Source organism: Polistes fuscatus, unplaced genomic scaffold (genome assembly GCF_010416935.1).
Source record: "Polistes fuscatus isolate 324 unplaced genomic scaffold, CU_Pfus_HIC Scaffold3, whole genome shotgun sequence".
Lineage (NCBI taxonomy): Eukaryota > Metazoa > Arthropoda > Insecta > Hymenoptera > Vespidae > Polistes > Polistes fuscatus.
In genome coordinates this window covers 14,620,549-14,740,249 of record NW_025113107.1, presented here as the reverse complement: position 1 = coordinate 14,740,249, position 119,701 = coordinate 14,620,549, and the positions used below count along the sequence as shown (strand labels likewise).

Below are 119,701 nucleotides of genomic sequence, written 5' to 3'. Positions count from 1 at the left end.
ACGAAGTTTAATTTTAAGGGTAGGTAAAAGTCAATGATTTTGAGTAGAAGAGACACAAGCACGTTGCAGCATATGGACTGGAAGGAAAACAACCAACAGTAGGAGGAAGAGGATTGTACGTGAGTATAAGCTCATCTGAAGTACTGTAATTGATTTATACCTTGATTACATTGTCCACAGTTGTGTTGTTGCAGTGAAATCTGTCTCTTCCACTCTGTTTCTCTCTCTCTCTCTCTCTCTTCCTTCGAGTATATTTCAGACATTTATCAGGATAACACCAAACGTTAACGATGACATTGAAAATATAATAGTAGTAAATGCAATCCGATTGATGCTTGCACATCTTCCCGTTATTCGATTGTCGATAAAATGTTATTTACTTTAAACGTTTCTACGTCTCGTTGCATCCGATATTTTTTCATAAAAATCTCTATATATGTGTATGTATATAATATATGTGTATATGTATATATGTGTATACACGTGTACACCAGCAATTCGATTTATCCGAATCCCCATCTCGATGACGTTTCAAAGTTCGTATCACTGTATATATATACATATACATACATATATGTATATGTACATATACAAGCTCGTGCAGAGAAAAGAAAGGTCGAAGAAAATTGGCCAACCCTTCGAGAGAGAAGAGTTCTATTTATCTCGCAAATTTGAGCGTGCGCCATCGCTTATATATTCTTCGAACGAGTGCTACCTTTAGGGTAGAACAAGTAGTAAATTTATTCCAAAGCTCCAAAACGCGTTCCTTTACTCGCATACGATAAAAAAGCTCTGAGGAATATGTGTACTTTTTTTCCTTCCCCTTTCTCTCTCTCTCTCTTTCTCTTCTTCTTCTTCTTCTTCTTCTTTCATCTTTTGTATAAATTTTACGAGAAAAAAGAAAAGAAACATGAAATCTGTAACATTTTACAAGCCATTTCCTAAAACTCAAATTTTCCCATTCCCTACCCTTCTTCGTCTTTATTTTTCTTCTTGTTTTTTGTTTTCCTTCCTTTTTCCTTGTTTCATCTTAAAAACGCGTAGGTATTTTCTGTTTTTTCTTCACGTTGAAAGTATTTTCAAAGTTAGAGTCCTGTCTCTTGCATGTATACGATAAGGATCGTTACTCGGTTGGTATTTGACGTTTTGACGTTTTGAGTTTATCGCAAAGAAGAGTAGAGCAATTTAATAGGAACAATTTGTGGTTCTAACCGTCGCTAATTAGATCAATATTTTATTAATCTTATTATGTTTTCTAATTAACTTCTCAACTCTAATATAAGAAAGAGAAAACTTTATCCATATAATAAATAATAAATTAGTACTGCAATAAAAATTTAAATATTTAATATAAATTTTATATATCAATTGATATTATATTAATAATAATCATTATATTAATTTATTATAATGATATTTAATATTTCAAAATTTTATATATATTTAATAAATTTGATATTGATTTTATTAATAAATCAAATCACTTTGTAAATAACAATCGAACAAATTTGGATTATCGTAAAATTAATTGAATAAAAAAAGAAAAAAAGAAAAGAATAACGTTTAAATGTAAAATGTTAAATTTGAAATGAAACGTGCTACGTGCTTTCACGTTTAATATTAATTATAAAATGGCGTTAACGTATTGAAAGAAAATACAAAAAAAGGGGACAAAATTGGATAGAGCTAATAATAAAGGGAAAGTAGTAGGAGTAGTTTGTCAGGGTTGGGTTAGGTTAGAGACACGACAACGTGTCATAAGATATAACACACATGACACGTGACGCTAGTCCTGCAAGGTATAAAGTAGCAATGTAGGCTAATGTGACGTCACGTATTCCCTTGTAAGGGATTTCTTCTGGCAAGGTTGTTAATTAGACAACTTCTAATACGCGTGGTGATTATCATTAAACTTTTCCTACCCCATTCAATGTAACTTCTCGAACGATGTAAAATGTAGAACCTTGTGAAGTATTTCAATCCTAGTAATATTCAATCCTAGGATTGATGTAAAAAAGTTTGACCTTAATATTTCTCAAATTAAATCTTTTAACATTGTCATTAATTCGAGACCCAAAGAGAGAATCTGATTGATCGAGAAAATGTGATAGATCATTTTATTAATATTATAGATAAATGTTTTATAAATCATTCGCAACTGAATATTAAAAACTGAAACTAGTTACATTCAAGAGTATCCGGTTCCCTATTTAATGTTAAATTTGTAGTACGGAAAAACTATAGAACTCTTGTTTAGTATATCAGTGATATAGATCTCGTCGTTAGTTGTACTTAGAATGTTTGAGGTGTGAAGTGACAAATGATCACTAAAGAGAACAGGGGCTAGCAAGAGGAATCGAATAGTATATGATGAACTACTCCACTTAATAGTAACAATGCATTATAGAGACCCTTAAAAGTAACATTTAATAAAAGTAACAGCAACCAAGTATACTAAGTTTTACTATTGCATGTTACCTTGTAACATTGACGATCCTCTCATACTGAAATATATTATTACTAGTTATTAGAATATTTATTCCAATTATTATCAATTTCTTTATAAGATGTATATTTGTTGTGTTAATAAATAGGGATATTATTAATCGACCATTGAAGATTAAATATTAATAATTATATATAATTAATTATAATTATTTTATATATATTATATAATTATTATTATATATTATATTAAATTTTAAATATAGTATATTTTATTGATATTTATTTATTAATAATATATTTATTTATTATATTTATAATATTTAAATTTAAATATAATATATATACATTGTATTAAAATAAATAAATAAAATAGGGAATAGAAAAGTGTGTTTGAATATTTTTGTTTCTATCTATCTATCATTCTATCTTTCTTACTTTTTCTCTCTATGTCTCTCTCTGGCTCTCTTTTTCTCTCTTTCCATCATTAGCTTCAATAGAAATCTCGTATCGCGCATGCGGCCGACCTCGATGGTGCTTTTCACCGCAGGAACTCTAACACGCGAAATTCGACGAAGAGACGAGGACGAACAGTCAGCGTCGAGCCGCGTTTCCGCTCCGCTTGCGCGTTCTTTCGCGAGAGGAGGACGAGATGAACGATAAAATCGTCGTCCTCTCATCTTCCAATACATTTTATAAATCGGAAAAATTAATCCTCCAATCGCGTATCGTATAGAATTAACGCTAGAAAAAAAAACAAACAAACAAACAAACAAAATAAATCGAAGACAAATTTTCTTTCGTATATAATAATATCGAAGAGTAATAAAATAAACACAAAAAGAAAATAATAATAATAATAAAAGATAAAAAAGGGATTCGTAAAGAGAGAATATTTTTTAAAAAATTCATTATTCGCGTAAAGATTCGTTTTTGAAAATCATTTACGCGTATTCTCATTCTATTACGGCAACCTCACCCCCCTCCACCTCCCCACTCCTCCCCCTCCCACCAGTTTAATATCGTTCAAACGTAAGCTGTGTAAAATCTTACGCGGGTGTTTTTTCTTTTTTATTTTTTTTTGTTGTTGTTTTTTTTTCTCCCCCGAAGCATGGCTATCATGCAATCCTGTTGTTGCTGGCAATCAGTTCGCAGAGGGAGTTACGCTTGTGCCATTTATACCGGAGTAAGTAACACCTCAGTCTACGATTGATTTCACCCATTTTCTAATGAAAGCCTAAAGGGGAAGTACGGCTAGTATTCGAATTTCTACTAGAAATTCGATTTTTTTTTTTACAATGTTTTTCTCTTATCATTTACGATAACAAACACATTTATCATTTATTAATTATCGAAAAATAATTCTATTGTTCCCTTTTTCTTCTTATCAAACATCTAATATTCGAACGTAAACTTACAAACGTTATCCTTTCATCTAAGAAATTGTTCAACTAACTTGACAGACACACACACAGACAGATGACAATTTCAGTTATTTCTTATTACTTGCAGCTTCGAACATTGAGCTATGTAAACGTCACATTTGTTCGATACGCGATAAATATCGAGAAACCCATCAATCTATCTTTTTCCTATAATATTTCATAGGATATATTTTTCTGATCGTAATTATTATATTTTATCGTTATTACTTTCCTCGTTATATTCCATATATATTCCGATGTAATCGATAGATGCGAATGTAACGACCAATGGGTCTCTGGTCTCGTTAAATGAACGAACTGTCGTTCGCTAATATTTCTGATCGTTTGAGACAATCTAGAAGTAGTCCATGTGCTTACAATGTGGTCCAACCTATACCCTGTTGCTGCTGGTCGATATTTGCGTCTAACTTTTATACAGATACACAAACATAGATATATCATAACCGTATAAAACTTGTATTATATTTTAATTAAGATCGAAAAGCTAATGGTACGACGAACTTAACACGAATTTTCACGATAATCCATTTAAACAACAACAACAAAGTATAATATTTATTTGGAAATATTTGATTCAACGTATGAAATTTAAAACCCCTTTTAGTTCTGAATTCGTAATAATCATCGATCAAAAATACCGTGTGCTTTTAACAAAATTGATTACTTACGTGAATACAAATAGAATTATATTTTTACGAAAAATTTATTGGTCGTTTTAATTTCAATTAAATGTAAACGCGCGATACGTTATTCGCATAATTGACGGGAGAATTCGTGGGGAAAAATTGAAAAATCAGAATATTATTCAAAAATCACGCGCGTAATAACAATTCGTTTAAGGCTGGGAAAAAATAATTAAAATTAAAAAAAAAAGAAAGAAAAAAGAAGATAAAGAAAAGAGAAGAAAAATTCTAAAAAAGAAATATTCTCGTTCATTTTTCTGATTTCTGATATTCAATTCGCGAGATACGATATCGAAAACAACAAAATATATTTCAAATGATATAAAGAAAAATGAACGCATATAACAAAATCATAGGATTCAACGCGTGATCATCCGGCGCATTCATCGACCCATGGGAAATTTCATAGCGGTTAACAAAGTATTATAGTTAATTTAATCGCGAAAATGTGATTCGTTCTTATCAATAACACGCGATGCATCATCCATCGAGATGATCAAATTTTCATTTAAATTTACAAATCTCATTTTTTTCAATTGTTTCAAACATCGTAAGAGCAAAAAATACTTGTCTTACGTTAATTAAAAATTTATTTATCTCCGGTTAAAAGTTTTTTTTTTATATGTTGAAAAACATGTCATTAAAATTAGTTTGAAATTAAAATACCTTTAATAAAGGTATCTTCATAGAATTATTTTCTTCATTTCAATATTTTGATGCTCACCGATCGTTGAGAAAAAACTTTCCGTTAATAATTACAAATGGAAAACTCTAAGAAAATATTTAATTTAAAACTTGTTTTATTTTTGCAAATGTTCTAATTTAACAAATTTTACTTTTACTACTGTTACTAATTAGAAATTTTCTTCGAATTTATTTCTCTCTCTCTCTCTCTCTCTCTTTCTGGTGGATTTAACGGAGAAACTTTTTTCTCCTACGTAAAAATGAATCTAACAGTTTGCAACACAAGGCATAGAAAATTTCTTATTTGCCCATTCATTATTCTGTTTACGAGTTCATACCTACTGCGAAATTATTCTACATAAAATTATTGATTTCGAAAAATATAATATAAAACATGTGTGAGAGACCGAAGAAAAAATATTTCTATTATTTAAATCAACTTTTTAAATGATTGTCATTCGATTAGGAAACATTTAAGGGTGTTACGTTCATTAAATAATTTTCAATTAATTCAATAAACAATAGAAAACGGACAGAAAAACTGTTACATTTTTTTTTTTACACTATGCAGATAAATTTTAAAAATAAAATCAAATATTTTGTTATTTTATATGAATTTCCAATTAAAAAAGAGAAATCATGAATAATTAACAAAGGTATTTAATTGAGATTCACACCCAGAACACATTTTTTTATAAATATTCCTACACCTACTAAATATAGACGAATAATTATTTATTATAAAAAAAAAAGGAAAAAAATCCAATAGTAGAACAAGATGATAATAGGATGGTAAATGCGTTTGTTACCAATTTAAATGCAAACAACGAAATTGCATTCGATAGAAACGCGAGAATAAGAGACTACGATTCCCAATAGTCCAGTGCAATTGATAGAAGCAATATATTCTGATTATCGATCGTAGTAAGAGGCTTGTATCGAGTTTCTTTTCAAATCCTTTCCTATTTAGTCAATTGGTATATATATATATATATATATAAATTCAGTTCGTACACTAAAATTCGTCGTGAGTTTTACTAATGTCAAATAAAATTAAATCTGATAATAATAGACACGTGTGTTGTGGGGGCGGGGGGCGGGTGGGTTGACCAAATTTTTAGCCTTAAACGTAGAACCAATTTCTTTGGTTTTTTTTTTCAACAAATTTTGTTAAATATTATATTATATTAAATATTATATTATGTTATATTAATTATATATGTTATTATATATTATGTTATAAATTATTATGTTATAATTAATATTATATTATATTAATTATTATATTATGTTAAATATTATATGCTTTTGTGTGTATGTGTGTGTGTGTGTTTACGATTAAAAATTAAAGAAAAATTTCGAAGAATAATTTTTTAATATTTTTCGTATAAAATATATAATTATTCACGCGAATTTTCTGAATAATAATCCATTAAATGAATATATATATACTAAAATAGTGAATTTATGAATTTTTATGACAAAAAATTGTATAGAAAATATAATATATAAATGAAATATAAAATCAGGTCAACCGTGATGGCTTTTCCTTCCAACGTTTATATCCTTATAATGTAATACAAGCTTAACACGGAAGAAAAATATATACAATACCATACCACACCATACCACACCATACCGTACGATACCATACCAATACAAACCACATATACACACTGAGACATTTGGCAGTGCAGTTTAACAGCCGTCGTAAAGCCAGCAAAAGCATTAACTATTCTCGTAAAGTTTTCTTTTTTCTTCTTTTTTTCTTCTTTTCCACGAGAATGTATCGAAAGAGCAAACGAAAAGGATGAACGCGTAACTTCCCGTTTGAATATCTATCTTTACGATCGGCGTATATCAAAATAGAGGGGAGGGGGAAGAAAAAAAGAGGAAAAAAAAAACAAAATAGACGAAAAATAGAAAGAAGCCAAAAAAAGAGAGAAAAGTAGATGACTATCGTTGTACATACGTATGTATGTGTGCATAGGCCAATCCGGTAATAAAAAATAAAGGAACGGAACCAAAAATAGTCGAACGGTAAACCGAAAATCGATAGAGCACGAGATCGGAAAGAAAAAATGGTTATTTTTTTATGAATTGTTAAAGAACCGTATATATGAATTCTGTAACGTTGATTTCTATAACCGAAAACCTTGGCAGTTTTTTTTTTCTTTTTCGATAATAAAAATTAAAAATTAAAAAGAAAGACCAAATTTTCGAATTTACCTGTTCTAATACTTTAATCTATCAAACCAACGAACGAACACGCAGGGAAATTATTTTACGTTATTGAGGTAAATACATCAAAGATACTAGACTCTCACAGGCTTATAACAATATTGCTACTCTATCTCTCTCTCTCTCTCTCTTTCTTTTGAATATACACACACACACACGCACAAAACGTTCGATGTTAAATCAAATTAATTTGTTGAAATTGACATTGCGGTAATTTCTATCAACGATCACTTGAACGTTTCTGATTATTATTGTTACGATCTAATTTATTATAAAAAAAAAAAACATATTTTCAATTATTCGATGTTATTATACGTGCGTATAATTATGAAAGTGGTCTAAGTCATATATTTCTTGTTTCGAGATATTTAAAGGATTATATATTTGATCATTCAATGAATTCTATATAATATTGAAATAACAAATACTATCTAACGGTTCATTGTTGATAATATCGTGAAAATTATATTGAATTAATTTAGTTGAAATTAATGTGGCGTGAAATAATTAATAAAATTATTTTATATTTTAATTTTGACTTAGACCACTTTCATAATTATGAGCACATATATATACATATGTATGTGGATTAGAAGTTGGGAAAGTTCTTGACGATTTTTATAAATTATATTTAAGAAAATATGAAAGACTCGGCACGAAATTTAACTGCAACGCTTTTTGACGAACCTGAATATTATAATATATAAATATATAATATATAAATATAATAATATATAAATATATATAAATATATAAATAAATATATAAATATATATATAATAATATTTATTTCTCCAAATGAATATTAATTTAATCCTATTCTTAGTAATACAATTAATTACTATTAAAATCATGTTACAGATTTATTTTGCTTTATTAGCCATAATAACTGGCACGATATTGCAAGCAGAGAGCGAATATTTATCTGGAAATCGATCGTTACCAGAGTCCTCGAGTATCTTAGAACTCGGTACAATATCACCTGGTAAGTGATCACGTACACTTGTTAACAAATACAAAATAAAAAAACAAACAAATTAATATATCAAGGATGAACAATTAATATAGAATTTGTATTATTTCAGCAACATTACGTTTCAACATAACATTGTTGATATGTTCGTGTTCCGGTATAATTTGTAGTATTCTTCTCGTCTATGGTTTATTAAAGGTAAGATTATAATTTTTATTTGATTATTATATCTAATCTAATAATAACAACAATTTTCTCTGATATATTATTTCTCTTGAATAATTCATATACCTGTGTATATTTTTCTTATACGTTAAAGATAGAACAAGAAAAAAAGAAAAATAACAATAAAAGAAAGAACGAATTCGTTGTGGGATATAAAAGAGAAATAATTTTTATTCATAAAAAAAAAAAGGAAAAGATAAAAACAATAACAAAAAGAAAAATACGATAGCAAAAATATAATACGAGCGAATGAAAAGGCAATGAATAAAATATAAAATTGTCGGGCGCGCTCGCTTTTATAATATTTTTCTTTTGATCTCATTTTTCTTTTTTTTTTTTTTTTTATTCCCCCGGGGTCATCCCGAAGGGGAAAAAAATTGTATTATATTTGAAAAATTTTTAAATACGCGCGATTAAAATAATACGTTTCTCTATACGAGTGTGTAGAATAAAATTGTTCATTCCAAAAGTTAACGAGAATAACAAAATATAATATAATATAAAAATAAAACAAATAAAAAAGAAAAAAGAAAAAATACGCAGGAGAAGGTTTATCTTCGACGTCGTTCATGTTTCCAAACGACGCGTACGTTCTCTTATCGTTCTCACGTTATTTGCCTCACCGGCTACTATTTTCACGAGATATAAATTTTCCACTTTCACACCGTTAATAAACAACCTTACGTTCCTACCTTTCCTTGGTATAGAAAAGCCAACAGTCCAAGTTGCATCGCGAAATATGTGTACCTTTCTAAAACAACCCCTCTTCTTCTTCTTCTTCTGCTTCATCTTCTACTTCACTCTCTTCCTTTTATATTTTGCTTATTTTATATAAAATAAGTAAGATTATCTAAATGAGAAAAAGATTAATTTCTACGGTGAAACACACCCTTCCTTCTTCCTTCTTCTTCTTTTTCTTTGATTTTCTCCACGGTCTCGCACGCTCATCGTTTCTTCCTACAAAGAAAATCTTTTGAGGAAGTATAAAACGAGCTAAAGAGAGAAGGGTAACAATCCTCCCCCCCACCCCCACCCCCATCCATTATAATCAATATTTTATGAGTTTCCTTTCTCGCAAAGTTATTATGTTTTCTTTTTCTTTCCTTTTCTTTCTTCCACCCTTTTGTTTTTCATTGTTTAATTTTATTCTCTTCTTTTTCTTTCACTTTTCATGCATCTCTCTCTCTCTCTCTCTCTCACACACACAGACACACTCTTTTTCTCGTTGTAATTTGAAAAGAAAAATAATATGGCAAATTATTTTCCTTTCTTTTTTTATTTTCTCTCTCTCTCTCTCTCTCTCTCTCTCTCTTTTTACTTTCCTCTTATATAAATTGATATGAAATTTTAATGAAAAAGAAAAAATATAATGATAATTGATTGAATTGAGAATTTTTATCGTTTAATTTAAGTTAATTTATTTAATTCCTTTTAGTTCTCTCGTATACATCGAAACGGTTAGTTTCTAAAAGGTTAGTTAATTAAACTTCTGTACGGAATAATTATGAAACCCGAGGTAGAAAGGAAGGTAGGTAGGTAGGAAAGTCTTCGAGGTTACAATTTTGTTTTAGCGTGTACTTTTAAATTATACAACAAACGACCCATTTGAGATTTTCGTGCATTAATACGCCCCGTTTGCGAAAACATGTTTACAACGATCTTACTTCTTTTCTATTATCGAATTACTATCTTTTTCTTTGTTTTCTTACTTTATAAAAATCGTTCGGAAACGTGTAGGATTCAATTTGGAAAAAAAAATGTAACTCGATGAAAAGTGTCAAACTTTTGTTATTGTTTCGTCCCAACTGAAAGCAATTTAATGTTACAAATTTGATGCTTGCGTAGAACTTGCCAACTACTTATCCTAATCTCGCTTAGATCTATAGCTCGTGCTATTAATAATCAATCCGTCCGAAATTAGGGCTAAGTACTTCGGTGTACTGCTGTCGGTGCTCTTTGCACAACAACTTTAAAGTCTTATCGTTAGAGAATAGTTGAGAGAAACACAAAGAAGATCAATTCGAAGGAAGTCCAATTATTTATCTGTACAAAAATTATTTGGACAAATTAATCTGTTGAAAAATTTGGCACGCGTAATTTTGAATTAAATCAATCAATTGGATTAATTCAATCAAACGAAATCGAATCTCTGTGTAATGTAAAATATCGCGATTAATATTTAATATTGAATTGTAATGTTTCATTCTCAATTAAATTAAATTAATATTAATAATAAATTTCGTAAGAGAAATGTTTCGATAACATATTTTTGATTATATCAATTAACCCGATTAATAAAATTTAATTAAAAGGAAGTCGAATTATTTATACGTGTATACAAAATACGATATAATTAATATTTTATTTTGTATATTCATTGAATATACTTTTTTGAGATAGAAAAAATTTTCGAGCGCTTATCAAAAAAAAAATGTAAGCTTTGAAAAAGAGATCAAAAGTATATAAGTACTTCCCCAAAGAGAGAGAGAGAGAGAGAAATATATTATAACGTTCGTAAAATATTTTTCTCTTCCTCTTTGAAAAAAAAGTAATCGCTTATAAAAAAAAAAAAGAAAAAAAAAAATGAGAAAAAACCTTGAATTCTGGATCGTATAATTTAATCTTATGAAAAAACATGATAAGTTCTTGTCGGTGATCATAAAGAAATTGGCCTCGGTTTGTTTTAAATACTTTTTCAAGTAACCAAGAAGACAGGTAAGTGAGAAATTAAAATGGATGAGGAGGGGACTTTATTCGAGTAGCGAGAGAATATTTCAAACTTAATAAGTCATAAAGTTGTTCGTCTTGTCGTCTTGTCGAATTTCAAATGAATGAATTTTCCTCTTTATATGTTTATTTGTTTGTTCCTTTCTTACTTTCTTTCTTTCATTCATTTAGTTTTATTCTTTTTTATTTATTTTTTTCAGGACAAGCGAATATTCCTCTTACCATGGATCGTTAACATGATCTCTTGCAGTACGATTGACATTTCACACGTATTGTATCTAATCTTCATAACGGTGAGTATTATTATTATATCAATTAAAATATACCACCTATATTGATTACATTAACTATATATAATATAAATTATAATAGATAATAATTAATCTTTTGAACTCGATTAATTTCCAATATTGTTCCTTTTTCCCTTTTAATTACTTTTTAAATCGATTTATAATTAAATTATATATATATTTACTATTATTATTACAATTTTATAATTTATATTCAACAATTCTTTAAAACAGTAATAAAATTTTAATGATAAATAAAACAAATGCTACAACAACGATTGATTTACCTTTGTCACTTTTAGTGTGACAAACTAAAAATACTAAAAATAAATTCAAAAGGTTAATATATTTTATAAATTATATATTATATATTTATTTAAATAATATTCCAACCACCCCAATTTATTAATTGTCACATTTTAATAAACATTTACTACACGTTAAATGTGACAACTAATTTCTAATAGAGAAAATATAATTATAATATATATTATATAACGTAATAATAGTAATAATAATATTAATAAAATGTCGACACAAAATCGTTTGATAATATTACCCCCACAAGACTTTATATTTGTATTTTTTTTCAATATATGGACTTAGAATTTTCTACACGAACGAATTACAATAAAAATCCGACTTATTCTTAAATCCCGATGATAATAATAAAGGAAAAAGAACAAAATTGATCTGGGTCAATCGTATGAACGAAAAAGGGTATTCAATTTCGAAATTACATTTTCCTTCGACCTTTTACACGTAAAAACCAATAAGAAAAAATAAAACGGGATCATAATGACTTCTCATCAGATCGGTCAACTTTTTTACACGACCACCCTCCTCCCTCTCTCTCTCTCTCTCTCTCTCTCTCTCTTGCTTTTATTTTCTTTCTATTTGTATTTACTTTTCCCGAGAAAAAACCATACATATACGACGTATATATACTAACGTGTTGTAAAAATGTGTTTTCCTCATGAACTTAACATTGCCTTAGGAAAGAACAAATTGAAATTATTTGACTGTTGCGTTATTAGTTTTTCGTTCTTTCGTGCTTACATACCAAAGAGAGAAAGAGAGAGAGAAAATAATAGAAGGAAGTAATATACGAGTATTAAATAATATAAAATTTAAAAGTAATCATACAAAATGTGATATAATAAAATCAAATCAAATAAAAACATTCCAATATAAAATATATATATAAATGATAAAATAATGATAAAAATATTTGATCGATCGATTTTATGATATTTTATGATATTTTTTGACATTTTTATTTTGTTTTTTATTTTTTTTTTATATAATCTACCCCCATAAAGTTGTCCGTTAATGGTTCGTAACGTGACATATTATACGAGTAAAAAAACGATCCACATTGGCTGAATTTCTATAAAGAAATACGATCGTAAATAATCGATTAACGATCGTGATATTTATATACTTTAATAATTTATAATAAAATATATCGTTGATACGTAATATAAACAATGTTTTGTATTTTTTTTTCTTTTTTTTTCTTTTTCTCTTTCATTCCGACGAATGAATCATTTTTCGTTCAAATAAAAATTCATAAAAATTCACACAATTTGCAATAGCGTAGAATTTCTATGCGAAATTATTGAAAACTAATCTATCTTGTGATCCTATCAAACGATCTAAAGTTATTGGGTATATTATATTGTTTGTGTGCTTTTTTTTTTCTTTTTTTCTCTTTTTTCTCTTTTTTTGTTTCTTTTTGCTTTCCTTTGTATCGCTTTATTTTACGTTCATTTCACATCGTGTATCGGCCCCTCAATACCTTCAATACATTCTCGCAAACAACCTTCTCTAACCCGAATCGTATTTGTTAACGTGCAAGAGAAACCGTATCCAATTTCCTATACAATCGATAGAATAATAAAGACGTTAAAGACAAATAACAAAAAATCAACGCAATTTATATTTATATATATCTGTATATATATAGTTATATGTTTTATATAAATTCATACAATCCCAAGGATTTAAAAAAATAAAAAATAGAGAGAGAGATAGAGTGAAAGAAAGAAAAAAAAATAAATAAATAAAATGTTGTACAGGATGCAAAAGCTTTTCCTCTCTTTTATGTTTCCTTTTGTTCTGTCATCCCTTGTTTTTTATTTTCCCTTCCTTTTTTCTTTTAGGGGATATTTTATTTCTCACATTTTCGTCAATAAAAAAAGCAACACGATTGAACGCAAATTCAAACCTTTTCATCGTTGATCTACGTCATCTTTTCTGTTGCAGCCAAACTTTAACCCAATAATGGCGATGCTATACACGCTGAACTTTTTCCTCCTCTGTTTAAACGTGAGTATTTTTATATCGTATTTTATCATTGATACACTCACGCTCAAACACATACATGCTTACATACATTTATATGTAAAACGTATTTTAAATTTACGTTGATTAATTTCTGATTAATAATTCCAACGAAATAAAATGAAAAATTGAATAGAATGGAAAAAGAACAGAAAAAGAACAAAATTTAGGTCATTGGAATTTTTTCACGCGTTTACATATGTGTGCGTGTGTGTGTGTATTTATATTATAAATGTAATATTATATTATATTATATTATATATTATTAATTATTATATTAATTATTAAATTATAATTAATTATTATTATTAATTATTAAAAAAGTTAATTATGTATATAGGTGTACTCTCTTCTATGTGTTATCTCACAATATCAAGAATATTTGGCCGATCGTGGTACGGCAGCGGATGACAACAACTACAGGGTCAGTATTCTGAAAGTCTCACGAAGGAAAGGGCAACGTGATAAGGGAGGAAAAGTTAAGTGTACAAATATTCATTTTTCTTCAGCATTCGAATTCACTTCTCGTTCGAATTATCTTCGAAAATTCACTTTTATTCCATTACGTATTCTTAACTTTTCAATTGTTTACGATTTCTTCGTTATAGAAATATAAACTAATTTTATATAAAAACGGATGAAATTTAAATCTCAATACTCTTAAACTACTTGCCCTCTCGTGAAAATTCCATAATTAATTTTGCAATTAATTATTTCTTGAAAAAACTATCTGGATTTGCTAGAAATTAATTCGATATTATAAACAAATATTATAATTAAATTAATAACAAAAAATCACCGCGATAATTGATAAGTGTAAATTGAAATGAATATTTAAATAAAATAACATTTCTAATTATGAGATCGTATGATAAAATTTTTGTTACAATATACTTACGTATGAAACCTAATTTCTTTCATGAATTAATTGAATTATAAACGTTTAACGATAACATAATAATATAATATAAAAAGATAAAAGGAATATGTGTGTGATAATAATCGAAATGTTAGTTTATTGTTCTTCGAATGATACTAAAATCGATAATGAAAATATCTGTGTATATTCAACGTTGTTTTTCCTATCTCAACTTTGTCACTTTATTAATACGAAGAAGTCGTAAACTACTACGTTTAGGAGAGGGAAGTAAAATCGATTGATTATATTATTCTAGTGTTTCCGGCTCATATGACAATGCGACGCGACACGGTTTCACGTGATTTATATTACTTACCAAAATATTCTCTTCTATCCGGCAAACGTTCTCTTTTATATATCACAGAAAGTAGGAGCCAATACCAGCTCGAGAATATAATGAGATCTTTGATATTGATCGTTTTTGCCTCTTTCATCTCGATTTATCACTTCGCTAAATCCTATCAACCGGTCTATATTAATCCTTAATTATTATATATTACTCCTAATAATATTATTTATTTTTGCATTTCATTCTCTAAAGAAATAAAGAAGAAGAGAGAAGAAGAAAACCTTTCTTTTCTCATTTATCATCAATTTTGACGTATTATTTATTTCGATGAAAACAATTAATTCATTTTCTCGTCTCTCGTTTTTTCCTTTTTTTATTTTTTTTTCTCTTTCTTCGTTCGCATTTATAAGTCGAATTTAATGAAATTCTTTTTACGTAGTAACGAAATTAAATAGAAGAATTTTATTATTTCGATTAATCAAGTAAATTCGAACAAATTTTATTCTCCTTAAATAGATCGATGATATAATAAATCATTTATTTATATATAAATATATATTTCTTTTTTTAAATATTAAATCGATGAAATAAAATTAACGGAGAATATCATTTCGGTTGTATAAAAATATTATTAAATTTCTATCGTAATGGGAATACGATATAAATCATCAACAGTGTAAATTAGAGAGAAAATATTTGTAGAAAAGAAAAAAAAAAAAGGAAAAATAGTCACGGTAAGTTGAAAATTCATCTCTGAACGGAGTTAAAACCAACGCGATTATAATTTCGGTTGACTCCTCTATGTATCTTATATATGTAAAAGAAAAATATACGTATATAAGTACGACATATCTCTGAATTTCGCTTACCCTCTTGTCGTCACACCCCTAAGGGAATAGAAATACGATGCATCAGCTCCTTTCGCTTGACTTTGCTCTTGGAATACCGATGTTCTCTTCCTATATGTATACCAGTCGAGATATAAAACCTATACACCTTGTTACACTTTCAAAACGAACGACCTATCCTTCCTAAACGATTTTCAAAAACTTCTACATTCGAAAGTTAACATTCGAAATTTATATCTTTTCTCGAAGAAAAATTACTCAGAAGTACGACTACAATGCGTCGTACGCGTTTCTCTCTCATTAAATTTTTATTTGCATCATTTAAACAAAAATCTAAATCTTATATTATCATTTTTAATATATAAGAAATGATTTATATTATTTTTTAAACGATTTTCACAAACTTCTATATGAGATTTAATTTTAATTTGAAATTAATTATACGTAACGTGTTAAATAGAAATATTCCATACGCGTGTCATTCAATTTATTTGCATAATTTTAAACAACTTTTAATCTCATTATGATTTTTAAACGATTTCCAAACTGTTTTAATTCGAAATTAATTATACGAGAAATATCAATAAAAATATTACACATCTCTGTGTGTGAAATTTATTTGGATAATTTAAATTGTTACGAATTTGTTACGAAAAATTGACAAAATTTCTTTCAATCAAATTTTAATCGGATAATTATTATTAAAAAATAATTCACGAACTCGTATCATCATTATAACAAATTCATTAATTCCATAATAAATTCGATACAAAAAAAAATCCAAAAAAATAAATAATATTAATTCACGTATAATTAATTACCGAAACATATAATAATTAATCGAAGTTTATTTGATTGCAATTAAATGTCATTCGAAAGTATATCCAACAAGCAAGCAGTATTATACCCAAAGGAAACAGTATATCATTGATTAGGCATACCAGGATAATCAAAGAGAAGGTTCGAGCTTTGAATAGTTTGAAGTGTACTGATTGTATACCAAACAAGGTTTGGAGTAAATCGATGGGAATCACATGGTAATATATATATATGCATCTATTCCTCTGAAACTCAATGTAGGAGACGATAATTACGAAATTCAAATAGATCTCTCTGATGTAAGAGAGGAAGTTATAGTATATTATAATTACTATCCTTCCTGCGTAAATCTGTACAAGTGTTTATACATATACAGAACAATCCTCTTCAAAGTAATACAAATATAATAGATCAATAAATTATATCCATTATTATTATTATTATTATTATAACATTAAGATCTCTATTACCACACAAACGCAGTATACAATTAATTAATTGATTAAAGTACTTTTTTTTGTCTGTTTCTTTTAATGTTATATCAGAAATGAAGAAAAATATTCGAACACAATGTCTTCTGGACATGGTTTAAAACAGTCATTATGCGACATCCTTTGAAGGTTCCAGTTGTGAGATACACAGTACAACCAACGACAACTGCAACATCCTGTTTGAGCTCACGAAAAGGAACGACCAATAACGAGACGAAAACGACACCAACCCCAACCCAAAGTCCAACTACATCACGGTATCTTTCGTTTCCTATAAAGAGTCCTACGGTAGGACGAGCACATAAAAAGCACGTTCAATTTCCGGACACCCCAACATCAACGTCTAGCTCAACGCCAACGGCAATACCGATGTCTATGGAAAAATCAGGTGAGTGCATTTTCTTCTATCCTTTGATCAATTTACAACTAGTAAACACCAACTGACTGTATAAAGGGTCTAACTGTATAAAAATATCTGGACGTGATTCATACTCGATAAATAATATTATTGTTATTATCATATAAATGATGTCATCACTTGAATAAAACTTCTTTGATCGATAATTAATCCTTTCTTTCGAATACAAATCATTTGCCCGGCAGCATTACACATCAATCATAGATACACTTTGCTATGAATACAATTACAAAATTAACAGAAATACCGATAGACAATTTCTGTTAACTTTTCTCTAATTTTAATTACATCATATTTTTTTTTTATAAATATAATATTACAATCAATCGTTGATTAAGATATGCAGTTGTGATAACTATTACTCTGACAGATACTAATTAATATCAGGATTAAGAAATAAATACTATCTGAAAATATTGTTCAATTGTTTAACCCTTACACGATATTAGGGATACGCCATGAACAAAAAAATATATATACAAACATCGTTCGAAAATTCTATATAAATATTATTTATTAATAATGATAAATGTTTTAATGATCGATTAAAACGAAACGAGACTTTTTCACCTCTCTCTCTCTCTCTCTCGGAAACGTTTGATTCAACATACTACTCACTCGGAAATGAAATTAACAAAGCAATATTACTTAATATCAATGATCAATCAATTTCAGAGAATAAATTCTATATAATAAATGATTAAATATTAAATATATTCCAATCAATAAAATTATCAATTTACAAAGTTGTACACGAGTATATATATTTTCTATTCCGTTCAATCGCTAAATAAATCCAATAACATTTGGATGTTTGATCATTTAAAGATGTGTGCTAGTTACTTAAAGATCAAAGGAAAGAGAGAGAAAGAGAGAATTTCGTTGAATTTCAAACGAGATTGGTAGGAAAATTGATTTATTTGTAGTAACGTGTTATATTTTAATAAATTCCCTCTATTTTCAGAAATTCCTCTGACGAACTCCAACGCAAAGTAAACTCCGCCGGATGTTGTAGGAGTTTATCACTCGAAACATACATTAATAATTAATCATAGATCAATTATTTCTAAGCATAGTGCTGTTAGTTTGACTATATCGTCGCGTAAAAAAAAAACAAAAGAAAAAAAAGAGAGATTTTTGTTTCTCTATTCGTGGTCTGTCGCGATCGATCGTATTTTCTTGAAACAATGGTTTCTGAAGGAGAAGTCATGGTGAGTTGGAGAAAAAGGGTTGTAAGAACACTTCGTTAAAAAAAAAAAAAAAGATTATCATCATCATCTCGCGAAAATCGTTAAATAATTAATATTACTAATAATAATAATAATAATAATAATAAGTAAGTTAAAATAAGAAGTTAAAATGATAGACTTGCAATTGAGCGACGGTACCTGTTCTTTGTATTTGTAAATATATTTTTTAGAGATATCCAAAGAAATATGTGACATTTTTTCAATAAATCATCGTTTATTGTATTTGGAAATTAAATCTTTTCCTACCCGGAAATTTAATCTTTTCCTATGCGAGAGAGCGAGAGAGAGAGAGAGATAGAAAATAAATCAATTAAATGTACACACGTGTAATACATTTGATATTAAATTGAGATATATCGTTCTTTATCAACAAGTCAAATCTTCAGATTCATTTTATTTTTGTTCGTTCCTATTCAGAAAATTGAATCATCGATAATTTATTTACTTGCCATCCAGTGTCAGCTGTTAATAATCCGATGTCAAAATGTTTAACAAAACTTGTATAATATATACAATTTTCCAAGAGTTTCATTTTTTAAGGATTACTGAAATACGAAAAACAGTAGATATATATGTATATTAATTTTGACAGTATAAATTTATCACAGATATTATAATGTGATCTAATCGTTTTTCTTTTTTGTTTGTTTGTTATATTAATGTCAGATTATTAATTAAAATTAAGACTATATATATATATATATATGTTTATATACACACACAATACATTTAAATTAATTTTTATTTTAACATGCACTATTTACACGATTATAATGTCATTTCATATCATTTCATTTAATGTTATTTCATTCGAAAAAAGAACAAAGACATGCATAATATAATTCTATAATAACTTTCACTCAAGAAAGAATATATATATATATATATATATATGTTTGTGTATATATATTCGTTAATGATTACGATCTTACATGATATCTATCTCAAAAAAAAGAAAAATATATATATATATAAATAAATTAATAAATAATATAATGTATGTGTGTGTGTGTTCTATTCAGTGTTATTGGTTTACAATATTAATATCCATATCCCTACATGAACATAATTTAATGGTTATAAAGTAAATAATTTCCTTAACAGATGAAGAGATTTTATTTTTACAAGATGTTAAATACGATTTGTTTTTCATTAATATATATATACATATATATATGTATATATATATACGACAATGGTAGATGTATGATATTCGTTCAGATACTGTTCGTTTTTTATACTAACTGAAATACTGATTTTGGCATACATACATATAAACACAGCCGATGAAAACGTATCATTTATAAATATCATACATAGTAGTTTTTAATTGTTTACATGTGAATAAAGCGTATTTTGTTATTAAATTATGAATTACTTTGTTTGTTAACCACTTATATATGCGCGCGCGAGTGTTATTAATAAGTGTTATTAATAATATTAATGCTATTTCACATATGAATTTTTTTCTTACGATTATTCTCTATATAAGAATTTTATTTGTATTTCATTTATTTCTTTTTATTTTGTTTCGTTTTGTTTCAAAGTTTGACGTATTTTATTTAAAAGACACACAAAAGGTGCTTTCGATAACAATTAATTTTCATTAGTTCAAATGGATTCATATTATTTTATCTTTCAACTATTCGAAAAGTATCTTATTTTTCAACAATAACAATGTTAAATTGATCGATGTTTAATGAACAAGAGCAGAAGGAACAGCTCGTGGAACATTATTACACATACCTTACACCGGATTTATGATTACACTTAAAAGTTTATGTACATAATCTATTATTTAGTATATCTTTGCGATTAAGAGGAAAAAAGAAAAGTAATAGAAATATAGTCGACGATTAAAGTTTTCTTAAGAAATATATAGAAATTGAAAATTTGTTCTGTGGTTATGATTTCTCCGTAATTATAATTCAATAAATATATTTAAATACTTATGGTTTGTTTATGCAAATGGTAGTACTGAATACGTTACAACTTTCGATATAATCATAAATATGATATACGAATGAATCCGAATAATGAATATTAATTCATTATTAATTTATTAATGCTAAAATGAAATTTTAATCTATATCTCACAACTAAAACAGAAATTATTTAACAAAGACGTGAATTCGTTTGTATATTAACTGGACCACGACAATTACTAAACGGTGGATTCTCGTCATCAGAATTATCACTTCGGCGAAATAACGTAACTGGATATCGACTGTATTGCGATTGTTCAGGTTGATGTCTTAATTCTTCTATGTATGCAATTCTATCCTTAGCAACTAGTTCTTGTATATGTTTACTTAATGTAGATAATTCGATCTTATCATCATAAATTCCATCGGATGATCCTAACTTCTCATAGAAGAGTATGTAAGGCGTATCTGGTGCTTTCAAATTCTTTAAATCTTCTAGAGAGGTGCGAGAAACATAACTGTCGTTGAATTTGTACCAATTCTGTTTAGAATCACAAGCATACGTGAAGTAATGTCCATAATCCATATTGTGACCGGAGTGTACAACAACGGCATAAAGTTGATAAGTTTCAGTTATCGAATTTGGTTGAGTTGATACCGGCAATTGTATAATGTCATTGTATAAAACTTTATGTCGTAATTTAGTTTTTAATCTACTTTCAAAATCGTAATGAAAATGTTTCAACGTTAAAATTAAATGTGCCGGTGCTTGTAAAATCTTAATTATTCTTTCCGCATCGCATAATATCATACACTTGTCGCATCTATATTTATTATCACCAGTTAATTTCTCTGGTGCAAGATAATAATCTATGAGATATTGAACGGATACGGCTTCTTGATTTTCATTTAATTCTTCTGGGAAGCACAATTGAAGATCACGAAATTTATCTATGTTGTGTGAACCAGTATTGCATCGCGCGCACTTATAGGTAATTTTTGATTCTCCACCTAACACTCTATGTACGAGAGATGTTGGGATAGTTATTTCTTCTCCACCAACAGATTGTATTCCACTGTCTGTTGAATCAGAATGATAATCAGAGAGATTTTGTGTCTGTGATAGCTCATCACCTGGTCAATGAAAAAATAACGTTTTTTTATTAGAAAGACGAAATATTACAAGATAACAAACTTTGAAATAAAAATAAAATAATCTTTACAAATTGTTTAACAATATAAGGTGAAAAATTACCTTGCGTAAAATCAGCTAACGATTGAGTTTTTCTTTGTAAATTTGTATTCCCTGTTAAATTTTCTTCTGTAGTCCAACGCTTAATGACTCCTGCTTCTTCTATTGGCAAATTATCACTGTCTTGTATATCGATTTTACATTGATAGCTAATTAAATCATTTGTAGCACATCGCTCTTGTTCGTGCAACATATCTAACAAGTGACTGTTTGGAGAGAGAAAAAGAATCTATTAGTAAACATCAAAAACAATTATTATTTTACATAAACATTGTTTCTAGTATTACAAGCATAACGTAGTTGGAAGAATATCATAAGTATATACGAACCAGAGAAATTCTGAGCTATCCTGTTGTTGACCGGGTAAAAAAGAAGCAGGTCGACAAGCATTCAAAATTTCATTTGGTGATAAAGAAATTCTATTGGAGTACAATAAAAGAGCAAATAAATCTTGAAGTTTCTTCAATATAACTTGTTCGCCATTATCATTAAAAGGTTTATAGTTTAATACTTCGTAACAAAATTCTCTTGTCATAAATAAAGCTTGTAATACACTGTTCATGTAGCATGTATTTCCAAGATTAGAAATACCCACTTTCCCGTATATAGATTTGGGTGATTCTAAAAAGGAATCTAAATCTTTTTCATTAGTCCAAGTGGGCCCAATAATTATTTCCTTGCCAACATTGTTTTGAGGCCTTACTGGCAAACTGATTTGCGAAGATATATAATCTTTAGAATGAGTAAATCTTGTCATAAGTGCGCTCTTAATATCGGTCATATCATGTATACATTCTCTACTAGATTTAGAATTGTCCTTATCTAATTGAGATGATATCTTATCCATGATATTAATAATAATATTTAATAAATGTAGGGAGCCTTGTCTTTTTAAAATAGGAAATATAATATCTGAAGCATTGTGACGAAGTTCTGGTTCTAACGACACTGAAAATATTAATTTCAACATTGTTTCTGTAACTTCTATAAGTATCGCATCCTTTTTCTTTCTTTCTAAACCAAATATAAATTCCATTATCCAACGACCAAGGCTATTTCCTTTCCAATTTGGAAGCCAAGTACATAAGACCCTTAAAGCCTCAATTAATTCATCTTCACATTGGGATTCCAAAAGTATCCAATCAACTGCTTCTTCGGAAGGTTCCATCAATTTTAGTACGGATGCTAACGCAAGAGCTGGTTCCTGCATTCTATTTTTATCTGATATAATTTTGTATAATGTTTTCAAGCATACAGAAGCAAGTACTTGTTTATTAGAACATATCTCACACAACAATGTCTGAATCTTGATAGCATTTTCATTAAACTCATCATTTTTTAATGGTTGATAAGGCGGAGAGAGATTGGCCAAACTTATCACTATTGCTTTTCCAAGTTCTACGTAATTATTGGACTTACAAAATAAAATATTGTAATCTTTCAATTGCTCAAGAATCTTCTTCAAATCGTTCATATCGTTAATGTGTGTAGTTGTCAAGAACATCGTTAAATCACTAACAAACGTACTAACATCCGAATTAATCGTTATTACGTTTTTACAATACCAAGAAATAATACCAGGTATTTGGTTAACATTTGTGATAAATAAATCCCTTAATATAGGCCTCAAAATATCAATATAATTATTAGCTTGATCGTATACCTGATTACCTTCGAACTTCTTTAATTTGGCCCATCCCTCAGCAATCTCTGATTGTTTTCCTGTTACTATTAAAGTCAAGCTATGTTCTATATCACGTTTTATTTGTCCCGTACCCATTGTTATTAATTAGGCGCACTGACAAATTGCACTTATAACTTTCTCTTTCTTTATATATTTTTACTTAAATGAACTTATAACTATTTTTAACCTCAATTGACAATGACTTTCACGAAAATCAAAATGATTTCATGGTCACATGAAACAGCTGGTCAAACAGCCAACACGAACAGATTGGCACAATGGTATTCACCGCTTTAGGCCCATAACACAACTTTCTAAGATCCATAGAAAGATCAAAATATTCACGATAATAGGTTCCAATTACGAACGAATCATTGAATATAGCTACTAACTGACCAATGAAATCGTATGATATAACTTTATGTTTAAAGCGACATCTTCTGGATTGGTCGATGTATTTTCGACATTTCTCGAAATATAATTTTAAATAAATCAATTGATATTACTAACATATTTTTTTATTAACTATGCGTATTTTAATTGTTCTTATTATTGTTTCCTTTTCTTTTTTTTTCTGTTACCACAAAAATTTATCTGATGTGAAGCAATTTAAAATTCTCTAGTATCGATAGGTAAATTATGGCGCGAAATATGAAAAAGAAACTGAAATCCACTTGCTTCGGTAGTCACATGATTTAATATCACTTAAATATGTATAAACTACGTCTAAAATTAACAGGTAACATATGTTGTTTCTTACTATAATTAGAAAAATATTTTAATGGAAATATAATTTATATTTAATAGATATATAAAGATTTATGTAATATGATATAAATAACAAGATTTTAATGGTCAATTATAAAATACATGATATTATCATATTTTACCCGTTAAAATTTGGTGTTATGATCATTCCTTGACTTCGCATTATATTAAAATTTGTAAATTGTAAAATTGTTTAACATTCTAATGATTAAAATTTTGCTTATATATATAGCAACTCTATAAAAGTGATTTTACAATTATTTTACTAATTCAAACAATTTTTATAACAAAGCTAAAAAAAATTGTTATAGGCAAGACACGTCGTTGATTATTTCAGCCATCATATTTCTATCTTGTAGCGCTGCACCGATTTCTTCTTGATCCCATTGTAAACTTAATTTTGATAAACGAGCCTCCTTTTTCTTGATTATTCTTAAAATTCCTCTGGTTTCTATCAACGTACATAGGCATACAAATTCCGAAATATCAATAGCATGAATATTTCTTTTTTTGCAAACTTTTTTATAAACCTCGTGCAACTAAAACATATGTAAAATCAATAAATTATTATAATCTAATATATAATTTTTAAATATATTAATATTGCAAAATACTAACCTTTTTAATGGTAACATCTTTAATTTTTCCCTTATTTAAAATCAGTATGAAAGAACATAATAATAATTTTTGTTGTAAGGGAAGCGTACTTTCTTCTTTATCAATGTTTTGTGTACCACCGTAAACACCATTTAGTACTGTCATTACATCTTTTAGATCAACAGACTTTTCGCTCAAAGGTTGATCTTTTCTTGGACTAGTCGTACTATTCACAGGTTGTAAAATTTGTGCTGTCTGATGCGATTCAGCAAGCTCAATAACTCTTCTACTAATATCCAATGCTCTTCTAATATCACCTGAAATGGCAGCAACTTTTCCAGCTAACAATTGTAATGCTGGTCCAATTAATATATCAGGAACATTTGCTTCTTGAAGTCTGGTAGATAAAATATTAGATATTTGTTGCTTCGTATATGGAGGAAAATTTAGCAGCTGTGGCTTTAACTCGCATTTCGTTTGTAAACGTGGTAAAATTCTATCGGTTAAATCCAAAGCATTAGCAATACCGATTAATAGAAGTTTTGTATTACGTTTTGATGGCCATTCAAAAATGGAATACAAAACAGATTGATTTCTGCTTTCTAATTGATCTATTTCATCAAGAATTAATAGTAGCATCTTGTGATTAGATATCAAATATTTCTCTATTATTGCTTTACTCATCTTACTAGATTTTGGTACAGTTAAACCTAACTCTTGTATAATCTTTGAATAAATAGTAGCAGCTGATTTCATCGTAGTGCAATTAACATAAACAACTTGAAATTTTGATTTAAATTCTGATTGTTGTATTATTTTAGAAAGACATGCTGTTTTTCCGGTACCTGGAGGTCCAGAAACATAAAGAGATGCAGAAGATTCATTCTTCAAATGTTTACTAATGAATTCTTGTAATTTTGCTAATTCTGTCTCTCTTCCAGGCAAATTATCCGAAACAGAACTGTGCAAGGCTTTACGTGCATTACGATATTTATCTAAGCCAAGTAATTTCTTCGGACTTAATTTCTCCTTCTTTTCATCCAACGACAAATCAAGTTTATCTAAGAGAGTTGATGGAGTCAAAGGAACTTCCACAGATTTTTCCAATTTTCTTTGCTTCGGTGGTGAAGAACTATTATCGTCTATAAAGATAATGAACACATATATAAAACTCTGAATAATAAAATAATTCTTAAACACTAAAAATATTAATAAATGTACATACCTTCAGAATCATCAGATTTTCTTACACGTCTTGGAGTTGTAACATCGTTACTTATATTCTCTTTGGAATTTACTTTATTTATTTTAACATTTTCTGAATCAGAATCAGATTCGGATTCGCTGCTACTTAAAGTTACAATCTTTTTAACCTTTGGTATATATTGTGTAGGAATACTTCTCAAAGTCGCATTAGTGAAATCTTCTTTAATTTCACTTTCTTTGCTACCGTAAAAAGTACTTTTCTTCCTTATTGGAAAAAGTATGTTCGTCTGTTTACTCATTTTCAATAAGTCAACAATTTTTCTTTAATTTCTTAAAATCACGTAAAAAAAAAAATAATGACGAAAACAATATGTAAAAGTAGTAATTATAATAAAATATTCAAAATAATCAACGAATATAATATTTTCACGTCTATATTTAAAGGATGGTCGTCTATAAAATTTTCACTAGTTCAACCTCAAACGAAACAAACGACTACCTTCAAACCTTAAAGTTTTCATTAAAATGGAATTTTAGAAGCAATAGATAGTATATATAATGAAGATTTCCAAATTAAACAACAATATCTGTGACCCTCGCTCTATGACTCAGAATAAACTGGATACTAATCGACTAAATACACTAACGTTATGAGCAACAAGTAATCTTGCTATTAGCTTTCGCGGGAAAGTCTTTTAAACGCGGGAAAACGTGTGCAAGTGAAATAGGAACGAACCGGAACATGGAACAACGAAAATGATTCAATACAAATATTAACAAACATTTCTATGCATATTTATATAAAAATGTTTATCATTTTTTTCATTTCAGATTATAAAGTAATATTTATTAACATTTTTAATTGTTAATCAATATCAATAACAAAGTCCTTAATCAAGCCCTCTATAGGAATAATAATCAAACTACAATGGAAGATTTCCGGTATATAAAGCTAAGCATTTCTCTTGTCCATATTGATTTCGGAACTTGATGTGGAAGGTTGAACAGAAATCCACGACAATCGAGAATTAGAGAATTTCGTTAATTTTTTTAATTTAAGAGCATGAGAGCAAAGGTAAGCATTTAATTTCTAATATTATTATTTAATGTATAAGAATAAGAAATAAGTTATTAAAAATATATTACAAAATCAGCGTAATCAGCGATTCGGTAGTGTTACCTTCAGCCATGTGTAACGTTTAATTTACGAAGTTATTTACTCGTTTTATTAAATGAGTGGATTCTATTGTAATTTAATTTACAAGTTTTGTTACATTATAAAAATGTTTTTTTTATTTTTATATATTACATATAAAGATGTCTTAATGATAAAAAAAATGTTAATGGAGAATAGGTTATGTGAGTAATGTATATTTTGTTTTCAGTGGCGTAAGAAGCGTATGCGTAGGCTAAAGCGCAAAAGGAGGAAGATGCGTGCGAGGTCCAAGTAAACTGTTCTTTTTAATCTCTGTAAGTATTTTTATGCCTAATTAATATTTTCTTTGATAGCATAGTTTTATATATATTTAATCTTTAACGTGTATGTACATCAATGTATAGCAATTGATAATAATCTAAATTTAAAGCTCGTTAATTCATAATCTACATAAAGAGTTAAATGCAAATTAAAATAAATTTCTTGCAATATGTATAACAGAACTTGTTTCCTTTGTTACAGCTGTAGGAACGACATAGTATCACACTGAGATGTCATGGTTTCTAGTTAAATTTACCAGAAGTCTTACATGCTCTACTACTGTGTAGCAATCATTCCATCAATGTACCGTTCATACAGAGAGATAATTTTATAAGTCTTTATTTTATTCATCTTAAATAAAATGGAACCTCGATATATACAAATTTATATTTTCTATCATTATTTCCCAATCCTACTTTATATACAATTATTAATTTAAATTGATTTCGAGTAGCACTGATTTAAATACAAATAATATGATCTCTATTTTATTATAATTTGAATGTGTAATTGAAGTTAAATATATTTTGTTATTAAAATTGAGTTAACTTAAAATAAATTGTTCGTAATACTCATTACCGCCATCTGAGATATTTCGTAGAGATATTCGTCAGAAACATCTTGACCTGCTTGGAACAATGTTTTGAGGTTAGGAAATTAAATGAAGAAATCATGAGCAATAATATATTATCCAATTTGTTACGTGCAAGAAAAATATACAAAACATTTATTTCTCACAACAATAGATCTATTACTTATTCTTTATTAAAACAAACAAGATGTTATTCAGATAGTTCAAATACATTGTCTAAGGAAGAACCTGTGAATGAGAATGAAAATAATCTTGTAGAAAATATTAGCTCGAAATATAAATTATTTCAGGACAAAGATTCTAAAGTTATTTTGGATGTAGATGAAGAACGAGAAAGAATACTTTTAGATGAATTGCATGTAAAGGAGGAATATCATGATCCTTACGAAGGATTGAATTTAACACGTAAGTCAATATTTTTTTTTGTATAGAAATAGTAAATGTAAATAAAAACATTAATCTATGTAACCTGATAAAAGTAAAATATTTGTTAAAATTTAATTAATATTATAAAACATATTAGGTGGTATAAGCGGAGTCTATGAAATAGAAGACCTTATAGCTGTTCTTCAAAAAGATAATGCAAGAAATATCTTTGTTGCATCTGTACCAAAAGACTATAACTATGTAGATTACTTCGTAGTAGTAACAGGTAAATCTCAAAAGCATATGACTGCTTTAGCCGAATATGTACGTAAAATATTTAAACTAAAAATGCATAAGACCGATATCATCCCAAAAATTGAAGGAGCAAATTCAGCAGACTGGATAGCTTTGGATTTAGGTAGATATTAATTAAAATAATCTAAATAATTAATTAACTTTCTAATTTTGTACCGTAAACACAAAGGATGTTTATTTCTAGGAAACATTGCCTTACACATATTCTCATCTAAGGCTAGAGAACGATTCGATTTAGAACTATTATGGTCTGTTGGTTCGCAGTATGATGAATTAACAAATAGACCTCAACACGTGAACATTATGGATCAATATAACTCCTTCCTAAATTTACTTCAACCAGAAAATCCAGAAAACTCAGAAATTTCCAACAATCCATAAAAATATATACATCTTCATATAGAATTTATTGAAAAGTTAGAAAGTCAAACTGTATGCGTAACTTACATTAACACTGAAATAAATTCTATGAATTACAACAAATTAATATTATTATTAATATTATCATAATTATTGTAAGTAAGATATCTATCAACATCATCAATTTGAGATTATTAATAGCTAAGATTTGGGAAGAATATGAGATTTTCTTTACGAATAGTTAAATATACTCCTAACAAAGAAAATAAAAAGAAAATTATTTTGTACATTTTACTATGACCCTATTGCCTTTGTATCTCTCTCTTCCTTTCATCTATTATAATTTCTCATTTCTTTTAAATTTATTTTTACCAATTAAATCTGCGCGTGCGCATATCAATACACACACACACACAACATATATATATATATATACATATTTGTCTTACTTATCCTTCCATTTTTATTTCTCTCTTATCACCCCTCTCTAGTTTTTGGTCTATCAACACATATACTTCTCTTTCTCCCTCTTACAATGAAACTATTAAAAGCAATTCGTTGTCATAGCAACGCCGATATCTAAGAATCCTTTATCATTAGTCGATGGAATCGACCTTTATTGAGCTATCTGTTCAGTTTAATGTGTGATGACTAATCAAACACATTACATGTCGAAACCATGTATTTTTAAGCACTTTACCAATTAAATATACATATACATATATATGCATATATACATATATATATATATATAGGTTGTGTGTGTCAAAGCTTTTTACATTCTGCATTACGATCGGCATCATTTTTTATTTCACTCTTATATGTGTATATATTAATGAGACGTTACGTTAGAAAATATCAGACTATTTTGAGATTTACAAAAAAACTATATTTTTATCGTACGGTTTAATATTCGTTAAGTTTTGTATACCTTTGTGAAAACAGCTGAGCCAACAATAATTCTTGTTTAACCAAAGTCAACTTATATACACGATTTCACCTTAGCTTCATTTTGTTTAAATGATTGTACCAATAAGTGAGATAATTCATCGATAACGAGAGATCGTTTTATTTGTTGTCTTGTAACCAAGGAAAGCTAACATTCCTAGGATTTACTAGGTAAATCATTTATAGATCACTTCTTTCAATTTTATTCAACGATTTTTTCTTTTTCTTTTATTAATTGCACGAACAATTCATATTACTTTTTTGTTCTTTTGTATGTATATTTCTGTTCTTTGTTATTATGAATCATTTCTTTTTTTTTTAGAAATTTAATTTAAACAATCATAAGATTTTGTTTTGTAAATGTTTAATACATTGTTTGAGGAAAAATTTTCTTTTATTTTTGTATTTATGTACACATAGGATACGTTGCATGCGATATGATTATCGCGGGAAAAATATTTGAATTTTGTGTCAAACTTTATTATCTCTGTATTTAATATTTATTATTGTACGATTAGATTTAAAGTATTTGTAATTGTTGTTCCTAATTGTTCTTTTTGAAATTTGAGATAATATTGACAGTTTATTGTTGATATCTAAAAAATATATATACAAACATAAATCTTAGATTTTTAATTCTTAGGGTTAGGATTTCCAGATAATTAAATATCCATACTTGCAATTAATGTATTATTTTTGTTTTGTTTTGTATTAAATTACTTTTTACCAACATGAATTTTCTTTTTTTTCAGATACTTTATGTCATACAAAAATTTGGTATGTGAGTGAAAGAATAAATAAAAACATATGGGAATGAGTGAGAGTAATAATAATAAAAATAATAAAAATGTCAAAGTCAGTATCAGTTTGTCAAAGAAAGTCATCTAGATGTTTAAAAATACCATTAAAATCAACGGAACAAATTTATTTGGTTTTCTTGATACCGACGCTGGTGAATTGTATTGTTTATATCATTCACTTCTCTGCTGATCTAGTCGTCGCTGCGCAACATTTTAGAGAGCACAATCCAGTATGGGGATCTTGTACGCTTTCTCTCATGTACGCTCCTGCTATAGTATATTTTATACTAACTATTTCGAGACCAGATTGGTGGATGACCGACAATGATAAATTAACAAAAGGAATTTTAATTTGGTTATTTGTTCAAATATGTCAGCTCATTGGATTTCCATTCTTTGCGCTTTACAGGTACTGTTAATTCAATTTTTAATAAATTATTAGAGAAATGTTTACAATTATTTAATTATTAATAATTTGTTTTACATAGATATGCTGGACTTATTGTCATGGCTGTGGATGCTATCATCTTGACAGGAGAAAAAAGATCTAAAACGTTAAACATTTCCACTGCACCTGCAGCCATCGAGTTATATTTCTTTTTACAAGCCTGGTTTCAAGCTGCACCACAAGCTATATTTCAGACTCATTTACTTTTCCGAGAATATACAGTTCAGCGTAGTTTTCAATCGAGTATGACAATTATCTTATTTTTTAATAGTTTATACTTAAATAACAAACAATATTGTATACATTTTATTTCTTTTTACAGTTTCCATACATGTATTGTGTATTCTTATGTCTGTCGTGATACTCGCAATTGAGACAACTTCTTTTCAAAGATTTGAAAGTCAACGGGTCAACGGCAGAAAGCTTCCATGGGCAATGTGGTTAAAAAAATATTGTATCAAGGTAATTTTTAATTAATTATTATAAATAAACATATTTTCGAGAGATTAATTATTTATCTCACAATTTTATTATATATAGGAACTTCAATATCTTGAAGAAAAAACACCATTACAATTATCTAACGTAACAGAGGATAATAACACGGCTGCTATTAATTTTAAGGAAGAATCAAATCAACCAGATGAAAATGTAAACAAATCTACAGAACAAAAAGCAGAAACGGAAGCAGAAGAAGAAGCAGCAGCAGTTACTTTAGATCGACAGGTATCTGTAACTCCACCACTACCACCGAAAAATGCTCATGTGACACCACCTCCTACACCTTTGAGAGGAATTACCACAGTTGTACCATTACCTATACCGGATGTACCAGCACCTCCTCGTCCAGATTCAATTGTAAAAACTTCGGAGAATCAGGATGTAGAAAATTCAAAGTCAATTTCTATTATTGAACCAAATCAGAAGTTAACAAATAGTAATCAAAGTTTAAAAGTTCCTAAAAGGAAACATTCTTCCAAAGGATTAGACGAAGACGACCCAGTTGGAAAATTCCTTTCATTTCTTTGGTGGTTCTTTTTCATCTTAGCACGGATTCTTACCATAAGCATATTTTATGAGTTTTATCCATATTATTTATTAGGTACGCTTAGTATCCATTACATTATTATGTTGGTATACCTTTTTTATTATGCATCGTATTACGATGTAATTACATTTTTTATTAATCTCTGGCTCGGTTTAGTTTATATCATCTGTATGATAGAATACAAGATTAAATTTAAATATGCTGACAAATGGTTATTGCCGTATTATATTTTCATTATTATTCAAAATACTGTATTTACATTAACATGGTATTTTAATGCTGAATTCAACGGATTTTGGTATAATTATGCAGTATGTACAATTTTCATCAGTATGGCACTTTGTATTTCGTCAACTATAGTCTATCATGTTCTATTTAAACCAAAGAAACGAAGAATATACAGTAGTTGACAATCAATAAAAAAAGGATTATACAAGCTAATAGTTTTGGTAAAGAAAAACTATATACTAAATAAACATTAAAGTTCTTATGCTTATGAATATTGCAACGGAGCCATTGTGAAGAGATCTCACAATCTGTATGACTGAATGAAAAAATATTTCTTTAAATCCTAAATCGTAGCTAATATAAAGATATAGATCATAATTGATAATAATGACTGTTCTACAATTATAATTATTAGAAAAGCATTTTAGGGGCATAAGATAGAATAGTTTAAACGAATATAATAATTACGTGTATGTGTAGTATATTGTTAATGTATTTGTTGTTAATTATTATTATTATTATTATTTACAATTAATTATAGTCATTTGATATATAGTATATAATATTTATAGAAAAATGATTTCTCTAGAAAAAGACTTATAAATAGTTACTATAACTGGCAGCAAATTTTTTTTCTTTTTTCAAAATAAGCGTACGATATATGATAATATTTACAATGTATTATGTACATTGACAGCTACGAACATATTTATACTTCTTTTGTATAATTATTATAAATTCTACAGTTTTCAATGTATATTTTGGTGCTTTAAAAGTTAATTGATATTTAGACATAAAAACTTTTAAAGCTCCTCTTGTTCGAATTTATTAAAAATATATTCTTTTGATATTTATTAAAGCATATCTATAATTCAGTTCATTTATAGAAAATATATATATTATAAAATAATTCTTTTATACGTGTATGTTAGAATCTCTGTGAAGATTACCAAGTTGTGCTTCAAACAAAATATCACTTAATAACTTCTCCGCTATTATTCTTTGGTCTATACGCATATTTCTAAGTTTAGCCGCTACATTCCGACCAATTGCGTCAAATTCATCTTCCATAACGATAGAATTGTTGTGTGGTATTTTTAAAAAATCATTAGATTCAGGTTCTTCCGATTTTCTTCTTCTAATAACTGGATTTTGATCCGTCCATTCTGCTGATTGTTCATACAATTCTTCGCTACCGGGTTGACACTCTTCCTAAAAGTAAATAAATATTTGGAATGTCAGTAACGTGTATTAACTTTCCTTAATGCTACAAATTTTAATGACAAATTGCTAAACATAGTAAAATGAATTTACTGGTTTATAGTATTTTCTGTATCTTCTTTTTGTTTTTATGATTTCTGCATATTTATCAGAAGATAAATCAATATATACCATTGCAGGTTTCCTTTGGTTAGATTTACATTTGATTTTTTCTATCATGAGTGGATGGAGTCTCTGAAAAGAAGAAAAAAAAAAGAAACAAATAATTTATAAAGTTGTATTAGATTATAAATATATGTATAGTATATTAACACATTATCGCTTACTTTTATATGACTTAAAAAGTTCCCCGTAGACTTTAAATTTCCATTAAGCAATTTGTGACATTGCAAACATCTAACTGTAACATTAGTGTCTTCTACTCTAATTACTGTAAAGAATTCACCGTCTAGAATTGCAGGTAAGCGTACTGGAGTAAGTGTCATATTTTGATGAATATTTGATTGTATTTGCGTGATTTGAGTTTGATCCTGTTGCAGTTGTTGTTGTTGTTGTTGTTGCTGTTGTTGTTGTTGTTGTTGCTGCTGCTGCTGTTGTTGTTGTTGTTGATGTTGATGCAATGTTGATGATTCATGATTATCTTGATTTTTTACTTGTACTGTTTGCATAGGAGTTTGTGCAGCAACCGATTGATTTATTTCTTGCTGATTTGTAGCTTCGATCATACACGTATCAAAAGTTTCTATTTTATTGACATATTTTTGAGGTGGAAAATTTTCCATGGCTTTTTTATTTTTATATTTACTTTGTTGTTATTGTTGTTGTTTGCAATAATTATATTTGTCAATAATATAAAAGAAATAATAATAATTTCTTTAGTTAATTCACTGTAAATATATATATGTATGATAAATATACGTTAAAATTATTTTTAAAAAGTAATATTTAAACATTTTGTTAACATATATGTGTTTATTATATATAGATATATATAATTACTTACTGATAGAGATAACACACCAACTAGTACTATTTATCTTGATTTCTTATTGAATTTTAAATAAGTTATTAGATAAGAACGACGTACAAGAAAGATCTCAAGTAAGATAATAGATAAGAACTGTACGATATAGCATATATAACTATGAAAAACTGAACTATATACCAACTTTACAGATCTAAACTCTAACTTTATTCGCAAATCACTTTTATATCAATTATATAATTACTAAATTTTATATTATTTTGTATATCCTTAGAATTAATTATTATAATAAAAAAGGGCAATTTTGGGGAAAATTTATAAGCGGATGAATATACAAAATTAAAATAAGTGAAAAATAAATATGTAATTTTTAATTCAATTTAGAATTAGAAATAATTATTTTACTATTTAACAAATAGATTTATACTAAATTTTTAACTATAAAAAATAATATTATAGTTAGTTTAGTAATAATCCAGTTAAAGTTCAAATATGGCGCTGCTAGTCTCTAGTCTTGAAAAAATCAACTCGGACGAATACTACATTTTGTGTATACATAGGAAAAATAGTTGTACATCTAGATAGTATGATGTATACTTGTGCAGATGTCTAAATTCGGCTTAGAGCTGGTTGAAGTATGATTAATTGTTAAAAAAATATTCTATTAATATTTCACAGAATTAAATAATAAAAATTAGAATACAGGTTATCTCGTGTTCGTAATAAAATATTGTTCATTGTTCCAAAGGGTTAAGTAGTTTTGTTTATTCTCGAAATTTCATGAAAGAAACATTTTACTGAATGTGTGAAAAAAGATATTTTCAAATTAATTTTATTGTAAGTTTATGTACCCATAACAACCATCTTCAGTAAGATAATATAATCATTTTATTTAACTGAAATAATGGCAACATCTTTGTCAGGTAAGATAATATTTTCATTCTTATTAATGATTATAAACACATATAATTTACAAAATATTTTTAAATATATTTTTGATGATTTCATTATTTTTAATATTTTCTAGCATATTGGGTAAAGTTTTTCAAAGGTGCTGGCTTTCCACAAGATGTTGCGACCAAACATGCAGTTGTATTTTCTAACAATCGTATTAAACCAGATATGTTGCCAGACTTAGATAAGCCTAGTCTTAAAGAAATGGGCATAACTTTAATGGGAGATATGATTGCTATTTTAAGATATGCAAAAAAAGTAGTGGAAGAAACGACGTGTGAAAAATTTCTCGTCGACACAGAAAATCCAGATACTCCAGCCAAACTTGTTAATAAACCGATAATTAAAAAAGCAGTGACAAAAGTAACCGCTAAATCTCCTGTAGTAACTAAAACGAAACCTTCTACGGTTACTATTCCAAAAATAGTTAAAAACACATCTACTGTAGTTCCGAAGATAACAACTATTAAGAAATCAAGCGTTGTATTACCAGAAAGTAAAAAAACTACAAATTCATTGAAAAGGACGTTGGAAACCAAGGAAGGATTTAATGAAAGTTATAGCGATGATTGGTCAATTATTGCTAAGAAAAAACCAAAGCCACAAACTAACAATGACGAGGATAATGATAAAGTAGGATATACGGTGATTATACCAAAAATGGCAGCTTTGAGAAATTTGCCTGCTAAAAAAGTAGTTGAACAAAAGCGGACGGTATTTGATAGATTAGGAGATAGTTCAGTAACTAGTACAACCAATTTACCTGAGACTTCTCCTACATTTAATGTTACTGGACTGGGTAAAAATACATATAAGAGAACAATAAGCGTTTTCAATCGTCTTGGTGATAAAGATGCTAATAAAAGTGATACGCCGCAATTAGGAATATTAAAGAATGGTACTACCAAGACGACTTCGCAGGGTATTCTAAAAAATAGTAGTTCAAATTTAAGAATATCTAGTGTAGCTAAGAAGAAGATTCTTGCTGCGGGTACGATGCATGCCGATCATGAAGTTAATAATAAAACTGCTTCGAATAGCGTCAAGCGGTTAGTGCGTACAACTAAAAAAATTACTTTCAATGAAAATGGATCGAATTTAAACAAAACAAGAAATTTCGAAGTTACATCTGGCAAATTAGGTATGAATTATTATCTTCAAATTGAATTATATATCAATCATATATAATTTATTATTCATTTCATTTTAATTTTGTGTACTTTATTTACAGCTTCTGAACGACTTGCTATAATACCAGCAAAAGCACGATTAGGTGTGCTTAAATCGAGTAGCCCGAAACAAGTTACTTTCAATAGGGTCGCAACTGTTACGCACGTTAAAAAACCAGATGTTTTTAGTCGTCTTGGCATTTAAAGAAAAATTCAAACACATTATTGAGACATTATTTCCAATTACATATTCTTTGTACAAAGTAATATTATTTTTTCTCCTGTAAAGAGTACACTGTAAACATATATGTTTTAATATAAAAGAAAATCTATCAAACTTCTCAAATAGATTAGGTAATATTCTTCGCAATTTTACACACAAAAAATTAGCTTTTTTAATATAAAATGCTGTAAAATTATTACTTTAGATCATACAAAGAAACAAAAAATTTAACTAAATTAAAAATTATATTATCCAAAAGAATTAGTTCAAAAGTATATTTATTTATTTTTTCTATAATATGCAGGGTGTCCATCCATAGATGTCCAAGCAAATATTTTGCAACTGATCGAAATCCCAAGAAAATTTAATAGGAGAAATTTGCACAACTCTGAGTCAGCTACCAAATATACGTAAACTATTCATCTTTTCTTTCATATGTTCATAGTATTATAGGGATCATTTTTAATCAAAATCATACTCGGTAAAATATTGTTTCTCTATATGATACCCTGAATATTTTTGTGCTTTTTTTTTTGTTTTACGAACTAAGCAATCTCTAAAAGTCTTAAATATTTTAATAATATAAGACTTTCACTCGTTGTGATATTATTAATTGTATTAATTTTTGTGATATAATCTTAGCTTTCTTCAAAATTGATTTTATGATTTAATGTGTTAAACGCCAAGTCTGTTTTATTTAGGTTTCGGTTCAGACCACAATAATCCAGTGAAATATACAAAAATATAAACGACTGGTGATGGACACAGCTTGAATGGAAAATCTTAGGCTGGTCAGTAGGGACTAGTATGGCATTTAACATGTTAACAAAATTAGATTTGCATTATATTATTAACGAATTAAAATAAATATAATTCTAATATATTTTGCTCCTCTAATATATAGATAAGTTTGCTTTCATTATTAATAGAATATAAATTTTATGCAATTATATGAAATATTATATTTGTTTTTAAAATAACTCTTCTGATATGTATTTGTATTATATCATACTAAAATGATAAAAGTTGTACGTGGACATAAATCATATATTATGTTGATCTTGTAATACATTTATATAATATTATGATACGATCATGTAAATATTTCACTCCCTACAACTACAGATTTTAGGAAATATCTTCTGAAAAAATAGTGCACGTTATTAAATCCTATATGAAATATTTTGTTGAAGATTCAAATATTGTTAAAGGATATGTAATTGGAATTTAAAGTATTCTTTGACGGAAACAAATATTGCAATTGCCAAAACCTATTAAATAGAAAGAAATTATAGAAAATTTGACTGTTCTAGTCCAGGATCTTTATTTTTTGACAAAAACTTCAAATTTGTAGTTTTTATATTTTGATATCAAATTTTATAAAAATAACAGAATAATTTCTTAAAGTTTGAAAGTTACTTTACAATGTATAAATTATTTAATTTATGACGATCGTGGGTCCATGATTAATGAAAATCTATAATAACTGCAATTACTTAATAATAATAAGTAATATTTGTTAAAAATCAATTTATATTATACAAAAATAATAACTATAAAGAAAACATAAAAGCTTCAATAAAACAAAAATAAATTTTATAATTAAGTCTTTCACATCATTTTAGCTGATGAAATTTGAATATTTATACAAATATTTTTTGTTTGATTTCGCTTTTTATGATTTCAATTAATCTAAATTTCGTATAATTATACAAATTTACAAGATTGAGACATTTAAGAAAAATACTATCTTATTATTAATTCTAAATAATTTTGTAAATACTTTTCATTGTGTATGAATACTTAAAAGCATAATAACAAACTATGATTAATGCAATTTATAAGATAATCAAATATTACAAAAGTCACCTCTCGCGGAGTGGCCGAGTACTTACGAGCGCCATTTTTGAAAATCCAATTAAAGTACAGAACGTCATTATTATATTAAACATTTTATTAATTCACCTATCTAATATTTTTCGATAAAACGATATCAATTAAATTATTTTTGTATTTATTATTTATAACGTGACATACTTATTCTCTAAATTTGTACGTAAAATAAACAAAAAAGTTAGAATAATGTGTTTCAAATTCAAGGAGCAATAATAAAAAAAGTAAACTAATAAATCAATCGTATATAAGTGAAAACTTTAAACGTATTTAAAAAATGTAGAAATATTATACATTAATGTAAACGAAAAGAAATTTTTATTTGAATATTTCAAGATGAAAAGTTTCTTATCTAGAATCGTTATGATTCGTGACAAAGTGTCGTGAGGACGCGCGGGGATGGAGTTATCTTGGATGATCGAGAAATTAAACGAGTATTATTGTAATATTTTTGTTACATACGAGTGAATGTGATTAAACGTTTCCAGTCTGTTTTTAAATTAAATATTATTGCAGTCATTGAACTTGTCAATTCGCAGTTTGTGTGGAAAAAGAGAGCTGAAATTAGTTTCAGTCAATGAGCGTACGTAAGTACTTAAAATGGTTACATATACACACGCACATGTGTATACATATCATAAATAATACATTCATACATATTTACATTTTGCATATGGAGTGATACGATTGATAAACATAAGCTTGTAAATATCATTTTAGATTGATATAATCAAATCTGACATTATTTCAAAATAAATATTTTCGAAGCAATAATGTTTATTTTATAAAACAATAAGAAATAAATTCAATCGATCGCGTCATCGTATAATTCGATATATGCTATTTTAAATTAACAAGTTTCTTTAATTTCCTTTTTAAATTTCACAACGTAATATTATTATCAAACTTTCCTATACAACCTATACTAAGAGAATTATCTTACATGTCATATTATCTGACAAATTCTCAAGATAACTATTACTTACTACCGGCGAATATATTTCTAACCTATTATTACCATACTCCTATAGAATTATCTAGAATAGCACGTAATCTAGAAAGTAGGAATACGTTTCTATTTTGTATCGTTAGATTACTTTTACACTCCATATAATTCTACGAAATTGAAAGTAAATTAAATTCTAAAGAAAAATTTGCATTTTGAAATAACGTTAAAGTTAATAAACAAATAGATAAATTAAACAAATAATTAATTTTACAAGAGACACATATTCGTAACGTATCAAGATAAAGAAAAGATTTATTTTTCGCTAGTAGAAAAGAGAAACGGAAAAAGTTTCGATTAATTAATTCGATTTGTTTTTAATGTGTATATTCCTATCTCACTATGCTAGGAAATAGCATAAGAAAGGTGTATACATTTTCGTAATGTGAACCGAAACCGCGCGAGGTGGTGGTATTGGTGGTGGGGGCAACGAAAGAAGGAACGAACGAACGAGCGAGCGAATGGTCTGGGTTCGGGTGAGTTCGTGAGTAATGGGAGAGGGGGGCGAATCGCGGCGAAGGGGGCTCGTGCGCCGGCAAGCAAATCGTGTGTCAGACTCGTGGCAGAGGGGTCAGCGCGAGGGAAAGACACGAACCGAACATTTTCTGGGCTTAGCGGGTACGTTACCACGTTTTTCGGCCATTCCTCTCTCTCTCGCACTCTTTCTATCGTTCGCTGGTTCGTTGGTTATCTTTCTTTTTTTTTTCTTAGTTCTCTCGTATTATTTTTCTTTCTTTCTCGAAACACCGTCGAGTGTCCGTTCCTTCTCGACGCGCCTCTCTTTCTATATTACAAACATACACCATAGAACACGCATCATACATACATACATACATACATACAAATACGTTTGCTGTCCTTTTCTTAGTATTGCCCTTTCTCTTTCTCTTCTCTCTCTTTCTCTCTCTCTCTCTTTTTTCTTTCTTTTTTCTCGATATCTCGGTCAGTTTCCGTTATTGTCGCGAAGAGAGTCATACGAGTATACAACCTGAGTGTGAGAGAGAGAGAGAGAGAGATACGTAAGGAACACCCACGTTTAGTAAGGTGGATAATTTCGGATGTATCATAGTTGTAACATTATTTTACGTACCTGAGGATACATATCGGGTGACACCTTTGGGATTTGCGTTTAAAGGAACGTGAGATATACACGGAAGAAGGATGAACGACATGGAGGCCTACGGGGACGGATACATGGAGCCCGAGGAGGAGTGGGAGAGAGAAGGTCTCTTGGACCCGGCCTGGGAGAAACAACAGAAAAAGGTGAGAGATATCTATCTATCTATCTATCTATATATATATGTATCTGTATCTATGTTTATTTCTATTTAAAAGCCCCTTTCTCTCCATATTAACCGTATGACAGAATTCGATATGTACGATTTCAAGGGATGGTAAATGTTTGTACGCCCGGGCTGCACGACAAGCGCGCGAATTCGATTTAAATTTGAAACGAATAAGATACGACTTGTTCGATCAAATGATTTTAACGAATGAACAAAAAAATGCATATTTTGTTGGGAAGTTTATGAAACATTGAAGTATATCGGAAAGTTATTTTCCACGTGGATATCAAACATTTGTTTATCACTTGTCTATCATTGATACGAAATATTTTAATTGTAGATATTATATAATATCTAAATTCTCATTTTTTTAATTCCTCTATTTTAGTTATTCCCTCTTCTTTCTTTCTTTTTTTTATTTTTAATTTTAATTGTAATTTGGGAATTGATTTTTATTTATTTTATTTTTTTATTTTTTTATTTTTTTATTTTATAGGAATATACTTATTTATTCGTCAAAGAATTAATGTCAAGTTCTAATATTAGAATTAGGAGACATATTCACAGCTATATGTTATCTCTCACTAAGTTCGGGACATTAGTTAAGACCGAGAGAAGAATTTGCTCTTGGTATTTTGTATTCGCATAAGATATTGGACGAGCGCGGGCCTTTAATTGATGAAGTAGAACATCCTCGAGTACTCGTTGGAAACGTTTTCTTCATTTTTGGCAAGAGCTCAAGGCTCCCAGGCTTGTCTCCTTGCGTATATCGGCCAGAGCCCTTCGGATTGTATTTTCAGACTTTATGACGAAAATAATCAAGCAATGAGTCAGTCAAATTCGCATATTTATTCCTTCCTCTTATTATTTTTTCCGTTTCAAAATTCTACTAATTGGTAGCGTTACATTGAAAATTCGCGGTTTCGAATAAAAAGAAATGGGAAGAAGGAACAAATCAAACGAACACGTTTCGTTGGATCGATCGATACGAGATAATGTTCGCAACAGAAACATTTCTAATTATTATAGGATGTTGCAATTATTTAATAGGATAAACGATGAAAATAGGAAAATATATGATTTACAATTATACATATAGGTAAGTGTCTTTAAGCTGACGTCTTGCTTGAGCGAGTCATTGCGAGCGTATTTAATGGCGACATTGGATATCAGATAAGAGACAAAGATATATATCTATTGGCTTCTATCCGATTACCAAGAAATTCCTTCTGTCTCCTCGTGAAATAGTCTCTGGACGCCGTTAAGGTGTCGGATATTTTTCGCAACGGTTCTAATTTTAGATATTCACGTGTCCTCTTCCGGAGGCTCGCAATAACTTTCTCTACCTATCTATCTATCTATCTATTTATCTATCTGTTTTTTACGGGTTCCAGATGATTAGGTATAAATAAAAATTCAATTTGATTCGTCGACAATCGCGAAAGATTTTATTTTTTTCTTTTCCCCGTTCATCCTAGGTGACAAATATTATTCGTAATACTTTCTTTTCTTTTCTTTGAATAGAAAATTATTAGGAACATAAATCGTATAATAAGTTGAAAGAAAAATTGCAAAATTGCAAGCGTCGTACAATAGCCGAGCACGTGCAATCTCATCGAATTTCGAGTTGCACCGCGTGACGGAAAGGTCACCGTATTTTGTATTTTTTTTTTTTTAGACAACACTAACGCGAATATCTTCATCGCGATCTATCGATCGAAAGGATCTCAATTTGATCAATCAAAATTACACGTGCAATAACTATCCACGTTCATTAACACAAATATTTCTTTTTCTGTAATCTTCACAGTAATCTACCATATTGAATATCCAATAATTATGGTCATTGATTTCCTGAATGGGAAGAAAAAAAAAACCATCCCTTATTTCTTTCCATTGATGATTCTGGTTCACGAAATTGATTATTTCATTCACTTTCGATTGATCATATATATTTTTCTCGTTCATTCAATCAACGTGACATTGTTCGATATCGAATCTATTATGTCTGTTGGTTGTATAAACATGTGCATGTGTGCGATAGCAATATCGTAAATGGCGAACGAAACTAGGGACTAGTTCGTCGTGGTTGTCGTTGTCGTGTCGGCCGGTTAACTGTACAGAATTTCTTGTAAAACCTCATCGTTCTGCTGACTTTCGAGGTTGCGCATGAAACATTCCAGGGAACGGTGATAGGTATTTTTTTCCTTCTTACCCCGTTCTTTTCCCCTCTTCCTCTTCCTTTCCCTCTCCCTCTCCCCCTCCCCCGTAAACCCTCTAAGAAGTATTATATGGGTCAGATCAACTCTACAAGCTTTTACGGAAACACACATCTTTATCGATAATTTCTCACGTATCTCTTTTCGTAATTATCAACCATAGAATCATAGTTTCCTATATGAAAGATATTCGAAGAATTTTATATACACTTTGAGAAATCACAATGTTGGTGAGAGTATGAGAGGAAGAAGAATTATACTTTGCTTAGTTTTTCTTGGCTCGAACACATGCGTCAGACTACAACTGTATACATTTCTATATATATACATATATATGTGTGTGTGTGACATAACACACATAAAACATAATCTCTTTTTTTTCGAATCTAACAATCCTCTAACAGTGATTACTAGTTCCAGATTTCATATTTTTGTAACGTTATCTTAATGTTATATGTAATGGATAAAATAATCTAACGAACGTGTTTACAATTTTATTTTTTAATTTGTTTATATATATATATATGTATAAAAAGAAGCGATAGATCATTTTTTTCGTTACGACTTCATGCTTCACTTTTTATTTTTATTCCATTTTTTTTCTTTTTATTAGCGACAGAGAAACGACAGATATATTTTGTCTATTTTCTATTTCGGGGCGCATATTTTATTAGATACTATTTATGATTTTCTTTTCCTTTCCTTTTCTTTTTTTTTTTCTTTTCTTTCTTCTTTCCAACAACATATATATATATATATATCGCGCAGGTTTCTTTACGACACCGACCTTCTAGTTTTCAACGTACACACATACTAGCATCAAAAACTTGTATACATCTTCTTCTCTTGCCTCTTGTATTTTATTGCCAGTTCCAAAGGCCAACCCCGATGTATTTTCAGCGAAATAGGTCGCACTTTTGAGAATATAAATCACATCGATCGTAAGCATAGAATTAATGCGACCGAGGATTTAAGCAAATTGACAAGAAGATTTTTCTTTTTTTTTCTTTTCTTTCAATATTTCTTTCGATCGGATTCATCTTTGATCCGATCGCGAGATTGATTTATCTATCACAGTTGCATGTATAACATCGAGACACATTTTTATTATTCGTTAGACGTACTTTGCATACGAACCACTTTCCATTCCTATTTCAATAATAATTTTATACTTCGTAGATAAACAGGTAACGTTCTTGTTATCGCAACAATTACATTGCTTACGTTCCTCTAAGGAAAATAAAAAATAATAGAAAATAAAAATGCTCGATGTGTTACCTTATCATATAAACGTTTCTTGATAACATGGTTTATATACGCGTATATATTGTATGTACTGTGCACTTGTCTCTACTGATATTCGATAGCAGAATCTACTATTTTTCTATTCATCCTTTAAATCTTCTTTTTATCTATTTTCATATTTTTTTTTCTTTTTTTCTTTTTTTTTTTTTTTGGAACAATTATATATTATTTTATTATATTTTAAAAGTCGTGGAAAATATTTGCGTCAGAATGAATATACGTGGGTTGGTTGAAAAGTTTTCAGTTTAACACAGAAAATAATTTTTTTTCTCGGTCGAACTCATTTTTATTTAAAAAAAATGTAGAAGTTATTTTTCGATGGGGCTTAAAACTTTTCAACTTACTCTAGTATATTTATTTGGAAAATTACAATTATTATTGTATTACATTATAATAATAATAATAATAATAATTTATATATCAGCTCTCGTCTATTATCGCAAAAGTTTCTTTGTTTTTCTTGGCAAATTTTACACGCACTTTATGTTTTTATTTTATTTCGTTTTATTTTACCGGATAATAATAATATACGTTGATAGATTGACAAAAATATATTATTAACATAGAAACAATTTATATTTCTGTCAAACTTACTTCAAATTTTTCACCCTATCTCATCGTACAGTATAGAAAAAAAAATTGACAAAAATTCGGGACGACCTGTTATTTATTATTACTGCAATTAAAATCCTAAAATAACAATAAACGGATTTCCTATACATATTATTAATATTATTTGACTGTAACATATCTTGAAACTTGAAAAAACAAAAAAAAACATAAAAAAAACAAAGAAATATATATTTAAATATTTAAATTACATAATCCCTTATATATGTAATTGTGAAATTGTTTCGTACAGACAAAATTAGTTACGTACACACTCCTCCAATACAATAAACCGTTTATCTACTTCCCTTTTCTATGTGTGACGTCTGATGTTAAATCGTATAAATAGATCGTATAAATAGATAAGACACACGGCAGAAGAGTTAAGACGTCGATCATAGAAGAAGTCGGGGTCCCAAGCATCGACCTGATCTCAACGCCGGCGCCTTCAAATTGTCGATATTTTACTACCAATTCTTCCTCATCCTCGTGTGTCCCTTCACACATCTACACCTCACATCTTTCTTATTCTTCTTTATTCTCTTTTTTTTCTTTTCCTAATTTCCTATTGGCTGTAATAAATTCTTGGAATAGCCAACAGTCGTCTAATAAAAATCTTGGACCAATGTTCACAATTTTCTTCGAAGTGTTCATCGGAAGATTCGTAGCATTGAATATTCCCCCCATCCCCCTCCCCCTGCCCCCCCACCTCCCCCCATTAACTAACACCTGTCTATTTCTTTTTCTAAAGTTTTCGGTGTTATTAATCGTTCGATCGATTACGATCCGTGTCGAGAGACACGAGAAGATCGTTAACCTTTGGAAAGTTTAGGACCGAAGCCAAATCTCAGTTTGGAATCGGGTGACCCACACATGTTGTTGCTGCGTGTTGTACACCTTGACTAAGACGATTGTTATGCAGTGATAACTATTCGTATAAGAGAGATTAATGCTTACTTTCTTTACTCTATTTTCTTTCTTTCTTTCTTTCTTATTCTCGTATTGTGATGATATATATATATTACCTTGTTCGGTAACGTCATTCGTAATATCATAGCAAGAAAATGTTATTCACGCCTACGATTAAAACTATTTTCGAACGGGTCCTGGCTACTCTAAAGGTTGAAATTACGTACGGCACTTCCGATGCCGACGCATAACGCCTCGAGGATATTTCTGAATGAATGTCTGTTATACCTCGCATCGTAACGTTATATACTTTCTGTTAGCACTCAAAATAGGACAGTGACCGTGATGATGAATCACGTTAAAAATGAATTTCTCTTTCTTCCTTTCTTTCTTTCTTCCTTTTTTCCTTTTTTTTCTCATTATTTTATAATTAGCAGCTTCGATCCAATAAAATCGGTTTTGCGATAACAAAGTTCGATGATGATGATGATGAGGATTTGTCTTGATTTTTTTTCCTTTTCTTTTTTTATTCAAACTTAATTCAAACATAATTCAAATGTTTACTTATCTTCATGTCGTACAGTTTGATTTTTATTATTTTTCTTTTTCTTCTACTTTCAGGAAATAATTCGTTTCGTAATCGGTTAGCTTTCTTTAACCGTTTAATCGGTTCGTGTTATGTACATACAGGTAATATTTCTTTAGTATAGTTTCATGTTTTAACTGCCAGTATCACCTGCTTTTTGCTAAGAACATCTGTCGTCGTTGTAGTCGTTGTCTGATGAATAGAACTCGGTTAAACTTCAAGCGAGTCTGATGTTCGGAGAAAGTTTCAATATTTGTTTAATAGTTCTTTTTTTTTTTTTATTAGTATTAGAAATAGCAATCAAGTGTTTTGCGGATTATTTTAATCTTGTATCTGTTCGAATTAGAAAATTGTTAAATATATAATATTGAAATGAATTTAAAAGAAAAGAAATATTATATAGATATTTTCAAATCGAATATTTGCGATTATTAAAATGAATCATTTTGAATTTGATTATTTTGCATGAAGCAAATAGTATTATAAATAAATGTGAATAAATTTTGCGTTTGATATCAATTATCGTGGAATTACTTTTTTGTTTTTTTCTTTTTTTGTTCTTTTTAATAAATCTTAATTTTGACCTTGAGTCGGATCGTAAATTATGGCGAAAATAATAATTCGTATCGCGCGATAAGAACAATTAAATGTCGAGGAAAATGAGATGTATTGCCAGAATTTAATAATAGAAATGGATTAGAGTACGTGCACCCACGTATGCGCGCGAAATTTAGGATTTGGGTTATGCAAATCATTATGCGAATATTACTCGTTATGTTTTTTGCTTAACGACCGGTGTATTTATTTTAACTTATCTTATTATTATTATTATTATTATTATTATCTTTTTACTTAAAATTTATATATGATGATATTCGCGACCTTCGTTTTTTATTCAAATATATTTTTAACGCGTTCTAGTTTTTAGCATTTAGTTTAGTTTAGTTTAATTTAAACTTACGATTAGTTTATTCGAAATATAATAAATTTTACAACAATTACAATGGCGCGAGATATATCGCATGGATGATAAGGACGAAAAGAATGTCCGTATTAATAGCTTCTTCATATATTTGCCGCGTGTTGCAATTACTTCGTTTCACTATAGTGATTCATCCTATCGACTGCTAATTCGGTCATATAAACAAAACTTTCTTGTGTATTGAAACATAATCTTTTTTTTTTTCGTTTTCTTTAGGTTTCTTTATCTGAAAACATGCGAATATATACGAGCATATATGCATATGTTGTATTTCATTTTTACGTAACGTTCGATAATGTATAAGAAACAATCGTGTTTACAAAAAGTAAGAATAAAAAATCCAATACGATCGTTATTTTTATTATAGCAAATATTATAAATTACAATTGTACATTTTATTAAGGATAATGAACTTGTCCTTTTAATTATCGTATGAATAATTTTTCTTTCAAAAATGGATGCAATCTCGTGGAAATAGGGGTATCATATTTACGTTAATCCTAATTTTCTAGGAGTTTAAATGTTGCCATTTCGTGTTGGCACAATCATTGAAAATCAGATCTTTCGACAGAGCGAAGAAACTGAGAACTAATAGTAATAGTAGTAGTAGTAGTAGTCGTACGAATGTTTTCGAAACTGCGTCTACAGTTGAGCGCGGGAGGAGTCGATGTTTTACAAATAGATCTTAGGCCGTGTGTAGAGGTTAGGGTGGCTCATGTCCAATTTTGGCTCCGTCGTGCTTCACGCTACCCGTATTAAGTTTCACGCAATATTTTTCCCTTCCAAAAAATCTTTTCGCAGCTATGTCTTTTTTTTTCTTATTCTTACTATCATTATTTTTGATATTGCTAAATCGTCATGGCGAGCCATGGCGGCCATTTTTAAAAGTACTTCCATTTTTAAATCTCTGCTTATTACATCTTTCTATAATCACTGTGTAAATTATTTTTTAAGAAAATATAAATATTTATGCGAAAAAGCAATCAAATATTTGTATGCGCAAATGTACAAATTGTTTATACTTTATATTTCATAATTTATAATACGTAATAGGAATTTTCTTTTTTTATTTGTATGTAGGGTACCATTACCACAAATCTACTATAGAGTTCAATATTTTCTAATTTTTTATTAGTGCATTATTTATTTAAAAGATTTATAAAAATGTAATGCTTAATTGAAACTCTTCTTAATACGAATTATAAAACTTTATTTATAATTATTATTATTTAATATTAAGTAATGATTATAAAAATATGATATACACATATAAATTGAAAAGCAACAAGATTAAACATAAATGTGTAAGCGTGTTGGAGTTAATTGATTTAGTTTGTAAAGAAAACACCGTGTATAATATACTTTGACATAAATGAACTATTTATACATATCGAAAGTTTCTTTTTTTTATATATATATAAGATAAATGTTCCTCGCCTTTTTTAATTTCAGGTACAGAGAATAAGAAAATCAATTAAAAAAAAAAATAATTGTTAAAAGTATTAGGAAGCACATTTTAAGAACCAGGACAGAAGATATATATAGCTGGAGAGATCGGGGTCGTTACTAAAATATATCTGATGTAATATAGTTGCCATTTCTTCATTTTAAATTCTATACATCTTCCTTATTTTTGATTACGGTTCTTAAACAAAAAATTTGATCGATCTGTTATACTTTTAGCATTTCAAATTTAGTCCTCATTTATTAATAGTATTCACACTATTTGGGTTGTTAATAAATTAATCGTTTAAATCAAATGTAAGACAATAAAATTGTATGATCTAATAAACGATTATTATAATACAAATATATGTGTATATATATATTTTTTGTTGTTAATTTCAGACATTCACAGCATGGTGTAATTCACATCTTCGTAAAGCAGGCACTGCCATTGAATCGATCGAAGACGACTTTCGAAATGGGTTGAAACTGATGTTGCTGTTAGAAGTTATTTCAGGAGAAACCCTTCCACGACCTGATAGAGGCAAAATGAGATTTCATAAAATTGCTAATGTGAATAAAGCCCTTGACTATATTGCAAGTAAAGGGGTCAAATTAGTCTCTATTGGAGCAGAAGGTACATTTTTTGTATTATTAAATTATTCCTCCTTCATTTTTATTCTCTATAAAAATGGAAAATAATAATAATATATATTAATTTATTAACAGAGATTGTTGATGGTAATTTAAAAATGACATTGGGTATGATATGGACTATCATTCTGAGATTCGCTATCCAAGATATTTCCGTCGAGGAAATGACAGCAAAAGAGGGGTTGTTGCTTTGGTGTCAACGTAAAACAGCTCCGTATAAGAACGTTAATGTTCAAAACTTCCACTTATCCTTCAAAGATGGTCTTGCATTCTGTGCTCTCATTCATCGTCATCGTCCCGATCTGATCGATTACAATAAACTTAGCAAGGACAATCCTTTGGAGAATTTGAATACTGCCTTTGATGTTGCTGAGAAATATTTGGACATTCCTCGCATGTTGGATCCTGATGGTATGTATTTTACATAAATAAATCTTTAGTATATCGTTTATTTATATTTTTAACATGGAAAGGAAACTTAATTATATATTTAATTTTTCTTTATAAATATATTTAAAATTCTACCAGACTAGGTACAATTTAGGAACGCAGGAAGGCGCTAAAAACGGATAAATCTGACTAGTCGAACTAATTCTATTGAATTATATTAATTCTTAATATTATGTTCTCCCTTAATATCATATAGATTTGATCAACACTCCCAAGCCTGATGAGCGAGCAATCATGACCTACGTCTCCTGCTACTACCATGCCTTCCAAGGTGCTCAGCAGGTCAGCGCAAAGAAATGCGTGTTCTTTATCCTGTTACAAAGTGACCTGTGCAATTATTTCACTAATACTATTAGAATTTGTGTGCTTATTTTTAACAGAATTTAATCATGCTAATCGATGAAATAACATGAATCTTTATTTTTTTCTATTTTATTCTAAATATACTACCATCACAAAACACGAGAGTCTCTAGCAAAATAGGCCATAAATTGCAATGGAAATTTTTTCAATCAACCGACCACTCATTTCTTTAGTATTTCTTATTCTTGTATTATATTGGCTATGTTCAATTTTTCAAATTTAAAAAGGTGAATCTAAACCTAAATGAAAAAACATATATAAATATAAATATAAATATATATATATGTATATCTCTAAATACTTCTTACAACTGTTGAGATACATGTATGAATCTTTACTTGGGATATTTAAGTTAACAATGCATGGTTTGAGATTCTTTGACTGTGTTTTTCTAGATATGCGAAATACAGCAATGCCTGATGAGAGGGCTGTGATGACCTACGTTTCTTCTTATTACCACTGTTTTAGCGGTGCTCAAAAGGTGTGTTTTAAAAATTTTCAACAATTAATTTTTAACAGTTATGATCTAATGCACGTATGCATACATATATAAAATATTAACTTAATTAATCGATAGAAACGTCTAATTTTGCATTTTTGCACGTAACAATCTTCTATCTCTAACGATCATTTTTTTTTTTTTCTTATTTTATATAACAATAATAATATTATTATTTCTTATGTTTTATGAAACAAATGATAAAGTTTCTGTTATAGGCTGAAACAGCGGCGAATAGAATTTGTAAGGTTTTGAAAGTAAACCAAGAAAATGAAAGACTGATGGAAGAATATGAGCGTTTGGCGTCCGATTTACTTGAATGGATTCGTCGCACGATGCCCTGGCTCGCTAGTCGTCAAACAGATAATTCTCTTGCTGGTTGTCAAAAGAAATTAGAAGAATATAGAACATATCGTCGTAAGCACAAACCTCCGCGTGTCGAGCAGAAAGCTAAACTTGAAACGAACTTTAATACTCTGCAAACTAAGCTGAGACTGAGTAATCGTCCCGCGTATATGCCCACCGAAGGAAAAATGGTATCAGATATTAACAAAGCTTGGAAAGGTATGATTAATATTTGTATAATATGCTTTTTACTTTTATTTTTATAATTAATGATATTGAATATATTGTTAATGAATAATTGCAGGTTTAGAGTTAGCAGAAAAATCATTTGAAGAATGGTTGTTATCTGAAATGATGCGTTTAGAACGATTAGAGCACTTAGCTCAAAAGTTCAAGCACAAAGCCGATGCGCACGAAGATTGGACAGCAGGTAAAGAAGAAATGCTTACGTCGCAGCATTTCCGACAATGTAAGTTGAACGAGTTAAAGGCTTTAAAAAAGAAACACGAGGCCTTCGAATCGGATCTTGCTGCGCATCAAGATCGCGTTGAACAGATTGCTGCTATTGCTCAAGAATTGAAGTAATCATTTTATACATATAATCTACATTTTTATTATTAATTCACAACTTATTCTGTTATATTAATATGATGAATATTTTTCACAGTACATTAGAATATCATGATAGCGCATCTGTAAATGCTAGATGTCAACGAATTTGTGATCAATGGGATCGTTTGGGTACACTTACTCAACGTAGACGTCAAGCACTTGACGAAGCAGAACGTATTTTAGAAAAGATCGATGTCTTACATTTGGAATTTGCAAAGCGAGCTGCAGTATGTACATTTTTTATTTAATATTAAAATGAAATTCGTAATTTTGAGAAAAAAATCTAATTTAATTTTTATATTATTATAGCCGTTTAATAATTGGTTAGATGGAACCAGAGAAGATCTTGTTGATATGTTTATTGTACATACAATGGAAGAGATTCAAGGTTTGATGGATGCACATGCTGCATTTAAAGCAACTCTAGGTGAAGCTGATAAGGAATACAATGCAATTGTGGGATTAGTACGGGAAGTTGAATCAATAGTTAAGCAGTTCCAGATTCCAGGTGGCCTTGAAAATCCGTATACAACTCTTACCGCTTTGGTAAGTAATTATAATTCCATTGTAGATAATTGAACGTAGAATTTTGATGATATATTAATCGATATTATAATTCTGATAGGATTTAACTAAAAAATGGAGTGACGTCAGGCAACTGGTACCACAGCGTGATGGTACATTGCAAGCTGAACTTCGCAAGCAGCAAAGTATCCTTATATCTCTAAATTATATATATATTTTTATTTCAAATTTATATATTTTTGAAATTTATAACAAACAACCTATGCAAGTACTTAACAAATGTAAAAAGATAATGAATTGCTCCGACGACAATTTGCTGAAAAAGCAAATGCCGTTGGACCATGGATAGAACGACAATTGGATGCAGTTACTGCTATTGGTTTGGGACTTCAGGTAAATATTAGAATAATATTTAAAATATTATAGGAGAATATATATTATATATTAAAAATAATTATTTTTTTATTTTTAGGGTACGTTGGAAGATCAATTGCATCGTTTGAAAGAATACGAACAAGCCGTTTATCAATACAAGGCACACCTCGAAGAATTAGAGAAGATTCATCAAGCTGTTCAAGAAGGCATGATATTTGAAAATCGCTATACACAGTATACCATGGAAACATTGAGAGTTGGTTGGGAACAACTATTAACATCCATCAATCGTAATATAAACGAAGTTGAGAATCAAATTCTTACGAGAGACTCTAAGGTAATTAATTTATTAAAATGAACGATAATAAAAATATTCCGTATACGTATACATGTTTCATTTTGTTGTACAGGGTATTACTCAAGAACAACTTAACGAATTCCGAAGCAGTTTCAATCACTTTGATAAAAACAGAACAGGTAGATTGGCTCCGGATGAGTTCAAATCTTGTCTGGTTTCTTTGGGATATTCTATTGGAAAAGATAGGCAGGGTGATATTGATTTCCAACGAATCTTGGCAATCGTTGATCCTAATAATTCAGGTTACGTGCACTTCGATGCATTCTTAGACTTTATGACACGCGAATCTACAGACACTGATACAGCAGAACAAGTGATCGATAGTTTCCGCATTCTTGCCGGTGATAAGGTAAAATTATTTCTAATACAAGTGATCATTTTTATTTTTTCCATTGAGAGGTCATTCGATATTTTTGTTATTTGTTTGTAAGCCGCACGCAACCCATGTGGTTTAAAAACGGAAAATTCATCGAAACTTCAGATTTGTAATTTAAGTTTGTTGTTTGCATACAAATTGTATTACCAATTAATTTTTTCACAGCCATATATCCTACCCGATGAATTGAGGAGAGAATTACCACCTGATCAAGCCGAATATTGCATCCAACGAATGCCACCATACAAAGGTCCTAATGCAATTCCCGGAGCATTAGATTATCGCTCCTTCTCAACTGCATTGTATGGTGAATCAGACCTCTAATTTCATATTACAATGATATGTTATCCGGACAAACAACAAATTGTTTGCATCATTGAAAAAAAAAAAATAATATGGAAAAAATTAAGTGAAATCAAAAAGAAAAAGAAGAAAAAAAAAATAATCACATAATATAATATTACCTTTTTTGATATTTTGGTGTGTAAACTTCATAATTAAATCTATCAAAGAAAACAGAAGAAAATTATGAAATCCACCCAATTTTCAAAAAGGACAATTCAACGCAAGGATTGTTAGCTAGTATGGGAATGCTATTAAATAACCATGTACGTGTAAAAAAAAGAAAAAGAAAAAAAACAAAAAAATAGGACTATCGTATACAAACTTGATGTTATAAAATAATCGAGAAGAGACAAATAAGTTCTCTTTACACGTCATGAGTATTAGCATTAAGATTGGTGGTATCTTTTTAATGTAAAGCATGTTTTTAAACAAAAAAAAAAAGAAACAAGAAATGATCAATTACAGACATACGAGAGAATATTTATTTATTTCATAATAATCATCGGGCTAACGTTACAACTAAGTATCTTTTAGGAATTACACATATCCGTTGAGTGTTAAGGAACGGCTTGTACTTAAATAAGACTATTGAAAGGGACAATAATATATATATTTCTCTGATTAATCCTTTACATTGAAAAGATAACACACTTATTTAAAAAAAGAAAGAAAATAAAGAAACAAAAAAAAAATATATAAGCATTAAAATAACGACTCTTCTAGAACACTTGCCAAGACGCCTACTACACCGCATCGTTTTAGGTATATTCAATTTTTCCCCCTGTGTCCGCAAATATATATATATATTATTATAATTATTATGAAATGATTGCAAACGATATATTTTTTTTCTGACGCAAGCGTTCTAGAGGGAGATAATAAACGAAGCTGTGCTTGAAAACGACTATTAATATTAAAAGAAACAAAAAAAAAAAAAAGAAATGAAAAATAATAAGAAAAAACGAATTTTATATTACGAATATAATTCATATCTCTTATTGCGAGGGCATAGATAAAATATAATATATAGCTAATATTACTCCAACTATTTAAACAAAACAAAAAAAAAATAGTAAAATGTTTCACATGTTTGTATCTCATAGAAAAAGTAAGAATTCGAATCGTATGGTGTTGTTTAAACTCTGTTGTTAATTTAATGAATATTTATACATAACGAATTGTATTTTGTTGTTATATTGCACGTCTGTATATTTAAAAGTATAGTTGGAGTAATTTCCTATCCTTCCTAAAAGCTTTGAATCGATGCTCTCGCGATGGGCCAAATTCATTTAACGTTAAGATCATCTAAAAAGATATAAAACGAATTTAATGAATTTTTTAAAGAAAAAAAACAAAAAAAAAACGAGAAGAAAAGGTGAATTAAATTATAATCGACTTTCTTACTAAGGATCCAGAAAACTCGCTCGAAAATCGAATATTCATATTTTTTATAAAAAGCGACAACGAATTATTAGCGAAAGAAAAAAAGCAAAGAAAGAAAGAAAAGGAAAGAACTTACGTTGCATTATAATACTTTATAAATCGTATATTTATATACATATATATGTATACATATATACGTATACAAAAAAAATATGAAAGAAAGAAAAGGAAAAAGAAAAAAAAGCCATGAGAAAGAAAAGAAAAGAAAAGAAAAGAAACCTAAGTACGCGAAAACGATGTTAAACGATGCAAATTATTTATTTATTTGATTTAATTATTTATTAACGCTCTTCGATTTAATTAATAACGCTAGAAAATATATACGAAAGAAGCACTCTTATTATTATATATATTATTATTATTATTATTATTATTAATATTATTTTTATTTTATTTTTATTTTATTTCTATTTTTATTTTTATTTTTATTTTTAATTTTAATTTTAATTTTAATTTTAATTTTATTTTTTTTCCGTCTTCTTCTCTCGTCAAAGTATTTATTTTTATAAATATCTATGAAGCGATGTGTATAATATATAGGATCTATTTACGTAAAAAAAAAAAGAAAATCTCTCTCCTTTGTCTCTCTGTCTATCTTTCTCTCTCTCTCTCTTTCTCTCTCTCCAAGAAGAAAAGCAGCTGCCATTTTTCGTGTCATGTTGTTTTTAGATCATATTTTACACGCACACGCACACACACTTCGCAGCCTTATCCATTATTATTATTATTATTATTATTATTATTATTAATATTATTATTATTATAATTATTATTAATATTAATATTATTATTATTAATATTACTATTATTACTATTATTATTATTATTATTACTACGATTATTATTATTATTATTATTATTATTACTATTACTATAGTCAAAGCTCATACCGTCGTTCTTCAAATCATCATCCTATATGTACAAGCTCATTGTGTGAAATGCATTAATACTTACCGAGAAACGTATACTGCAAGTTTTCTTTTCTGCTTGAGACTACTTTAACGCTTTCTTAATATTTTTGTCTTAATGTGTTTTGAGAGTTTCATTATATAAGTTTATTATTTCTAAAATCTTAAGCTTTTTATCGAGAGACGAATGTTTAAAAAAATAAAAAAAAACGAAACAATATATTTTAAAGTACACAGTATACTACGATACAAACACAATACGCATTTTCACATGAACACGTAAGTACATTCGAATATAACGTAATATTAAAAAAGAAAGAAAAACCATGTTATTTCGGCGTAAATATATAATATATTATATGTATGTATGTATGTATATAAATACACACATAATACGTGTATATGTAAACTTTTAATTGCATTACGTGAATTAAGAGTGTACATATTTCAAATGGAAACGAATTGTTCTTTCTATTTTTTTTTTAAATAATATAGCGTCATACCATACACAGACACACACACACACACACACACATATACACACCTAAACAATTTTTATTTAAACACTTCGTATATATATATATTAAATAACGAAGTATCTCTTCTATATATTATTTTATTCTATTTAAAATATTATTTTAATTTAATTTAAACGTCACAAAAACATATACACACAAACACACGAAAAATCGTCTCGCATGTCGCATTACGTTTACTATATTTTTCGTTTTGCCGATTTCATCCTTTGAATTAATTCAATTGATTTTAATAATGAGTCATATGACAAAAATAAATAAGTAAAATAAAAAATAATAATTATATGAGGAGGGGGGGGCGTAAGAAAAATAAAGAAAATCTTGAAAAAAAAAACATCAGAGATTTGTGCATTTTGTTGTGTATGCATATATATTTTATAGTTTTAATTTTCCGTTATTGTGTTAATGCAGAATGATAAATGATATATATAATGTATATATTTATTTATTTAATTATTTTTTTTTTATTATTACGATTATATAATACACATGTAATACATAATTATTTACGGACGCAATTACCTAATTGTCTGCTTCGAGTATTACAAAGGTTCAGTTGTGCATATTTATTCATTAATTATTATCATTTATTTATTTATTTTCTTTTCTTTCTATACAGAAATAGTAGACCTAATTGGCTAGCGATTGCACAACGCTAAGTACACATATAAGTTATTATTTAATCGTTACACACGACCCTATACGAGAAATCTTTTAATATCCCACGCTATTTACACTAAAATATTATAATATTTACAAAAGAGCGAGAGAGATTCTATAACTGTAATATCACCATTCTTCGTCGTCACTTATGTAACTATGGCTACGTAGGATATAACGCACGATATTATAACTATTAAAAAAAAAAACGATTCGTTAGTTCGTGTTAAACGATGATTTTGAGAGAAAAAACATATTCTTTTGAAATGAATTTCGGTCATTTGAAAATTACCGCCATTTTGCTAAATGAGCGCTGACGTATCGTGATCATTTGAAAAAAAAAAAAAAAAAAAAAAATATCCGCTCTTATTTTCTACAATTAAATCCAGCGACTGAATCGAATTATAAATTGTCACGACACCCCTTATTTTGTGTTATGTGTTATGTGTGTGTGACAGATATTATCATGTTTTATAATAAACTTCGGTTGTTTGAAAATTGGCGCCACCTAGAGGGCGCTGGCGTAGTATCTCGAAGTTGTTCTATTCATTTAGTGAGTGTCTTTCGGTCGTTTGAAAATAGTCGCGGTTTTATTCCTTGCAACCAAGTCCTGCAGACCAATTACAAATACCGCCGACCGGATCGAAGGATAATTTGTCAGGACAGGTGTATTCAGCGCCGATGATCAACCCGTTAACCATTTTAGCGCAGGTAATAAATTTTTTACACGATATCGGATGAGGAAAGTTTCCTTGATCGAGACATCTTATAGTGCCGCTATTAGTGAGGTATAATTTTCCATTGTACATTGTTTTTTCAATTATCGGTGTATCCTCGTCCTCGTAATAATCATAATCAATAATTTGAGGCCTTCTTGGTCTAATTGTCGAACTTCTTGTTGTTCCTTCCTTCCTTTTATTCGTCGTCGTCTTAGTTGTCGTAGTAGTCATAGTAGTAGTCGCAGTAGTCGTCTTCGTTGTTTTCTGTCGTGTCTTTGGTACTGTGCTGAATCTCAAGGACGTCGAACTAGTTCTTGGGAAATCTGTTCGCGGTGCTACCGTCGTGCTTATCCTGCGTCTTAAGGTATCCTTTAACTGCACTCGACCTGATCGTGCAACCTTATTTATTAATCCGAATTTTTTTTCTCGAAATAAATGCAAAAAGACGAAGCATTTTGTTTGTCCCAAGATGATGATGATGATGATGATGATGATGATGATGATGATGAGAAGGAAGAGATTAACGATAAGTGGAAGAGAAGATCATTCAATTTGTTGCCCTCCATTTTATATTAGTGCCCATTAACGTATTCCAAATAATAAGGGATGAAAACGCAAATAGTAATAATTATTTTCCATTGAGAAATGTGACGATGTCATTAAAAATGATAGCGATTAAAATGCGTATTTTGGAAGATTAATTCATTGGTTTGCTTTAACCAATTTGTTTTGATGTTAATTATAACACATTGATTGGATATTTTACGTTTTAGTTTCGTAAAGTATCCCGAAAAGAGAAAGGACCGATTGCAGAGAGATAATAAAGAAGATATGGTAGAGACAAAGATGGATAATTAATTAAAAAAAAAAAGAACATGTAACACACCATGATAAATATTAGACACACATAGGAAGAAACACATTTAGGTCTCGTCAAAAAAGAAGAAGAAGAAGAAGAAGAAAATACAACGTTGATATTCGTACGAAGAAATAGAAGAATTTTATCTTCGATGAAGATAATCGAATCCTTTCGAAGTAACGATCAAAGGACTCTAAATCTTAGCATATTGTTAAAAGAAAGACAGAGTCGATAAGAAATTACTGAGGAAGAAAATAAGCGAATGTGAATTACGTGTAACATAAAGAAAAATAATTTCGTATGCCACGTTAGAAAGATAAATAAGAATAGCGTTATCCCAGATGATCCTTGAAAGAAAAGTAAAAAAAAAAAGAAGAAGAATAAGAAAAAGTTAAAAAAAAAACATTAAACAAAGAAACAGATAAAAGCAGCAGCAGCAGCCAAGGTGCCTGGACCCCGATCTTATATTAAATAAATTAAGAATTGAGGACGTGAAGTTTCTGATAATTGTAGAGTACCGGTGCTGGATGAAGACTGCAAAGTAGGCGGATCAGCCAGTGTAACTGCGAGCTCTTGGGCTCGGCCATTTTGATCGCTTATCTCAGCCCTTTCATCTTCGTCCTTAATAACGAACTGTTCCGGCTTCACGGTTGCATCATCGAATAATTCTGAAACAATGATCCTGAGTGATCATTACGTCTGGAAATTGTCTGTTTGCCGATCGAACTTCCAATCGTGTGAAATTTCGATCGAATTTCATTGTTTATTGGTTAGCCATAAAAAAAAACGATCATGAAAAACCTATTGAGAATTCTTTTGGATTTGTATATATCTTTCTAACGCACCGACTATTGTTGTCGTCGGTGAAAGGGTGGTCTCACTAGGTCGACTCTTTCGATTATCCCCTAGTAGTACCGTAGGACGTTTGTTCGTTGATAAGATACTCGACAGCGAGGATGGATTTGGTTTTCTTATTCTGTTGGCCAGAATACTTCCTGGCGTCCGGTTAGAAGACGATCCCGAGTTCTTCGAAACAGTGCCCCCCTGTTCAACGAGCAATTATTTATATTTTATACATATATTTCTAAATTAATAATACACGAATCATTTGCTTTATATTACATGGATTTATATACATCAAATTTAAACATTGAACATCTATGTGTATCGTATTTGTTTTCTGAATGGTATAAAATAAGCCATACGATGACCGAAAGTATGAGAAAGAGAATGAGAGAAAGAGATGGATAGACACAGATAGATACAGATATAGATAGATAAATAGACAGAGAGAATTAGAATGACTATAAAACATATATGTCAAAAGCAAACGGAAGAATCTCTCAAGTTGTACGCTTCATTCGCATAATTGTGTGTGTGTTAAAAGACAATGAATGAATTAATAATCGTCACGTGCTTTTTCGGCTAAGCATTACAATTATAAAACAAGACACATCTTGGATAGGATACATACAACAAGATAAGCTTAGGCGCCAATAAAACAGGTGCGTCAAACGTGCGGCGCACCATTTTGAGAAAAAAATATAAGAGGACAGAGAAAAAACTTGATTGGGTTAATTGATGCTAGGAAGAACCAGAACAAATGAAGAAACCAAAAACAGCGAAGATAAAAGAGGACCAATGTTCGCTGGCAAGTTTTCATCTTTATCACACAGCATTATCATTTTGTCCTTCTCCCTTCTCTCGAACGCTGTTCATCTCGTTTTGCGTTTTGAATCTGCACCTTGGAATGGATCGTTCCCACCTTTATTTTGATTTTGATATGTGGAGGTTCTTTTTTTTTTGCTTGTTTGATTTAGTTAGGCGCATGAGCAGCAGAAGAGACAGCGATAAAACAAGAATTTTGCTTCCCCTTTTCCGTAGAGCAGCTAAGATTTGACTACTTTAGCGTTATTTTAGCACAGAGCTCGAGGCGGAGTATGTATGTTCAACATGTTGATTTTATTATGCAAAGATGATGATAATTATAGCTTCCCAATAAAAGTTTCGAGAGTCAATTTGAATTGATTTTGTATTGTTTTGTTTTTTTCATTTGCTTTTTAAATTAGCACTGACCTCGTCCACGGGTCTTTCAGTATACTCCGTGACCATAAGAGAATCCCGAAGGGTATTTGTTTTCTCCAATGGGACACTCTCTTCCTCTTCTTCTTCTTCTTCTTCCTTGTGTTCCTTACGGTTGATTTTCAGCCTCTTGATAACCAACTTTGATCTTCGAGTTTTATTATCAATCGTTCTGGATCCAACATCATTGATGGTTACTGAATTACTTGCTACTGTAGTGGAAGAATTGTCGTTAATGGGTCTACGTTGTCTCTTGCGGTATACTACTACGCGTTTAGGGTTGTTTGATTCATCTTCGACTTGTATCACTCGACGATTTAAATTCTGTCTTTTTCTTTGACCAAATCCATTATTAAGAACAATTATTCTTTGCCTTTGTCGTCGACGATTACTCGGAATAGTTGGAGGAGTTTGTGAAGGTAATAAAATTGAGGAAGGAACATTTGTACTCGTGGAAAAGATTCTTGTTTGTTGAACATTTCGATCGGATTTAGAAACAATTTTATCTTCGACATTGGTTAATTTTTCTTCAATTGTTGTACCTGTGATACCATTTTCATTTTCTCTAATAATTGTTGTTGTTTCCACGTTATTCCACTCCGTAGCATTTATTTCTTCTCTTGATGTAATCGTTTCAAAAGTTTCCACGGAATTTGGTGTTGTTAAATCAAATTTTGTAGTCGTTGTTTCTAAAACATGATCAGATGTTACAATACTTTTGTCAGAAACAACAGGATCTATCGAAACACTTTCGAGTTCAATTATATTTTCCTCTCGATCATTGTCATTTGCAAGCTTAGGTGTATTTAAAGTGTTTATCATTGGAGTCATTGTTTCTGGCATTGTTGTATCAAATTCAGTATTACCAGATTCGTTTGATACAGTGTAATCTGTATTGAATTCAGTCGTTGTATCTGCTATCAAATTTGTACGAGATTTATAAAATGGAGTGGTAACATCGTTATACTCAATTTTTCTTCTTCTCGGTGTAGATAAAACATTTTGATCATTTTGTGTTACTTCTTGGTTAACATTTTCTCTCATTATTAATGGCGTCGTTTGTTCCAATTCAGTAACAACGTTTGAATATTGTTCTGACACTGAATATCGTTCGTTCGAATCAGCAAATGTGGTTCTACTCGTGATCGAATTATCTTTAGATAAATCAGTCGTCAAAATATTATCTTCCTCGTTTATCTTCTTCGATAGAATCGTCCCGTTATTCGTTACATCATAATCAGTGTTTCCCATTAATATTTCTTTCGTTGGATTGATTATCGTGGTCATTTCGATATCCCCTTTAGTCACATAAAAGCCTCGAGTTATTGTCTTGGGTGTTGAAATTACGATCGGAGTACCCCGCATCGTTGTTGGTTTTAATGTCGTCGTTGAAGAAGCAGCATGATCGATTCTAGTTTTTCTATGTTTTTCTATGAAAGATTTATCATCGATGTCATTGTCCTCTGTCTCGTGTTCCTTAAATATATCGGTAAATTTGTGATCGAAGGATTTACTTTTCTCAGCATCGTTAATCGATTCGTAAAGGTTTGTCTTGAAAGTTTCCACGTTCGATTGAATTTCATGATTTTCAACATTCTGCAGATCAAGAAGTTCCACATTCTTATCAAGATTAAGAAGTAAATTTAAGAATACTGAAGAAGGTGTTGTCGTATAATCGTATGTTTGATAACCAATGAGTTCCTTTAAGGTTGGTAGCCTTGGCGTATCCGAGTTGGCGACCTGAAAATCAGAAGGCAGGGTGCTTTTAATTGAATTTAATCCTTGCCAAGGTCCTTCTTCTCTTTTTCTCTCTCTCTTTCTCTCTTTCTTTACATATTTTTTTTTCAAAGTCCTTCGATTTCTCTCTTTTATGTTAATTTATTAAATTATAGTATTTTTTTTTTTGTAATCAGTTGGGAAGGAAAAGAGAAAGAAGACAAAGAAAGGAATGGTCTTTGATATTTTTGCTTGGTATTTCATGGAGGATTTTTCGTTTGCTTGCAGGATAAATGCATGACGATGAATCTTTTGTTATTCTCGTAATCCTGGGAATCCGTCTAACGTTCCCTGTTGCATTTAATAGAATTTAGATGAATTTGTGATTCGATCATTGTTCGAACAATAATTCTAAGGAATCCGTCTAAACGTTCCCTATTGCATTTGATGGTAGATCGATGAATTTTCTCAAATGACACGTTTATCTCATTTTTTTTCTAGGATTTTGTTTGTTCGTTTTCTCGTACGTAAGATTATCATGATTAATGATATAGATTATAATGATTATAATCTAGTTAATAATCGCTTGGATGAGATAGAGTAAATAATTGAATACTGTAACTTCAGTCTGTGCACATTGGTTACGAAGAACGAATGATAAATTTAAATGAGATTTGAATATTTTTATTTGCGTTTGATTATTAATTATTATTATTATTATTATTATTATTATTATTTCGTATTTATCTAATTGATATCGAATCGGTTTCTTCGTTAATTGTCTTTCGTCGTTAATTATTATTAATAATAATAATAAGAATAAATCGATTAATGTTCCTTAGGGCCAGCAATAAGATTGCTGAAGACCGATTCGATTGGTATGGTAGATGATTCATGGGATTCAGTTGTGAATCGTCCATTTCCACGATACAAAAATTCGCTTTCTATCGGAAGAGTCGAGGCTTCGATCGCAGGACGAATTTCATTGATCGAATCGTCGAGTGTCGTGACCGTTTGTTCGTTCGTCTGATCAACGTTGAACATTTTGAAGGATTGGGTTGTCGAAGGATAATCAACGTTTCTGTTGATCACATTTTGCACGGGTATTCTCGTGGTAGATGTCAAAGACGAGTATTTAGTTTTGATCAAAATCTTTTGTCTCTCGGTGGTTCCAGATTCAGCAATCGAAGTTACCAATCTGGTGACCAATGGTTTGTTGGACGACGGGGTCGTCGTTCCTTCGGAATCAACGACGAAATTTTGTATCTCAGAATTATCTTCGTTCTTATATTTCGTGGTATATTCTTCTTCCTCGTTATCACGGTGTTGCGGAGTCGTTGTTCTTAAGGATTGTTGTTTCCTGTGAAAAGCGTCAGCCGCGTAATCAAATTTCTTAGCAGGAATCAGGGTCTCGGTAACCGGAACTTCGACCGGTGTGATCGGACGTTTCGTTTGATAACGCGATCTCAAACTCGACGTTGAATATTCAAAATACGAAGGTGTTGTTTCCGTTTCTTTGTTGATTCTATCCTTCTGTAATTTATCTTCGTAATTTCGATAACGTGCTCTGGCTTGACGGTACCCATTGAATCTCAATCTTGCTGCTTCCTTGGTCTCCGGATTATCTTCCGTTTCTTCCGGGGAGGAATCATCAATGGGATACCATCGTTTAGTTGACGATAATATTCTTTCCGTAGTTGATAGATTTTCTTCGTTAACGTTGTCCAAGTTTTTAATCGAATTAGGAACTTTGTATACTCGTCGTGATTCTGGTCTACGATTGATTGTTACGTATCGGAATTTATTTACGTTACCAGATATCTTACTATCATCCTTCTCCAATTCCTCGGGTTCTTTTATTACAGTTGGATATGTTGTAATTGATGGTTCAGTTGTTAGATACGTGTTTCTAATTTGATCCGAGGTAGGTGGGGATGGTCTTTGATTGGCCAATTTATCAGCAGGTATCGTATAATGTTTCCAAAATTCTAAAGATTCGTTTTCAACAGATGCACTGCTTATGATATCCTTCGTAGTAGTATCATCAACATCATCATCCTCTTGTTGTTCCTCTTCCTCTTCCGTTTCATTGATATCTTCATTGTTAACTTCCAACCCTTCCGTAGTTCTCGTAGTCGATGAAACGGGTCGACGACGAACGAACAAACTCTTCCTACGTTTGGAAAGTTGATTAACGTCGATCTCGTTCCTCTCGGTCGTAGATAACGTACGATTGTATGGCCTTGAAATTAAAGCGTATCTGCTGTTCGGTGTTTCGGGCAACAATACTGGACGTTTGCGAAGAAACTTTTTACGCACGTATCTCGTTTCGGATGAAGAAGATCTGCTGTAAACTTGAGACTCATCCAAATTTCGTGAGAAGGATGGTGTTGTGGTAGTCGTTTGAACAGCAACAGTTACATTTTCCGTAGCCAATCGTGTTTCTTCTGGATCGAATGTGTTATCTACGTAAGTGCTTGGTGGTGTTACAGTTGCTTCCGTCGTAATTACAGTCGAATAAATATCATCATTTTCAGGAAATGTAGATTCTGTTGTCGACGTCAAAGTATCTGTAATCGTTTCATCCATTACGGTTGATTGAATTGTCGTTGAATTTGAAATAAAATGATCATCTTTTGTACTTTCCGTTGTCATTGTTGATGTTTCTAAATTACTATCCGACGATTGTTCGGTCAAAGTATAATCAATTACGTTTGGAAACTCGGTAGGAAAGGTTGAAGAAAGATTTTCAGTAACATTATCGGATTCTAGTATTTCTTCCGACTGTAATTCTGTAGAAATTGGATCAGTCGTATTGTCCGATTGGAAAATGTTCGTTTCGGAAGATGCTTCTGAATACGACGAACTTAATTCTTCTTCTTGAGAAGTAGAAGAAGAAGAAGAAGAAGAAGAGGAATTTTCGAAAGATATCGTGGAAGATTTGCCATTTAACAATCGTATGCGTTTCAATACTTTTCGTCTACGGTTTGCTTGATATTTCTTGTTATCTTCTATTTGTATAGATGCCGTTGAAGAAGTGTTACCGTTATTATTATTATTAACAGTTACAGGCCTTCTCCTAAGAATAACTTTTTTTCTTCTTTGATTGGTAAACTTTCTTTCGGATGAATCGACCGTGTCAAAATTCGTCTCGTTATTATTTATTTCCGTATTTTCGTTAATCGAAGGAGAAATCGATTGAACGAGAATATTTGGAGTGGTGTATACTTCTTCCGGATTAAAACTGGTCTCGTAAGTTACGTTATTATCCGTAGATATAGTATTACTTTCAGTTGTGGATTCAGTAATGTAATAAGTCGACGCAATCGTATCAAATTCTGGTCCTGGTTGAACGCTCGTGTTACTTTCTTCGATTTCCGTAACAGTTGGTGGCGTGGATGACGCATCGAAATCAGTGGTTATGGTATTGATTGTATCATTGTCAATAATTTGAACAGTGCTCAATGAATTATCAGTTGTACTTTGTTCAATAGTTTCTCGAATAGTTGTCATAGCTGTCGTAGTAGTAGTAGTAGTTGTCGTGACGTTGACAGGAACAGAAATTTGTTCGTTATTATCCGTTGATACGTTGGTCTTTTGAGTAACCTGTTCGATATCAACGTAATTCCTTTTATTAGGATTCCTCGTTCTTCCGTAAAGTTCTTTATTAATGCTCGGTGAGGATTGCTTGAAAACTCTGATGTTCGTTATCTTCTCATTATCATCCTTATCCAAGTTGACATCCGATTTAGATCGAAACTTCTTACTTCTACTATTATAACCTTGCGTAATTCTAACGATTGGACTGTCTTCTAGTTCGTTTGATTTAGTAGTTTCAGTAGTGGATTGTATGGAAGGACGACGATACCTTCTTCTTGGGTTGGAATTTTCAATGATCGTTTTAATCGTAGTAGTACTCGGGGATTCTGTCGTACGACTTCTTCTACGGGATATCGTATTTTTCGATATGTCTTCGTTTATAGGACTACTCGTCGATGAATTATATCGATTAATTCCTTTACGTTTGTTACTAGGCCTCGTTGACCTACTTGCAACAATTTCTCTCGGTTTGCTTAAAGTTTCTTCGGACGTTGGTGGATTGTCGAGTTGTTCTTGTTCGGTAATAATCCGTTTAGTGTCGGAAATACGAGTCGACGAATCCTGTCTTGTTCTTAATCGACCTCTTCCTACCAGAAACGTGCTCGATCGGGTCGAATTTCGCGACGTTATACTCACCTTAGATCTCGAATGATCGATCGATGGCGCTAATGGTGTCGTTGTTACATCAGCACTGACACTACCCAATCTTCTCCGAGTAAATCCGAATGGTCGTGGCTGCGATACCGTAGCTATTAGCCTGGTTGTAGACAATATTGGTGGTGTACCTGGACTTGGGCTCGCCGGTGCTGTCGTCAAAAGGATTTCCGTAGCTGATTCTTCGACGAGTTTAACGGGGGAATCAGTCGTCGTTATCGACGGTATCAAATTATTCTTGTTATTGTTGTTGTTGTTAAGATTGTATGCTATCGATGTTTCTTCGACAGGATTTATTCTGATGGTTGTAGCTTCGTTACTAGTACTTGTACTAGTTGATGATGATGATGATGATGATGATGATGATGATGATGATGATGAATAAATGGATGTAACGGAGGATACTGAGGGCAAACTGGGCTGTGTCGTAGTTGATGCTTCTGTTGTCGTTGTCGTTGATGATATCGTTGAAAATATCACTGGAGTCGTTAAAGTCGTCGTTATAAATTCATCCTTATCGATTTTATTTTGAACAGTTGTTCTCTCAGTCGTTATTTCATCGATCCTAGAATTATCACTGCTGTCGGCCAAATTTTTCTGCGTTGTACTTCGGAAACGTTGTATGTTTATATATCTGTAACATATATTTAAAAACATTGACGAGATTTCTTGCTTAATGGGAATAATAATTGGACGATTGAAACGATTGTTTTTGTAAAAACCTAGATTTGGTCGTTGGCTGCGTGTTAATTTCATGATCCGTTTGTCGCGTTCCTTGAATTGCTTTCCCATCCAAATCCAATCGTTCCGATGATGATTCCTCAACGTTCTTATTACCTTCCGTGTTCCTAAAGTTTTTAATTCATTTAGATTATCTTGAAAATATTCTGATATTTAATCGAGTATTTTTTTTTATAGAAGATAATAGTTTGCATTTATTACCTGTATCTCGTGCGCGTGCGGAATGGTTTTGAATTACGTTCGGATTCCTTATCTTGATTTCTACAAGAGAGAAATATTAAAAAATAACAATAAAATAAAATATAAAATAAATGATTTAAAGAATATAATTTTATGAGGAATCGAAAATTTTTATTGATTTTGTTGTTGTTTACTTGGTCGACCCGTTGGGACGTCGTCGGCGAATCGGAATCTCCTCTTCCGCGTCATCAGCTTTCTCTTCTACGTCATTTTCATTTCTAAAATATTTTTATATAATATATATATATCTAAGTATTATTATTATTATTATTAATTTGTTATTTGCATTATTTCGTTAGACCTACTTGGATGTGGTCGTAGAAAATCGATTGCGTCGAATATTAACATAATTTGGTGTTACTCGTTGCGTCGAGGTACTAATTTCTGATGGATTGCTGATAGTTTCATCCTCGGATGAAGCTACGTTCGTGTTGTAATCTTCCAATTCGTCATACTCCTCTTCTACATCATCATCATCATCATCATCATCATCATTGTCAGTTACTTCATCCTCCAATTGTGGTGCATTAGTTGATACCCTAAAAATTAACTTGGCTTATTTTTTCTACAAATTTCAATTTCAAAGTGAACAACATTTAATTACTTTGGTCTCTCGATTGTAACATATTGTGGTTTCTGTGCTCTCCTGAGACTCTTAACTTCAGGAATTTCATCCAAACCTTCAAATTGAGCCCTCCCAGGCCCATTTTTGTAATCAAGTTTATCAGAATATCCCGAAACTATTTTGCTAGCTTGTCGATTCAAAACGCGTTCGTACAAAGTACGACTGATCGTTGCTGGGGTTACAGGATCGTTATTGGATGATGTACCGGAACCCTTTTGTTGAAGATGTAATTGTTTTTCTAATTCTTCTATACCACCTATCGTATATAAAATAATGATTTGATTAAATGATTAATAATTAATCTATAATACTTGTGCAACGCGTTGAAGAAAATCTAACCTGCTTTTCTGATTAAATTAATCAATTCTTTGATCACTTTAGGATCTTCCTCCTCTGCAAGATCACCATTTTTCAAATCTTCTTCCTTTTCAGGTCTTGACGTTGTGCTAATGGTTGTACTCGCTGTTGTAGTACTGGGTTTATTTCTAGTTATGGTTTTATATTGAAGTGGCTTCATGGTCGAAGTTATTTTGGGTTTCAATTTTTCTTCCACCTCCTCTTCCTCTTCCTCTTCTTCCTCTTCTTCTTCTTCTTCTTCTGCCTTCCCCACTTCTTCTTCTTCATCTTCATCGTCATAATATTCTTCATCTTCCTCGGAATCAGATTTTGCTGTAGTTGTACGTTGCGTTGTACTGTGCAGATAAGTTGTACGACTGGTTGCTGCTGTGATCGGTGCTCTTGTTGTCGTTTGAGTTGCTTTTGCTTTAGGACAAGCTACGTTACGTGGGTAATCACAAGAATCAGCAGCTTTGTTAAATACCAAACCTGCATTCAAACGAAATTATTGAAAATAAATGAAAATCATATTAATAAAAGAAACATTTCAAATTGGACATTTATTTTACCTGCAGGACAAGTGAATGGATAAACAACCAATCCCAAACCAGCAGCACCACTGTCGAGACACCAGAAATATTTTTTGCATTCACGTGGGTGAGGATAAAATCCTTCGTCTTCGCATTTAAAATCTAATAAAAAAAAAAAAGAAGAAAAACAAACAATTATAAACAATTCAGATAAATTCTGATAAACAAGTGATCAAGAAATTAGATATTATTCAACCAACCAGTTCCAGGATCAGGTGTAGTCGGTGGTTCAGGTGTCGTCAATTTGTTACTCAAAGATTCACTCGTCGAATGTTTCTCATTCTCATTTTCCTCATTTCGTCCTGGTTTCCTACGTCTACCAGTGGACGATCGATTTCGCGTTTTACTTCTATTTCGTGATCTTTTTTTCTTATCAGTATTTCTCACAACATTACCACTCTCATTTTTCTCTTCAATAAATGGATTGTAAGATCGTCTTTCAAGTTCTCGATCATTTTCTTCCTCCTCCTCCTCCTCCTCGGCTGATTTCGTTCGTGAAATCGTACGATACTTCGGTTTAGAAGTGGTCACTTGTTTTCTTCTCACCGGAGCTGAAGTTGTACTCCTCCTAACATTCGAATTTGCTTTTCGTCGTAAAGAATTACTCGATGTACCCTGACCGCGTAATTTTTTACGAGAATCCGTTGATTTCGGTTTCTGAGCTACGTTACTTCTATTAAATAATTAAGAATAATATGTTAATGTTATAATAGTGTTAATTATTTATTCAAGTATAAACGAAAACATTACTTACGTGTCTTCGATCAAAAGTGTCTCTTTACCGGCCTCTATCAAAGGATACGGCCGATCATGACACTTTCCACGGAAATCATCGTTGTCAATTGACCAGAACATCATACCGCCCAGTTTTCTCTCGTTTATGAAACGAGCCTTCAATCGAACGATATTAACATCGTCGTAACCAACCCATTGATTACCTTTGAAAGCATAGGGTCCCATTGCTTTAGGATTGGGATGCATTACTTCCCAATCATCTGAATTTGTGATGCTTTCACAAATCTATAGTCAAAGTACTCGTATTACGAATTATTTTATTTTATTATACTTTTATTTATATATATATATTTTATTATATAATTATTTTATTTTATCTTTTTTTTTATTTATGTATATATATATATATGTAGGATTCGTGAAAAAAATGGGTTGTTGGGACTGACGGGACTCGAACCCGGATCTTCACTTTCCGGGCGACTGCTCTTTAACCATTGAGCTATTCAGGGCCCACCATCCAATCTCTTCGCGAATGCCTATTTAAGTGTTTGGCTTGGAGGCACTTGCATCCCACATATATATATATATATATATATTTGATATATTTTATTATACTAATTGTTAGTGGGTTGGTTGAAAAGTTTTGAGCTTATAAAAATAATTCTTTTAGGTCAAACTAAATATTATTTTTCGACATAGTATTAGTTAAATTTTGGATTAGAATAATAAGCTTATAAATTTTCAACACAGATCATAGTATTTTCATTTAAAATACTAACTTCGTAATATGCTAGATATCCTTTTTCACGTGTATCGTCACCTTCAATACCTGGACCATCAGCCGGTGATCCCAAATCTGTTGCATCTTCGTTAAACAGTGTATACGAACGACCATAAGTTGGTATTCCTAATATAATTTTTCCCGCTGATGCTCCACTTTTTATTAAATGATTGATCGTATAATTCTGAGACGGATTAAAATATTAATCAATTTTTTGGGGGGGATTTAAAATGAATATAAAATTTAGGTATCGTTGAGAGAGAATGAAAAAAATTCTTACAATCGTTAATTCACTGTCATAATTATATTCATTGTCCTCTTCCAAAGGATAAAGAGGTGCATGATGATTTACCGCAGGTTCGTATGCTGAATGATAATCGTATGATAAAAGATTTATAAAATCAAGATACTCATTCAAACGAGGAACATCGTAACCTTTGTCGATGTATTCTATACCAGCAGGCATAGCCATTGATAATAGTAATCGTGGTCTTCCAGTTTTCTTAGATTCTCTTTCGAACTCTTCGTAAAGTTCCTTTTTAAAAATAATTTTATTTAAAACTTGTTGATTATATTTATGTCACCAATTTTTAATAATTCGTAAACTCTTTTACTATAGTTTCGTAATGTGTTCATATTAATTGTTCAAAATATTATCTACTTGTGCAAATTAATTTGCTAACTCGTACATAATTTCCACAGGATTGTGTTTTTTAAAATAAATAATTTGTCAACTTGCTTGTACGTGTAGAATATTAAAATATTTGATTACTTACTTGTACGAAATTGGCATAATTATTTTTATCGTGAGGTTTTCCACCGTCCCTAAAAGCCGGATACTCCCAATCGAGATCAAGGCCGTCGAAATGATTTTGCCTGAGAAACTTAATCGAATTTTTAACTAATTCTTTCCTCCTGGCTGGGTCGGCAAGCATCGGTGAAAATCTACTGGAACCTTCGTTCCAACCACCGATCGCTAACATGGTCTTTAAATTTTTATTATACGTTTTCAGTCCCGTGAATTTAGCATAACCACCTGGATTAATTCGTAAACGTTTACAATCATCCTTCATTTCATATTCTTTATTTTTTTATTTTTTATTATCTCAATAGCTTGCAATGAAAAATCATATCGAAAGTAAATTATACCTTTCTCGATGTCCTGGTATTTATCGAAAGGTTTCAATGCGTTGTCCTTGGTGAAACCACCGAAAGCATAAATCAAATGGGTGCACAAATATGGATTAATATTTTGCGGGGAAAATTTTGCTGTTCCCGGTCGATATATCGACCAATTAGTATAATAACAAACGATCTTTTTCTCGGCCATTCCTAAATAGAAATCAGATTGAATTAAAATAATAAAAAAAAAAACAAAAAAAAAATATAAAAAAAAAAAAATATAAAAATAGAATAAAAAGAAATTCATAAGCACGAGGAAGTTTTCACTTCGCGTGATTCACTTTCACGATTAGTTTGTATTCGTTATACCGTATAAATTCGAAAAAAAAGAAACAGAATTATACCAAGAATTGTATATTTCTCTTTTCTTGTTTTTTCTTTCTTTTTTTTTTTTATAAGGATTCGTATTATTTTCATTTGCGAGTTTGCACGTAAGTTTAAGAATAATTCTTCGATAAATAAATGGTATCCGACACAAACATTGCACGTAAGAGTAGTCAGATTCGTGACGTACCGATCTTTTACTTGCAAATACAATAATTTATATACATATGTGCAAACACACACGCGTAGATAAATCCGAACGGGGAACGCGTAAATGGTTTAGAGAAAACAGCCAGAGAGAAATTCAAACGTGATTGAACTTTCATTCGTTTCTTCTCTCGAAACGTTTAAACATCAGGTACTCTAAAAGCATCGATTCTTTACTCTCTTATAATTTGTCTCTTATGTTCAAATTTCACTTTGATTATAAATTTATAATATATCTGTGTACATATATTGAATTGAGAATCGAATATTTGAAATATTTTATTCAAATTTATCAACACTTTTTTTTAATTTCGATAATTATTAATCAATTTATTTTTTTTTTTTTACCAACACTCGCAACAATAATTTCAATTTTAATTTTAAATTACAAATAATTATAAATCATGATACGAGATAAAACAATAATTTTGTATAAACCTTTTACTATCAACAGTATACAAATGTTTTCAGTAATCGAAATATTTGATCAATGATTTTTGTTCGAAGATATTACAAAGCATACGATCATTTACAAATTGAGATATGAAAAATATGAAAAAGATGAAATATCTAATCACAAATTTGAGATAATTACAAAATAATGAAAAAAAAAGAAGGTAGACAAGAAAATTGGATTATTTGAAAATTGAGATTGTAAATGTAATTGAAATAAATTCTAGTGTTTTCACTGATTACGAATAGGGACATTTATGATTGGTCGATAAAATAAAACAATAGGAATCGTATTATAGGATAATAATAAGAAGTCAATAACCAATAGGGTGACCCTGACCAGTAGTTATGTGGGTCAGGTTGAGAAGGGAGGTCAGTCGGTGATTTCTCGTCGTGTGAAAATGTATCCATATGCTTTGTACTTGTTATAAGTCGAATACGTAACACCAAAGAGTAAAAGGAAGAGGGGAATGGTGAACGCCTTTGAAAATACTTCCAATATTTCCAGTTAGTTAGATGCTTGAAAGATATACACGTAGATATAATATATCGTTCAATATAAAACCACTCGAGATTCTCTTTCACTGAACACACCCACCATATAAGTATACTTATGTTAGTTATGTTAGGCTTATGTGATTTAGCACCAGACTACAACACGTCCGTGGTTTTAATGATATTAATTTAATAGAGCATGATATACCATACCGCAGATTTTATCGACAAATAGTCAACGTTCTTTGAATATTTTTCGAATTTTATTTAAAACAAGAATGAAAGAAAGAAAGAATTAAAATGTTATTATTGTTGAAAACAACAAAGTAGGAGTAATTCGTTCAGGGATGAATTTGTCCCGGAACTTTTATTTAATATTATTATTTATTTATTTAATATTATTTTATTTATATATATATATATGGTAATTAATTTAAGGTTATTTTAATTAATTGAAGAAACCATGGGACTTTTCACCATGGGACGCTTTTCACTGTGCGATACTATGGTTTTTAAGGCCAAATATTTTACTTCAGTAATAAGATAGAAATGTTTACTTGATAAAATATTGTTTAAATGTTAAATCATTGATATAATAAATTACTTTTTGTAACGTTACAGTTAACAGAAGAAATCAGGAATATATCGATAGAGTGTAATTATCCGGTAAATGAGAAAATGTTATAGTTATTATAAAACTGAAGTTTCAAGTCTCTTGGTTGTTTAAAAAACATATCAACGATTTAATGAAAGTTTTTATTCAAGTATTAAACAATGTAACGTAACCATAAGTGCTTACGTACGTTTGATAAATTTGATACACTCTTAGAAATAAATAACGAGTTAACGTTTATTTCCCGACTTTAATGAACACGTTCGTGGAATCATACAATTAAACGAAATAACAATAAATAAAAAAAAAAAAACAAAAAATAAGATAACAGACAAGTTATACAAATAAAATCTACGAGCACGATTTTTCTTTCTTTCTTTCTTTCTTTCTTTCATATTTTTTTTTTCCACGCTCAGTGCGTCTGACTATCACCGGTATTTGTATCACTTGTGTGTTACGTCTATCAGAATTCTAACGTAACTATTCCTTTCGCAGAAAAATACAACCAATTGCTCTATGTTACGCCCTTTTACGTGAGTTTGCACGACATTTTCACTTTTTAGTTTGAACGAGGAAATAGAATTTTGTTTAATCAAAAGCATATTAATTTTATTACTATTGTCATTATTATTATTATTATTATTATTTTAATAAAAATCTTCTTTGAAATCAAATATTATATTTTAGATAAATAAAAGATTCAACTGTCTCATTTTAATTTAATATATTTTAAATTATTTGATTAATATTTAATATATAATATATAATTATAATAATTAATAATATATAATTATAATAATTAATAATATATTAATTATTAATATTTAAATTTATTACTTTTAATTTAAAATTTATCTTTTAATCGTAAACGTAAATACACTTCAAAACATTATGCACGTTATTTGGTACAAATTAAAAAAAAAAACAAACGATAAAAATAATAATAATAATAAAAATAATAATAATAATCATTAAAAAAGAAAGTTTCTTTTTCGTAATAATTTTTAATCGAAAGTATTTTCTAATAGCACACGTGAGCACACTCTAACAAAACATACGCACATTAGTTTTATTCTATGCGTGTTTACACACATATATATATAGTCACATGTACTTTAAGTAGATGGAATCGTGTCGATGAGATCAATAGGGATAGCAAAACAACAGTGAATCACGTCCTCGTGTTTAATGCTAATCAGTTAGCTTTGATTTTTCACTCCGGTGAGATTAGGATTGTGAAATGACTTACCATCCTGAATGGTACCAAGGACACCAATGGCAAGCAAGAAGAACAAAGTTCGCTGAAACGGAAGAACGTTGCATTGCATTAATAATTCCTCATCCGTTCTAAGTCGTGTATTGAATTTAATGACCTATCGTTAACGGTATTAGTATTTTTTTTTTATTTTTATTTTTAAATAGATAAATAGCGTTCAATATGATCGTTCATTCATAATTATTATTACTAGTCATTATCGTATTTTGCTAATATCGAACGGTTCAAAGAACGAAATAAAATATTTTCTATTGTTAATGAAATATAAAATATATTCTTACGAAAACATATCTAACAATATTATCTCAAATTAATTTTGAAGTACACCTCGTTCAGGACAATTTACCATCCTGATTTTCTAACGATCCGGTAATAACACTTCATTTCTCTTACGACGTAACTTCTCGGTTTAGAAATTCAGGAAGAATAATTACATTTCGTATTCGTAATGTATTTTTTTTCTTTCTTTTTTTTTTCTTCTTTATTTTGTTGCTGTTGTTGGTTACGTTAACGTATTAACACGGTTAATTTATTTATACGTTTACTTTCTTAGTCGTTTTAAATGCCTCTCGAAATTATTTATCTTTAAATAACTTCATAATGTAATACACCATATTGCATATTGCGAAAACGTTCACTTCAACATTTTATTATATCGCGAAGACGTTGTCCTTGCATTTTAATTCCAAGCTAATGTCCTGTTATGCTAACAAAGATATTTCTAAATATATACAAATATTTCTAATCAATTTATCAACGATATAAAATATTATTCGATCATCGATATTTCATTACTGATATAAATTAGTAGATGCATAATTGATGACGTAGTAATCCTGACGCAATCCTGGCGTCAAAATTCACGTCTTATATCATTTTATTTTTACCTTAAAAAAAAAACAACACTGAAATATAATAAAATGAAAAATGATTTGTGTATTATTCTTAAGTCAAGAAAAGAAAAAAAAACAAAATATATTTATCTCGAAAAATCATTTAAAAAAAATAAAACGTTCGATTAAGTATTTTCAACAGTTGGGGGTTTGAAATTGGCGTCAGGGTTGCGTCATTAATATATTAATTTATATATTAATTTATATATTAATTTATATTAATTTATATTAATTATATTAATTTAATAAGAAAAAATAAAAAATCTTCTTAACAATGTACAATCAAAAGTATCGCGGAAACACCTGTTAAAATTGATTCGAGGTCAATGGGGGTTGTGAGGTAGGGGGGGGGATAGAATTTATCCTTCCAAATGTAATGACACGGTCAAAGGATAAACGTATCGCGACGAATTCTAGGTCTCCGGTAATACAACGTGTGCTGGTGCCACTCCTCGTTATGTAACGGGTGTAAAGAGAAAGCAAGAAGAAAGAGCGCCATTCCACCGACGAACTTTCTCGTACGAGTTTTCGAGTTTGAAGTATTTGTTCGTGTGCGTGTACGTAAGTGCGCGCGTGTTCATGCGCATACAAACACACGTTCATGTTTAATAGTTACGCTAACGTTATGCGCTAACGTAACTTGCCATTTCCACTACTGGATAACGGTTAATATTGTGTGCGTTTGAAAGTTAATGAGCCGGCCATGAATTCCGAGTGAACCTGACAAAGGATCTATCTTTTTTTTCTCTAAGGACGAGACATCACATTGTCCTTTAAATATCCAATCAAAATGTCTCATTTCATTTTATTCATTAATTTCAACGATACGACGAATTTCTTCTTCCTATTAACGATTTAACTATTAATAATAATTATTTAATTATTATGATTAAACAATATTCTTTTCTTATTTTAATATTAATCGATTGATAATATCGTTTCGTTGATTAAATCTGGAATTATTTCAATCGAATAAATTTATATCAAAATGGGAGCTTTTTAAATGTCTAAATGTTAACTGGTTTTACATGAAAATGAAAATAAAATATACAAAAATATATTAATTTATGATTATTGTATGGCTTGTGTATATACGTGTGTTATAAGTATGAAAATATTTAACGGGTTTGCAACTTTCTTGTTTATACCGTGTGTTTTTTTATTTATTTCTTCTCTCTCTCTCTCTCTTTTTATATTTTTATTTTTATTTTTAGAAAACGATACCGATCTCGTGTCAGACAGTAAGTAACAGACGGTAATCAGTAATAGTCTCTTATAATAGCATGATCAAATACGTGTATTTACATGTTTGCAGAATACACAAACACACACACACTTATATTGAAAGTGGAGATAATGCGGGGAGAGCTTAATGCAGGGTAAGTCAAAAGATTTCAACGTACCCTCTTAAATGTCAAATAACTTTCTAGTAGAACTCGAGAGATGATCATTTAGAATTCTATTCGAGGTAAAAACTATAAACAATTTGATTACGATAAAACGACATAAGGGGTAGGGGGGAAGGAGGGATAGCATTCATTTGAAAAAGTTTCATAACCTAAAACGGAAGTTATACTTTCGTCGTATATTTTTTTTTTCCTCGATCGAGACTCTCTTCGTGATTGATGCGATATGTGGGACATTATTATTGTTATTATTATTATTATTATTAAGGTTTAATAATCGTAAGTTTCCTCGATGAAATTTTTCTTTAACTTCCTTTATTTTTCTCCGTTCCGTGAATTCGGTTTTCTTTCACCGACAATAAGCAAAAGTAAAAGTACTTTTTTTTCTTTTCTTTTTTTTCTTCTTCAACGTCACGTGTGACATTTCAATGGTGAATCGATATCATCATGGTCGTCGTCGTCATCATCGATATAAACAGAAGGATGATTTCACTCATAATTTGAAACCGTTAAAAGAAAATATTTAGCTTAAAATTTGTCGAGATTTTTCGAATGATTGTTTTCCTAAAATAAAAAGAAACGTTTAAGGTTCGATAATGTTTTCTTTTCTTTTTTTGGTTTTGTTCAGCTTTATTTTTATCAACCCCCCCGCTCATGGATCTTGGAAAATATTTCAATGTGTCCTAAATTAGCATACAAATTGAATAGAATGAAAAGAAAGGATAGCCCCAGATTGGTATTTATATGTTTGTTTAAAAATAAGCAAAATAAATCGAAAAGAATGGAACAATGCTGTTCATCCTCATTAACATAATACGAAAGCAACCCTATTAACCTTTCAAGCTGGTTCCTGGTATTCTCGGAGAACCAGATTTTATATTTCAAGGTCTACTCTTCTCTCATCCTCGGTGAATGTTTCAAATGTTAAAAAACAACGTACGCGAATATATTTTGCCGGTTATTTATTATGCAGAGAACGTTCGGGTTTGTCCTTTGTTTTTATTAAACATTCCTTTTCTTCTTCTTTGTTCGCAATATTTTTCCCCCCATATATACCATTTATTTTAATGATTTTTATTTAATTTAAACATACGAGTCGCTCTCAGAAATCAATGAGTGTCAAGAAAAAGAAATGTTTTTGAATACATATACATTATAAATAATAAAAATCAATATAATTTTATAAACTTTACAAACTTTCACCTTTTGATAGTTGAAAAATATCGAAAACTTTTATAATTTATTTTTAATAACTTTTAATAACCAAAAAGAATATATTATTTATTAACATTGATAAAAATCAATAAAATATCGTAAAAATGAATGAACTTTACCGTTTCTGAGAGTAATAGAAAAAAATTTATTGAATTTTTCTATGTGTATTTCTCTTGTGTATTTTGTAATGGAGATTTTTTCTGACGAAAAAAAAAAAAGAAAAGTTTTCTAATAAAATATGAATTCGTCATCTTCTCTCTTCCCTTTCCTACTTTCTTTTCTACCGGTACGAAACAACTAACGGTATCCTTCATTCAACGAATCATTTCACTCTGGTATTATTCTTGATCCTGTATACACGTAAAATCGAGTTTATCTATTGCCTCGAGAAGGGAAAGGGGAGGGATAAATCCAACAACGTGCTTCGCCCAGTTCTATTCGCTCACTTTTACTTTCCATGGAATTCGCCTCTCATAGCCGGACTCTCGCTCTCTTTAATAGGAAATTAATCAGACGATATTGTGTCAGTAATTAAATTCTATTATTTTTTTGTATCATTTTTAATATCACCAATAGACTGATTATCAATGTAAGAAAAAATAACTAAGAAATAACACATTTACAGATATCTTACACATACACACATACATGATGAGGCACACGAATACATGATAATTATAAAATTATTCTCATAAATATTTCTACATTATTTTTTCTATGCAATGATAGAAATATTCGAAATATCCTTTGGACGGGTATAAAACCCGTTTATATTATTTTCTAACAAATATATTATAAAATATTTTAAATACATCAAATAATTGCTCAATATTTTTCTATTTAAATATTTTATTCGAATAAATGAAGAAATCAATTTTGAAATTAAACGTGATTTTAATTAGATATATATACGATCGTTGACACGAATTTTATAGATATATAAAAAAAAAAAAGAAGTAAAAAAGAAGAAATAGCAATAAAGGTGATGGTATAAAAAACGTGTCTTTTTCTTTTGAAAAATGAGAAAAAGAAAGAGAGAAAGAGAAAGATTCGAAAGGTCAGCCACTGACCGTCCTCGCACACGTTAGAGAGAAGTTATTTACATTTTTCATCTCTTATCCTTGTTTTCTCTTTCCTTTACCATTCCTTCATCCTTTTTTCTCCCCCCCCCTCCCGACCTTTACTAGTTACCATTCGTGGTCGAACTTTTGGTCCCGAGATTAAGTCAAACATAACGACGCACCTTCTTTTTCCTTTCACGCATTCCTCTTCAAATAGGATGCTCGTTCCTATATACGGTGTTTCTGGTGTATTCTATACACTTGCGAAGGTCACAAAGATGTCGCGGATAAATTTGAAGGTCACAGTTCTCGATGGAAACTACACCGAGAGTCTGCAATTATCATCCCGATGTGCATTTCTTTTAAAGGTTACTTATCTATTTATTTCTTTCTTTTTTATTTCCTTTCGATCAGTATAATTACACGATACTACATTGATAATTTAATTAATAATTTAATTAATTGTGTTTTTAAATGATTTTTTTATATTTTATTTTGTTAATCCTAATGAATTTAAATGTTTTAATGACATAGTTTCATTTCAGATTGAAAGAATTTGCGTTGAATCCTTTTTATTTGTTTTTTGAAATCATCGATATAATTACACGATACTACATTAATAATTTAATTAATAATTAATTGTGTTTTTAAATGATTTTTTTATATTTTATTTTTTGAATCCAAACGAATGTAAAAGATCAGATTGAAAGAATTTGTGTTGAATCCTTTTTATTTGTTCGTTTTTTTTTTTGAAATCATTGTTAACCTACGCACAATCCACGATAATTGATTTACCAAATACGCAAAACGTTGTCGAAAGTTAAACCTCTCAAAAATCTCGAGTACGGAGAACCAGAATTACACGTTGCGCAAAATGACTTTCTCGTTCTAATCAATGTTACCTCGCAAGAGGGAACTTTTTTTCAGCTTGCGTTCCTTGCACATCGTCGTGTACCTCTGTGGAAAACCTGCCAAGCCCCGGAAATATGATATCGCAACCAACAGCTAACTTTGTTGCCTCTCTCTTTCTCTTCTGATCCCTTTTGATATCCTTTAACTATTACATCGAGAATCGTTATCGTAATAATTCAATTTAATAAAACTAAAATCGACTGTCTCCGCTCACATTCTAAATATGCGATTATAAAATTGTCATCTCGTCGAAAGAATGACCTCGAACTTTCTTCTTTCGCTTTCCATTCGAACCCAAGATATTCGATTTCGATGAAATTTTTTACAAATTCCATGGACAAAAATTAAGAGAGAGAGAGAGAGAAAAAAGAAAAAGAAAATCGAATTAAATTCGAACGGTAGAAATTTGTTACTTTTATAAATTTGCACAGGGAGGAGTGGTGGGAAGGGGCCGGAGCGGTTTTTATAAAAAAAAAAGAAAAAGTAAGAGAAAAAGTATTAAATTAAATTCGAGTAGTAAAAATTAAATTATCTTTCATACAATTCGTATAATTATTCGTAATGTTAATGTAACAACGTTCGTATAAATTATTTTTGAGTTCTCTGTTTAAAAAAAAAAAAGGTAATAATTTTGTTGTTTACATTAGAAAAAGAAAATTCGATTATTATAATTTTGCATATAAAAAGGAAAAGGGAGGAGGAAGAGGAGGAGGAGGAGAGAATCGTTACATGCTGTTTGATTTTGCAATCGAATAGCCAGAGAGAGGCACGGTTCGCTCCTTCTTTGCTTAGCACGCGTCGTCTTGGTGGCAACTTAAAGCGGAGTAGTGCAACTTCGAACGAGTGACGAATAGCATTGGACAGACAGCTCGAATAACCGGTAAATTTCCCCACCAAAAATAATTGAACAAGCCGGTTGTGATCGTAAACGTTAAATCAATGCGGCATTTATTTATTACAAGAGTGCACGAATAGATAAAAACCCTTCTGAAAATAAATCTCGAATAATTCGAATAATTTCAAGAATTCTTCATTTCTTTTATTTTTTTTACTTTTTTTTCTTTTTTTTTTCGTTATAATTCCATGTTTTCACAAAGAAAATTGATTTGTGTCATCGATAGGATATCCTCAGAAAGTTTGCATTTAACAATTCCGTTCTCAGGCTACTCTAACAATTATTTAAAACGATTTAAAGCGATGAGAAAGTATTGCGTTAACGAGCGTGAGGATCTGTTTTCTTGTTTTGTTGGATTATTTTTCACAATGTTTACGATTAATTACAAAATAATTACGTGAATGAATTACAATAGGAACGTAATTCAAATCTAATCGGTCTTTCGATAAAACTTTGTTCATTTAGCTGGGAATTTAAGAGTATAAACGGATAATAATGTATTTAATATTATTAGTTCTTGTTATAATAAAAGAGAAATTGTAGAAATCATTTGAATACAAGAAACGTTATATACATTATCGTCGATGATAATTCACAACTCGTTTGTTAAAGCGTAATTATGAAATTCATGCCCGAGTGAGAGAAATAAGACGACGAGAGTTCTAGTAAGATAAAATAGAATAAAACATAACAGAAAAGGAATTTTACGATAGAACGTAAATCGTATTTCACTCTCGTGTGTGCATGTTTCACGCTTTAAAACGTTCTCCTTTTATGCTCGTAAACGCAGGCAGAACGAAAGGGGATGTCCCTCTTGTTATTAAAAACATATATGAGAGAACGAGAATAGTATATTTATTTTCATTGAATAAATTTCATTTTTTAATCTTACCCAATCCATCTTTTTTTTCTTCTTAAAAGTTAACAATTATTTATATTGTCTGTTAAATTTGTCTTCAAAAAACTACGCTCAGGTACATCGTGTTGCACCAATTTTGTGCGTGCACACTGTGTAGCTCTATGTAATTTATTTATTAATATAATTAATTAATCGATCCGTTTGTTAATTTATTTTTTGGACGAGCACAACGCGCGACCTTGTTAATGGTCGATGACACCGAAGGACACATAAATACGTATGTATGGTGGATCAAATTCGCGAGCACTGTTCTCCAGGACGAAGAACGTACAACTGACGAGGTCTTCTTGCGATCGGTTGGAAGGTGGACGAGTCGAAGAGAGTCACTGTTACTTTCATGGGCCGTCTCCACCTCCAACCATAGCTATCACCTTCGATATACACAAGGGGCCCCACCAGTCGATCCGCATTTTCATTCCATCGGCATCGGGTCCCTTCTTCTTGCTGTACTTCAACTGGGAGAGGTGAAAGGAAGATATTTATTTTCTTATTATATTCCTTCCATGAATATCTCCCTTTTGTGTTGTTTTTCGAGAACCCAGTTATCATATCATTCACTTCGTTTGATTATACACAAAATTAAATCTACATATGTATATAAAAATTAAAGAATTTTTTTTAGATTAAATATATTTATCGTTAAAAAACAAATAACATTTAATGTGATGAAAATGAACAAACGAATGATTTACATTTCAATATATACAGGAATGTTCAATCTGATATCTGTAACGATGAATGATCGTTGAAATTGTTTCAAACGTGGGTTTGAATTACTGTTTCATGCCGCTTGAGCACGTTAAACTCGCATAAGAAAAAACGAGGGTGTCGTAAAACCTAAATACATCGAATTATTCCAACTCATTACGATTGCCAAGTAGATAGAATGAAAATAAGAGAGAGGCAATTCGCGTGACACTGTACTTCTCTTTTTAGAAACGATATCTTGCATTGTTTTCGTGAAAAGTAAGAGAAAGAAAAGTTCCATATAAACGTGAGACGAAGGTCAATGTAAATAGTATTTGCCGTGGTTCGAAAACCGTATTAACTTTCTTTTTGAATCATTGCCAAAAGATAGTAAACGTGTCAAATTCATGGTCGTAAAGGCCGTCATTTTCCTTTTTTTTTTAATTGAAAATTTAGATCATTATATATATATTTTTTTTTAAGTAAATTAATATAAAATTAATATTATGTTTGAATTATTTCATTTCTATCTGCAAAACGATTAATATCGTTTATAATACTATTTTTCAATAGTATACAAAAATTATATTTACTATACATTATAAATATTACAATATATATACAAACTTCGCATATCGATGAATAGAATTAAATAATTCATTCCACTTCTAATCCGACCGTTTCAGGATTCAAGACTGCTTTTTTACTCTTTTTTGCTAGACTCTCCTCTGTAATAGTTTTTATTTTTTAAATAGAAACAAATATTTCATTAGTAAATATTTTTATAGTGATCGTAAATGATGTTAAAAATATATATCATACCTCCGTGAAAATGTTTTGCAGTTCTTTTCCTAATTTCTTCAATAGTCTCTTCCTTTTGAGCCCATTCTAATACTAATCTTCGGCCGTACAAATGAGTACTCTGACATAACGCTTGGAATGCTCTCTACAACGATACAATAATTGAACTTCTTTAAATTTAAAATATTACAATAATAAATATGATTGCATATAATTCGATAATTCATTACCTTGGCTTCGCTTTTCGTGTAATATTCAACGAAACCGAATCCTCTATGTTGTTCAGCGCCTATCAATTTTTTTGGTAATCTTACAGCTTTCAATTCTCCAAATGCTCTATAAATATAAAGCAGCAACAAACTGGTTAAACTAAAAGACACAAAAATATATGTAGTATAATAAAATATAAATACGCACTTAAACAATTCTGCAATTTCTTGGACTGTCGCTTGGAATGGTACATTTCTAACTAAAATTTTTGTTCCCGTTTGTGGTGTTACCTTGGATGATTTTTTTGCAGTTTTAACATCGCTCCTAAATAAGTTTAATAAAATTATATTAAAGGCATACTATCCACGCACACACATACAGATATATTTTTAGTAACAGTATAAACGTACGCGAGTGTTCTCTCAGATCTTTTTAATTCCAGAGTTTTACCATCAAGTACCGTCATTTGTAATGTTTTTAAAGCACGGTTTGCATCGTGCTGATATTTATATCTAACAAAACCATAACCCATGGATAATTTTGCACCAGGATTTGTTAAATCTTTTTTAGTCGCTATCATGACGTAATGAATGGGGCCACATTTAGCAAAGTACTGAAAAATTACAGTTATATGTTTTGATGAACGTTTATGTGTGAGAAAGAAAATAGATTTAATATAAAATACCTCTTTCAATGCACTTTCGGTAGTCGAGAAGTTTAGATTTTTAACAAAAATAGTTGTATCCGGCTCAGGCTCTTCGTCGTCATCCTCTATTTCTTTATTTTCTTCATTCGAATTAGTTTTATTTGAGTCATCTTTTTCTACTTCTTTCATTTCTATGGATTCTGTGTCCGGCAATTTATTTTGAACGTTATTTTTATTTTTACTTCTGTCCAATTCGCTAAGTTTCTTCGTGAAACTATTATCTGGCGCCCATTCCAGATAAAGTGGTAAATGTTTGAATTTAGTATATGCTAATTTTGTAAATGCTTTACGTGCTTCTGACGGTTCTAAAAATTCCACTAGGGCTGGAAAATGAGAAAAATTTACAAGTTAGTATTTTTTGTTTATATCTCACGTGTAATATTATTTTATTGATGCCGTTATAGTATTCAAATATTATACTAAACCTGTTATTCCTGATGGTGGCATAACAACTCTTCCAAGTTCTCCAAATTTAGAAAACGTGTAATAAATTTCGTTAGACTGCGTACCAGCTGGTAAATTTTTTACCAATATAATAGTCTTCGATCGTGTTTCTGAAGGCTAATCAAATAAAATTACAATTAGTATAATCATTATCTAACATAAGTATAAAATGTTCAGATAATTTATATAAATTTAATTTACTTGATTAAATGCGTCCAAACAAACTTCGTTTTCTTCCAAAAACTTTCTTGTCTCCTGTACTAATTGTGTTTCACCCAACGCTAATTTAACGGCGGTACTCATACCATTGGAATCATCTTCCAGTATCTTTAATATTAAATGACATATATATAAACATAAAACACTTGTGAGAACAAATTTTTAATTTCTAAACATTAAAAAATAAAAGAATAGTATAATTTGAAATTTTCATACGTGTCCTTTAGTCGTGTTGTATGTCGCAGCTATTGCCTCAGCAATAGCATTTTGTCCCAGAAATAATGTATTCCAATTGTGAGACGAATTTGCACTCATTTTAGTTTGTATTTCTTTCTTCTTTTTGTAAGGTAAAGTTTCTATATGAAAAAAGAAAAGGAACAAAAAGCAATGAATATTTCAATCCCCCTTTAAATTTTAAATTATATTATATTTATAAAACATCTACCTAAATCAACATGATCCAATAAAGAAGATTGTGCTTTGCCTGGAAGCAAATGTAACATTCTACCATTTAAGATAGAACCATCCAATTCAGTATAAGCTTTGATAGCATGTTCAGGCATTAAAAACGTTATTGTACCAAAACCTTTTGGTTTTCTGGTAGTCCGATCCACGGGTAAATTAACTTCGGTTAAGGGACCTAATTAAATTAATATTGTATTAATAAATATCTAAAGATATTATCATAGATGATAAAAAGAAAAAGTTCAATTTACCGTATTTTTCAAATAGTTGTCTGATGTCATCCTCTGTTGTCGTATAAGTCAGATTTCGTATAAATATTCTTCCGGATTCTGCTATACTTTCTTCATTTTTTAATGACTCTTCTTGCTTTATCCATTTAACATTAGAATTGTTAGCTTCTGTATTGTTATCTTCTTTAGTTTCTAAATGTTCTTCGTATTTCGTCAAAAATATCTGTTTACCATCTAAGAAATAAAAATAAAAATCTATAAATTTTTATAATCGTGAAAGAAAAATTTACTAAATTTCTTCATAGTATTCTTACCAAAAAAACTTTTATTCTTTAATAAAGCCTTTCTCATTTGCTGTTCAGATTTAAATCCAACGTAAGCTATCCCCTTGATTTTCGGTGGTACGCGTATAGATTTTGGTTTTAAGGGATGAAAGAATTGTTTAATGTGTTTCTTTTTATGGTTGTATCCTAATCCTCGTAATTTTACTGTAAAAAACTTTACAGGACCGTGCTTTGATGCAGATACTTCTTTCTTGTTAACAGTTTGTGTTTTTGTCTTTAACGCTTCCATATACTATTCAATAAAAACAATGATTATACTATAAATTGATAAAATAAAATATAAAAAGTTACTTTTATAATTAACAACTTACTTCTAAATCTGATATAACTGTATTGGCAATCTTTTCCTTCTCATCTTTTTCTTCTTTTATTTCTTTATCTTCTTCTTTTTCTTCTTCATCACTTTTGTGAGCAGAATCATTGCTTTCATTGTCTTCTTTATCTTCTGGATTCGCTATAGTTTTGATTACAGCGTCATTGATCCAAACTTTTTTTGAATCTGCTACTGCGTGACTTTCAAGAAATTCCATGAACAATGGATCATCTTTATGCTATGTTTAAATAAAAATTATATTATTCATATCTCTTCTACGATAAAATAGTATCGCTTAGAAATATCATAAGATTCATACCTTCGCAATGGCTTCTTTAACTTCTGCAGATTGTTCTTCCTTATTTTTCTTCTTTTTCTTTTTTGCTTCTTTAAGAGTTTCATTTTCATTACCGTCTCCATCATTTGTATCATTTTTGGTTTTATCGTTTAATTGTTTATAATAAGAACTATCCGGTGCGTATTTACTCCATGATTTTGGTTTTGATGGATCACCTGATTTAAATTTTGTTAATAAATAATTTTTCTTTCATGAATTTGTCTATATATAATACAATTTTTAATACTATTACCTAAATCGGCACACAAATCAACAGATATTCTGCAAGTATCTATGCAAGTTTTATCAAAATATTCTTTAGCTTTTAATGCTTCTTCTTCTGTTTTAAAACCAATAAAACCAAAATGCCTGAACGTTCCATCTTTTGTATATTTCAATTGTACATCGGTAACAAAACCTTTTTCACTAAAAAGTTCTTTCAATTTGGACTCTGTAACCTATTAATATAAAAAGAACTTTTAAAAATAATTATACATTTATTTTAATAAAACGTAATTGAAATTACTTACACTCTTAGGTAAATTTTTTACAATTAATCGAGACATAATTAATTATTTAACAATAATTCGCACTGTAAAAAATGTTAACCAATCCACTATGAATCACTCGAAGCACATGTACAACTTATGGTTATGTTTACATTCTCAATGCACTTTTCATTCCAATATGGCTGCTGTAATTTGATTGGCTATTCACTTGCCCGCGATAATCGCAACAAATTTTAAAACACACTATATGCATTTCATTAAATATTACACTTATATATTAAAATTTGTTTATTATCGATATAATTAAATTGAATAAATTTAAATTTATGTTATATTTCGTTGATAAAAAATAATAGAAATATTTATTTTCACAGGAAACGTGAAATTTAATGAAGGTTATTAATAAAGTTAAAAGAAATGACAAACGGAGGCGTTGCATGTACTATTCCATTCACTGACACACATACAGTGACAGAGTAATGTTCATTGCTCGATATGTGCTACGACGATGAGAATATAGAAGCATCGTAAGAGAAACACCTGTTGCTCGTATTCGTCGGAATAATGACCCATCTACTAAAAAATGTGACGAACAGTATTTGGCACGCGTTTCACGCGTTGCAAGGTGATACACCTGATCTTGTCGCTAAATCAAAGTTGAAGGTGAGTCATCCTTGTTGTTTTTCTTTGTTGATATTGACTTTTTTATTTCATTTCTCACGACTTTTAGAAGCTAAAGATTTATGGGATTATATCGTTTTTTTCACATATTCGGGTGTGGCTACTTAATTCACATCGTATTTTTATAAGAATATTTTTGTTTATCCATTTCTTCTACGTTTGATTTTTGTCTTTTTTTTGTTTCTACAGGTGTTAACGGCCAACATCGGCACGTTAATGGACTTATATGGTGTTGAAAAAGGTCTAGAACATTACCGCAGTACTCAGAGTCTCACTTTTGACCAATACATTTTTTATTTACAAAAGGAGGTATAATATCATTTTTTTATTTTTTTTAGCATTATTTTATTCGTATTATTTAACTAATTTATTGTCTTTAATTAATTATATTATAGGTTTTCTCATCTATTACCGATGCAACTTCAATACAAATACACAGGTCATTGGAAAAAGGAATCGATGAAATATGTTGGTTGATTTGTAAAAGAATGTATTTAGAAAGATCGCATCCAATATTTGAACCCAATAGTGTCTATCAATTGTTTAGAGTATTCTGTTTATTGGCTGAACCGGAATCAGATAACATGGATTTTCATATGGTTCGTACAATCTTTCTCATAATGATTTATTATTCCTTATTAAATTATTTTTAAGATGCGCTTTTATTATGACTCTTACTATTTTTTATTTAGATTGCAATGCATACAGAAGAAGTTGCTCAAATCGCTTCTCATTTGGTAACATCGTTAGGATTGCAATGGGATGCAGCAGATTTCTCAGCTTTATCAGCAGCTATTGGAACATTTAGGTATTTTGTATATGCGATTTGAATTATTTATCATTGTAGAGAAACTATAAAATTTCATTTAATTGTACTTTTGGAAGGTTTCCTACATTCCTGGCAGTTTTGGAATCCAAATACAGCGGTGGAAGAACTTCGGATAACATAGCATTGACTGAAGCTATTGATGATCTTTATCAAATATACATAGAAAATGTGGTCAAAAAGGTAAAATATTCATTGTTATCTAAAAATATAATTTAAGAATAACATTTATCGGTTAACGTATATTTTTACAGGGATATTTAATGAAGAAAGGTTTCTTACTTCCAACATTGAAGTATTTTTGGTTTGTTCTTCGTCCTGGTGAATTATTATATTTTAAAGATTCTCAGCAAAGGGAACCATCGGGTTCAATAATATTGAGTACAAATTGTTGGGCCGATGCAATTACTACTGGTGGAAAACCTGACAGAAGATTCGTATTAAGTACACCTGAACACAGGGCTATCGAATTAGTGGCAGATGATCACAAAGGACGATTACAATGGTTGGCAGCTTTGCAAATTGCTATTCAACATTCCGGTGAAAAAATTGGTTATCAAAGAAGTTTAGCTAATCAAAGGAGGTCTTTAAGACAAGTAAGTTATTAAAACGAATATATGTTATTTTTTATTTTATATGTATATTCATTTTTATAATTATTAGTCAATGAAACAAGAAAAAGAGAAAACAAGACTGGAATTACAATTTGAAAGGCAAGCTAGAATTGCAGCTGAAATTCAAGCTAGAAAATTGGAAGCATTGTCAAAAGAGGAAGGAGCTAAGGTTCACGAATTGGAAGAAGCTAAATTAAAATTAGAAAATCTTTTGCAAGAGGAAAAACAAGCATTGAGAGACGAAGAAATAGGTGACAAATACAACCTGTATTTCTTAATCTTTTATTTCCTTTAAAAGTATTTATCAAATGCTCTCTCTCTCTGTTATTTTGTAATACAGTTCGAAATCTTCAAGCGAGAGTTCTTAGAGAAGAATGGGAAAGAAGAGAGCAATTAGAAAAATTACAACAGGAACAACAAGATTTATTAGAACTGGAAAAAATGAAAAGATTGGAATTCGAGCGCAAACAGCAAGAAAATGAACATCAATTGCGAGGTACGTATCGTGAATTTTCATATTTATATATTAAAAATTGAAAAACTTTTCTATAGCATTTATTTGCAGATGCAGAAATGCGATTACAAATGTTGGAGGCTGAAAAGCAAAGTTTAGATGCGGAGCTTCGCGCAGCACAACAAAAGGTAAAGCGTGCGGAGGAGGCACAAATTTTATTAGAAGCGCAAATTGTTGTTACTCGTCCGTTAAAGAGCGGAGAAAAAATTAGACGTACACAAAGCTTTATACCGACTACGAAGGAGAGACCGTTATCCGTGGAAAAGTTTGATCATAGATCGATGACCCTGCAAAATAATTGTTGATGATGTATGTTATTACATACTGAATAAGCAAGAGAAGGAGCTGTTACTATTTCTATAATCGTCTGTATTAATTGAAATGAAATTCTTTTACCGCAAAGATATAATTATGAAAAAACATATTGATATTATATACAACATTCTGATGTATCTTTTATCAGGGTATTAACACTATAGTTCCTTACTCCAAACTTGCCACGTTATTAAATTTAGCCAAAGTGCATAAGAATTTGTTTTATATACATATATATACGACGATAATAATGATTTAATATATATAATGAAACTAATAACGAACAAAAATAACAAATTAATTTTTTTGTACATAAATATGAATTTTGTATAATGTTTTAGCGCCGTTAGCATAGCTAAGTTACAATAAGTATTAATTATTATGATATGCAGAATATTTAACATAATATTGTTATTTAACTTTACATATAAAAATTGCGATATTTTTTTTAAGATCTATGTCGATATTTTTATAGCTATTTATATATATGGTTAAAATAATTTATATTCTTCCAACTTTATATATATATATATATATAATATACACACACACATACTATATAATATACATGCCTGTGTGAATGCATTGGTGATGACAGAATTGATCAAACAAATACAGAACTGTTACATTATTGCGGACGATACAGTAGTACAAGTTACGTATTTACGTGTGTTTATCAGTACTGAAACATATCGTGGAAATCAGTTTTTATAAGTTTTTTCAATTTAACTTAGATTTATAAGATGCAAATATATTGTAACAAGTATTATTTATACATTCAGATATTGTATTAGGTCGAAAGATATATATATATATATCTCCTTCGTATTTGATAAATATATTAAGTAATAATTTAATATATAAATAAATAAATAAAGAAAAAAATATATAATGCCACCAAAAAGAAAAGGTAAAGCTAATAAATTCGCTCGCATGAGCGAGGAAGAACGTGCTCGTTATATGCAGCATCGTGCAGAATTAGAATTAGAAGCGAAAAGACGGAAACAACAATTGATAGCAATTTTTAGTAAGGTAATATATCCACGACAATAAACTATATATATATATGACTAAAATATTTGTTATATTTTTATTTTAAAGTAACGATCAAGAAATTTTTTATTTAGAACAAATTGAAACGCGAAGAAGCTTTTTCAAGATTGAATACAGCAAAAATAAACGAACAGTGGCGATTTATTCTTCGTCAGATTAAATGTAAAGAATTTGATGAAGATATTAAGTATCTTTGGAAAAATTTTGATAGAATGATTAATACTAAGGATAAAATAATACAGTTGTTGCATGTAGAAATAGAAATGGCAGATATCGATCATAGAAGATTGCAAGAAGCTCATATTGGAATTATAGACAAAATTATTGGTAATTATTGTATTTGCAATTTTTCAAATATGTAAATATTTGAAAAGAAAAAGAACATTATTTTTAGAACTGTACGCGCAGAAACTTAGAGCTTTGTGTGACGATTACATTAATAAAGTGCATAACATTCAAAGTAAAGAAACAGTAGAATTGAATAAATTAAAATCACATATGGAAAAAACTTGTGACGAAATCAAATTGATTACCATAAATGAGAAAGTAGAATTGGAAAAAATATTAGCAAGGACTAATTCACAAAATGCTGTTAATATTTGTAATTTAATTTCATTGGTAAGCAAAATTAAATTAATAATTCTTGTTTTAAAAATTTACTTACTATATATATTTTATGTATATTTTAATTTTTATTTACAGAGAAAAGATATGATGTTAGAACTTAAAAATAAAATTTCTATTAAAGTAGAAAATTTATCGAAACAATTAAATGAGATAATGCTAGAGTATAATACAACTACTGAAATCAAGAGGAAAAAATATGAATTATTGAAAGAACAGGATGATGTTAATCTAGCAGAAATGACACAATATCCAAAATTAATTACACAATTGCAAAATAAAATAAATACTGTAAAAAATGACACAGAAAGTCTATTAGAAAAAAGGGAGTCTAGCATTAACGAGTTAAGATATCAGATGAAATTTACAAGCCATAAATTATTAACAGCAAAAAAAAATTTTAGAACGGATCAAATTTTACAATCTGAACAGTTAAAAAAATTAAGCATTGTTTGTAATACTGTCATTAAGGTGAAAAACAAAGTTAATTATTTAATCTAATTAATCTTATATTATATTTTTTCTATGTTTACAGGATTTGGAAAAAATTAATGAAAAAAGTATAGCATTGTTATCATTGATGAAATTGTGCTCAGAACTAGAACCTTTATCAGTATCTATTAAAATGTATATCTGTTCTGACATAGATCCTGTAGAAGAATCAACCATACATTGCGTGAGTGTTCATATAAAATCGTACAAATTTCATTAAATTTTTAAAAATTTTCTATTAACTATTTATGTAAATATATGCATATATAGATATCTAAACCATTTCAAAAATTGGAAAAATTTTGGATGCGTTACAATTATATAAAGGTTGAAAATATTTCAATGAAGAAAGAATGTAATAAGTTATTGGCAGAAAACAAACACCTAAGATATATGCTACGAAATTATCTCATCAGCGTTTCCAGAATAAAGAGTACATTACCAATCACATCAATTGCTATTTAAATAACAATTGCAAAATAAAAAAAATTAAACATTTTTTTAAATAAAAATTCTTTTTTAATATTTATAGCCCAAAATTAAATGTAAAAATAATTTGTACTGCCTACGAAATTATCTCATCAGCGTTTCCCGATATAACGAGTAGTTACCAATCACATCAATTGCTATTTAATAACAATTGCAAATAAAGAATAAATAAACATTTTTAAATAAATTCTTTTTAATATTTATGCCCAAATTAAGTGAAACAATAATTGTATGCCTATAACTAACGATGAGTGAATATTCCTCCTCCTAATGCCAAATATATGTAAGGCCTTGCACGTGTACGCCCTCTGACAGGGTGGAAAAAGATTTTTTCTTTAGGTGCCATGCTTTCCGTTTCCAAATATATATCGAAGCATGCTCTTAAACGTTGTAATTGTGCTGATATCGTTGGAGGTTTTGTCCACATAACATTAACTTCCCGTTCAATGTCCCTTAAAATATCAACTGATGCAGGAACCATAGGACTTATGCTTATGCTGAACAACGCAGCTACTTTTGGCTAATCTGGTTTTATAGCAATCCTAGCTATGAGTTCACCTAGAAAAATATTTTATACTTTAATAACTTACATATAAGTAAATTTATTACAGAAAAAAAAATATTACATACTGCTTCCACGACGTAATACAGCTTCATAAAAGATATCAACAGATGATACCAATCCTTCTCGATAAATGGGTGCGCTAGTATAATTAGCATAATTTTTCCATGTCATAGTAGTAAATCTATGCAACGAAGTTGTAATTTTTTGTGGCAGTGGATTAACGGTATTTATAAGAATAGGTAAATTTCCAGATTCCAATCGACGAATTTCTCGACATAATTCTAATCTAGCTTTTACTCGTCTTTTTATTTCTTTCAGAACACTTACAACGCTATCTTGCGTTGATTCTTGAACGGTAGGCTATAAATTAAATATAATGTAAGAAGATTGTTAAAGATTAATTTAATATGCAGTATAAAAGAATTATTTACCTTTTGATCATGAGAGTTAGCCGAAATAAAATGCAACCCAGCCATTCTTTGAGCCCATCTATAAGGAATACCTAATCCTAGACTTGAAAATGATCCTAAATTGTGACGCGCTAGTTGATAATGATTGGCAGGATTTGGACTATCTATACCCAAATCGTTGGGATATAATTCACGAAGAACTGATTCTGATACGAGCATGTCTCTGTTGGAAAAAATGAATTTGGTTTAATATAAATCCAGGATCATATATAAGTAGTATAACCAAATTTAAATTACCCAGCACTAATGCCTCCAGAAACATCAGTTTCGAGTTTAGATTCTACCGTAACCACTTTTAAATGTATCATATAAAAGAATTGTAACGTTAATTTGGTTTCAGCTGAAAAATAATCGCCATAAATTATTCGTAGCAAAAATTTCTATAAATTATCTAATATTTTCTTTTTTTTTTTTTAAATTATAAAATCACTTACTTTTCATTGAAATGACAAGTGTTACGTTTAAAGGGTGCCTCTGCAATAATTTAGATCTTTTTTCTTCTTGTCTAGCTTCTTTAGATAATCTGTGATGTCTTTTTTTATGTACAGGTGTTTCTTCTACGATATTCTCTAACTGAGTTTCAGGATCTGAATCTGATTCTTGTAATCCATCTTGATTATTTGTACGCTTTGCTTCGTCTTTGTCTCCTTCCACTTTTATGATAATTGTATTATCTACAAACAATTGATTAGTATTAAAAATAATTCATTTCGAATATATAACACTTAACGTACCATATGCATCTCGATATGCAGTTGCTTTTGCATAAAGTACATATAAAGGTGATGCGAGCAAAGCTGCTTTCTGATGTTCTTGTCTAACTTTATCTAAAGGTAGTCCGAGACTTTCTTGCAATGGTTTACTTGCCTGCAAAAATATATTCATAAATATATACACAATAGAATAAAAGTATATGAAAAGATAAAAAGAAATTACTTCTAGTATGGCTAGAAGTTGTGGTGCAAGATTATCCAATCTAGTTTGTTTAGATTCCATATCGGCTGTAACTGCTTTCTTACTTTCAGTTAATTCATCGCATAGAGCAGCTAGCTGTTTCCGTTGAGTCAATTCCCATTCAAGTCGAGCTAATCTTAATTGATGCGGGTTCATTTTTGTTATTTCCTAAAACAAATGTTTACAATAGAAATATTGAGTATTTTTTTTCTTCTTTTTATTTTTTTTAAATTTACAGGTCTAGATATGCTTTCAGGTGCTTCTCCATAAAATTCTTCTTCCGGTACAAGTTGTATCAACTCATCTTTTGATCTAAAAACAAAAATACACATATTATTTAACATATTTGTGATTTATCAATCGCTTTGTATAAAAGATACAAAATGAAAACATACTTAAATTGTAGACATTTGATAACTTCTTTTTTTAAATGCATGACTTCGTATAATAAATTCTGTAATTGTAAATGCTTGCTATCAACGCTACTCTTAGCCGCAACTAAAGAATCTCGAGCAAATTTAGTACGAAACTTTTCCATCCTATTGAGTTTCTTTAATTCAATAAATGATAACGATGTTTGAATTTGTAACTCATGTACTTCTTCCTCCGCCTGAAATATTATTTTTACTTGCACAATAAATTATAACTTATTTGATAATAACAAAAGAAAAATTCTGCAATAAATTGTAATACATACGTTTGAATCATTGCTAATTTTTAATTTAGCAATTTTACTCATGGCTTTCCGGATATTTTCACATGTAGATAAGAAACTTTCCGAATCACTTTCGGGTGATCTTTCCAAAGCCTCTTTTTCTTCATTGGTGATTATAGTCTAAACAATATAATTTTTATGTTAAAAAGTTGGTTTTTTAAATATTATTATTAATAAATAAAATTGATGAGATTGATGAAATGAAAGTTAACCTTATACATGTCCCCATCTTTTAACCATGGAATAGTACCAGTGCTGATAGATTTTCTCCTTTTTTTGGAATTATCTGTATCATTTTCTTTACCCATTTTATAAATTATAAAACATTAATTTATTTTTAATACAAATCCTTGTAAAATATCACACACTACGGTCTAATAGTATATAACTGAAAATAAGAGTTGCAATGGAAGTTTTGAAAGTTGCTCATTGATGGCGCTGCATGTTTCAAAATCAACTTTAGTCAAAACAAAAATATTATAGTATACAATTTGACAAATTTATATTGAATATAAATGAAATATAATTTTTAAAAATATATTAACAAATATGAATATAAATGATGGATTTCATAAATATAATTTTTTATACATACATCATTAAGGACTCTACAAAGTATTGTAACATTTCATAATTTATAATTAACTAGTTTTAACTGGCTCAAAAGTATAATGAGTTACACCAGGTTTAGGGTATTGCTTTTCCATCTAAAAGAATAATATATATTTGTAAATAAATGTTTAATGGACATGTTTAAATGATATACATAATTTTGATAATATTGCTAACTTACTACAGGTTGGAACCATGGGTAAAATGAAAATAAGTAAAACAATCCCCCAAGGATTGTTACCGTACCAAAGAACATTAATGATGCACCTACAGGTGACATTGGTTGCCGAACTCCAGCTGAATAACGGTCTTCTCCTATTATATCTGCTTCGATGTGTACCTAAGAAACATGAACATTAATATAATGAAATTGATGACATTCATTCAAATTCTAATACTATTTAAATTATTACCGGTTCATGAAGATTTCTTCTGAATTCAGGAAAATCATAAGGATAATATGGATCTTTTGTTTCGGGACTAACAAATGGCAGTTTTGGATAATCACCGTATCCAAATCCATCTTCTTCATAAGCTTTAGTTTCCCGTGGATGTAAATTATATTTTTTAGCTGCTTCTTTTATTTCTTCTTCCGTTTTTGGTACTTCCTTTTTGGCTCTCCATAAGCTGAAGTCTGTCCTTGCTTAAAAACAAAATAAAATACATATAAGAATGATTAAAATTAATTTTAATAATTTTATATGCTATAAGTGCACATATTTGTGTGTGCATGAAAGGATTTGTATATTATTTATATCATCATAAATAAATATAAAAAGAAAAAAGGAAATAACAGGAATACGTCATTGAATGAATATAAACTTACATAATAAAATAATAACCTATTAAATAGTTAAGTATTAAAAGGTGACAGAACTTAATAACAATATTAGAATACTTACTTTCCTCGCTATAATTAGCTTTCATAAATAATGTAAATTTGTTTCTTGATACTATTAAACCTCTTAATGTCATACAATTTTTAAGAAGAGCCATTCTCGTTAAAGCGCTGTAACGTCAACCTAGAATGGTTAAACGCAGTCGACTAATCAAAGCACGCGCATTTGTGTGCAAGTATATATATATTCTAAGATCTTATGACAATTATATTGACTAATACAATTAAATTATTTCCCATTGAGGGTTCTATAAACTATTAAAAAAAAGATTCAATTTAAATAAATTTAGTCATAAGGTTTAATATAAGCAACGCTTTACGAATTAGATTGTCTTTCAATCTTTTATTCGTTTAATACTAGAAAAAATATAAAAAATTGTTATTGTCGAGTTACGATAATGGAATTTATTCTGTCCAATGACCGTCATTCTACGTTCGTTTACAAAGAAACGATCGTTGTCATTCTGACATTTCTTACTTCTGTAAAAATCATTTCTCTACTGTTTCATTGACACTTGATTTTATTTAACTACGACCTAGTTTCTTTCTAATTATTTGTAGAAATATAGTAGAAAATATTTGTCGAAAAAATAAGTGTATAAAGTCCTAAAAGAAATGGGTGTCTTTGTTATACGATGACTGGCTATATGAAAGCTCAAATTCAAGATGGCCGACTGCGTGGGTTCGTTAATGTTCGTGGATACAGGTAACTGTAGTGGATAATTAACTGTAAGAAAAACGTTGAAATCGTTTAATCCAAGATCGTCGAAATTCGTTAGACAGTTTTGTCTTTTCAAGCTGATCTTACCGACGGTAAGTTGAATACTATGATAAGTTTAGAGTTGGAGTAAGGTTCGACCAAGTGTAATGAAAGGGATATTCAAGTTTTTACATTTTTTCAATTCGTTTACTTTCTTACTATAGGATTATGTGTCAATTTTAAGCAACGTTATTGGTCACATTTGTTTTGTTTAGTATTATCAGAGAATAATAATAAATTATTGTATATAAGTTTTATTGTGTTGGTATTCATGAGTCTTTTTTTTACAATAACTGCTTGTTGGAGGTGTGTTTCTCTGATAATTAATAACGCGCGTAATGCAAATGAAATTTGAAAATCATTATCATTGAAAATATTCAAGTGTTTCAATTTAAATAGAATTTTATTTTCCATTAATTATTGTCGTTGAAGCCACACAAAATAGGATAATAAAGTGAACGGTAATATTTTCTTATTAGTTTGATAAGAGTATGATATATAGTTTGAATTTGTAATCTTTGTGTCGTATAATTATTGAGTAAGCTGGAGTCTGACTGCAGCAGCATGGCGAGCCCGTCGCCACAATCTTCTCCTATGCCTCCGCCACAAGCTCCGAGTCCAATGGGTCCTCCACAACAGGCTCCATCTCCTTCTAATCCTCAAGGTAGTCCAATGGGTCCTCCGCAACATCATCCGCACAGTCCAACACAAGGATATCAGGGTGGGCCACCGATGCCACCAGGCGGTCCTCCGATGTCACAACCTCAGCAACAACCACCTTCACAACAACAAAATTACCCACCTCATCCTCAACAAATGCCACCCAATATGGGTCCTCAGGTATTTAATTCTTATCGTTCTTCATAAAACAGTACAGCTTGCGTAACATATCTTTTTAACTTATTTTTTTTATTTTATAAGTGTTACGATAAAATATAATTGTTTTTACATTGATGGAATAGATGTCAATGATGTTATCGAAATGATTATTATAATTAGGTATTAAAAATATTTACTAAGACGAAAAGTATAAAATAATTGCTATTTAGTGTCAAAGAAATTTATAGAAATACGGTTTCTAGAATATATAGAATATAAAGAATATTATTTTTTAATTAGATATATATATATTTATACTAATAGATCAGACACTTTCTTATCGATACGTTTAAAATCTGCTTCTTGAAAAAGTTTAACAAGTTGCTCTGCGATGATTTGATTGCAAACTGTTATAACTTTTATAGTCATTAAATCCAATTCATACGTATAAAAAAGTGATTTAATATAATGATTATACTTTTGTGTTCAATTCAAATTTTAAACAATTTAAAGATTTTTGTTTACGGCAGGTCATTTGTACTTATCACAGTTCTTTTTGCATTCTTCCTATATTTCTGCCTGTAGGTACATCTCTACTTTTTATTTCTTCAGTATAAGTTTCGACAACATCATTGCAATTTAATACAACATAAGTGCAGTGGTTCCTTATAATCATATTCTACGAATAAGAAAATATTAGTAATTATTAATGAGATATAATATATCAAGTTATTTAATTTTATTATATATTTACCCATAAGTTCCTTGAATTAAAGCATGTATTCTAGTGGTCACGCTATCTAAATACATTCTGTATTCGGTCATCCATAGTCGTATAGTGACATAACGCTTGAGATAAATCTAAAACATTACATAAATCTTTATATCTTCTATTTAAGTTCAATTTTGTTCTTTTCGTTGAAAATATTTAGGTACACAAATAACAAGTAATTGCGCTTATCTTTTATATTGGATATTTTCATCTGTTTTCTGTTAAAGATTCCTCCATGATTTTCTGTCTGGTAGAAAAGGATTTTTTTTTGATAGGATTATAAACTATTTCTATCTCTATTTTCTTATTTTCTAAAAGAACCAAGGAAATGCAAACGTGTGGAAATTGATGGGAAAAATTGATAGTACTATTTATAGGATTTATTATCCTATTGAATTGTTAGTCAGTTTTGGTAATTTAATTTGTATTGTATTTTCTTTGGTAATAATTCTACAAATGAGAAGTTTGCTATTTAGCTTCGTATAGATTTTTATCAGTTATTAATTAAACATACCTGTGCGATGGAAAATTTTTAACTAATTGTTTGATTAGTTCATATTTTATCTTATGTTCATACTTTGTTATAAGATCTCAGCTGATACTTTTACATTCTTTAATTTTTGTTTTGTTTATTGACTTTTTTAATATCTATACAATTAGATGAATAATAGTAAGAAGAAATAGGATAAAAATATAATAAAAATAGGATAAAATAAGTTTTTATATATTCCACATTTTACATTGGATAAATAAATTGTACGTTTTAGTGAGAGTTAGCGTGACCATGACCTTTAAAGGAGTGATTTCTATTTTTTTTTTAAATTTATATATTACACACACGTACACACACATATCCAATACGAGTATTTTTCATTCAACCAAGTAAACTGATTTCTTTGCTACATTATAATATTCAAATACTTCAACAAATCCTTGTTGAAACATATAGGATCAGGTCGAGATTCGAATTAAAACTACATTCATTTACATTTTCCAAGTATTTTGTGAGTGTGCGATCTTTCTTACACACGTCACTCAAGTATAATTTAAATAGCGTTTCCTAGGAGAACGATTGTTTTATTTCTTCTTGGCCTCGGGGAATTTTTATCTTACCTCAATCTACGTATAATAATGCATATAAGAAACTAATTTAATTATTTACTATAGTATCTCAATGGGATTGTATATAACAAAACATCATATTATATAATTAGATTTTTATTTCAAAATTTATTATTAACGCGTATTTATATTTATTTTTCTCAGAAACAAAATTGAACCAATTTTTACACAGTTGAAATATAAATATATGAAATATTATTTAAATTCTATGTTATTATTACATATTTAATTAATCCACAAACATATACGTATGTTGTATATAAATATATATTCATATAGACAAAACGTGAGTGAGATATATTCTAATATTATGATTTATTTCTCAAGGATACTTTTTCGTCGGCTTCACGTATTATTCTAACGAATTCCTTTGCTATTTTCTCGTTACAAGCACCGATAGCTCGCGGCTTCATAATATCGATTTTCTCACCTGTGTATTCAATTATTCTTTAAAAAATTATTATTATTATTATTATTATTTTTATTCGCGGATAAAAATAAATTCCGCTGATTCCTTTGAAGGAATAAACGTGTCAGTTTCGAAAATTATTTCATTGTTAAATATCAAACGGTCTTAATTAAAATTACAAATCTTAAACAAACGTTAATTACCTGTTACGCGGTCAACCACGATACCACCTGCTTCTGTGATAATTAAAGATGCTGCCGCGATATCCCACGTGGAAATACCAGGACCTTCGATGTAGTAACCCTCCACTACACCCAACGCCACGTAACAAAGAGTTAATGCAGCCACGCCAAGTGTACGGATACTTCCATGAAATAATTCAGGTTAACACAAATTGTCGACATTTTGGGACTTCTTAGCTATGAGTAAATTATTATAATTTCCTGACTTTTATTCTAGGTCTTTTTTTCCTATTATTATTATTATTATTATTTTTCAAAACAATATCCATAGGATAAGATCGAGCAAAAGTGACGATATTTTTCATTTTTAAAATGACAATGAATTTGTTGAAATTTATATACATCATGTGGGGTACACGGTATATTATTTAATGAATTAATATTAAATATAATAATTAATATTGTTAATATTATTTTTGATTATATAATTTATCTTACCCCTGTGCTATAGATGCAACAGCTTGTACCCGTTCAACGGTTAATTCCTTTAAATAATCGATTTTTATAAAACCAGGTTCTATGCAGAGTAAAGCTTTCGATATATCTGTCAAGAGATACAAATTATATTTAAACGATTAATTATTTCTCTTTTTTTTTTTTCGAATATTTCCTTTATTTTGATTTGATTTTACTTACCTTGAACTTGTGATACATGAATTCGTTTCCCATTTAAATAAGCTCCTTGACCTTTACGAGCAGTAAACAGTTGTTCATGAATCGGATTGCAAACAATACCCAAAACCATTTCCTTTTGAACAGCTAATCCAACAACAACGCAAGTATGTGGAAATCCGTGAATAAAATTAAGCGTACCGTCGATCGGATCAATGATCCATGTAGGATCATTAGTTAATTCAGGTAATTTTTGTCCCGTTGATTCTTCGGCGATAAATCTATAAAGTGTCGGTAAAAATAAAACAAGGAAAAATAACAAAAAAAGAAAAAAAGGAAAAATAAGAAACGTATCATTCATTTATGCGATTACTCGGTATTCATCGGCATTTAACCATTTACGATAATTATTTAAACCTGACTCATTTACCTATGACTGGGATATACACTCTTTAATTTATTAATAATAATATCCTCTATTTTTTTATCATACTCAGTAACGAGATCCCAATCCCCCTGTTTTTCATTTATATTCTTCGAACCGTTAATGGCATCTTTGAGAATCTTTAGGAACAAAATTTAATATATATAAAATTGTATATGTTCAAATAAATTAGATGATTGAAATTAAAACAAAAATTACCTTAGCAGATTCCTTAACAAGATTCAAAGCAATTTCGTAATATTCATCTTCGATTTGTCGTCCTGCCATTTTATAGTTAAATTTTTTCCCAACTAACGTGACTCGTTTACGATCAGCTTGTGAAAAGGCTCGAAGCAAGACTGTCTCGATTACACCTGTTTAGTATGCTTTTCAATAATGATTTGTTTGGAGAGGGTGTTGGTAAGATTCGAGTGAATGATTATGACGACGACGATGATGACGACAACGATCGAAGAAATATCTTTTTTTTTCTTAACTTCATACGAAAATGATATATATATTTCGTATCATTTATTTTATTATTATATCTCCTAAATATCATGTCAAAATAATAGTTCATATTTAAATTTTTTTTATACTTTTTCATTTCATTAGATTTAATTTGATATACTTTTTTTTTTTTTAGCGATTGTAACATTAGTAATAAACCTAAATGGGTTATTATAACAAGATAATGATATTTACATTCTACGATAATTTTAATTACATACGTTTTGACTAATCATAAGCAGTTTTGAATAATGTCGTGTTACAATGAAACATTTTAAGGTCATCGCGTATTAAAATTCTAATACGAGTATAAAATTAATTGATAATAAAGTATATCAATTCCACACTATGATATAATAATGCAATTTTAATTTACGTAATCATCTTAGAGAGAAACAAGATTTTAACTAATGTATTTCATACCTAATCACACCTCGTGATTACCCAACTTACGTGCAACAAATTTTTTTCTCGTATTTTTAATTATTTTCTTCTTCTTCTCGTCGTACTTTAAATAGATTTAATGAAACTAGTCAACTTTAATTATCACGTTTAGAAATATGAAAGTATTTTTATTAACAGTTATTTCCTTAAATTATACAATACTTATTTGAAATAAACTTGAATTAATGCTTCATATGTTGAAGTCTTTGTCTTCGTGTCTTCAAGTCCGTGTCAACTAACAGTTTGGTTACTTCGCAAGCCAATTGGGTTTTACACGCGGCAACGGTGTCCGGTTTCATTAGATTGAAAGGTCCACCTAAGGTGAACGTACGAATTCTCGGTAAAAAAAATATATAGCAAATAGGAAAGAGAGATAAAAAAGAAGGGCAACGTTAAATATGAGATAACTAGGTTCGTTTGTTGTACCTTTCGAATCCAATAAAGTACCACCAGCTTCAGTGACTATTAACATTCCTGCTGCCACGTCCCAAGGTTGAAGACCATCCATTTGAAAGCAATCTATTACGCCTTTAGCTACATAAGCTAACGATAAAGCAGCTGAGCCTATATTTCTGACACTAAAAAGTATTCGATAAAGATCTTTAAATGATTTTTATTAGATATCTTGATTATTATTATTATTATTTCATTGAACTTACGCTTGGCATGCATCGAATAAAGCCAATAATCTACCCACAGCTATGTCTCTCTCCTTGAACATTTTGACACTTCCAGTTTCATAAGCCAACATTGTTTTTTTCAATTCTAAATTAAAAAAAAATAATATTATTTATTATTTAAAGAGATAATCATAAAAAAATAAGGAAATTGTTAAAAGATTGATTCACCTGTTACATTGGAAACTCGTATGGGTTCCCCATTTAGGAACGCACCTTGACCCTTTTTTGCCGTATACAGTTCACAATTGCTTGGATTATAAATGATTCCTAGGACTATTTCCTTGCAAATAGATAAACCTACAGAAATGCAGAATTCTGGGAAAGAATGTACGAAATTGACTGTACCGTCGATCGGATCGATTATCCATGTTGGTGCGTCAGTCAATTCTGAAAGCTTCGACTGGCCGGTTTTTTCTTCCCCGATGAATCTGCGTTATCGTTTATATGTCATTGATAAAACATTCGCGTTCGCATTAAATTACTCTCTTGATTATATTAATATTATTATTATTATTGTTGTTGTTGTTTTACTCACTTATGATCAGGATATTCCTTGATAAGTGATTTGAACAAAAATTCTTCGATTTTGTTATCAAAGTTTGTAACCAAATCTGTCTCGATTGTTTTAGATTTCACTATTTTTTCCAATTTGTTGTCATTTTTAATAAACTAAGAACAAAAATAACGAACGTCAATGTAATATTTCTATCGAATTTCTTTATATTTTTTTTTTTTGTATTTTCATTGGTGTACCTTTCCAGCTTCCAAAGTTAAATTTTTCGCAAATTCGAAATATCTCGCGATGTCGTCCTGATCATTAGCCATAATAGTTGATAAAAATACTTTAGATAGAGTGACTGTCCGATTAGACGTAAGAGAAGAAGTCTGCTGACTCTTTCTTATCTTATTGTGTGAAAACAGTGATATTTGATTCTGAAGATGGCGCCGGTTAATGGATTTCCACATTTAAAATGAATTTATTATTTCTAAAGTATTTCTATTGTGAATATTTTACAAACCTGTATCAACGTAAATTCGACTAATCAACTTCGTGAAGTTTGGGAAATATGATCGACGATTTCAAAATAATTTCGACATAAATCGATTTTTTTCGTTTAATCGGTCGAACCTAAAACGTTGATTATTTACATTTATAAGTATATTAGTTATTATTATTTTTTAACATTGATTTTCTTTTAATTTTTTTAATACAACTTTAATCACATTCGCACTATTAGTTTTATCGAAATATTTATAAGTAGGACAATTTATTTTAATTACACAGTTTCTTGATCGAATTACGTAATACAATAGAACCCCGAATGATCAGAATATAATCGGAATACTACTGCTTTATTAAACGTTTTCTCATTTAAGTAATATCCTTAAGTATTCGAGTATATGTATTCGACTTCATATTAGATCACCTAACTAAATTTGAAGATCGTAATAATTTAAGCAAATGTAAACAATTCTTGAACGCGTAGAGATCAAAAATTAATTCAAAACCTTTTTAGCAACGTATTATATGTCTCTGTGAATTTATGATAGTGAAAGAGAAGATAGTACGAATGTCTGTACTCGGAATCATGAAAATATTTGCTTGGATAAAGATGTTCATCTAATGGAAGAATTTGACGAAATATTTACAGTTTACAACATGTGTAATACGATCAAATTAAAATCTTTTTTATATTCTAAAAATATACGATGTTTAATAAGTAAACTAAATACATAAAAAAGGTGTCGTTTAATTACTCAAAATTTTTATTGCTCGAATACTTTTCTTTTTCTATTAGTAGATAATCGAGGTTCTACTGTATACACTAAAACCTTTGTTTGATTAAATAAAAATTTGTTTTTAATACTATAACAACACTTTTCTCACAGACGAACAGAACAATTCTGCTGTTACTTCGAAACTGGTAGGACTTTGGTAAGATAGCAGTCGTTCTTACAATTATCGTTGTTTAAGAAAAGGTGATAATTTTATTATCTTACTCTTTCGAGAAGGTAACTTTGAAAGTATTACGTTGCATTTTTCAACACTGATCTTCTTTGATGAGTCTTGGAATCCGCTTGCTGAATCAGTTTAACTAAATCGTATCCTAATTTTGGATTACCAACTGCAACTACTTTTGGTGACATTACGTTGAATTCTCCACCTAATTTATTACATTAATAATCATAATGATAATGATAATGATAAGACAATTAACTAGTAATTTATGTTGAATTTTCGATAAGATATTATTTGATATTTGATATAAATACCATTTGTGTCAATGACTGCACCACCAGCTTCTTGAATTATTATCACACCTGCTGCTACATCCCAAGGCATTAAATTGTCCGAATGATAAGCTTCTGCAGCACCCATTGCTATATAACAAAGTGTCAAAGCTGCTGAACCCATTGTTCTTATTCCATGAGCTACCGAAACAAATGCTTCCAATCTACCCAATATGATATCTCTGATATTTTCTATCGCTGCAAATGAAGCTTCCAAACATAGCAAAGAATGTTGCAAATCTGTAAATTCATTTTTTTTTAATTATATAACTGTCACAGTAATTATGTTCAAAAATATTGAAACAATATTAACTTCATCATTTATTTTATATTATCAAATAAATTTGTTTTTGTAATTTTTCTGCTTAATCCACAATTTTGTTGTTTAATTGCAATTAACAAATAATTTCGTGTTTGAATCATACCTGGAACCTTCGAAGTTTTTATGGGTTTCCCATTGAGAAATGCACCACAACCTTTTCTAGCAGTAAACAATTGTTCCAATATTGGATTATATACAATACCAAGTTGGAGTTCTTTGTTTACTGACAAAGCGATCGATATGCAAGTGAACGGAAAAGCATGAACGAAGTTGGTAGTTCCATCGATCGGATCTATGATCCACGTTGGTGTATTTGTCAGTTCTGGTAGGCATTTTGTTTTTGAAACTGTTTCCTCACCGATAAATCTACAAAGACGATGATAGTAAACATTTTTACTCGTCAAAATTATATAAGAATTTGATACCGTGACAAATGTAATTTGTTAAAACTCTTTCCAAATTTTTATTGAGTCATGCTTATCTGTTCTAGTTTTTTATTTTTTTTTTTTTATTTTTTTTTCTCAAGTAAAAATTAAATAAAAATATTCTATTACTATATATATATATATGGAAATCGTATTTTATAGAAGACATAAAATTATAAATAAAATAATTTTCTATGTTAAATTATACTAACTTGTGATTAGGAAATTCTTTCATAAGATTATTGATTAAAATTTCTTCGACCTTTTTATCATACTGTGTCACTAGATCCCAATCGGCAACTTTAGTTTCGATTTTTTTATTGGAAATATCAATGGCCTCTCGTATTACCTAATACAAAATAAAAGAGTTATCGGATAATGCAGGATCGTTATTATATTACAACATAATAAAACGATACGAGTAATAGTATCTTTTGAACGTATTATTAATTGTTTGTATGAAATCATTCTACGAAATATGTCTGGTAGGCCATAAACACGATGATAATTTTATTGTATAAAAGCGACAGTAGTGTGATAAGCATATTGTAATCTACATATATATTCCAGTTAAAATAGTAACAACGTATATTACGACGTGTATATATCATTCCGAAGTTATTCAACAAAAAAAAAAAAGTTTTATCAAAAAGTAAATCATTATTTTGATTAGATCAAAAAACATAACTGATTTTAAACGAATGTATTATTTACAATTGACATCACAATTTTTTTAATTTTAAATGATAATAAATAATTCGTGATTAAACAAATTAAATTTGAATTAGGTAAGATTTAACAAAAATATGCTTTAATCGTAATGCAATAATAATTTCCAAAGTTTATTTTTGCGTTATTACATTCGAAGGAAGAAAAACACTTGTTGTGAGTAATGTTTGAATGAAAATGATTATAAAATACCTTTCCTGATTCGATCGTAAGCTTCAAAACATAATCGTAACAACGATCGAGTTCCTCTTGATCGACCATGATTATCACACTGATCAAAACTGATAAAAATAGAAGTTGTTATTTCCTTTAGATTTCTTTTACCGGGAACAAGTTTGGAACGACTAACTGTTGCGATCCGTTTAGATTGCAATACCGAATCGTTGACGGGAAGCTCCGTTTTATGGCACAGCAGTAATCCCCCACCACGTGCTTTCATTTTACTCGACTTAATTAGGAATAATCAATATCACTATTTTCAATTCTTTTCTACTTGCCGGTTTATGTATTGATATGATTTAAGCCTATCGAGATTAAACTATTTTTATTTTTCATTTCTAATTCCTTTTATTTCTTATGCTGAAAAAAAAAGAAAAGAATTAGAAAATAATTAAAAATAATTATACTGTTGTATAAAGTTAAGATTTTTATTATTAACTTTTATCGACATTGTAAAATACATTGAACAACAATTTAGATTAATAAATTATTAATGATGTTAAATTAATTTATAGTTAATCAATGAATTATTTGACGATTGGTCAATTTTTTTTTGTTAGTAAAATTAGAGCATTATTTTTGTTAATTTTTAAATTCTTCCAATCTTAGCTAAATCTAGGAATTTTAAATGAACATTGGAAACAAACTACAAATTTTCTATTAATTATGAATAAAATTGAATTAATATATAAAAATATGTTAGTTGGACAAATAATCAATTTATGGTGTCGAGTTTGAAAAATGAAAAGGAAAAAACAACCCTGCTTTATTGAACGTAATTGTGTTTTTGTTATTGGACAAATAAGAATCACGTGAAATCCTGAGTCTATCATTGAGCCCCACAAGTGGAGGATGCACACCGGATGCCTAACATGCCCAAGGAACGTGATCTCGTTCGGTTTAGGGCGTGAACAGTTCATGCTCTATCGTTGTTCTATACGTTTAAAACGTTTAATATATAGAAAAGTAATGCTTGTGTTAGTAAAAGAAAGTAATGTGTGTGTTAGTTAGTCACTGACCAAGCACGTGTAATAACGCGTTTGTATTATTTCTATTATGTTTACTACCAGGAGGACCCACGTGGACAATTTGTCATCCTGGTCCTTTTATATTATTCTCTTTTGATTTAATCTTGTTGGTGGGTACACGTCATACCATGAATAACTAGTATAAAATACGATCTCCAGTTTTGTCCATTTCAATTATGTCTTTTGATAAATTCAAATTCTGAAGAATTATTGTTCATGCAGGGAAAATATTTGTTTGCTTGATGGTTTAACGTTTCCTTGGGTTTTCCTTGATGAATTATTTTGAGGAAAATATAAAGAATATAATTGATCGATCGATGATACGTGAAACAAATAAAAATTAAATGTGAAAGAAACTAATTCATGACGAATAATAATAATACCTGTAATAACATATATCTAACAATAAAGATATAGATAGTAGATACCACGAAGCTAACTGTATATTTATTGCGTGTAGTAATTACTTAAGTTGAGAGTATACATTTTTAAGTCAATTTTTCTTTTTCCTCGTTATCTAAAATATTATATATGACATAATAAATTTGATGAGTAATATAATATAATTATAAATTGTATAACATATACTTTTTGTACTCTTTTTAACATAAATGTAATAACATATACTAATTCGTTACGATCTATGTGATTTGCAGAATCAAGGTGGATCTGGTCCAATAGGTCAAGGACCGAATCCTCAACAAGGGCCGGTCGGTTCAATGGTACCTGGTCAAATAGGACCAAATGGTCCTCAAAGTGGAAGACCTGTTGGGAACAATCCAAGTAATCAAATAGGACCAGGAGGACAAATGGGACCCGGTAATCAAATGAATCAAAATGGGCCTGCGAATCAAATGGGTCAATTAGGGCCAGGAAGTGGACCGGGTACACAAATGGGACCAGGAAGTAGCCCTGGGGGACAAATAGTAGGTCCAGGAAATGGACCTACTGGTCCCGGTGGTCCAATGGGACCTGGGAATGGACCTAATGGACCTGGTCCAATGGGACCCGGTGGCGGTCCCGGTGGACCACAATTGGGACCAGGGGGACAGATGGTACCTAATAGTCAGATGTCTCAGAGTGGACCAGCTAATCAATTAGGGCCGAATGGGCCAAGTAATCCAATGGGTCCAGGAGGACCTACCAATCAAATGAGTCACGCAGTTGCTAGCGGTCAAATGGGACCAAATGGACTCGGTGGACAACCATCGTCTAATCAGATTGGTCCCAATACTCCTAATCCAGGACAAATTGTTCCTGGAAATTCCGGACCAATGGGACCAGGCGCACCAGTCAATCAGATGAGTCAAACTGGACCTGGTCATATTGGACCTAGTGGTCCACCAGGTCCTGGTCAAGAAAATTTAAATGCTTTACAAAAAGCTATTGATTCTATGGAAGAAAAAGGTCTTCAAGAAGATCCACGATATTCGCAGTTGATAGCGCTAAGAGCACGTCAAGGAAATAACATGGGAGAGAAACAAACGTTCAGTGCTCAGCAGTTACAACAATTACGGTGAGTTTAACGACGGATTTTTTATTTCATTCTTTCAATAAAATTTACAATTGATACTATTATTATTTATAGAGTACAAATAATGGCGTATCGTCTATTATCGAGGAATCAACCTTTGTCTCAACAGTTAGCACTTGCAATTCAAGGTAATTATATATGTAAAATATAGTTCCGTCATATGCCACCATATACGCGGAATGGTACTCTTACTTATTAGATCCAATGCCTCCTTGTATGACAAATAGCTTAGACCTCGTGGCAAATAGATTTGAAATACTTTTGAGCCGTTAAAAATTAATCCTTTATTCTTCTGCAACAAAAATAGGTGGAGCACCACCCCCAGGTATGACTCCACGACCTATGGATCCATCTCAAGGACCAGCTACTACTCCAGGACCACAAATTCCTGGTCCTAATGTAATAGGACCTACGGGTGCTCCAAGGCCAGGTTGTCAAACACCTCAACAACAACAGCCACCTCAGCAAGGTGCTAAAACTAATAGAGTAACGAGTGTTCCTAAGCCAGTAGGATTGGATCCATTGTTAATTTTACAAGAACGAGAGAATAGGTAAATGCTAAGAATTGTTTATAACAAATGACATACTTACTGTTACGAACGATTATTAAATATGTTTTTTTGTGGCCTTGCATAACAGAGTGGCTGCTCGTATTACGTTAAGAATGGAACAACTTAGTAATTTACCAACAAATATGCCCGAAGATTTACGTATTCAAGTGCAGATTGAATTACGTATGTTAAGGGTACTTAATTTCCAACGACAACTTAGATCTGAGGTAACAGTAATCATTGTTATATAATAATATAAAATATATATTTTTGTAATGTGTTAAATAAATTAATTTTATTATTACAGATAATAGCATGTACTCGAAAAGATACAACCTTAGAAACAGCGGTTAATGTAAAAGCTTACAAACGTACGAAAAAGCAAGGTTTGCGAGAAGCAAGAGCCACTGAAAAATTAGAAAAGCAACAGAAGTTGGAAGCTGAACGTAAACGTAGGCAAAAACATCAAGTAGGTTTTTTTTTTTAATATTAACATGAAAAAAGGAATGATATTATTAGAAAAGTAATAAGATAATAATCCTCGCGTTGCTGTGTTTGATTTTTTTCAGGAATTTCTTAGCTCGGTACTTCAACATGGTAAAGATTTTAAAGAATTTCATAGAAACAATGTGGCTAAATTGGCTAGACTCAATAAAGCTGTGCTCAATTATCATGCGAATGCTGAGCGCGAACAAAAGAAAGAACAAGAACGTATAGAAAAGGAACGTATGCGTCGTCTTATGGCTGAGGATGAAGAAGGATATAGGAAATTGATTGATCAAAAGAAAGACAAACGTTTAGCATTCCTTTTATCGCAAACTGATGAATACATTAGTAATCTTACCGAAATGGTTAAACAACATAAGATTGAACAGAAGAGAAAACAAGTTGAAGAACAGAAACGTAAAAAAGTAAATTATTTGATTTGTTTATTATATTACAAATATTTATTATTAAAATAAATTTATTTTCTAATCTTTATTACTCGAATGAAATTCTAGAAAAAGAAGAAACTTCAAGATGGTGAAATTAATGAAGATGGTACTCCAAATGATGACACTCGTGTCGGTGTTATCGAAATAGCAACGGGTCGTACATTAACTGGTGATGAAGCACCACTGATGAGCCAACTTTCAGCATTCTTAGAAGCTCATCCTGGATGGGAACCAATCGATTCCGAAAGTGAAGATGACGAAGAAGACGAAGAAGATGAAAGTAAGAATTAATTTAATAGCATTTTATTTACAATGTTTATATATTATAAATGAATAATCTAATAATACTAAAACTTTTTATTGATATCATTAGACAAAGAAAAACCAATGGGTGATTCCGAAGAAGAGAAAGTGAAAAAGACGATACATAAAGCCAAGGTCGAAGATGACGAGTACAAAACAGAAGAACAGACATATTATAGTATAGCGCATACTGTTCACGAATCTGTTACAGAACAAGCTTCAATTATGGTTAACGGCAAATTAAAAGAATATCAGATTAAGGTAGAAAATAGAGAACGTTGGATATTTTATATTGTATTATAAATATTCAATAAATAATTAACAATGAATTACATATTTTAGGGATTGGAGTGGCTAGTATCATTGTTTAATAATAATCTTAATGGTATTTTGGCGGATGAAATGGGTCTCGGTAAAACTATTCAAACTATAGCATTAGTCACATATCTAATGGAGAAGAAGAAAGTAAATGGCCCATTTTTGATCATTGTTCCATTATCGTACGTAAGATAATTTATTTTTTATTCTCATACAATTAAAATCATCCAATATTTTTTCTTATTAAATTTCTTATCGCAGGACACTTTCTAATTGGGTTCTCGAATTTGAAAAATGGGCACCTAGCGTCGTAGTTGTATCTTACAAGGGGTCACCAGCTGGTAGACGTGCCATTCAGTCTCAAATGCGAGCAACTAAGTTTAATGTCTTGTTAACGACATATGAATACGTTATTAAGGATAAGGGTGTCCTGGCAAAATTGCAATGGAAATATATGATCATTGACGAAGGTCACAGAATGAAAAATCATCACTGCAAATTAACGCAAGTGTTGAATACGCATTACTTAGCACCCCATAGACTTCTGTTAACTGGTACACCACTTCAGAACAAGTTACCCGAGTTATGGGCTTTGTTGAATTTCTTATTGCCTTCCATATTTAAATCCTGTAGTACTTTTGAACAATGGTTCAATGCACCTTTTGCAACAACCGGTGAAAAGGTAAATAAATTATTATTAATTTTTCTTAATAATCATTTTTACTTTCTAAGTAGAAATTTTGAGTTTTAAATTTTGCGTTTAAGGTCGAGTTAAACGAGGAAGAAACTATTTTGATTATTCGTCGTTTGCACAAAGTTTTGCGACCATTTTTACTGAGACGTTTGAAAAAAGAAGTCGAATCTCAGTTACCTGACAAAGTGGAATATATTATTAAATGTGACATGTCCGGACTTCAGAAAGTATTATACAAGTAAATATCAACTTCAATGTTTTATCTCAATGATATTAAAATTTTTTTCTACTTTTTTTTTTAACATAAAAATTTATTTATTTTTTAGGCATATGCAGAGTAAAGGTGTTTTACTGACAGATGGTTCTGAGAAAGGAAAACAAGGCAAGGGTGGTGCTAAAGCTTTGATGAACACTATTGTACAATTAAGAAAATTATGTAATCATCCTTTCATGTTCCAAGCAATTGAAGAAAAATATTGTGAACATGTTGGTACTCAAGGATCTGGTGTTATCACTGGGTATGCACATAACAATTACATAAAAATTAAATATTTATATGTGTGTTCTGTATATAAAGTATTAATTAATTTTAAATCAACAGACCAGATTTATATCGCGCATCTGGAAAATTCGAACTTTTGGATCGGATTCTTCCAAAATTGAAAGCAACCAATCACAGAGTATTACTTTTCTGTCAAATGACACAGTTGATGACAATTATGGAGGATTACTTAAGTTGGAGGGGATTTATGTATTTAAGATTAGATGGTACAACTAAGGCTGAAGACAGAGGGGATTTATTAAAAAAATTTAACGATCCTGGTTCAGAATATTTTCTATTTTTATTGTCCACGCGTGCTGGTGGTCTCGGCTTGAATTTACAAGCTGCTGATACTGTAATTATCTTCGATTCAGATTGGAATCCGCATCAGGTACGAATTATTATTTTTTTTTAATATTGTTTTACAGTGAAGAAACAAAAAATTTATTTGTATTATAGAAAGCATAATTATTTCATCCATTATTATTTTAGGATTTACAAGCTCAAGATCGAGCGCACAGAATCGGTCAGAAAAACGAAGTACGCGTACTCAGATTGATGACCGTAAATTCCGTCGAAGAAAGAATCTTAGCTGCGGCTCGTTACAAATTAAACATGGACGAGAAAGTTATACAAGCTGGAATGTTCGATCAGAAATCAACAGGTTCGGAGCGTCAACAATTTTTACAAAGTATTTTACATCAGGACGATGCAGAGGATGAGGAAGAAAATGAAGTGCCGGATGACGAGACGGTTAATCAAATGATTGCGAGAACGGAAGGTGAATTTGAAATATTCCAAAAATTAGATTTAGAAAGAAGAAGGGAAGAAGCGAAATTAGGACCAAATAGAAAGTCAAGATTATTAGAGGAAGCTGAATTACCTGATTGGCTTGTAAAAGACGACGATGAAGTTGAAAGATGGACTTACGAAGAAGATGAAGAAAGATACCTTGGAAGAGGTTCAAGGCAACGTAAAGAAGTTGATTATACTGATAGTATCACCGAGAAGGAATGGTTAAAAGCCATTGATGATGATGGTGCGGAATATGACGAGGAAGAAGAGGACGATAAGAAAAAGAAAAAGACGAGGAAACGAAAGAAAAAGGGAGAGGAGGATGACGAACCTATGCCAAAGAAAAGAAGAGGGGCTGGATCATCGATTGATCCTAAGATGAAACGTGCTATGAAGAAATTAATTATGGTTGTTGTTCATTATACAGATAGTACCGATGGTAGATTATTAAGTGAACCATTTATGAAATTACCATCTAGGAGGGAGTTACCTGATTATTATGAAATTATAAAGAAACCTTTAACTATTAACAAATTGTTGCAAAAAATTGAGGAAGGCAAAGTAAGTATTGTAGTAATTTTATTATTATATTTCTCTGCGACGTGAGAAGATAGTTTTTTATTAACGTTAACACAATTTTCAGTACGCCGATTTTGACGAATTGGAGAAAGATTTTATGCAATTATGCAAAAACGCACAGATTTATAACGAAGAAGCTTCCCTTATTCACGAAGATTCAATAGTTTTGCAATCTGTATTTACAAATGCGCGACAACGTTTGGAGGAAGAAGGAAATATTTCCGATTTGGATGACAAAGGTATTTTATTATTTTTATCATTTTAATATTATCGTTATATTATTATTATAATCATTATCGTAATATATATTTTATAATGGTGAATACAGACGGCGAGGAAGGATCTGACGCTGATTCCAGTGTAAGAATGAAGATTAAACTTAAAGGTAGAAAAAGTGAGGGTAGAGGTGGTCGTAGAAAAAGGGTTACAAAGAAATATATATCCGATGATGATGACGACGCAGATGATAATTAAATAACATGAATGTAATTATATTTAATTATAGGCAAGCTTTAACCTTTACGGTAATATTCAAAACTATTTATCTTATATTTTCTTTTTATTTTTTTGTTCATACTCTTTCATCTTTATTGTGTGAAACAGTATACTTCGTCTCTAAGGTCGATTGTTGTATGTAGGATAATTATATAAACTTTATAAAATTACTCTACATAAAAAGATATACCTATTAATTATAATAATAATAATAAAAATAATAATAATAATAATAAAATAATAATAATAAAATAATAATAATAATAATAATAGTAATATTAATAATATTATTATATAACTTGATTATAGTACGAGATACGATACTATTGTTATTCAAGTTTATAGAGAAACAAAAAAAAAAAGGAAAAATCATTGTTACTGAAAAAGACTAAGAGTTGAATAGGCGAACCTTCTTAATTTAGTATTTAGGTAGTAAGTATTTAGGTATGTTATTTTAGTATTTTAGTATTTAGGTATTCAAGGGTAACAATAATAAAAAAAAAGGATAAAAAAATACAAGGGAAATAACTTTGAATATTCTGCTTTGTTTTTTTTTTAAAGAGTTATCGTATTGCGCAGCTTATGTCGATAAATTGCACTGTGTGTATGTATATATATATGAAAATAATTAGTATTAAGAATTTCAATTTTATTTGTAAGAACGTATCAATAATTAATGAATCGATGCATGTTTAAAAAAAAAAAAAAAGAAATATTACAGTAAACTTTGTTACTATCAAACACAAAAACCACATACATTGGATGTATGATTTTTCTCCCATTATATAAATATATTTTTTGTTTAAATGTTAATACTTTTAAGTTTCATTAGTATAATATTACACTAAAATGACATTATAAATGTAACTGCCAAGGATTGGTTCACAATACATTATATTATCCTTATTATTGCTTTGCATGCTATTCATTAAAAATGTACAAACTATATTGAGACGGTAATACTTAAAAAAAAAAAAAAAAAAGAAGAAAAAAAAGAATCGAAGAAAAATAAATAGGAAGAAGAAAACCCATGGTAATTAATTACAGAGTAATTACTAATATATAATGACAAAGTGGATAATTATTCGTACTATAATAACACTTATATATTTTTAAATAATGTATTTTTGTTTTATTATCATTATACGTGAATTTTAATTTATTTAAATATAAATTTCTTTATTTTTTTTGTGTTCTTCAAGATTGTAATATTTTTCACAGTACTATATATATATATATATATATATTTATATATGCATATAGATGTAGATATATATTTTTTTTAATTCGTCATACGGATTGTATAAAATTGATGCATATTTATTGATTATTTCAAATAAATTCTAAATTGTTCTTATTTATAAAAAATTTGATTAAATAGAAAATCAAGTAGATTGTATGTATAAGGAATTGTAAGGGAAAAAATTATGATAAAAACCACTCACATATGAATGTGAAATCATATTGGGCTTGCTTGCTTGCTTTGTTGGAATCATGGTATGCCTCAGTCGTTAGATCCGTACCCGTTCCTTGCAATTTCGGTCCTGTTTTGAATTTAGATGGAATTTAGGCAAGCTGTTGCGGTAGTATCCCTACCTTACCTAATGTCACTCATTGCATATGCTACTATCTACCTACACGTTTCAACATGTGTATATGAACATGGTATATATGTATATATATACACACACACATACATATATATACATATATACTTTAACGCATAACGAATACAAAGTTGCACATCTTTGATTCGCGGTATTGTCTTATGTTTATTTTTACCAAAATTATTCGTTAACTAAATTAACACGTTCCGTATATATATACATTTTGAAATAAAATTTTTAATCAAATATAAACTGATAAAAAATAATAAAAAAAAACCACTCGACTAAATAAATAAGAGAATTAAAACAAATGATTTTATAATTTTTATTTTACGATCATTTGTATATTAAATCATATATTAATTAATTTAAAAAATTATTTTGATTTAGTCCAATGTAATAAATTACTGTGTCAGAGTTGACAAATTTTCTAAAGTTTAACATAAAAACAATTTTATTTTTCGTTAAGTTTCCAAACTTGTTAACTCAGTCTCGTATATTAAAAATAATCATATAAATTATATAAAAAAAAAAAACAAAAATAATTATAAGTCAGTATGAATCAGTAATACAGT

At 29.7% G+C, this 119,701-nt stretch overlaps 18 protein-coding genes and 2 long non-coding RNA genes across 32 annotated transcripts; 10 read left to right on the top strand and 10 right to left on the bottom strand.

The window, feature by feature from the left end:
• The first annotated feature begins 3,317 nt into the window (after positions 1–3,317).
• LOC122519456 (G8 domain-containing protein DDB_G0286311) lies at positions 3,318–19,278 on the top strand. Of its 2 annotated transcripts, none has more exons than XM_043638888.1 (8): positions 3,318–3,631; positions 8,360–8,483; positions 8,584–8,669; positions 11,624–11,716; positions 13,982–14,044; positions 14,400–14,483; positions 17,555–17,813; positions 18,808–19,278. In XM_043638888.1, exons 1-8 carry the CDS (start codon positions 3,557–3,559, stop codon positions 18,837–18,839), a joined length of 816 nt encoding a protein of 271 aa, XP_043494823.1. In that variant the 5' UTR covers positions 3,318–3,556; the 3' UTR covers positions 18,840–19,278. The 2 variants fall into 2 exon arrangements, with proteins under 2 accessions (XP_043494823.1, XP_043494822.1); XM_043638887.1 differs by having other exon boundaries at positions 14,400–14,537.
• A 1,333-nt stretch (positions 19,279–20,611) lies between these two features.
• On the bottom strand, positions 20,612–24,344 carry LOC122519455 (ubiquitin carboxyl-terminal hydrolase 35). Its single transcript, XM_043638886.1, has 3 exons — positions 22,600–24,344; positions 22,274–22,476; positions 20,612–22,152 (listed from the first exon to the last, which is right to left on the bottom strand). The coding sequence occupies exons 1-3, from the start codon at positions 24,048–24,050 to the stop codon at positions 21,209–21,211; spliced, it is 2,598 nt and encodes an 865-aa protein (XP_043494821.1). The 5' UTR covers positions 24,051–24,344; the 3' UTR covers positions 20,612–21,208.
• A 124-nt stretch (positions 24,345–24,468) lies between these two features.
• LOC122519405 lies at positions 24,469–26,519 on the top strand. Its single transcript, XR_006304292.1, has 2 exons — positions 24,469–24,693; positions 26,261–26,519. It is a non-coding gene; the product is annotated as an uncharacterized LOC122519405 (long non-coding RNA).
• LOC122519400 (cell division control protein 6 homolog) lies at positions 24,957–27,403 on the bottom strand. The gene is made up of 3 exons (XM_043638805.1): positions 26,545–27,403; positions 25,341–26,461; positions 24,957–25,261 (listed from the first exon to the last, which is right to left on the bottom strand). The coding sequence occupies exons 1-3, from the start codon at positions 26,822–26,824 to the stop codon at positions 25,028–25,030; spliced, it is 1,635 nt and encodes a 544-aa protein (XP_043494740.1). The 5' UTR covers positions 26,825–27,403; the 3' UTR covers positions 24,957–25,027.
• An 89-nt stretch (positions 27,404–27,492) lies between these two features.
• LOC122519404 lies at positions 27,493–28,385 on the top strand. The gene is made up of 3 exons (XR_006304291.1): positions 27,493–27,600; positions 27,911–27,995; positions 28,204–28,385. It is a non-coding gene; the product is annotated as an uncharacterized LOC122519404 (long non-coding RNA).
• A 208-nt stretch (positions 28,386–28,593) lies between these two features.
• Positions 28,594–29,912, top strand: LOC122519403. Its single transcript, XM_043638810.1, has 3 exons — positions 28,594–28,999; positions 29,118–29,378; positions 29,460–29,912. The coding sequence occupies exons 1-3, from the start codon at positions 28,675–28,677 to the stop codon at positions 29,654–29,656; spliced, it is 783 nt and encodes a 260-aa protein (XP_043494745.1). The 5' UTR covers positions 28,594–28,674; the 3' UTR covers positions 29,657–29,912.
• Positions 29,913–30,222: 310 nt separating this feature from the next.
• LOC122519401 lies at positions 30,223–33,367 on the top strand. Its single transcript, XM_043638807.1, has 5 exons — positions 30,223–30,754; positions 31,336–31,792; positions 31,872–32,074; positions 32,154–32,293; positions 32,372–33,367. The coding sequence occupies exons 2-5, from the start codon at positions 31,431–31,433 to the stop codon at positions 33,287–33,289; spliced, it is 1,623 nt and encodes a 540-aa protein (XP_043494742.1). The 5' UTR covers positions 30,223–30,754; positions 31,336–31,430; the 3' UTR covers positions 33,290–33,367.
• Positions 33,206–35,187, bottom strand: LOC122519402 (probable E3 ubiquitin-protein ligase bre1). 2 transcript variants are annotated; one of them, XM_043638808.1, is made up of 3 exons: positions 34,655–35,187; positions 34,422–34,562; positions 33,206–34,319 (listed from the first exon to the last, which is right to left on the bottom strand). In XM_043638808.1, exons 1-3 carry the CDS (start codon positions 35,108–35,110, stop codon positions 34,023–34,025), a joined length of 894 nt encoding a protein of 297 aa, XP_043494743.1. In that variant the 5' UTR covers positions 35,111–35,187; the 3' UTR covers positions 33,206–34,022. The 2 variants fall into 2 exon arrangements, with proteins under 2 accessions (XP_043494743.1, XP_043494744.1); XM_043638809.1 differs by having other exon boundaries at positions 34,500–34,562.
• A 639-nt stretch (positions 35,188–35,826) lies between these two features.
• Positions 35,827–38,540, top strand: LOC122519351 (uncharacterized protein C19orf47 homolog). Of its 3 annotated transcripts, none has more exons than XR_006304287.1 (5): positions 35,827–36,236; positions 36,341–37,408; positions 37,499–37,790; positions 37,964–38,069; positions 38,361–38,540. XR_006304287.1 is itself a non-coding variant. In XM_043638738.1 (3 exons), exons 1-3 carry the CDS (start codon positions 36,218–36,220, stop codon positions 37,639–37,641), a joined length of 1,230 nt encoding a protein of 409 aa, XP_043494673.1. In that variant the 5' UTR covers positions 35,827–36,217; the 3' UTR covers positions 37,642–38,017. The 3 variants fall into 3 exon arrangements, 1 of the variants encoding a protein (XP_043494673.1); XR_006304286.1 differs by having other exon boundaries at positions 37,964–38,140; XM_043638738.1 differs by lacking the exon at positions 38,361–38,540 and having other exon boundaries at positions 37,499–38,017.
• A 1,351-nt stretch (positions 38,541–39,891) lies between these two features.
• On the top strand, positions 39,892–56,282 carry LOC122519350 (alpha-actinin, sarcomeric). 7 transcript variants are annotated; one of them, XM_043638736.1, is made up of 15 exons: positions 39,892–39,994; positions 40,069–40,135; positions 41,694–41,821; positions 50,303–50,537; positions 50,630–50,965; positions 51,763–51,848; positions 52,085–52,430; positions 52,516–52,792; positions 52,879–53,050; positions 53,133–53,369; positions 53,449–53,533; positions 53,638–53,741; positions 53,821–54,060; positions 54,134–54,430; positions 54,623–56,282. In XM_043638736.1, exons 3-15 carry the CDS (start codon positions 41,720–41,722, stop codon positions 54,779–54,781), a joined length of 2,676 nt encoding a protein of 891 aa, XP_043494671.1. In that variant the 5' UTR covers positions 39,892–39,994; positions 40,069–40,135; positions 41,694–41,719; the 3' UTR covers positions 54,782–56,282. The 7 variants fall into 7 exon arrangements, with proteins under 7 accessions (XP_043494671.1, XP_043494669.1, XP_043494668.1 ...); XM_043638734.1 differs by having other exon boundaries at positions 40,069–40,139; XM_043638737.1 differs by lacking the exons at positions 39,892–39,994; positions 40,069–40,135 and adding exons at positions 41,073–41,176; positions 51,201–51,290.
• Positions 56,283–57,760: 1,478 nt separating this feature from the next.
• Positions 57,761–92,114, top strand: LOC122519884 (differentially expressed in FDCP 6-like). The gene is made up of 10 exons (XM_043639659.1): positions 57,761–59,060; positions 89,518–89,806; positions 90,014–90,133; positions 90,220–90,423; positions 90,517–90,632; positions 90,710–90,833; positions 90,905–91,246; positions 91,314–91,515; positions 91,605–91,760; positions 91,830–92,114. The coding sequence occupies exons 2-10, from the start codon at positions 89,708–89,710 to the stop codon at positions 92,081–92,083; spliced, it is 1,617 nt and encodes a 538-aa protein (XP_043495594.1). The 5' UTR covers positions 57,761–59,060; positions 89,518–89,707; the 3' UTR covers positions 92,084–92,114.
• LOC122519436 (serine-rich adhesin for platelets-like) lies at positions 58,940–73,357 on the bottom strand. Its single transcript, XM_043638852.1, has 17 exons — positions 73,177–73,357; positions 72,804–73,063; positions 72,308–72,562; positions 72,026–72,211; positions 71,266–71,531; positions 70,712–71,184; positions 70,491–70,613; positions 69,925–70,410; positions 69,565–69,841; positions 69,266–69,499; positions 69,095–69,178; positions 68,922–68,981; positions 64,593–68,847; positions 62,004–63,833; positions 60,773–60,971; positions 60,446–60,595; positions 58,940–59,454 (listed from the first exon to the last, which is right to left on the bottom strand). Exons 1-17 carry the CDS (start codon positions 73,355–73,357, stop codon positions 58,940–58,942), a joined length of 9,834 nt encoding a protein of 3,277 aa, XP_043494787.1.
• Positions 83,871–89,283, bottom strand: LOC122519883 (probable RNA-binding protein 19). Its single transcript, XM_043639658.1, has 17 exons — positions 89,165–89,283; positions 88,888–89,092; positions 88,617–88,810; positions 88,296–88,535; positions 87,955–88,216; positions 87,662–87,874; positions 87,391–87,585; positions 87,162–87,301; positions 86,928–87,053; positions 86,708–86,843; positions 86,262–86,605; positions 85,987–86,189; positions 85,784–85,900; positions 85,597–85,702; positions 85,388–85,511; positions 85,193–85,293; positions 83,871–84,333 (listed from the first exon to the last, which is right to left on the bottom strand). The coding sequence occupies exons 1-16, from the start codon at positions 89,198–89,200 to the stop codon at positions 85,223–85,225; spliced, it is 2,712 nt and encodes a 903-aa protein (XP_043495593.1). The 5' UTR covers positions 89,201–89,283; the 3' UTR covers positions 83,871–84,333; positions 85,193–85,222.
• An 828-nt stretch (positions 92,115–92,942) lies between the features above and the next one.
• LOC122519881 (dynein regulatory complex subunit 2) lies at positions 92,943–94,774 on the top strand. 2 transcript variants are annotated; one of them, XM_043639654.1, is made up of 6 exons: positions 92,943–93,125; positions 93,221–93,473; positions 93,541–93,764; positions 93,849–94,220; positions 94,306–94,446; positions 94,533–94,774. In XM_043639654.1, exons 1-6 carry the CDS (start codon positions 92,985–92,987, stop codon positions 94,725–94,727), a joined length of 1,326 nt encoding a protein of 441 aa, XP_043495589.1. In that variant the 5' UTR covers positions 92,943–92,984; the 3' UTR covers positions 94,728–94,774. The 2 variants fall into 2 exon arrangements, with proteins under 2 accessions (XP_043495589.1, XP_043495588.1); XM_043639653.1 differs by having other exon boundaries at positions 93,849–94,241.
• A 311-nt stretch (positions 94,775–95,085) lies between these two features.
• Positions 95,086–97,986, bottom strand: LOC122519879 (THO complex subunit 5 homolog). The gene is made up of 11 exons (XM_043639652.1): positions 97,668–97,986; positions 97,438–97,575; positions 97,136–97,350; positions 96,977–97,052; positions 96,723–96,908; positions 96,521–96,653; positions 96,221–96,460; positions 96,024–96,126; positions 95,748–95,949; positions 95,382–95,676; positions 95,086–95,309 (listed from the first exon to the last, which is right to left on the bottom strand). Exons 1-11 carry the CDS (start codon positions 97,761–97,763, stop codon positions 95,272–95,274), a joined length of 1,722 nt encoding a protein of 573 aa, XP_043495587.1. The 5' UTR covers positions 97,764–97,986; the 3' UTR covers positions 95,086–95,271.
• A 25-nt stretch (positions 97,987–98,011) lies between these two features.
• LOC122519882 (NADH dehydrogenase [ubiquinone] 1 beta subcomplex subunit 8, mitochondrial) lies at positions 98,012–99,150 on the bottom strand. Of its 2 annotated transcripts, none has more exons than XM_043639655.1 (4): positions 98,970–99,150; positions 98,481–98,710; positions 98,249–98,407; positions 98,012–98,162 (listed from the first exon to the last, which is right to left on the bottom strand). In XM_043639655.1, exons 1-4 carry the CDS (start codon positions 99,061–99,063, stop codon positions 98,097–98,099), a joined length of 549 nt encoding a protein of 182 aa, XP_043495590.1. In that variant the 5' UTR covers positions 99,064–99,150; the 3' UTR covers positions 98,012–98,096. The 2 variants fall into 2 exon arrangements, with proteins under 2 accessions (XP_043495590.1, XP_043495591.1); XM_043639656.1 differs by having other exon boundaries at positions 98,314–98,407.
• Positions 99,151–99,382: 232 nt separating this feature from the next.
• LOC122519875 (ATP-dependent helicase brm) lies at positions 99,383–117,702 on the top strand. The gene is made up of 18 exons (XM_043639648.1): positions 99,383–99,671; positions 100,286–100,565; positions 111,431–112,290; positions 112,363–112,436; positions 112,616–112,859; positions 112,948–113,086; positions 113,167–113,328; positions 113,429–113,770; positions 113,861–114,074; positions 114,168–114,358; positions 114,440–114,597; positions 114,677–115,097; positions 115,181–115,347; positions 115,436–115,627; positions 115,711–116,041; positions 116,143–117,006; positions 117,089–117,263; positions 117,353–117,702. Exons 1-18 carry the CDS (start codon positions 99,601–99,603, stop codon positions 117,496–117,498), a joined length of 5,031 nt encoding a protein of 1,676 aa, XP_043495583.1. The 5' UTR covers positions 99,383–99,600; the 3' UTR covers positions 117,499–117,702.
• Positions 102,704–104,741, bottom strand: LOC122519878 (inositol monophosphatase 2-like). Its single transcript, XM_043639651.1, has 6 exons — positions 104,345–104,741; positions 104,132–104,265; positions 103,726–103,982; positions 103,528–103,633; positions 103,051–103,211; positions 102,704–102,868 (listed from the first exon to the last, which is right to left on the bottom strand). The coding sequence occupies exons 1-6, from the start codon at positions 104,411–104,413 to the stop codon at positions 102,747–102,749; spliced, it is 849 nt and encodes a 282-aa protein (XP_043495586.1). The 5' UTR covers positions 104,414–104,741; the 3' UTR covers positions 102,704–102,746.
• Positions 105,042–106,914, bottom strand: LOC122519876 (inositol monophosphatase 3-like). The gene is made up of 6 exons (XM_043639649.1): positions 106,513–106,914; positions 106,295–106,428; positions 105,928–106,187; positions 105,739–105,844; positions 105,506–105,657; positions 105,042–105,395 (listed from the first exon to the last, which is right to left on the bottom strand). Exons 1-6 carry the CDS (start codon positions 106,723–106,725, stop codon positions 105,262–105,264), a joined length of 999 nt encoding a protein of 332 aa, XP_043495584.1. The 5' UTR covers positions 106,726–106,914; the 3' UTR covers positions 105,042–105,261.
• Positions 107,011–109,918, bottom strand: LOC122519877 (inositol monophosphatase 1-like). Its single transcript, XM_043639650.1, has 5 exons — positions 109,720–109,918; positions 109,011–109,147; positions 108,477–108,739; positions 108,034–108,291; positions 107,011–107,924 (listed from the first exon to the last, which is right to left on the bottom strand). Exons 1-5 carry the CDS (start codon positions 109,786–109,788, stop codon positions 107,788–107,790), a joined length of 864 nt encoding a protein of 287 aa, XP_043495585.1. The 5' UTR covers positions 109,789–109,918; the 3' UTR covers positions 107,011–107,787.
• Positions 117,703–119,701: the final 1,999 nt, after the last annotated feature.

Bases quoted from the DNA above. Each gene is read 5' to 3' on its own strand.
- LOC122519456 (XM_043638887.1), top strand. From the start codon at position 3,557: ATGGCTATCATGCAATCCTGTTGTTGCTGGCAATCAGTTCGCAGAGGG. The intron at 8,670-11,623 runs GTAAGATTATAA...TATTTTTTTCAG, and splicing joins TCGTCTATGGTTTATTAAAG to GACAAGCGAATATTCCTCTT. The intron at 14,045-14,399 runs GTGAGTATTTTT...TTATGTATATAG, and splicing joins TTTTCCTCCTCTGTTTAAAC to GTGTACTCTCTTCTATGTGT.
- LOC122519455 (XM_043638886.1), bottom strand. From the start codon at position 24,050: ATGGGTACGGGACAAATAAAACGTGATATAGAACATAGCTTGACTTTA. The intron at 22,477-22,599 runs GTTCGTATATAC...CTCTCCAAACAG, and splicing joins GATAGCTCAGAATTTCTCTG to TCACTTGTTAGATATGTTGC. The intron at 22,153-22,273 runs GTAATTTTTCAC...TTCATTGACCAG, and splicing joins GTTAGCTGATTTTACGCAAG to GTGATGAGCTATCACAGACA.
- LOC122519400 (XM_043638805.1), bottom strand. From the start codon at position 26,824: ATGAGTAAACAGACGAACATACTTTTTCCAATAAGGAAGAAAAGTACT. The intron at 26,462-26,544 runs GTATGTACATTT...TTATCTTTATAG, and splicing joins AAAATCTGATGATTCTGAAG to ACGATAATAGTTCTTCACCA. The intron at 25,262-25,340 runs GTTAGTATTTTG...CATATGTTTTAG, and splicing joins AAGATGTTACCATTAAAAAG to TTGCACGAGGTTTATAAAAA.
- LOC122519403 (XM_043638810.1), top strand. From the start codon at position 28,675: ATGAGCAATAATATATTATCCAATTTGTTACGTGCAAGAAAAATATAC. The intron at 29,000-29,117 runs GTAAGTCAATAT...AAAACATATTAG, and splicing joins CGAAGGATTGAATTTAACAC to GTGGTATAAGCGGAGTCTAT. The intron at 29,379-29,459 runs GTAGATATTAAT...GTTTATTTCTAG, and splicing joins CTGGATAGCTTTGGATTTAG to GAAACATTGCCTTACACATA.
- LOC122519401 (XM_043638807.1), top strand. From the start codon at position 31,431: ATGTCAAAGTCAGTATCAGTTTGTCAAAGAAAGTCATCTAGATGTTTA. The intron at 32,075-32,153 runs GTATGACAATTA...TTCTTTTTACAG, and splicing joins TCAGCGTAGTTTTCAATCGA to TTTCCATACATGTATTGTGT. The intron at 32,294-32,371 runs GTAATTTTTAAT...TATTATATATAG, and splicing joins TAAAAAAATATTGTATCAAG to GAACTTCAATATCTTGAAGA.
- LOC122519402 (XM_043638808.1), bottom strand. From the start codon at position 35,110: ATGGAAAATTTTCCACCTCAAAAATATGTCAATAAAATAGAAACTTTT. The intron at 34,563-34,654 runs GTAAGCGATAAT...TCTTCTTTTCAG, and splicing joins ACTTTTTAAGTCATATAAAA to AGACTCCATCCACTCATGAT. The intron at 34,320-34,421 runs GTAAATTCATTT...ATTTACTTTTAG, and splicing joins ACAGAAAATACTATAAACCA to GAAGAGTGTCAACCCGGTAG.
- LOC122519351 (XM_043638738.1), top strand. The intron at 37,409-37,498 runs GTATGAATTATT...CTTTATTTACAG, and splicing joins AGTTACATCTGGCAAATTAG to CTTCTGAACGACTTGCTATA.
- LOC122519350 (XM_043638737.1), top strand. From the start codon at position 41,720: ATGAACGACATGGAGGCCTACGGGGACGGATACATGGAGCCCGAGGAG. The intron at 51,291-51,762 runs GCGCAAAGAAAT...GTGTTTTTCTAG, and splicing joins CCAAGGTGCTCAGCAGGTCA to ATATGCGAAATACAGCAATG. The intron at 53,370-53,448 runs GTAAGTAATTAT...TAATTCTGATAG, and splicing joins ATACAACTCTTACCGCTTTG to GATTTAACTAAAAAATGGAG.
- LOC122519436 (XM_043638852.1), bottom strand. From the start codon at position 73,357: ATGGCCGAGAAAAAGATCGTTTGTTATTATACTAATTGGTCGATATAT. The intron at 72,212-72,307 runs GTAAGAATTTTT...AATCCGTCTCAG, and splicing joins ATGACAGTGAATTAACGATT to AATTATACGATCAATCATTT. The intron at 68,982-69,094 runs GTAAACAACAAC...TCTCTCTTGTAG, and splicing joins CGTCCCAACGGGTCGACCAA to AAATCAAGATAAGGAATCCG.
- LOC122519883 (XM_043639658.1), bottom strand. From the start codon at position 89,200: ATGTCTCGATTAATTGTAAAAAATTTACCTAAGAGT. The intron at 87,302-87,390 runs GTAGATGTTTTA...TTTTTCATATAG, and splicing joins ATTGGATCATGTTGATTTAG to AAACTTTACCTTACAAAAAG. The intron at 87,054-87,161 runs GTATGAAAATTT...TTAATATTAAAG, and splicing joins ACAACACGACTAAAGGACAC to ATACTGGAAGATGATTCCAA.
- LOC122519884 (XM_043639659.1), top strand. From the start codon at position 89,708: ATGACCCATCTACTAAAAAATGTGACGAACAGTATTTGGCACGCGTTT. The intron at 91,247-91,313 runs GTAAGTTATTAA...TATAATTATTAG, and splicing joins AAAGGAGGTCTTTAAGACAA to TCAATGAAACAAGAAAAAGA. The intron at 91,761-91,829 runs GTACGTATCGTG...ATTTATTTGCAG, and splicing joins AAATGAACATCAATTGCGAG to ATGCAGAAATGCGATTACAA.
- LOC122519881 (XM_043639653.1), top strand. From the start codon at position 92,985: ATGCCACCAAAAAGAAAAGGTAAAGCTAATAAATTCGCTCGCATGAGC. The intron at 93,126-93,220 runs GTAATATATCCA...TTTTTTATTTAG, and splicing joins TGATAGCAATTTTTAGTAAG to AACAAATTGAAACGCGAAGA. The intron at 94,447-94,532 runs GTGAGTGTTCAT...ATGCATATATAG, and splicing joins AAGAATCAACCATACATTGC to ATATCTAAACCATTTCAAAA.
- LOC122519879 (XM_043639652.1), bottom strand. From the start codon at position 97,763: ATGGGTAAAGAAAATGATACAGATAATTCCAAAAAAAGGAGAAAATCT. The intron at 97,351-97,437 runs GTATGTATTACA...ATAATATTTCAG, and splicing joins AAATTAGCAATGATTCAAAC to GCGGAGGAAGAAGTACATGA. The intron at 96,127-96,220 runs GTAAGTGATTTT...ATTATTTTTCAG, and splicing joins ACTTGTCATTTCAATGAAAA to CTGAAACCAAATTAACGTTA.
- LOC122519882 (XM_043639655.1), bottom strand. From the start codon at position 99,063: ATGGCTCTTCTTAAAAATTGTATGACATTAAGAGGTTTAATAGTATCA. The intron at 98,711-98,969 runs GTAAGTATTCTA...TTTGTTTTTAAG, and splicing joins AGCTAATTATAGCGAGGAAA to CAAGGACAGACTTCAGCTTA. The intron at 98,408-98,480 runs GTAATAATTTAA...CATGTTTCTTAG, and splicing joins GAAGAAATCTTCATGAACCG to GTACACATCGAAGCAGATAT.
- LOC122519875 (XM_043639648.1), top strand. From the start codon at position 99,601: ATGACTGGCTATATGAAAGCTCAAATTCAAGATGGCCGACTGCGTGGG. The intron at 112,437-112,615 runs GTAATTATATAT...CAACAAAAATAG, and splicing joins GTTAGCACTTGCAATTCAAG to GTGGAGCACCACCCCCAGGT. The intron at 114,359-114,439 runs GTAGAAAATAGA...TACATATTTTAG, and splicing joins TAAAAGAATATCAGATTAAG to GGATTGGAGTGGCTAGTATC.
- LOC122519878 (XM_043639651.1), bottom strand. From the start codon at position 104,413: ATGGCAGGACGACAAATCGAAGATGAATATTACGAAATTGCTTTGAAT. The intron at 103,212-103,527 runs GTAAGATAAATT...ATTTCATGGAAG, and splicing joins GTTGCATCTATAGCACAGGG to TATCCGTACACTTGGCGTGG. The intron at 102,869-103,050 runs GTAATTAACGTT...TTGAATACACAG, and splicing joins CGTGGTTGACCGCGTAACAG to GTGAGAAAATCGATATTATG.
- LOC122519876 (XM_043639649.1), bottom strand. From the start codon at position 106,725: ATGTGGAAATCCATTAACCGGCGCCATCTTCAGAATCAAATATCACTG. The intron at 106,188-106,294 runs GTGAGTAAAACA...ACGATAACGCAG, and splicing joins AAGGAATATCCTGATCATAA to ATTCATCGGGGAAGAAAAAA. The intron at 105,396-105,505 runs GTACAACAAACG...CGTTCACCTTAG, and splicing joins TACTTTATTGGATTCGAAAG to GTGGACCTTTCAATCTAATG.
- LOC122519877 (XM_043639650.1), bottom strand. From the start codon at position 109,788: ATGGTCGATCAAGAGGAACTCGATCGTTGTTACGATTATGTTTTGAAG. The intron at 108,740-109,010 runs GTTAGTATAATT...TCGTCTTTGTAG, and splicing joins AAAGAATTTCCTAATCACAA to ATTTATCGGTGAGGAAACAG. The intron at 107,925-108,033 runs GTATTTATATCA...GTAATAAATTAG, and splicing joins TGCAGTCATTGACACAAATG to GTGGAGAATTCAACGTAATG.